At 32.6% G+C, this 125,608-nt stretch overlaps 16 protein-coding genes and 1 long non-coding RNA gene across 22 annotated transcripts; 9 read left to right on the top strand and 8 right to left on the bottom strand.

Moving 5' to 3' along the window:
• Positions 1-6,444: 6,444 nt before the first annotated feature.
• On the top strand, positions 6,445-10,951 carry LOC133688303 (uncharacterized). Its single transcript, XM_062107740.1, has 13 exons — positions 6,445-6,786; positions 7,162-7,238; positions 7,354-7,434; positions 7,585-7,710; positions 7,810-7,896; positions 8,185-8,238; positions 8,491-8,581; positions 8,661-8,731; positions 8,820-8,889; positions 9,276-9,328; positions 9,786-9,879; positions 10,206-10,303; positions 10,687-10,951. Exons 1-13 carry the CDS (start codon positions 6,492-6,494, stop codon positions 10,783-10,785), a joined length of 1,296 nt encoding a protein of 431 aa, XP_061963724.1. The 5' UTR covers positions 6,445-6,491; the 3' UTR covers positions 10,786-10,951.
• Positions 10,952-12,855: 1,904 nt separating this feature from the next.
• Positions 12,856-13,424, bottom strand: LOC133688327 (uncharacterized). Its single transcript, XM_062107775.1, has 3 exons — positions 13,290-13,424; positions 13,110-13,173; positions 12,856-13,031 (listed from the first exon to the last, which is right to left on the bottom strand). The coding sequence occupies exons 1-3, from the start codon at positions 13,422-13,424 to the stop codon at positions 12,856-12,858; spliced, it is 375 nt and encodes a 124-aa protein (XP_061963759.1).
• Positions 13,425-18,887: 5,463 nt separating this feature from the next.
• LOC133688323 (metalloendoproteinase 2-MMP-like) lies at positions 18,888-19,694 on the bottom strand. Its single transcript, XM_062107762.1, has one exon. It carries the CDS (start codon positions 19,692-19,694, stop codon positions 18,888-18,890), a length of 807 nt encoding a protein of 268 aa, XP_061963746.1.
• A 1,154-nt stretch (positions 19,695-20,848) lies between these two features.
• Positions 20,849-23,981, bottom strand: LOC133688565 (protein PEROXIN-4). Of its 2 annotated transcripts, XM_062108082.1 has the most exons (6): positions 23,751-23,981; positions 23,453-23,530; positions 23,212-23,331; positions 23,006-23,134; positions 21,731-21,860; positions 20,849-21,054 (listed from the first exon to the last, which is right to left on the bottom strand). In XM_062108082.1, exons 2-6 carry the CDS (start codon positions 23,456-23,458, stop codon positions 20,966-20,968), a joined length of 474 nt encoding a protein of 157 aa, XP_061964066.1. In that variant the 5' UTR covers positions 23,459-23,530; positions 23,751-23,981; the 3' UTR covers positions 20,849-20,965. The 2 variants fall into 2 exon arrangements, with proteins under 2 accessions (XP_061964066.1, XP_061964067.1); XM_062108083.1 differs by lacking the exons at positions 23,453-23,530; positions 23,751-23,981 and having other exon boundaries at positions 23,212-23,337.
• Positions 23,982-24,648: 667 nt separating this feature from the next.
• Positions 24,649-30,865, bottom strand: LOC133689547 (TOM1-like protein 9). 2 transcript variants are annotated; one of them, XM_062109437.1, is made up of 10 exons: positions 30,469-30,865; positions 30,040-30,118; positions 29,358-29,456; positions 29,156-29,272; positions 28,787-28,947; positions 28,478-28,559; positions 28,151-28,236; positions 27,082-27,282; positions 25,726-26,204; positions 24,649-25,563 (listed from the first exon to the last, which is right to left on the bottom strand). In XM_062109437.1, exons 1-10 carry the CDS (start codon positions 30,567-30,569, stop codon positions 24,992-24,994), a joined length of 1,977 nt encoding a protein of 658 aa, XP_061965421.1. In that variant the 5' UTR covers positions 30,570-30,865; the 3' UTR covers positions 24,649-24,991. The 2 variants fall into 2 exon arrangements, with proteins under 2 accessions (XP_061965421.1, XP_061965422.1); XM_062109438.1 differs by having other exon boundaries at positions 29,156-29,269.
• A 3,414-nt stretch (positions 30,866-34,279) lies between these two features.
• LOC133689144 (uncharacterized) lies at positions 34,280-35,835 on the top strand. Its single transcript, XR_009841262.1, has 2 exons — positions 34,280-35,078; positions 35,435-35,835. It is a non-coding gene; the product is annotated as an uncharacterized LOC133689144 (long non-coding RNA).
• Positions 35,836-36,645: 810 nt separating this feature from the next.
• LOC133688132 (translation initiation factor IF-1, chloroplastic-like) lies at positions 36,646-37,406 on the top strand. Its single transcript, XM_062107521.1, has one exon. The coding sequence runs from the start codon at positions 36,830-36,832 to the stop codon at positions 37,271-37,273; it is 444 nt and encodes a 147-aa protein (XP_061963505.1). The 5' UTR covers positions 36,646-36,829; the 3' UTR covers positions 37,274-37,406.
• A 2,810-nt stretch (positions 37,407-40,216) lies between these two features.
• Positions 40,217-43,983, top strand: LOC133688421 (uncharacterized). The gene is made up of 3 exons (XM_062107900.1): positions 40,217-40,872; positions 41,595-41,675; positions 43,263-43,983. Exons 1-3 carry the CDS (start codon positions 40,500-40,502, stop codon positions 43,679-43,681), a joined length of 873 nt encoding a protein of 290 aa, XP_061963884.1. The 5' UTR covers positions 40,217-40,499; the 3' UTR covers positions 43,682-43,983.
• Positions 43,984-47,329: 3,346 nt separating this feature from the next.
• On the top strand, positions 47,330-51,585 carry LOC133687784 (uncharacterized). The gene is made up of 8 exons (XM_062107106.1): positions 47,330-47,814; positions 47,900-48,058; positions 48,602-48,933; positions 49,339-49,678; positions 50,301-50,449; positions 50,538-50,631; positions 51,131-51,202; positions 51,297-51,585. The coding sequence occupies exons 1-8, from the start codon at positions 47,446-47,448 to the stop codon at positions 51,339-51,341; spliced, it is 1,560 nt and encodes a 519-aa protein (XP_061963090.1). The 5' UTR covers positions 47,330-47,445; the 3' UTR covers positions 51,342-51,585.
• Positions 51,586-52,997: 1,412 nt separating this feature from the next.
• LOC133688594 (tetraspanin-19-like) lies at positions 52,998-55,109 on the top strand. Of its 3 annotated transcripts, none has more exons than XR_009841178.1 (5): positions 52,998-53,496; positions 53,704-53,803; positions 54,029-54,407; positions 54,517-54,621; positions 54,711-55,109. XR_009841178.1 is itself a non-coding variant. In XM_062108128.1 (5 exons), the coding sequence occupies exons 1-5, from the start codon at positions 53,443-53,445 to the stop codon at positions 54,972-54,974; spliced, it is 561 nt and encodes a 186-aa protein (XP_061964112.1). In that variant the 5' UTR covers positions 53,002-53,442; the 3' UTR covers positions 54,975-55,109. The 3 variants fall into 3 exon arrangements, 2 of the variants coding, with proteins under 2 accessions (XP_061964112.1, XP_061964111.1); XM_062108128.1 differs by having other exon boundaries at positions 53,002-53,453; positions 54,029-54,109; XM_062108127.1 differs by having other exon boundaries at positions 53,014-53,496; positions 54,029-54,109.
• Positions 55,110-57,662: 2,553 nt separating this feature from the next.
• LOC133688640 (aspartate aminotransferase, cytoplasmic-like) lies at positions 57,663-61,763 on the top strand. The gene is made up of 12 exons (XM_062108204.1): positions 57,663-57,904; positions 58,239-58,310; positions 58,454-58,515; positions 58,592-58,675; positions 58,960-59,059; positions 59,201-59,321; positions 59,665-59,828; positions 59,920-60,057; positions 60,265-60,386; positions 60,782-60,876; positions 61,193-61,313; positions 61,529-61,763. The coding sequence occupies exons 1-12, from the start codon at positions 57,698-57,700 to the stop codon at positions 61,614-61,616; spliced, it is 1,374 nt and encodes a 457-aa protein (XP_061964188.1). The 5' UTR covers positions 57,663-57,697; the 3' UTR covers positions 61,617-61,763.
• A 1,343-nt stretch (positions 61,764-63,106) lies between these two features.
• LOC133688033 (aspartate aminotransferase, cytoplasmic-like) lies at positions 63,107-67,389 on the top strand. Its single transcript, XM_062107411.1, has 12 exons — positions 63,107-63,475; positions 63,614-63,685; positions 63,875-63,936; positions 64,032-64,115; positions 64,241-64,340; positions 64,431-64,551; positions 64,883-65,046; positions 65,175-65,312; positions 65,526-65,647; positions 65,879-65,973; positions 66,212-66,332; positions 67,055-67,389. Exons 1-12 carry the CDS (start codon positions 63,290-63,292, stop codon positions 67,137-67,139), a joined length of 1,350 nt encoding a protein of 449 aa, XP_061963395.1. The 5' UTR covers positions 63,107-63,289; the 3' UTR covers positions 67,140-67,389.
• A 2,094-nt stretch (positions 67,390-69,483) lies between these two features.
• On the bottom strand, positions 69,484-76,610 carry LOC133687892 (transcription factor MYB3R-1-like). Its single transcript, XM_062107229.1, has 12 exons — positions 76,369-76,610; positions 75,689-75,882; positions 75,556-75,610; positions 75,151-75,208; positions 73,699-73,793; positions 73,469-73,572; positions 73,195-73,323; positions 71,190-72,957; positions 70,556-70,896; positions 70,188-70,302; positions 69,899-70,108; positions 69,484-69,746 (listed from the first exon to the last, which is right to left on the bottom strand). The coding sequence occupies exons 2-12, from the start codon at positions 75,769-75,771 to the stop codon at positions 69,621-69,623; spliced, it is 3,084 nt and encodes a 1,027-aa protein (XP_061963213.1). The 5' UTR covers positions 75,772-75,882; positions 76,369-76,610; the 3' UTR covers positions 69,484-69,620.
• Positions 76,611-80,100: 3,490 nt separating this feature from the next.
• Positions 80,101-84,267, bottom strand: LOC133687851 (la protein 1-like). The gene is made up of 10 exons (XM_062107186.1): positions 84,116-84,267; positions 83,947-84,025; positions 83,689-83,838; positions 83,318-83,460; positions 83,028-83,176; positions 82,313-82,414; positions 81,717-82,110; positions 81,364-81,511; positions 80,607-80,685; positions 80,101-80,418 (listed from the first exon to the last, which is right to left on the bottom strand). The coding sequence occupies exons 1-10, from the start codon at positions 84,164-84,166 to the stop codon at positions 80,322-80,324; spliced, it is 1,392 nt and encodes a 463-aa protein (XP_061963170.1). The 5' UTR covers positions 84,167-84,267; the 3' UTR covers positions 80,101-80,321.
• A 5,639-nt stretch (positions 84,268-89,906) lies between these two features.
• LOC133690144 (uncharacterized) lies at positions 89,907-94,771 on the bottom strand. 2 transcript variants are annotated; one of them, XM_062110356.1, is made up of 7 exons: positions 94,495-94,771; positions 93,993-94,120; positions 93,642-93,745; positions 93,449-93,536; positions 93,144-93,205; positions 91,190-91,359; positions 89,907-90,640 (listed from the first exon to the last, which is right to left on the bottom strand). In XM_062110356.1, exons 1-6 carry the CDS (start codon positions 94,605-94,607, stop codon positions 91,207-91,209), a joined length of 648 nt encoding a protein of 215 aa, XP_061966340.1. In that variant the 5' UTR covers positions 94,608-94,771; the 3' UTR covers positions 89,907-90,640; positions 91,190-91,206. The 2 variants fall into 2 exon arrangements, with proteins under 2 accessions (XP_061966340.1, XP_061966339.1); XM_062110355.1 differs by lacking the exon at positions 89,907-90,640 and having other exon boundaries at positions 90,911-91,359.
• A 9,307-nt stretch (positions 94,772-104,078) lies between these two features.
• LOC133688027 (proteasome subunit beta type-4-like) lies at positions 104,079-106,854 on the top strand. Its single transcript, XM_062107397.1, has 7 exons — positions 104,079-104,235; positions 104,337-104,412; positions 104,542-104,618; positions 104,829-104,958; positions 105,072-105,231; positions 105,350-105,535; positions 106,497-106,854. The coding sequence occupies exons 2-7, from the start codon at positions 104,345-104,347 to the stop codon at positions 106,608-106,610; spliced, it is 735 nt and encodes a 244-aa protein (XP_061963381.1). The 5' UTR covers positions 104,079-104,235; positions 104,337-104,344; the 3' UTR covers positions 106,611-106,854.
• A 2,107-nt stretch (positions 106,855-108,961) lies between these two features.
• LOC133687785 (sulfite exporter TauE/SafE family protein 3) lies at positions 108,962-113,271 on the bottom strand. Its single transcript, XM_062107107.1, has 12 exons — positions 112,596-113,271; positions 112,200-112,359; positions 111,286-111,486; positions 111,142-111,206; positions 110,815-110,842; positions 110,649-110,731; positions 110,493-110,579; positions 110,340-110,390; positions 109,967-110,188; positions 109,703-109,796; positions 109,405-109,545; positions 108,962-109,311 (listed from the first exon to the last, which is right to left on the bottom strand). The coding sequence occupies exons 1-12, from the start codon at positions 112,815-112,817 to the stop codon at positions 109,226-109,228; spliced, it is 1,440 nt and encodes a 479-aa protein (XP_061963091.1). The 5' UTR covers positions 112,818-113,271; the 3' UTR covers positions 108,962-109,225.
• Between the last annotated feature and the right edge of the window lie 12,337 nt (positions 113,272-125,608).

Genomic DNA, 125,608 nt, shown 5'->3' with positions numbered 1-125,608 from the left:
CTTTATTTATGCTCAACAACAACTTATTTTGTCACAACATTTATCCAAGTTCAAAAAAAGGTGTCAATCTTTATTCTTTTACTATATTTCTCTTCCTCTATCGAATACCTCCTTCATTCAACCCTCAAGAAATCATAGTCACCGATATCCTTAAACATGAAGAATTTTAACCATCCTTTTTGTCATCATCTTGCTACAAACTACGACTAAATTATTATGTATATGAAAATAGAACTATGTAGATAATCCTTCTACTAAGCAAGTTTCCATGACTTCTTGTGTCTTATCTATCCAGTGTATAGTCTTTCTCTATATACTAACAATGTTAGTTATGTTGCGATTATCATTGGCAATTTTTTCATCTCTTAGTCATGAAATTTCCTTTTTTAACTCAATCATAAATGATATATAATTTCTTGGGTTATCTACCTATATAATTTTTTTATATCTGGCGAGACTCCTAGTGCTTCAAATTTGTTAAGATTAGTCTTGCAGTCATCACCACTCTACACCTTAGTTAGAGTTTTAATAATTTTCCATATTCTATTTGACTGGTTGTTTAAAGTATCTCAACTTTGCCTTCCCTCAAAGATAATCATCACTCTAATATAGAACATGCATTAGACTAATATCTGCAACTTTCTTATCCAACCTCCAAAATGAGCTTTCATTGCCCCCTTTACTTGAGCAATCAATCTCATTATATCACGACCATTATTTTAAGTTTGGATCTCCATAATTGGACCATACTATTGCATTCAAAATGATTAAATTAATTGGAAACAAGTCTGAAATCATCCAAATCACATGTCAGACTTAGATTTGATCAAAACAAATATGGCCTGATGGAGGACCTTTATTCAACAAGAAGTCAGGTTGCATGTAGGATCACCCTCATTGGATCTTATGTCTTGACTCATGGCTTGACTCAACTTGATGCTCAATGACGTGGTACTTGAGCAATCAATCTCATTATATCACGACCATTATTTAAGTTTGGATCTCCATAATTGGACCATACTATTGCATTCAAAATGATTAAATTAGTTGGAAACAAGTCTGAAATCATCCAAATTACATTTCATACTTAGATTTAATCAAAACAAATGTAGCCTGATGGAGGACCTTTATTCAACAAGAAGTCTGGTTGCATGTAGGATCACCCTCATTGGATCTTATGTCTTGACTCATCATAGCTCGACTCAACTTGATGCTCAATGACGTGGCTAGTAGGACCCTTTAATGACAAGTTAATTAATTGGTAAGCTAATTGGACATTGATGTGGCATGCTGATTGTGCACACTGATGTCATATTAATGTCATCCTCTATTGATTTAGGTTGGGTTAGTCATGTTGGGTTGAACTCTTTCTTCTTCACTTAGTTTAGCTTTTTCTAGGCAAACTTTGACTGGCTCATAAGGCTTTGTGTTAGCTCTAATTTGCTTAGTTTTTGCTTCTTTAAAATCCTCTCAACGAGTGCTTTTCAATGGTGTATTCAAAAACAGAGTTTTGAACACTTTGATTTTTAGGTAAAAATTGTCACACCCAACATCGTGATGACCTTTACAAATTAAAAAAAAAATATCTAGCATCTTGTTCTTGTAGAGGAAGGTCTTGTCTAAGGAGTCATCACCTAGTATTATGATCATTAGAAACTCTAACTAGTTAACAGAGATTATATGGTACATGACTAGTTAAACAAAAGAGAAGATATTATCACCCCTAAAACATCCTACTTAAGGTATATTGCAATGTCGTTTTTGTCCTAAATTTCTAAAAGTGTATTGTGATATGTTATTGATGGTATGCCAATAATATTCTTGACTCTGGTTTCAGTAAATGTTCAACTACAAATACTTCCAAACTCTAACTATAAAGGTTTATATAGCTAAAAAAGTATATCTAAAAAGCCAATTAGGACTTGTTGGTATGCCAAAAAAAGAATTAATAAGCTATAGTTGCCCTTGACAATGGCTAGGAATAAAGTTGATGAAGCCCGAACATAGTTGTCTCATCTTTGTATTAATAGGGATGTCCAAGACGAGTTTATTAACATTTTTTACGGGACTCGTACTTAAAGATCATGAAGGATAAGTTGGTTGAAATGATGAGTAATAGTCACTTATTTAATTTTTCCAACGATATGACAATGAACTTCTTTCAAGTCTTTCACCTTGTCTTCATGCTCCACTCTAAGATCGTTCCCGGGGCATGTTTTCATTACTGTTTAAAGAAAATACTTCACTAAAGAGCTCAAAAATGATGAGAAAGTCTTTGAGAGATGATGAAGACTTGGGCAAGGGGAGGTAAAAAAACCACTAAGGTTATTGACGTGGTTAATGCTCATTGCCTCCATCTTATAAGGGCATTGATGAATATATCTAATATATGTCTTACTATAGACTTTTATGAGTTTTATTTTCACTTTTAAGTATTTTATATTATGGTTGCTTTTTTTAGGGTTCAACATGTTTTTACAATAATTTATAAGGTTTTAAAAAATTGTTACATGTATAAAGTGAGATCTAACCCAAAACTTAGTATTTTTTCAGTTTAGCATAGCTCATGCCTAAATAGTAGTAGGGTTTAACATATTATTCTTATAGAAATAACGAAGATACCATTGGCTTAAATGAGTTCATTTGGGCGTATCCCATTTTGTGCTTAAGTCACTTTTATTAGGCCTGTTGCATTTGTGTGGCATTGCAATGAGTGTCCTCTTATGGTATCTGAGAAATCAAGAAATGGGAAAAACAAAGATTTCTTGTCTTTTATAAGTGGAAACAGGGAATGGGAGTCACCACTTAGTTTTTTTGTTATTAGGAACCCTAACTAGTTTCAGAGATTGAGCACAAGGACTTGTCACGTAAAGGGAAGGTATTAACACTCATAATACTTCTTTCATGAGGTGAGGTGTATTGTTTAATTTTATGATATAAACTAAGGTATTGTCATGTTTTCTAATTGTTGTTTTGTCTAAGGTTTAAGATAAGTCCTCCTTGATAAGGAGATTCAAAAAGCTAGGACTAGTATCGGCCCAAAACAGGGGTTGGGTCGATGTCAACCCAACAAGACTATTTCAAAGGGGCCTGGGCCAAACCTTTCCCAATGCATTGTGGTTTGGGTCGGACCCGGTCCGGCCCATGAATAATGGACTCTCCATTGTTCATTAGCAGAACAGTAAAGATGATGCCGAAGAAGGAGAAGTAGGTGGAGGAGGAAGGGAGGGGGAATATTACCTAGCGGTGGCTCATGGTAGTCCTGGCAGTGGCGTTAATGGTTCTTTTTCCAAACTAGGTGGTTGTGCATTTGGGAGTTGCTTCGCTGACCGACGGTTCTTCTTCTTCTCTATGTGTTTTTTCTCTGTTTTACTTTTGTTCTTCCTCTTTTTTGTTTTTGTTTTCCTTTCCTCTTTTTTTTTGTCCTCCTTCTCTTTGTTTTTTCTTTTCTTCCCTTTCCTTTCCTTTCTCTGCTTTTCCCAGCTTTTCTTTCTTTGTTTTTCTCTTTTGTTTTGTTTTTCCTTCTCTTTTTGTTTAGCTTTTTCCCCTATTTTCCTTTCTTTTTTCATCCTCTGTTTTCTCCAATTCTCCCTCTTTGCTTCTCTTGTCCCCTAGTATTTATAAGGGAAAGGAGGGGAAAAGAGCTACTCCCCCTGTCCAGTCATGGCACAGGGGTAGGGTGGCCAAACGACCACTAGACAACCGTCCGCAGGGCTTGTCCCCTCTATTTTTTTGTTTGGTGGTAAGCCATGGGTGGGGGTTTTGTCGATTTTTAGGAGAGAGATAATGCAGGGGAACAATTTTCTTCTTCCCCTACTTGTGTGCGTCCAGGGGAAAAAGAAAATGCAGTGTCGTTCAAAACAACATTGTTTTCAACATCTTTTTTTTTTATGAACAATGAATCAAATGGTGTCGTTTTGAACAAAACACGTCATTTCATTTAAAAGAAAATATCTTGAAAACCTGTCAATTCCCAAATCAGTGCTTAATTTTTTATTTATTTAATCAAGTCCTCAATTGCAATTTTAATTTTAAGAATCAATTCAATTGCATTCCTGCCAAATTCAAATGTCAGCCCTAAAGTTGGCCATTTTTTTTGCTTTAGTTCTTGGTTTTGAATTTGTGCATTTTGACCCTCAATTGATTAATAAACTTTTAATTTTTTAAATTTAGCCCTGATTCAGTTAATTTTAGCCTCTATATTTATGCACATTTTTCAATTTGGTCATTGGTTTTGGATTTCTTCAATCAAATCCATAATTGGTGATCAAACTTCAATATTTATGCAATTAAACCCCTAATTTGACTAATTTAGCTCTTAAAAATCATAATTCGACCCCCAAACTTTAATTTCTTCCGATTAAAGCCTAAATTGATTTAAAAATTAATTTTTTTTTCAATCAAACCCTCTATAAAACTCAATTAATCTTTCAACAAAATCTAATTAAGCCTTTAAATATTTAATTTTGGATTTTTCTTACTCAAATTGAATTTTCTTTGTTAATAGGGCTTTCATCAGTCGAAAATATATTGTCAAATTTCAATATTTGTATTTTTGAACTTCCTTAACGAATTATTGACCATTTTCTAGGTGTTTTTATGTCTTCTTTGGAATGAGAACATTTATTCACTTTAATTTGTAAACATATTCTTCGATCTAATGAAGTATTGCATTTTTCAGTTTTCTTATTACTAGAGTCTTGTATGGATAAAAAGACCCATGAAATGCCCTAGCCATACAAGGAGACTTAACTTTTATATTTTGTATTTTTTGTATTCTAGTTTTAAACATACTTTTTTGTTCTATGTTTTTTCGAACACACAACGAAAAAGTATAGTATTTTCCGTGGAATTCCTGTTCTTCACTTTATATTCTTCTTCTTTCCATTTGTTTTATCCTATTTTGTCAGATCGATGGTCTTTTTGCAATTTTTACCGTGATTAAAAGGCGATTGTTTTGTAAGTTCTTTGGCTTACAAGAAGGTATACTTCTTCGAAAGCAAGGCATCACCAAACCCAATTAATAATATGTTTAATAAATTCAAAGAATATATTTTAACTAGTCAAATTTTAATTTTAAATTTATTTTTTATAAATCATTAGTTCGAGTTTCACAAATCTCAGAGTCACTGGAAGCTTGCATGGTCGTTAACTTCAAAGCCTATGACATTAGTCGAGATGCGCGTAAACTGGCTCGAACACTCACGTTAATAAAAAAAAATTGTTAGATAATGTGGTGCATGATACTTATTAAAAGTGTTTTTCAAGTAAAAATGCATGATGTTTTTTAATATATTTTTTACATCAGCGCATCAAAACATACATAAAATTATTAATTTGATGTATTTTTAATAAAAATAAAACACTTTAAAAAATATTTACAAACACAAAAACAAATAAGCTCAACCACTTGTTAAAATAAATAATTTTCTATATTTATTAGTTTTCTACACCAATATTTCTGCATAGACCCCGGAATCACAAGTCTCTCTTCGGCCAAATCCTTGTGAAATGCTGCAGCATAACTGGATCCTAGAGTCTGAAGGAACAAAGTAGAGTTTTTTTTTTTTAGTAGACATCAACTCCTTCAATTAGAGTCTATTCTGACCATTTCTGTTCAATTGAGCCAACTTAATGTGTTGTTGTTACGTGTTAACGTAGCCTTTTCTGGTTATATCTGGCTCCTGTCACTGGCACACTTTACACAAATTCCTCAGAAATATTGAACTTCCTGGCAACTTCCTCACATCCCTTTTACTGTTTCTGGGAGCTTCCCTCAAGCTTCCTTTTCTCCCATTGTTGTTCCAAACAAAAATGAGTTTGATTTATGACAATGTATAACGCCAAAGATCCTGCCTTGTTCGGGATGTATAGCACGTTCATTTTTAAAATTAAAAAAAATATTATTTTATATTATTTTTAATAATTTTAATGTGTTGCTATAAAAATAAAAATATATTTTAATATATTTTTAAATAAATTAAATTCTTAAAAAACACATTGCATCACAGTATCACAATATTAGATATGAGCTTTATTGTTTTTATTGTTTGTAGATAATTTATACTTGCATGAATAGATTTAAGCCATGTTTGAAATAGTAATAATTTCTATTTTTTTAAGCGCGTTTTATTTAGAAAAAACAAAATTTATAATTTTTAGTAATTTTTAATGATTTTGATTTTAATTACTAATATCAAAACTAAAAAAATTATTTTAATATATTTTCATTTAAAATAATATTTTAAAAAAATATTAATTACCCGATATCAGATACTCACATAGTCAAAGCACAACATAATCAAAATAAAAATGACAACCATTTTCTGCACCCACCCATATTTTTTTAACATAATCATCTACCTAAACTAGTATGATTAGCCATAATTAAACACGACCCTCCTCCATTACCAACTCACAGATCATATAAAAAATAAGTTAAAGAAGGGACGTCAGTTTCTCAACAAGGACTGGTACTACCAATCCTTTCAATGCTCCTATTAATGGCGCTGTTCCCAGCATCACATCTCTTATTACACGGGACCCGCATCTCGCACGTGCAAAGCCCAAAGCTCCACTCGTGTGGACTCAACTCCCCTTGTTTAAGAACATACCCGCCAAAACAACAAGAAGAAACTGCCTATAAGTACCAGACCCAAGCCCGGATTGTGAGAAAAGCAAAGAGTGAGGTCAAGATGGAAAAGGAAGAAGTTGGTCTTGTTGTTGATGCTGAGAAGCTGAGGTTTGAATTCCTTCAAGTCTTGCGTGGCAGAAGAACTGCTGAAGGTTAGAAATCTAAACCAGATTCTTTTCTTTTCTTTTCTTCTTTGGTTTGTTTTTTATACTATTTTATCAGGTTGATTGAGTAATGTATGGACACTCGTGGGTTAATATCAAATGTACAAGACAGTCATTAGATGTTGCTGTTATTGTGGGTCTCATTTGTAGATATGCATTCGTTCCCTTTGAAACATGAGAGAATCCAGATCAATTGTTGTTTAGATACTCTTTACATCTCACTGTTATTATGAGTTTCATCCACTCCCATGTGTACGAATTATGGTTGTTTTCGAGGAGATTGTCCTTAGCAGTGCTTGTTTGTTTGGTCTCGAATTTTGATTTGTTTGATTGCTTAATTTTGAAATGATGTTTGGTTTTCAGTTCCGTTGACTGTGGAACCTGCAAACCCAGTGAAGCATCCCTTGTTTCAAGAGACTCCACGGCCAACATTCAGTGAGGTTAGATTGGGATCTATTACTCTTTTCTTTTTTTACATTTTTTTGTGAATTTCGTATCTCGATAAAGAAAGAAGTTTAGAGTTTCTTGATGGGTTGTTGGTTATTTTGATGATAGGCAATGGAGTCTTGTCCGAAAGTAGAGATCAAAAATTTCAATAGTCTACTCAAAGAGGAGAATCTTTATTTGACTACTGAGGTGAATTTGGCTTGTATTACTATGAAATGTTGTTTTTATAATGTTAAGCTTGCAGTATGTTGGGTAATTTATTTAGCTTTTGAAATGGGTTCGGTGTGGATTTTGAGCTTGGGAGAAGTTTATTATTCTTGTGTTGGTGATTATTGATAGGCAGGGGAGCAAGGGCGTTTGCCTGTCCTGATTCTGAGTATGAAGGGGAGTGAAGAAAGAAGGCCAGCTATTGTATTTCTGCATAGCACACATAAGAATAAGGAGTGGTTGCGACCATTGCTCGAGGTGGTTAATCAAATTGTTTTTATCTGTCCTTCAGTGTTTATTGGTTTCATCTTATAGAGAAGACCATGATTGTTGTATTTTTTGTTTTGCTTGTTCCAGGCATATGCTTCGCGGGGATATGTTGCAATTGCGATTGACTCTCGCTACCATGGGGAACGAGCCAGCAATTTGACTACCTATAGAGATGTGAGTACTAGATTGCGCTAATGGTTTCAGTTGGTCCCAGTATTTTATTTTTACCATATCTCTATGGAAAGAAAATTACAATTTATACAAAAAAAATTCATTATTAGCTGGCCCATGGAATGCCAGTCTCAAATTCTAAACTTTTAGACATGTGCACTGTCCTAGTTTTTTCAAGTCAAAGCATTTGCCCAAATCTTGTAGCTTATGGCTGTATGATGAGCTGTCTTCAAGTTTTGACTAACTGAAATTAAACATTTATCTTTAACCTGTTATGCTATTCAAATGCAGGCTCTTATATCATCATGGAAAAACAGTGATACAATGCCATTCATATTTGACACGGTACCTCCTCTGCTTATTCTTGTTTTATTCACATAGTTAAATCTGAACAGTTATTTGCTTTTAGGAGAGTTGATGATCAAAGTCATGGTTAACAGAATGATTGTAGTTTGGTTTTCCATTCATTGAGACTATAGAGAAATTTGGCCTGAGGTTTTTAAATCTATTGTTGTGGAAGTCAATGAGATCATTGTGGTTCGATGCTCAGATGACTTTATTTGGTGAACAGGCCACTCAAAGTTTTGACCATTGCAGGTCTGGGACTTGATAAAACTGGCTGATTATCTTACTCAGAGGGAGGATATAGATCCTACCAGGATAGGAATTACTGGAGAATCATTGGGAGGTTGGTCATGTGAAATCTCCTAATTTAAGGTCATGTTGGCTGTTTTATGAACAACTTATGTAATTACCATGCGTTGCAGGAATGCATGCTTGGTTTGGTGCTGCTGTTGACACCCGATATTCAGTGGTGGTCCCAATAATTGGTGTGCAGGTGTGTCTAGTAAAATTATGTAACTTGGTTAAGGGTTGAAAATAAATATTGAATAACTAGCTGAAATTCCTATGCGATGTGATTGTAGGGTTTTTGTTGGGCCATAGACCATGATAAGTGGCAAGCTCGAGTTGACAGTATAAAGCCTTTATTTGAAGGTATATCACATTGATAAATGGAAAGTAACTGATCCATATTCCAGCCGCATGATTTAGTTGTGATTTGCCCTTGTTATCCTATGTTTTATTATAGCTTTGGGTCTTGTTAAGTTTATTCTGAAACAGTATTGCTTGTGAAACTTGTTGAACTTTAAAGATTTTATCTTTTCCCTTTTCCAATGTTTAGTTGGTGGATGATTAGTTAATAAGAAAATTGGTTGATGACACTATGTTCTATGGAATCACAATATAAATGGAATGTTATGACTGGCACATGGAAATTGGTTGTAAGCATTGAGCAGTGAGCTTCTTCTGGCATAAATCTTGCGTAACTGGAAGCTTGTGGCTGTTGCTGCTCTGGTTCACATAGTTTTTTTGGGTTGCAGAAGCACGGAAAGATCTAGGCAAGAGTGCAATTGATAAAGAAGTGGTGGAGAAGGTTAGTTGCATTTTTTACTTTCTACATGTCTTTTTTTTTTTCACTAAAGACATGATATTTATGACAGTGCCAGTAACCTAAAATGGATTTTCAGCCTTAGAGTGTTTGGAGTGTGGTTGCGGTTGCGGTTGTTTTTGCTTTTTAAAGTGTTTTTCATTCAGAAATGTATCAAAATAATGTTTTATTTTTTAAAAATTATTTTTAATATCAGCACGTCAAAATTAATTTTTTTCAAAAGTGCTTTTGAAATGCAAAAACAAACTAGTGGATTTCATTCTTTTGTTCTGATCTTTTGGTGATTTACTCCAAATTAATCTTCACTGTGCTGTTTAGAACTAACATGCAAGAGTGCATTCTTTACATGAAGTAAATCACATCCAATCTCCTCATAGTGATTCTCCTTTTTTACTTTATTACCAAGTTGGATTGTTCCTTATGGATTCCCTTTCCTGACCAGGTCTGGAATAGGATTGCACCTGGTCTGGCTTCTTGCTTTGATTCGCCATATACAGTTCCAGCCGTCGCACCAAGACCTATGCTGATTGTTAATGGTATAATTATTTCTTTCACTTCAACAACCAAATGGCACACTCCAATTAAAAGTTTCTTTGGAGCCATGATGAACAATAGCTAATCAGATATATTTGAAAGCATTGGAAGTCAGGTTCTCCATTCATCCAGTTAGTTGAACTGAACTCTCATTGAATATGTTAGCTGTATGTATGTCATGGCTGAAATGGTTGAGTATTTAGGTGTTCTGGATTGATCTGGATTTATAACATTATATGCATCAACATAATTGTTCTGGAGATTAGTTTTACTCTGAATCTGAATGTTTATTTTAATTGAAGTATTGTTTGTATTTGGGGAACTGTAGGTGCAGAAGATCCTCGATGCCCACTCGCAGGTTTGGAAGTTCCCAAATCAAGAGCAATTAAGGCTTATGGAGAAGCACACTCTCTGGATAAATTTAAGGTACAGACTTGAATTGTCTCTTTAGTATCAAATTATCAGTATATATTACTATCTTCAATTGTTTCTAGAGCTTTCTTTTTCTGTACACGGTTCAAATTTGACTTTGTAAATGAATTACCCTATGAAAAATTACCATGAAGAATGTCATAATTTACTTTCCTTTCCACTCTATCCATCTCTCACTCTGCAGATATGCAGTATATACTCCGCATGTGGCCCTGTTTTCCCTTCTGGACCTGTTTGTCCCTTTCTGTTTATCACTCTACTTCAGTCATCATAGGGATAGTAATTAAATGAAACTGCATTCTGATCATGCATGCATTTATTTCATATGGTTCTCTGTGCTGTTGTGTCCCCTATGACATTACTTCCATAACATGCAGCTGGTTGCTGAACCTGGAATTGGACATCGAATGACGCCATTCATGGTAAAAGAAGCAAGTGATTGGTTTGACAAGTACCTTAAGCAACAAGCTGCTTAGTTCATCTTGACGGCAGCATTGTATCAGTATGTTTTCTTCTGTATTGTTATTTGCACTAAAATCAAGCAGCTCTAAAAACAATTTGAACAAGTTATATGAGGATTCACTCAGTTCTTGTATTGTAGTTCGTTACCTTCAAAAGAAAAAATCTCTCAAATTTAGATGACTGATGCTTTTTATAACAAGTCCATTTTATTAATCCCCTCATTGAAGCACGAGTCAATCTGATCGCAAGTCTCCTGAACGTCACAAGCTGCCATGCTCCCATTGACCTTTGAAAACTTGTACCATGGAAAGGATTATACCAGAGATTTTGGTTTCACAGCCAAAAAAAACTTGCATATAAACCTGATATGAATTGGGAGAAGCAAGAAGTTATTCGCTGGAAAATAAAGTGGTTATCCAAAACACTCATCAGAATTCAATTTTGAAATGCGGACAAAGCCACTTCTTACCATTGGAATGGATTTACACATGAATTTGAAACCTTTTTGCATGAATTCGTGGGGACTGAATTACTTGTTCAGTGATGGGCTTGGAACCTTTTCTCATTGCTTGCAAGATGCTTAATTTGGTTTTAACAGTCAAGATACCAATGCGCCACTGTTTCCGTGTTAAAATCAGTATTATAAGACCCGACCCAGGTCAGCCAGAAACCTGATTACTCGTTGATCTGGATCCAGAGCGTGTTCCTGGCCAGGTCAATGAAAAAACTTTGTTTTTTGTTTTACTATAACAGTGTTGTTTTGGGCTTTAAAATCTGTGTAAATCAGCTCAACTTCAACAGTCAAGATTTTAATTTGTTATTGTTTTTATATTGAGATCAGTGTTATAAAACCTGGTTCAAGAGGCTGGCAACCCTAACCAGGAGCTGGATTGGTTGAAAATTTTATTTTTTTAATTAAAATGATATAATTTCAAGATTTTTTAAAAAAAATCAAAGTTTAAATTGAATTTTCGTTAACCCAACTTAATTTGTAACCTAAGTCTTGAATTGATTAGATACCGGTTATTTTTTACAAATAAGTTATGCTAAAAATGAGATAATTTACAAATATATTTTAATAAAAATTACTTGTATCAATTTTTTATGACATTTAATTAAGAATTTGGATGTTTATATACATCATGTAAAGAATCATCATTTATTATAAAGCCCAAATCCGAGAAGGAGAGTTTTATTAATTTATATAATATTGAAATTATCATTTATTATATGAATTTATTATAGCTATTGAAAAATATCATTCTATTATTTAATTTGACAATAAATAATGTACTTTACATTATTTTATTAAATAATTCAACAATTATTTTTTTTTATTTAGAGTTATTATGAGAATTTAATTTAGAGGTGTTTTATTGGGTAAATTCATTGTGTGGTCCCTCAAGTTTAAAAACTTGGTGAAATAGCCCCTCTGCTGTAATTTTCAACATGTCAGTCCCCACAGTCTGAATCTACAATCACACAGGATCCCTTCATTTAATGAATGTGTATATTTAGCAACACGTTTTGGAAATCTAAGAAGCATGAGTGGACCACAAGGACTAGAACCGGCTACAAATTGAAAGTTTATGGGTGATTTTGCCTAAATTAGAGTAGTATATGGTTGATCTAACCTATTCTTAAGACTTGAGGGACCATGCAATAAATATTTACCCATTTTTATGTAATCAAATGGTTACCATTCAATAATTAAGTTTTAGATAATATAATAATGAAAGGCAGCCTTCTTTGTTGCATCATATATAATTGAGAAAATTATAATTATTGGACTCAAAATTAACTCACAATCACTAGATTAAAATTACGTGTACCATTCATGTTTTGTTTATATTTACAAAATGAGTAAATTTAATGGCATATGATAGAGCAAAAATTAGCTCTTTTTAATTACTTTAACTTTATTAATAAAAAAAATATAATTCATTTATATGTAAAATATTATAGAATGATAATCTTTTATTGAATTTCATTTATTTTGTTGGGTTGTAATTGTTTTTTCTCTTTTCTACTAATTCCCAGCCATGGATTGGTGGCAAAAAAGATTGGGCTCTCAGTGCTCCTCGTCACTTGACACCATACAAAGCTTCAATTCCATGAACATCATCGTCCTGCAGAACCCTGGTTTCATTCATGCCAGTATATGGCCACAGGACAGCACCTTTAATTGAGGAATGAGCAAGCCCCAAAGCATGCCCTAGTTCATGCAATCCAACCGTCAAAAAGTCATAGGCCCCTGGGGCTGCACCAAACGACCAGTTTGGATCGGCATTGAAAAACACTCTCCTATCTGTTGGTGGATATGCCAAAGCTTATATACCTTCATCTATATCTCCTTGGTCATTTTTAAGAAAGCCAATCGTGATGTCTGCAATTCTAAGATTCTGCTCAATAAATTTAAATGTAAAAGGTAAATGATCACCTCATGGTTAAAACAATATTTTGCAAGAAGATTAAGTATATCTTTTCTGGTACCAGATCGATGTCCCCAGTTAAGTACTTTTGTGGTTTCTAGCCACTTAGGTGATCCTGAAAATAATGCATAATCAATGTTGTAGCTCCCTGCAGATTTCATTCGAGTCTTGCCATCAACAATATCCGACACCCTGCATCGCGGCTTCATCATCAACGACATTGTTTCTGCATCCAACACCCCGGTGGGCTTCAAGTTGAAATTGATTTGGTAGGTTTTGAGGGCTCTTTCTATGGTTTCATCAAAATAATCACCATCTACTTTCATCATTATTTAAACCTCCATGGTTTGGTTTAGGTATCCAAAATGATGGAGGAATTTCTTGAGTTGGTCGACACCTTCTACTTTGTCACCTTTCTTGGATCCTTGCAGATGCCTGATGAACTCAAAGGGCGATTCGTTTAGCACATTTGGGTGTGTCCAAGCGGTATGAGACAGGGAAGAGAGGAAGAGGAAGCAAGTAGCAAAGGCAAGCGCAAAAAAGGTTTTGGATGCCATAACTAGCTGGTCAGAGGTGAAATTGATAATACTGCTATATAGGCTTCCTTTATATATACTAATTAATCACAGATAATCTATCATTTAAAGAAATAAATATTACGAATAAAGAGAGTTTTCTTTTTATTTTCTGTGAAAAAATCAAAAGGAAGACAAATGCAAAATAAAATGATTGTTGGTCCTCGCAACGTCTATTCTATATATTGACTTACTTTGGGTCATAGAAATAAAAACAAAGCTATATTAACTTTCATAAAGTTTTTTTTTAGTATAAGAAGGTAATTATTATTTGTGTCCTTCATATTGCATTAGTTTCCTTTCATATATATATATTTAGGATTTTTTTTTTCAAGGACGTGCTCTTTTTGTAATTTTTTGTTTTTGGTTTATAGCTTTAAGCACTACTTCCAATGAAAAAAATAAATCAAAATCCATGCGTTGGGTTGGATAATATTATAATGAGAATTTTTTTTAATAATTTTTTTATTAGAAATATTTTTCCAAAATTTTTAGTTATCAAAAAAACTAACATCATTTTATTCTTGATTTGTTTTATAATTAGTAATTAACCTACTAAGTCAAGCAATATCATTAAAATCTAACTACAACCAACTTATTAAATAATTTTATTAAATTTTAAATTAACTATGACTAATCTTTTTAATTCATAGTTTCTCTATTAGAAGTATTTTTCCAGACTTTTTAATTATTAAAACAACATATTTTATTTTATTTTTTAATTATAATTATTAATTAACCTACTAAGTAAAGGACTTCTATTAAAATTTAAATTGACTACAACCAACCTATTAAAGATTCTTTTTAATTTTAAATTGACTATAACTAATCTTTTTTATTCATAGTTTCTCTATTAGAAATATTTTTATAAACATTTTAGCTATCAAAACAACAAATTTCATATTTTTAATTATTAACTAATTACTAACCCACTACGTTAAGGAATCCTATTAAAATTTAAATTGATTACATCCAATTTTTTAAAGAATTTCTTTGAATTTTAAACTAACTAGTTTCTTTATTAGAAGTTTATTTTTTTCAAAATTTTTAGTTATCAAAACAACTAATTAACGTCATTTTATTCTTATTTTTTATAATTATTAATTAAGAGATACTATTGAAATTTAAATTATAACCGACCTATTAAAGAATTTTATTGAATTTTAAATTGACTATAACTAATATGTTTCATTCATAGTTTCTTAATTAATCTATTAAGTTAAGAAAATTTAAATTGACCATTTTCATTGATAACCATCATAATTAAAGGAATCATATTAAAATTTAAATTAACCACAACTAATTATTTTTATTAATACAATGAATTATGATAACTATCAATGAAAGTGATTAGTTGTAGTTAATTTTGTCTCTTTTAATACAATAGAGATAAAAATATAAACAATAAAGATATCCCCGAAAAGTTCTTCATCCATGTAATATTGCTATTATGTCTGGTAGCTATTTAATTAGTATATATAATTAATTTTTGATATTATTTTCCCTATTTTCATAATTCCTGAGTGCTCATCTTTTTAATTTGAATTTATTCCTCGAACGTATTTATAATTTACAGGTTTATGTTATGGTTTATGTTATGTTGAAAGTTGAATAATTTTTATATTTAACATAATAAAAAATATTTAGGTTATAAAGAATTATTTAATATTGTTATTAAACGCAACCTAGTAGGTCAATCTTAAAATCTTTTAATTCGACTCCTTATCTAACCCGAGTTGAAAATTAAATTGTATAGTAGTTGGTCCGATGTGACCGAGTTAACCTAACCAGTTCAAAAGTAACCTTGTTGATCGGTAGAATAAAATTGAGAAAAAAAATAAAATTGACAGGAAAAAAAATTATCAACCCGACTTCTTGTCTAACTTGAATTTAAAATTAAATTATGTAAAACAATTTCCGACTTAATCAATCTAAAAATAACCTAAATGATTGTTAATAAAAATTTGAGGATGAGATTGAGATTGAGAAAAGAAAGAAAATGAAATTAAAAGAAAAAAAAGAGAGATAGAAAAAAAAAATGGGGCTGAATTGGAAATAAAATAAAGAGAAGCTTCATTGTTTATATAGAAGGGTAATTGGCTATTTTTAATTAAACTTTAACTTATTTAATTAAGCTTTATCGACTAAATGGCTTAAAATATATTTCATTTATGTATTATTATTATTAGTAGTAGTGATAGTAGTTAGAAAGACAGGTCAACGCTCACAAAACAAAAAAGCACACTAATAACATGAATTTAATTTATTTCATTATTTCAATATAATTTATTTGGTGTACCGTATAGCTTATCAAATTGCCCATTTATCTTTCCATTGCCACTAAACTATTTATTTTTTTAGTTTTTTCTAATATAAATACTAATTTGTTTGTAACATGGATAATTTAAACAACCACACACTATACACGGTAAAAATACCATCGAGATCAATTAATATACCAATTTTAGCATAGCAAATACATTTAATTAATATCAATACAAATTAAAATATGTTAGACAAATTTTTTAAAAAAAAATGAAAAATTGACTCTATATATACAAATTATGTATCAAATAATCTAGGCCATCACGAACTCATTGAAAAACAAATCCCTTTTTTAAATAAAGAAAATAAATTCATCTTATTTTACGGTTCCAATTTCGAAAACCAAATTCTTTCATTGGATGAGGTTTGAACTGCTTGATTGCCCCCTGCAGAGTGATTAAGGCTCCCAGTGTATTTTTCTAGGCTTTGTAACAGGTCTGTGTCTCTTGCTTTGTTGAAATATTGGCTGAGGATGTCTCTATTTGCTCTTCCACCTGTAAGGGACTTGCAAATTCTCTGTTATGGCTGCCACAAACATGAGAACGTAGCCTTTTTAACTTCAGTTCTGTAATTTCCAATTCTGACTTATGTACCAGGTCACTTGTTTGTGATAAACAATAAACTTGAATGCCTTTATATATCCTTGATCTCATTTTCTTTTCTTCTGGCTTTTTCATCAGCAGATGATTATTCGGTTACACTGCTCAGAGAGCTAGTAATTAACATGTTGAAGCAAGCAAACCCGTATGTATTCTTTATGATTGTACATTTTCTTTCTTCAGAAACAAATTCTCTGCATATTCTTCTCCTTTTCCAGTATTTTCCAGTGAAGTTGCTTTGATTCTTACACTTTTAATGTCCTTTCCAGGTCTGGAAATGGACAGCTCCTGGTCTGGCTTCTTGCTTTGATTCACCATACACAATTCCGTCCATGGCACCACGTCCTCTCTGCTGATCATCAGTGGTATAGTTTTAAGGCCCATGAGAATGTTGCTAGAAGTACTATACATATCAGAACTAGCTAGTTTTCAGGGAATACATGCATGCATAAGTTGCTGCCCATTCTTTTTATGTAATAATAAACTCAGACAATGCCAGTTGAAGTGTTCATAGTGTTAAATTATTCTTTGGTGGCAGAAAATATTGGGATTATTCTGATATGTGTTTAATGAAGTATCCATAAATATCATAAATGTGTATTTTTCATAATATCTTCAAATATCTAAAGTAACCTTTTATTTTTCATTAGTTATGTATTATGTATCAAGGAATATTGGGTTAAGTATTATATTAGATATAAGACGTATACGTGAGGGATTTGAAATATTCGTATTTCATGGTGGAAGAATTGGTGAATTAAATTGTAATTAATGGAATCCCTTGAGTCTAGTTTTCCGTTCGGTAGCTATAAATAACAATTGAAGTGTAAAATATAGAATGATAATCTTTTTTATTATGATGATGTTCTCAAAACCTAGAGTGCTAGGAAAATTACTTTTTTCGTGTTTGGATAATAGATTATCATGTGTTCATATTAATTTTTTAATTTTCATAACTGAAAATTCCAAAGGTTAGTGGCAAAGACTGGATTTCTTGCCAAACAATTCTTTTTTTGGGATTTTTAGGACCCTTCAATGATTAAGTTAATAACTTTATTATGAGGGGTTGTAATTAATGAGCATTAGAAAATTCTAAGAACAATAAAGTTTGTTCTTGATTTATGTATGATAAATGTTGAGAAAAAATTGTAAGAAAGTGAAGACCTTGAACTTTTTATTTTCTTACTTGAGGAGTTGTAAGTCTTTTTCTTCTTCATTTTCAAGTGGGAGAAAGACCCTTACAATTAACCTTCTTATTAATTGTAAATGTCTCATTTTATGACATTAATATTGATGGGAGTATCACATGTTTATAGAAGACGATCCTACATCAATCTGTACATGATATTAATGTTGATGGGATCATTTTTATAATCAATATTAGTATTGATTGGCGAATAGACTACTTTTATAGGACTTTTTATACAGCTAGGGTGGAGATGATGACTTTAGATTCTTACATTGGATGCTTGTAAGGAATCCTAGGCCCAAAAGAGCACTAATCTTGACACTTTGTCAAACTCATAAGCATTTAGGTCTGGTGTGTAGTTAAGCTCAGAGGGGTTGAGTCTATTATCAGACTCATAAGCATTTGAACCTGGCGTGCAGCCAAACTCAAGAGGGGTTGAGTCTGGCATGTAACCGAACCCAAAGAAAGGTTGGGTTTGGTATCTTGTCAGATCCACGGGTGTTGGGTCTGGAGCTCAAAGGGGGTTAGGACTCACATCTCGCCAGACTTATAGATGTTTGGGCCTTACACGTAGCCGAATCTAAGAGAGGTTGAGTCTGGCATCTTATTAAATCTAAAAATACTTGAGCTCGGCATATAGTTGAGCCTAGAAGAATTAAATCTAGTATCTTGTAAGACCTCTTACCAGGTCTTTGACATTCGCTAAACTTCTATAACAAAATATTTTTTTATTTGGTCCCTTCTAGTCCTATTCATGGGCTTTATAAGGGGAAAAACAAGTTTTTTAGTATGAAAAACAATGATACATCAAATTACATTTCATTTATTTTGTTGGGTTATAATTGTTTTTTTCTTTTCTGCTAATTTCCAACCATGGATTGGTGGTAGAAAACTTGAGCTACGATTTATAACCTTTATATTGATACGAAGTTGAGGTGAACTAATGTTGATGCATTTATAATTATAAGACATGCCCAACTCAGTGCTCCTCATCAATCACTTGACACCATACAAAGCTTCAATTCCATGAACATCATCGTCTTGCAAAACCCTGGTTTCATTCATGCCAGTATATGGCCACATGACAGCACCCTTAACTGAGGAATGAGCAAGCCCCAAAGCATGCCCCAATTCATGCAATCCAACCGTCAAAAAGTCATAGGCCCCTGGGGCTGCACCAAACGACCAGTTTAGATCGGCATTGAAAAACACTCTCCCATCTGTTGGTGGATATGCAAAAGCTTCTTTACCTTCATCCATACCTCCTTGGCCTTTTTTAAGGAAGCCAATCGTGATGTCTGCAACACTAAGATTTCTCTCAACAAAATTAAATGTAAAAGGTAAATGATCACCCCATGGTTTAAAACAATATTTTGCAAGTGGATCGAGAACATCTCTTCTGGTACCAGGTTGATATCCCCAGTTAAGTACTTTCGTGGTTTCTGGCCACTTAGGTGATCCTGGAAACAATACATAATCAATGTTGTAGCTCCCTGCAGACTTCATTCGAGTCTTGCTATCAACAATATCTGGCACCCCGCATCGCGGCTTCATCATCAGCGACACTGTTTCTGCATCCAACACCCCGGTAGGCTTCAAGTTGAAATTGATTTGGTAGGTTTTGAGGGCTCTTTCTATGGTCTCATCAAAATAAGCATCATCTACTCCATTATTTAAACCTCCATGGTTTAGGTATCCAAAATGATGGAGGAATTTCTTGAGCTGGTCGACACCTTCTACTTTGTCACCTTTCTTGGATCCTTGTAGATGTCTGATGAACTCAAAGGGCGATTCGTTTTGCATATTTGGGTGTGTCCAAGCGGTATGAGATAGGGAAGAGAGGAAGAGGAAGCAAGTAAAGGCAAGGGAATAAAAGATTTTGGATGCCATGACTAGCTGGTCAGAGGTGAAATTGATAATACTGGTGCATAGGCTTCCTTTATATACACTAATTTAATCACAGATAATCTATCATCATAATAATATTATTATTATTATAGAAATAAATATTACGAATAAAGAGAGTTTTCTTTTGATTTTGTGTGAAAAAAATCAAAGGGAAGACAAATGAAAAATTCAATGGTTGTTGGTCCTCGTCAAGTCTGTATATAGTAATTTAAACAAATTAAGAAACTCTCGTGGTATTTTAAGCGAAGAATCGAGAGGCCAAAATAAATGCAAGGCAAGAAATTTTTTTTTACCTTTATAGGTTTAATCTGTATTTTAAAAGAAGATTTGTTTCTCATGATTCAAACCCTAATAAAAGGTGCAAAAAAATTTTAAAGAAAAATTGAATAGTCATGTACTATGCTTGTTTAAGACACTAAAAAAAACTCTATTTTGATAGGCAAAAAATAGTTCAAAGAATATATACTCTTATCATTAATATTTAAATAAATAAAAAAAAAAAAGAGTTTGACTTGCGAGCATTTGCACATGATTTTGATTGTTTAGTGTGTTAATAAATTATTCTGAAGGATGTTTAGTGTGTCAATAAATTAAAGCATTAAAAACAAATTTAAATTTCATCTAACTCCCATTAGTCTCCTAACAAGCAGTAGAGAAGTAAAATATTAATATATAAGAGTGTTTAGCAATAACTTAAATTATATAAATCAATTATAAACAAAACGAACAAATACTTTAGTTTTTTATATAAGAAAGTGACATCTCCTAATTCAAGGTCATACTGCGGGCTGTTTTATGAACAACTTATACTTGGTGATCTGGTTCTGCTTTTGACACCCGATATTCAGTGGTCGTCCTAATAAATTGGTGTGCAGGTGTCTAGTATAATTAGTGTAGTTCAAAAATGGGTTGAAACCCTTTTGTTGCTTGTAAGATCGATAAAGAGCAGGAAAAATGGCAGTTTTTTTATATATATATAAAAAAAAAATCATTGACGAATGTCCATTTGATGTCATTCGCGTCCAATTCGATTCGTGATTGAACATAAATTATATACGGTACCAGCTCAAAAGGTCCGTGGCATTCATCAAACTTGTTCCGCATTCAATGATAACAAGATGTTTTCACAATGTGTTCTTATGACTAAGAAATCAAATTGCACGAATTCATCCTTTCTTTGGCGAGGCTGCAAGTCTAGTATACATTCTTGCCATGGATTGATAACCTCTAACATCACCAGAACGTAGAAGATTGCCTGCACTAGTGTAATTACCCGTTAGGAACAATATGCACACATCAAATTTGCAAAACTTGGATATCGATTTGTCAAAGCTCCAAAAAGAAACACTATTTGATGCCCACAAGTGGACCTGTAAAAACCAATGGTGGTGATTATTTCATGGCATGAATTTTCTACGATTCTACATGAGAACCTAAATTAACAAGAAAGGAAACAAAGCCAATAACAAGTGAAGCCTGGCAATGCCAGTTCCTTTCCGATCCTTGCATTCTCAGCTGTAACAATTCCAAACCACCAACGGAGGCAACAATACTAATGGGAATGGCAAACTAGGACAAGCATGACTTGGCAAAGGAAAGAGGTAGATACTGACAGAGATATCCCCAATATTTTACAACCCTTTATTAGAAATTGTCTCAATATCTTACTTTCATTTTTACCATCCCAGAGGTAGTTACTTACAGAGATCTCACCAATCTCTGGAAGAACCTTCATCGGGAGTTACCTCAATATCATACTTTTCATTGTTACTATACTGAAGGAAGAAGTTACTCATTGAATTACATCTTTACCCTCATGTTAAACCATTGTATCACAGTATTATTAAGTCATTGCTATGAATTACTGTTGTTTAGTCACCGGTCAAAGTAAATATATAATGTTGAAACAAAAGGTATATAAACTAAATTACCTGAATCACAGTTTAGAGGGCTATCAGGTTCTGGGTGGGCCATCAAAGCAATTATAGCCCTACAAACAGACTGAAGAGTCCAAGCTGGGCTCCAGGCATTCTTCAATATATCAAGGCATATTTCTCCTGTCTGCAAGTTAATCATAAGCCATAGTCAGTACTCAACCAACCATCTTTGGTGTTACATTCCAAAAACTTTAAACAACAATTTGTAATCTCTCTAGTACAGAAAAAGGGATGCTCCAATTTAGACAGCTTTTTGACCCTCTAGTTTATATTTAAGATTCAACAGAATCTTGATAACACCATGGATCCTAGCTACCCAATCCTCTCCCTCTTGCTCTCTCCTCTAGAAGGAAAAATAAAAGAGTAGCTTTTCTTTATTATTAAAACAAACTCTTAAGTGGGATTTCTTTTGACAGACTCTTGAAACTCTAAATTAAACAGATATAGAAAGCCTGGGTTCAAAAAAATAAAGCACATATCAACAAAAGCTTGTACCAAGCCAATTCATTTCCTTAGCAGACATAGTTGCAGATAACTGCGCAGCATGGCATCAGCAACAGTAAGATCTATTCTCAGGTGCAATGTTGTACATCAAAACTGATTTTTAAAATATCCAACCAATATCACAAGCTGTTAACATTCAGCTTCAGTCACTTCAAAAATTTCTAATGAGTCCACAAAAAACCATACAACAAGACCCACTAGACAGTGGCAGCCACAGAATTCAGGTCTAAACAGAAGACTATTTGTAAGCTCTCTACAACAGCACTAATTGTCAGCAGTTGTCATGCATGTGAGGTCATTTCTAATGGATCTTATCATGTTTTAAATCAACCTATTAAACGAATTAAAAAAGAAAGAGGCCAAACAGATAAAGGTTGAGCTGGAATCAAACTGCGGATTATATCAGGGGTGCCAAATGTAACAAAATAAACTGACTGTAAACACCTTGTCATAACACCTGGATTATAATTACTTCGAAGGTAATAAAGACGTATGATGTAGTTTATATAACTCGAAGCATATTTGATCACAACTGATTTTGGGATTGAAGTTTGACTTGCTTTAAAAAAAAAATTGTTGCAGGAAATGAAAAAACAAACACCAACTTAAAATGCATAATTTTAAGATATAATTGCAACAATTAAACAAAGAAATTGCAGTAAAAATCATTGAATTGATTTAAGATATAAGACCCCTACTACCATCATCTGCCAAAACATCGATAAACAACAAGAGAGCAAAGCTACCATACCAAACAATTCATACCTTAAAATGCACATTTGGGTGAAATATTTTCGTCAAGAACCGCACTTGCGGAGGCTGCAAAGGATACTGTTCAGGAACAGAAAACGCAAGCTGAAAAACTCCACCCTCAAAAGGAGTCTCCGACGGTCCCTATACACAAAAATTACACAAACCAGTCCATAAAACCACACAATTCTACCACTTTTCATCACGTCCAAACATCTTACCTTGATCAGAGCAGTCCATTTAAAAATGTTAGAATCATCACAAACTAATTGAATATCCGGATCAGCTACTTTCTCTCGCTGAACCTCCTTGTATTCCTTTAATAACCTCGCTCTCGATGCCTGCATTTCTCCTTAATATCAATAATTCAATTCACTAAATCCCTAACACAGTTCTATCATCCAATCACACGTAGAAATAAATCAAATAAACAAAATTAGTAAATCAACAGAGGCTGCTAACCTGCATGTTTATAAGCAGCCGTTGATGACCTCAATAGATTTCTTCCAAAAGTAAATTAACCGAATCGCGCTTCAATAACTGCATAATTACGGAGATAAATTATCAGTTAATAGCTCATTAATAAATAAATAAATAAATAAAACTTTTCTCTCGAGTTTTGATTCTGGTTTTCTCGGAATCCAAACAGGTTACCAACAATCGGTACAGGTTAGATAAAGCTGAAGAAACAGGATAATGATAAGATAATTGAAAGTGATTAACGTGATTATTAAGAGCTGGATTAGAATTAGAATCTCACCTGGTTGGAGTTGTGAGAGAAGAGGAGGGGGGAGAATTTTATTCGATGATCGAACAGGTTAACAGTAGTTTTTGTTATGTGGATCGCGGGTTACAGATTTTTCTTTTTGAAGCGGTTTGGTATCTGACTATCTTCACCGTTCATGAGAATATCAACGGATGAGGATTGTCAGATGACGACAATGGTGATCGCAGAACGAGGGAAAGGGTCGTCCTTGGGATAAATTTATATCCGAAACCAAACATACTGGCTTCGGCCGCCTTTATACGCATCCCGCATATATTAATTAAAAGTGATTGTTTTAGCCATGCGAACATTTAAATAATATAAAAAATTAAAATAATTATTTAAAAGTGATTGTTGATATAAAAATAAATTTTAAAAAATAAAAATAATAATTTAACATATTTTTAAATAAAAAACATTTTAAAAAACAATAAACAATGTTAAATATTACTTAATGATCCGATGGTTTTTTAAATTTAAATCCCTAAAATTTTATTTTATTTTATTAGAACCCTTGAACCTTTAGATAACTCATGTTGGTCAATTTTTTCCTAAAAAGTTATAGAAAGTTATGGGTTGATATCTTGGTGATAAAAAAAAAAGATATTTTTATCACAACATTGATAGAGATTGGTTTTTGTAATGTTTTTATATTTATTTTTTCATGCATGTAACACTACATCACTGTTTATAATTGTTAAGAAAGTAGCAAATTTGTTCCAAATATGAGAAAAGTTGTCAGAAATGAAAGTGGTGGAAGCATCCTATAAAGGGAGATGATCATTAGAAACAACATTCCTGATTCCAGCCTCTGGATAGTCAAAAGCAGTCCCTTCGGAGACTGAAACTTCCAAATGGCAGGAAATATTCACACGAGCACTGAACTCTTGAATTCAATAAACCTAATCAGTTTACATTATCGATCAATCAAGAACTGACGGGGGGGAAAGGGGTACAAAAATAGAGGTATCTTTCAGAAAGATGTCCAAGTTGAAACTGTTGAAAAGACCCAAAATCATAAATCCAACCTAATTGAGAGCATCAGCTTCTTCTTTTTTCTCTCTACAAAGAATGTACATGATTTCCAAACAAACACAAATATGGGACCCAAAATAGACCAAAAGAAACAAAAATAAAAATATATATATATATTTTGAAATTTTAAAAAAAAATGGAAAATAAGAAGACAGATGGTGAAGAAAATTTAAAAAAAAAAATTGCAACCAATCATGTTTTCACATGCTACCAGCTCTCCCAGGAGTGGATTTTCCTGGCTTGAATTTTGAAATATCTACTAGGTCTCCAAATAGCTTGTCCTCTGGCTTGGAAGGCTTACCAGATGGCACATAGGAAGAAGTTGGAACCTGGTAAGATGAGTTTCTCAAGCCATTGTCATCTCTAACAGATAGTCCATGCATTCGCTGATCAAGGTACTGTGTCCCTTGTTGCGGTCCATACCCATATCCAGCCATTTGGTTGCCATACACTTGCTGAGGATACATCGAAGCCATCGGCCCAGCTTGCATTGGTTGTGGATACATACCCATGTACTGCCCTCCCTGCATTGCTTGAGGATTCATGCCTAAAAACTGATTGCTCGGTGCAGTCTGCATGTACATACCCACATGTTCATTACCCACTGGTTGAGGGCCATGAGGGTACATACCACTAGGCAGTGGTTGTGAATGCGTGCCAACCATCTGAGTAGCTTGCATTGATTGAGGGTATTGAGCGCCTGCCACTGGACTTGTGTCTGCTTGCTGAGCTTCCCAGGGGGGTGGAGGCAGTGCTCCACTACTTTGAGCACCTTTCAACAACCCAAGGTGAAAGCTTCATGAATTTCAATGCAATAGTAATAAAGAGAAACCTTATTCACTAAAATAAGCAAAACTAAGACAGTCCAAGAAACCCCAACAACAAAAAAATTTATTTCAAAGGAACAAAAGTTAATTTGAAAATAGAAGCACACCATAAACTGGTGAGGCCGGCTGCTGTTGCTGCTGGGGAAGCTGTCCATTCCAGGCAGGACCAGTGCCTTGCATGTATACTGACTGCTCATATCGTGGTGATCCCGTATTCGGGGCATTTCCATTCAGGTAAACACCAGCTTCTGGTGTTTGAAAATTCTGTTGCTGTTGGAATGGTCGAGTCAAGGAATTGGTTGGTCCTGCCAGATTGGTGGGCTGTGTATTGGCTGTATTTGGAGCGTTGTTACCATCAGAAAACATGTCAAACAGAACAAGTGCATTCTGCTGTGACAGAGGGGTGGACGTCTGTGGTTCTCCTACAGGAACAAGAGCCAGAGAGGTTCCAGCCTTTGGTGAGTTATAATCATCACCACTCAACAGGTCCAATTTGGGATTGGCTGCTGCTGGAGTAGTTGGACCATTAGTTGCAGGAGGTGCAGGGAGTAACAACTGGTTTAGTGTTCGAGAATTTGAAGTTGATCTGCAGAAATATTCACTCACAGTCAAATAATATAAATCTCATACTAGAATTTTACGAGTTTAAAACTTTGGCTTCAACTTTCAGCCATATAGCTCGACAAAAGTTAAACAATTTTACTTTGGCTTCAACTTTCAGCCATATACCTCGACAAAAGTTAAACAATTTTCATACACCATTTCAACTTGACCAGTTCAGAATTTCATGCCAGATCTCTTTTCTTGCGGGCATTGGTTGGAACCTTATTTGAGTTGATAACTAGATATGTTTCACAAAACTAATCTGAAGGCTATCAAATGGTTATAATAAATGGGTGACTCCATAAGTGATTCTTTGAGTCATGAATTCAATATCCTCAAAATCATTACTAATTTTGGCAGGCAATTAGCGCAGTACATATAGCCAGATTCATAACCAGTCCCAAGACAGCTTAACTTCACAACCACAAACATATTATCCTAAAAGCCTAATTTAACAGACAATGTAGTTCCAACAAAAGGAAATGAAAAAAAAAAGAAAAGAAAACTATGGCAATAAGATAACAAGACATTATCAACACACAACCACCATGATTGAATGAGAGCTTAGTGAGTGCTTCTTTTTGCATTACAACCTGCTTTTCATATTGTTTTTCGCTTGAAAAGGAATCAAATTTATGCTTTTTTAGGTGTTTTTGGATGGTTTTGATATGCTGATGTCAAAAATAAAAATAAAATCTGAAAAAACATCATTTTGATGCATTTTCAAATGAAAAGAACTTTTGAAAAGCATCCCACACTACAATACCAAACACGCACTTAGGCAATCAATTCATGTATAATTCACAACGCTTATCTGGTCATTTTCTATAGATAAGAAACAGTTGAATAAATCTGCTTACCCCCCATCAGGCTTTTTGTCCTTATTATCTCCAGCATCAACTAGAGGAGCATCAATGTCTACAAGTGCTCCACTAGATTCAGCTTTTGGTTTTTCTGCCAGACCTGGGGCAGAAGTTCCTGAAGAAATGGATTCATGCCTGACTAATACTCGCTGCAAGTCATCATTCAATGCTAATCCTTGACAGAGTAGGGATTCGTCCCTGAAAAAGAAAGTTCAGATTATGAAGCAAAATATGTCAACAGTAGTTCCACCATGCATTTAATACAGGAAGTGGGTTCAAACACACAACATTCTGAACCAACTCATCTCATTCTACCTCTTGTGAAAATGACTAATCTAGCAAACTGGTCAGTCACTCCAGTGCAGGTTCGACAATAACAGTCACAACCAGCAACAATACTATCAAGCTCCGCAACAAATCTAGACTATGACTAGCATATTGCCCCGATCATAAAGATATAATTAATACAGTACAACCTATGCAAACCTTATCTCAAAACAAAAAGGTCACATCATGCCATTAATTTTAGATGTTATTATGTCCTCCTTAGATTCGGAAAATAGACTCATTACTCTGGGACGCCAGAAGCCAGCCAAACAATAATACACTGTTGGAAATTATTATTTAGGATTTGTACTATTTAGGACTTCCACTGTTAATGGGGCTAATTAATATCTAATATTAAACAGGATTTCGTTGTTTCCTTATCTTAATTACAAATCTTTAATTTTTGGGTGTGCCTCACACACATTTATGAAATGGGTGAGCTATTTTGATGAATGAAAAGCTATATAGTGAAATTTGGCCAGCTCTTGTGGATTTCAAATGTGTGGGTTCTTGGGGATTCAAGAAGTGCTCCTTGTAGATTTCAAGTGTTTAGCCTAGTGGATTTTTGGTTTTCAATCTTCTTAGTATCTTTCCCTCTTGTTGTTCTACACCAACTTCATATATCAACAAGCACACACATAAATGACACCACTCACCATGAAAAATACAGGAGAAGTTTCTAAAATACCGGAAAACATTATAGACAAACAAAACAAGAAGAAAGGAGAATGGAACTTACGAAGTAGAATTAACAAGATGCACCACTCTTTGCTTGTATGTACGACATTGTTCCACTAGGTCAACTATAACCTCCTGCCTAAGCCCCTGCAAATTGAGGAGAAAACTCACTGGTTTAAGAATTGAAAATGAGATTAAGAATCTTGATTCACACTAAGCTAATTTACATGTGAGTGTAGGAAGTTTTAAGCACTTGATAACATGCAATTTTTACATTTAAGAACTAATGAGTTCAAAATACAAATTAAAAAATTGTTGACTTTAAGATAGCCTGACATATAAAATAAATCACAAGTTTTTTAACTACCCCAAGGATTGGAAAATGTACCTCTCTGTTCCCTGGGTCTAATGCATTTAGCATCTCTGCTAGAACATCCATGATACCCCGAGCATTTTGAATTTCTGTCATGCTAGTGAAAGGAAGTTCAAAAATTAAAACAAACACACATCTTAAATAACCCCTGAATACAACCATAGAACACAGGATGTAATAAAAATAATGCAACCACCAAAAAAAAAAATTTTGGGTTCATCATTCAGGCATATGCCAAGGAAAGGAAGTGCCAAAGAAAGGCCAAAGCTATGAACAACTTACAATGTCTTGCTAAATAAATAAAAAAAACTGTCATTGGCATACCTCAATGTTGGGAACTCTGACTCTGCAGAAGATTCAGCCGCTCCTTGTGGATACTCAATACTGCGCAGATTTTGAGGATAAGATGACAGAGGCTGTGTTTGTGGAGGTGTGAATACAGGTGCGGAGCTCTCAGACCTTGGAGGGAACACTGCCCCAGCACGCTGAAATAGAGTAATTCACTTAGAGATGCAAACCAAAACAGCCACATTATGATGATCAGAAGTGCTTGTAAAACAGAGTATTGGCAATGAAATGACAAAGTCATGCTTGTTTGGTGATTCATAATGAAATGCACAAATTATTCAGCTATGCCAACTAGGATCAATGTGGCTGAAGGAACACATCATAGGAACATCAAAGGAAACGCACCAGCAACTCTTGGTATGCAGCATAATATTGTGGATATCTTGCCCTTGGACCACCAAAAGCTTCTTGCCAAGTATCTACCAGAATCAATATCTTCTCTTTGACATGAAAGTCAGGCTGCTACAATTAAGCATAACACAAACTATGAACAATTTTTACAAAAAAGAAAAAGACACGGATACAAGATATGTACAGAAACACTCACCTTTTTCTTAGCTATTTTGACCATCTCATGAAGAAGATCTTTCTCTGCCACATGCATATGTACAATGTCCCCACAGTTCTTTATGATTGTCTCTAACAGCTAGAAGCGCCCAGACCAAAATTGAAACAAACTTAGTCCTCTGGAAACAGGGTTGTTAAAAAATGACCAGAAGAGTGGCAATGTTACACTGAGAAAACTGGTGATCCAATTAATACTAAATTAACAGCATCCCCAACAAATTTACTACCTTCTACACCTAATCATACCATCACTCTCTCAAAAAGAGAATTACAGTACAAACTAATTTGACTTCATTTTCCAATACCATACCGAGGCAAAAGAAAAAAAGGATCTCGGACCAAACCCAAATTCGCCTAACACAATCAGATCTCACCTTTCAACCTCAATCAAACACACCATAATACTCTACTTCAGAAATTGGCCAATTTGTGCCAAGTATTCCACTGCACCTGCTTGCTCATTCTCTTATACACACGACACTCTCCTAATAAAACCTAACACTGATTCAATTTACCTTTTAGAAAAAGAAAAAAAAAAGTAAATAGAACCCTAATGTAACAAGCATGCTGAAAAGTATATTGCACTCGTATCACATAAACTGAATAAAGTAAACAGATATATTCATCCAGTGAAAAAAGAAACCAAGAGATGCCAAGCTTACTGTTAGGGCAAGTAGTTGAACTTTTGAATTCCTGCTACCAAGTTTCTTCTTTATTCCTTTGATAACATCCTTCGCTTGCCTGGTAATCCAAATCAAACCAAAAACTTCAAAACGTAAGCAATCTAAAAAAGTTCCTAGTCTTTAGATCGACAAGAAGCAAGCTTTATAATTTATTCAAAATGCAAATAAAAGAAAACAAATAACTAGCCACGAGAATATAACACGGTTCAAAATATTGAAATTTTCTCCTCAGCTAATCAGAATCAACTGTTCGATCAAATTATTAAGAAAGAAGTTTATCCAAGACATTTACAAATTAAAAAACAAATCAATATAAATTACAAAGTAATGAGTTACAAGATTATATATGAAAAAAAAAAAGCTTAAACATGAAATCAAGAGAGAAGAATCAAGTGCTGCGGCGCATACGTAGGGTCGCGATTGCACATATCACAGATCTCGATATTCATAGCCCAATCAGGCCCGATCAGCATGTCGCTCGTGGCTCTTTCCACCATAGAATTCACCATCTCTGCTTTATTTTTCTTCAAGAAATTCAATCAATAAAGTAATCAAATCCTAAATTTTTACCACCGGACACCAATTTCCCGGCGAGATCGCACTCAGTTCCTGCTCCTAAACTCCGGTTAGAAACCTAACGCACTAACGTTCGCTCTCTCTGTTAGGTGTTTTTTCCCTTTCTCTCTTTAGATCCTTTCTCTCTCAGAAGTCTCTCTCTCTCTCTCTAGCAGAAGCACAAACCGAATAGTTTCTTTTTTATTTTCCATAGATTTTTTTTTTCGACTTTCCTTTTTAAGAAGCGAATTTGTTTTTTAAGTTTTGTTATTCAAGTTTTTCAGTTGGATTATTGAAAATGGTGGACCATTAAGATGATGACACGCGTGGGATAGTTGTGCCATAATTTAGTAGAGGGTAAACTACATTATGACCCTGGTAGATTTTATAACGTTCCACTTCGGATTCTGTTTCTAGATTTCGTATTTTTAGTCCTATTGGTTTAAAAAGAAATTTAATGTTACTCCTAGATGTTAAATAAATGCATTTTTCATCCTTTTCTTGTTTATCTCTTTCTATTTTATATTTCTTATTGTATATGTGATAATTATACACAAAATCTTCAAATTGAAAAACAGGAAAAAATAAAAGGTGAGCTTCATATAAAGTCAATATTCAAATCCACACATTACATCAAAGTTTTAAAATTAAAATACCATAAAAATATATTATACAATAAAATGTTTCAGCATAAAAATAAATAGCCTTTAAAATCGACCTTATGGTATATTATGATTGCGTATAAGAAGAAAGATTAATTTGATACAGTAGCCGTTATAGATTGAAAACTAAAAAAAAAGTTGTCTGAGTTTTCTTGATGTCATATATATTAAAAAAATAAAAAAAATCATTGATGAGTTAAGTGAATTTCACATCTTACTAGATAATCAAATCTGGTTAAACTGAATTGATTTTTTCCACCCGTAGTTTAGTCAATCTAAATAAAAAAAAATAATTAAACTGGATTAGATGACACTAGTTATTCAATAAATCTTATCGGTGAAATTGATATTTTTTTAGCTAAGATTAGGAATTGTGTTTGAGATTATTTTTTAAATATTTTTCTTACTTGTAAATAATTCAAAATAAAGTTTTATTATTATTTTTAAAAATTTATTTTTAATACCAACACATCCAAATGATCAAAAAACATTAAATAAATCAATTTGATATAAAAAAAATTAATTTTTTCAACAACATGGTTGGACTGGTAGAACAAAGACAACCATAGTACAATTATTCAACAGTAAAGTAAAATTTAAAATTATTACAAATTATATGGTCGATATAAGAATTATCATACAATGGAGACTAAAATGGAATATTCTTAATATATATAAGGGCTAAAATGTACCTTACCATTTAGTTCACTGCTGATCAGCCGACCATTTGCAATCCAACGGTTTGAATCGTTTATGCGGTGATTTCTACGGGCAATAGTTACTCTTTACCTGCCGTTAAATGACAACTTGATTAAAGGTGGTATTTTAAAGACAAAAAAAAAAAGTTTATTTTATGATAATGTTTAAAAGATTTGTTAACCCTATGTAGAGAAAAGATATAAGATTTAAAAGTTCCAATAAGAAATTGAATGATTTGATTTGATTTATTTTTCAAAATCTAACCCATTATCAAATATACAAATCCCATCCTTTTTTCACCTGAATAACCTAGCCTAGCACCAAATATTTTATAGGGAAACTATGTGTATTATTATTAGTTATGCGTTCTTGGTTATATTTTTTTTCCAAACAAGTATTAACTTGGTTATGTTTGTTTTTATATTTTAAAAGTATTTAAAAAAATTTCAATTTAATTTTATTATTTTCTTTACTTTAAATTAATATTTTTTTAGTGTTTTTAAATTATTTTGATGCACTAATATCAAAATTAAAAACTATTATTTTAATATATTTCAATGTAAAAAACATTTTGAAAAGCAACTGTAACCATACTCCAAAACATGCTATTAGACTTGTATAAAAAAATATTTATTTTTAACATTTATTTCCTATTAAGTAATAATATTTATTTTATGGATGTTTTTATTTATTTTTATTTCCTGGTTCTTTACAAAGAGTGCATATAAAAAAACATGCTCTTGAATGAAAATAAAATGTAATTTTTAAAGAACAAACATGTTGATAAATAAATTGAATTCATATATTTTAAAAAATAAAATTCAATTCATTTTTATTTTTATATCATTTCCCTCACCTTCATCTTATTTTTTTCAAATATTTTTTTTTTAAAAATAGATAGATGAGTATTTTAAAAAGCTAATTTTAGAATTAAATTTTTTCTATTTGAAATTGTAAAATCAAACAAGTTTATATCTAATTTATTTTTATATTATTTTAAAATATTAAATTTCATTTAGAATTCGATCCTAGAATCTCGAAATAATTCAAATCATAAAATCAAGACTTTTAAAAATGCTGAGAGTGAAATAAAGTCTTTCATCGTTTTCTGGTAAAGAAGAAAAGGAAAGGAAAAAAAGGACCAAATTAAGGTCTCTTGTCTCGGAGCAGAAAGCTCTGCAATCTCAGTGGATAAGAAAGTTTCAAGCCATGAAACCCCATTGAAGAACAGCCCACCGTGACGATGGCATCTTCTAGTCCTCGAGAGAAGGAGAAGAAGACAAAGAAGCATATCACTTTTTGCAAAGCAAAACTATACTACAAATTAATTTGAGGACCATGACTGGATATGCTCCTCCACTCATGAGGTTTCAGGCACAGGTGTCCGGCACCGTCCACCACATGTTGATGCAACCTGTCTGTTTCTCTGATTCATCAGGACTACTTTTTAAGGTTCCATGATCATCATGGCCTTGATTAGATGCCACACGGAAGTGTTCCAACATTTTAGCTGATTTGTAGACATGCACATACAACAGTGCCCCTAACAAGTTGGTGACTAGTCAGGACATTCTTTCTTTCGGCAGGAAAAGGTAGGGTTAGAAATTTAATTAGAATCGTTTCTCCTTTTTATATGCCTTCCACGAAGATTACCTTGGATTTGAAAGTGAAAATCTTTGTTATTAAATCTAGATTATGTTGGCCAGGAATAAGACCGACCCGTCTCTTAATAATAATCCAATCTATAAAGAAATTATAAAGTAAATATTAAATCAGAAATTTAAATCGATGGATTTACTTAAATAAAAAAAACATGTTTAATTGATATATAGAAAATAAACAAATCTAATATCAAACTTTGCAAAGAAAACAGTGGTTGAACAGTGCCAAAGAATCATCTTAACCCAATAATTTAAGCTATTTGATGGAGTCTCAAGATATAATTTATATTATTCTCTAATACACCCCTTCAAGTGAAAAACCCTTTAAACTTCAAACTTGTACAAACTTGAGCTATCTTATACTTAATTTTTTACTAGATAGAATAGGGACGGTCATTAAAGCTATGGTATTACATTAAATAATTATTTTAATCTAATAATTTAAGCTATTAAACTAGATTCTAATATATAATTTATATTATATTTTAATAAATATTACTGCTTGAAGTCCACTTTGCAGCACCAAAGAAAGAAAAAATAATAATGGAGTTGAGGGACCAGCACTCGGACCGCAGGGGGGCCCTGATGATAAGGTTCGAGCCAAGATATAAATCCTAGGAAAATGGCTTGCAGGATGCACAAATGCAGTGCACTTGGATATTGATGGTGGAAAAATAAGAGGGAGAAAACCCAGTACAACTGCTGTACCAGAGTTTTCCTCTGAATCTAGCTCTCGCAGTCTTCACAAGGGACCTACCACATGGAACCTACAAATCCTTAAAGCACCACGGCAGATATAAGGTACAGCAGATGTGCCAAAGTTTTGGTCGTAAGAAAATCAAACACAGCAACAAAGAAACATCCATGCGCTCACCATGGCTAAAGAGCCGCCCACGATGGATGGCATCGTGTTGATTTAGTTGAAACTTGGAAGTGTCCTAGTTTTCTGCTATGAATTGAAGAGAAACTACTAAAAATTCGATCGATTATAGAAGATGATGGCTCAATATCAACCTAGCATCACGCTTCCACGTAAATCTCAGTTTGAAGGATGCTTAGTATATTGCAGAGATGTTTTTCACCTTCACCGAAGACCTGATTGTCCCACTGCAACACAGGGAGAACAAGTTCTCCACTGCCAATAAGCTTCATGATCTCATCAGCCTTCCTTCCTTCCTTCCTTCCTCCACAGTCACTTTTTTACCTTTATTCCATGGAGTTTACCCTCCCTTAGCAGCTCCTCTGATAGCGTCAAAACTCACATAGCAGTGCACCCGCTCAAAATTCTGTCAAAGGCAGCCATCAGAAGGTCTTTTTCCTAGGCAGCAAATGCCACATTCATGTAAGGTCGTCCTTCAGCGATGAATCCATCATTATCCAGCCAAATGGATGCATATGCACCATTCTCCTCTGCTTCCATCTTTGAAGGCACGTTAGGAAGGTAATTTACACTCTTCATGGTGGCAAATTGTGGGGGTTTATTGGGATTGATGAAGTTATATCAAATTTAATTAATAATATATTGCTCCATACTTGTAACACAGATTTCATTATGATGAAGTATACAGAAATAAACCCTAGTCTTTGAAAAACTAGTAACAGGGATCTAAGGAAGCCATAATCACATGATATATATATGACTCACCAGAACATCTAGCAGTCTTCGATTTTCCAATTGTGAAATAAACCCAAGTCTTTGAAATGCAAGATTTCTTGGTATTAGACACCAATTATTCAAGTGTCCACTGTCCAGGCAGTTTATGCTAATATTTGAGTGCTGAAAATGGGTTTTGGCAGAGAAGTTGAATGAGAATCCATGGGTGAAGAAAACCAATGAGAGCAGAGCTTTCCGTCAAATAGTGGCTGATCGTATAATCGGTTTTCCTTTTCCTACCAATCTAATTCATTTTTTTTTTAATCAATGATGAAGATTTGAATTGCTCTAAACCATGCTGTTGCTGACTTCATGTGTCTGGATTCCAAGAAAAATTAAGGCAAGTCGTTTGTTTATAAATTTTGCCAGCGAGAAATTATTTTTAAAAAAAGAGAAATTACAATTATACCCTCGTATTCTTGTATAGGTTTTTATTTGATCTTTCTCCAATGTCATCCTCAACCTTTTAAAATTGTACACAATCTTCCCTCAATGTTAAGTCTCTCAATTTCAAATTTAAATATTCCCATGTTCTTTTATGATAGACCCTGTTCCAAATCTTTTAGTTGATTTTAAATTCAATTATTTAAATTATATAAAATAAAATAAATAATATATAGCTAAGTTGTTGCTCATCTTATTATATTTTAAAATCATGCCCATTCAATTTGAATTTAGTAATTTACATAAAATTAATAAAATAAAAATGAATATAAAAGAATCTCAATCAAGTATTTTTACGGTGTTCAGTAAATAACTAGTTATATTTTATTAGTTATTCTTCGGACTCACATAAAAAAATAGTGATAAAAAAAATTCTAGGTGCAGATATTTTAATCATTTTTTGTGGGTCATGAATTTAATTTTTTCTCTTCATTTTGTTTATATTTTTTTTTCAAGATAGATCGATGAAATAACTAATAAGATATTATTAGCTATTTCTTTAACATAATAAATTTTTTTATCTCAGATCTATTAATTTTATTATATGTGGATTTGGATCATTGTAAAAAAATGATAATCTTATTGTGATTTTATTTATTATTTTTTATGCTTTCAACATATAAATATTTTAATTTATGAAACATTGGTAATTCATAATTTATTGGGTGATCCATATGTAATTAATCATAAATACAATGAAAAAAATAAAAAAATTTGGCACTGAATTGTTAAATTTTTATAAATTGATAATTTATCACCAACATATATATATATATATATATATATATATATATATATATATATATATATATATATATATATATATATATATATATATATATATATATGATGTCATTCGGCATCCATTTAAAAAGGAACAAGCCCAAGCCTTACTTATGTTCCAGCTTGGGCCCAACAGGATCACGGTCGCAGCCTCGCAGGGTCCCTCCTCTTTCCTCTCGGCTTCCTTATCAACTCCAAATGATAGCAGAGTCTCTTTCTTTCTATCACAAACACTGCCTTATCTCTTCTAGGGTTAGGCCTTCTCTCACTCTCAAAATTTCCCCGGATATTCTTTCTTGTCCCCTAAAAAAATGACTTCAACAGCATCAGCAACAGCAACTCAAATTCATGTTCTAACAGCAACTGGGTTCTCAACGAAACCCACAAATCTTTCTCCAACAACAGTCTTCTTTGGCCAATCACTCACCAGAACGACACACTCCTTTGGCCTTGTTGCTACAACAACATCTACGACTTCTTCAAGGTTTCCTGTTTCTACCAGTGCAAAGGCCAATCCAACTGGAGAACAGAAATGGACCCACGAAGGCTCTGTCACCGAATCACTACCTAATGGAATGTTTCGGGTCCTCCTAGACAACAAAGATTTGATTATTGGTTATATTTCTGGTAAGATACGCAAGAACTTTGTACGGATTTTGCCAGGAGATAGAGTCAAGGTTGAAGTGAGTCGTTATGATTCGAGTAGAGGGCGCATTGTTTATAGACTCCGCAATAGAGATCCAACTGGTGAATGATTGGGCTATGTCCTTTTCTTTTATGCAACTCGTAGAAAGCATCTGAAGCCACATGTTTTGTTTTTTGTTTTCTGTCCATGCTTGCATATGAAATTATTAAATAATAAAGTGCTTTGTATTCTTAGGGTGTCAAGGTTCCACTCACGGTTCCCATCTACATTTTGCTATTAATCTTTGAGTTTTTCTGAAGACGGGTGTTGTTAACCTGTTGAATATGGCCAATTATAGTAAATCAAGTTGAGTGAAGAAAGAATTTCAAATGGGATAAGGGTAGTGCGTCGAGGAAATATGCCTAGCTAGCTCTCTCTGGTTTGCCTCAGAACCTGTTTACTGTAGTGTGGCACTGATTCCATTTAGTGCAAGTAAAGTGAAAGGTAGTGTCTGGAGTGGGATTTGATCTTCAAGGCCGTTTTGAGAGTGCTCTTCTATTTTGTGGTGATTTTTCTTCAGCTCTTCCTACTCTGAGCCGTGCATGGAATAGGAAGAATGGCAATGCTATACTGTTAATTGAGCTCAGAGCTTGGAGTAGAATTGAAAGAGTGATAATGGTTTCAAGTAAACAACTTAATCCAAATTTTAGTTTGTATGGCAGTTCTTTCGCTCCCTGCTTAGGAGCATATTGCCACTTGGAAACAAAATCATCTGAGATGCTGTGATTTTGTTGCCGCAAGATTTGGTGATGTCTAGATGGAATTAAATGGGATCGATTGCTCTCTATACAATCTGGAAACATGCCCCTCCTTTTGGCATTGGTAACTTGTTGGGAGCTTCCATCTCTTTCTATGAAATACGCTATTCATCTGGGTCTCCAATGGAGTCGATGATATTCTGAAGCTTGGATGTACCAAACACTTCCTTGGAACCCGTTTGTTATCCGGCCCAGAATTCTAGCTAAATTGTCTTTTTGATATTGTAATAACGGATAAAATTAAAAAATTATTTAAAAATAAAGAAAATAATTGTTTTTGACAAGTACTTTTGTAAAAACATAAAAAACAATAATATCTTTATACTTTCTCATCGAGTTTAATGTGCATTAAACAGGAGATAGGATATCAACTTGTGATGTCTTGTTCAATTTAATCCCACCTATCTTGTTTTGTATCAAAAGTTGTGTTCTTCGTATCAAATGTACTCTTGTTATTATTACTATTATTACTGTAGAGGGATAAGAAATGAGCTGATTATTACTACTAATATTATTACTGTAAAGGGATAAGAAATGAGCTGAAATATTATAAAAAACACTAAAAAGTATAATTTATTTTGGATTGTTGCATTGTTGCGGAGATTATTTTTTTTATTTTGATCATTAAAGATTGAGTTTTTTTTGTGGCCATAAATAACCAATTAGCTCTAATTTGTTAAAAAAAAGGTATGATGGAAAGATGGAGGACCATGATGGGAAAAGCATGGAAAATAGGTGGTAACTTCAAAGTTTGTGCAAAAGATCTACTTTGATCCCTATACTTTTCAATTTCTAATTATTAGGCGCTTTGGTTTTTGAAATTTTGATTTGGGTCCAACACTCCATTCTCTTTTATTTTTAGTCATTAGTTTGTTCGAGAGATGAGAGAAGTTACATTCCGGTTAAAAAAAAAAAAGTCTTAATTGACATCGATTATAACCACTAAAAAAATTGATATTTATATCAATGAATTTCATTTAATGAAGGGAGTCTTGTCTAAGTGTTCTTTATCATTCCTATCACTGTAAATGGTAAATTTGAGTTTGAGAAATTTATTGAATTCAAGTTCATTTTGGATTTTGGACCTACTGTAGGATTATTTAATATCATTAATGTGTTTATAAAGATTTTCAGGGTGTTTTAAGTTAAAATACTAGAATCAATTTTTTGAAAAAAAAAACTCATGGCCTAATTTTCCAAAGATCATCTCGTTATTGGATATCAGGCTAGTAGATAATGCGTGGTTTGCTCTATTTAAAAAAAAATAAAGGGTGGACAACACTTATATAAAAAAAAAGACATGACTTGTGAGTTATATTTTTTTTGGATGAGCTTGACACGAAGGCTCGTATATGAGTTTGACCTGTTGTATTTTTTTTATATATATATTTTATTTTTTAGTCCATTCAAGTAAATCAAGTAAAAAAGAATTTGAAATATTTTCTATTGGACACCATTGAAAATCTATTTTTTTCAATGAAATCATAGCTTTTTTATATATTAGCTACCGTTCTTTTGTATAGCAATTCCTGATTATTGCTTCTTTTTTTTAAAAAAATCCGTTCAATCATTGTATTTTTTTTCTTTGATTATTGTTGTGTTGTGGAAACTATATTGTGTTATGTTGTCGGACAAAGGTAATATTTCATAACTAGTGTTGTACTTATAAATTTTGAATAATTTAGAAGTAACTTCATGACACTTCTGCATATTTTTATGAAAGAATTCTTATTTTAAAAAATAAATAAAAAAGTTAAATTGATTGTGTGTGTGTGTATATATATAATATCGGTATTCCAAACCAATTCTAATATCTATGTAAAAATAATAGATAGTCATATTAATTTGATTTAAGTATGTGGTTATTCAATATTTAATATTGCTTAACGATTTTTTTTTTGCTATAACTGTTGAAGAAATTCATTATTTTTCTCGAAATGTTGTAAGAATATAAACATAAATGTTTAATAATTACAAAATCATTAAATGATATCAAAACATATTGTCCTAAAATAATAAAAAAATCAATAGCACAAAGATTTTTTTTCGAGATACACATTAATGACAAAAAAACATTTAAAGAAACCACATCTAAAAAAAACATTAAACGCATTTGTAAATGTGATATTATTTTTTTAAAAAAATATTTTTAATATATTAAAAAAATATTTTTTTTTATTTTTTAAAAATTATTTTTAACATTAATATATAAAAACAAAACAAATACTTGTATACTGTCATAAACATAAGAAATCTCGAATCCTCCAGTGTAGAATCATACGCGCCACCGCACACGAAACCCCGCAACACCTGTAAAGAAATAAAAACCAAAGCAACCGCAGACCACAACCATAACGCCACCGTGTTCTCCACGAATCAGGCACTATTCTCACCGTCGAATACCTTAAAATTAACGTCATTTTTACGCAACTGTCCTCAATTAGTTCCTAATTAAAATAAGGAACCCACAAAATCCAAATCACATACTTGCTTTTTGTTTCTATTCACTCCACAAACCCAAAACGTCACCGATCCGAAATGGCTTTAATCAGCGACGCATTACGGCAAGCTTTCATGCCGAAACACGAATACGAATCTCTTCGCGAAGAAGACAGAGCATGGGTGAAATTACAGCGACCATTATGGATTTCTACAGTGGGAACTATTTGCTTAGTGATTTTTGTTTCGACGACTGTGAGTTTAAAAATCGTGTTTCCTGGCGATAATGGGAAGAGACCGTTTTGCAACGGTAACAGATTACAGCCATTGCCGATAAAAAATGGCGGGGATTCGGATTTGTTTCCTGGTGCCTTTTATTTAACGGATCAGGAGACTGTTGATTATTATTGGATGGTTGTTTTTGTTCCGTCAATGATTGTTTTCCTGGCTTCGCTTGCCTATCTTGTTGCAGGTAAGAATTTTTTTTTGGGGGGGTTTAGTAGATTTTGTTTCCATTTTTGGGTAATGGAGGGTGTTATTAATTGTGTGTTTTAATGGGACTTGGTTGTTCATGAGGATTGGTTTCCATTTATGGAATAAAATGCAACTGTAATTTAATTATTGAATGAAATTTCAATTTAGTATTTGGTTTAGCTTGTAGGGTTTTTTTTTTTTTTGGAAAAATGGGAAAGAGCATGTTTGAATTTTTATATTAGATAATGATAATGGCTTATTGTATATTGCCTTTTCTTGCATTTTGATAGTTAAAAGTTTGTGTTTAAGAAAATGTATTGAGCATTGAAAGGAAATGATGAGAGTCTCATTTCAGAGTATGGCCATTTGCGTAAAGTGATATGGTAAATTGCTTTTTGGACTTAAAAGTTTCTGGCATTTTGTTTTGTGTTTTTTGAGTTAAGAGGTACAGTGGATTTAAATGTAAACTTGACATGGTCAGTCTTGGAGATAGATTGCTCGATGTAATTATCTAATAGAAAGAAGCATGGAATATGGAACTTTTATTCAGGACCGATATATTGAAATAGAGATGGGCATGTGGATAACATCTTGATTGTATAAATACTCCTATTGTGTGTGACTAGGGGAATGAGTGTGGGGGTCTTTTGTTTTGGCATTAAGGGTTCGTTTCTTGTTTTCTCCGTTATCCAGAATCTCATGGTTTTATGCATGATGCAGGGATGAATGTTGCTTATTCTACTCCAGCAAGACATGGATGCTTAAAGGTGGTTGAAAATAGTTACTGTGCTTCAAAAAGGGGTATGTTCTAATTTTGTTGCCCCAGTGATGTAGTCTAAATATTTGCAAGGTCTGTGGTATTCCCATTAAGAGTCTTTTCAGTGTCTAAACATGCCATTGTAGTTATTTATAGGGCTTAGTTTGGTGATTTAGGTTTTAGGATTGTACTTAAAAGAAGGAAACAAATAATTCTTTACACGTGATTTAGTAGTTTTTTTTCATTGGTGCTTCAAGTGTTGGTTGCTGCTATTGTTCTGAATAGTGTAACTCACGTTTGGTTGATGATTATTCTCTCAAACTTACCAATAATGCTGACGACCAAAGGCAAAACATGCTCTATGAGAGGCACAGTAAGAAGGGAGGGATTAGTAAGTTTTGTCAGAATAACACCTGAATTGCTAATATCACATGATATACTGGTTTTGCTTTCCTAAGTGGCTCCACTATGCCTTTAAAGTTCTGATTCATGCAGCATTGGGTTGCTAAGGAGATGAGCAATAAAATGGGTGATTAGTTTTTAAAAGTATCTACAATAAGGCTTTGGTGATGGATGATTCATGCATGAGTACATTTTTGGATCAGTGAACCCTTATGGTTTTTTTTTTATAAAAATTTGTACTAGGTGTCCTTTGCAATGGGTGCCTTGAGGTTTAATGGGTTCCCGGGCATTTGTTTTTATGACAAGTGTAGTGACAATGCTTTATTAAGTCAGATCTAGACACCAGCAGACCTGCTAACTCCTTTCCCCATTGTATATTTGGGTGACAGCGGCAGATCTGGTAATTGGACAAATTAGGACAATGCATTAATTAGTCGGGTCTAGACACTTACAGGTTAATGGGTTCCCGGCCATTTGTTTTTTTTCACTGAGTGTAGGGACTTAATTAGGTCTGGAAACCTGCATGAGCAGATACTGAGTTTGATGCAATCAAGATGTTTTGTTTTAAAAATTGTAATGCACCATAAATCACCTCATTTTCTTTTTAGCCAGTACTTAGAGATTTATGAGATGCAAATGATTTCACTCCCCCAAACCTTTTTCCCTACAAGAGATCAAGAAATAAAGTGGAGGCAGCTGAATGACATTAACACTGATTTGTGCAATCCAAAATATTGATGAAGTTAGAAACTGAAGAATCAATGGGTTGACAGACTGCTGTTGAAATTGATAAAATAAGGACTTCTTAGCAAATCATTTGTCGCTTAATGCTTGCTACATATCTATGAAATTAACAAGAAACTTACTGCAGTTTCCTAGCAAAATGATAAACAAATGGAACAATGGACTCGTTAAGTACTTTAATCCTCTAGATTAATCAGAATGGGATGGCCTTCTTTTGACTTCTAGTATTCTTGATAAGACTTGATCATGGATGATTGGCTCTGCAAATTGCTTGCTGGAAGCCAATTATGGCTGTAAACCCTCTTTTTTTTTCTCTTCAATTTGCTGAACTAATTCCCATGATATTGCTGGAAAGTGAAACAAAGATTAAATATTTAAGCCCTGCCCTTTCAGCATATTCATGATATTGCTTTTCTGTATGTTACATAGAGGTGTTGCCCAATTATTTTATCGATGAGTATCTTTTAACTGTTTTTGACATATAGGTGGGGTGCGATGTCTGTCCATTTTGAATAGTGTCTTTGCCATTATCTTCGGTCTCCTTGCACTGTTTCTTGGTTCAAGCCTCCTGACACTGGGGAGCAGTTGCTCATTGCCTTTGTTTTGGTGCTATGAGATTGCAACATGGGGGCTAGTCATTTTATATGCAGTAACTGCCATCTTTTTAAGAAGGAAAGCTGCTCTGATTCTTGATGAGAGTGATTTTGGTGGTCGAAACCTGGGTCTGGAAATGTTGGAAGCTCACAACATGGTGGTCACTCCAGATCTAGAAAGACGAGTTAATGAAGGTTTCAAGACTTGGATGGGGTCGTCCCTCCTATCTTCTGATGAAGAAGACGAACCTGACAATTATTCAGAATCACCTCAAATTACTCGCACTTCTTCTAACAGACAAAGAATATGATCCTTAAGTCAAGTGGCATGTGTAGCTTTTTTGCAGAGTTTTCTCAAGTCCAGCATCGAGGCCGGATGGAGCTTGTCATGTTAACTGATGGTTATCAGAAGCCAGTTTAGCAGCTGACACTGTAATGAGACGAACAGTGAGTGCATGGCTTTGATGATGATGTCCATGTGACTATACCCTCTGTTGCACTTTTGGCCTCTGAGGTAGTCATCGTAGATATGTAGGTTGTAAATAATTCAATGTTGATTTCACTTTTTATGTTGGGCTCCAGAGTTAATGAAAAAGCAAGCATTTACATTCCACTACTGATTTGATCAACTCGAGAATTCCAGGTCTAGCAAGCAGATTGTTCATACGATTTCTTTTTACACCGCCACATCCCAAAATGTCAGCTGAATTTTCAGGTGACTTCGCTGGCTAAATTTGCTACCGGGGATGGCAATGGGTGGGTATCAATGTATATGTTATTGCTCCATGATATAAAAAATTTAGATATTTATAAAAAAATAGGTTTTGAATATTTATTTTGGAATTAATTACACCGGCTATTATTTATTATTTAACATAAAATAAATAATATATATATTATTTTACTTTTAATATGTTATTTCATAAAGATAAATTTTTCTGTGAACACATCTTTTATTTATCTCAACAAACATCTTGTTTCTCAATTGAAATAATTGTTTGTGCTAAAAAAATATATTTTATGATTGTTAAAATAAACTAAAAAAATTACAATAATATATTTATATTTTATTTAGTACAATTGAAGGCATAGTTTTTAAACTCAACCCGGTAGTTGACTCAACCCAAGACCTTGATCACAGGTTTTGATTAGATCATTGGGTTATCCCGGGTTGAACTTTATTTTTTTTTCATAGAACAAAACGACGTTGTTTTTATAAAAAAAATAAATAATTAACGAGTTATGATCGGATCACCTGAGTTTTTGTCTTTTTCTACTTTTATATAAACCTGATCTGGTTCTAGTTTTGGGTGGACCAAGTTAAATTTTAAAATTATAATTAAAAAAATAAATAAATATAATAAAATCATGTTCAAAATAAATTTAAAATTTTTAATAACAAACCATCGATTTTAATTAAAATTTCATGAATAATTTGTCAATAATATTATTATTTTTAAATAAATACACAATAGCAAATATTTTTTTATTAAAACTCAAATATAAACTTAAAATAATATTTAAAAAACATATCAAAACTTAAAAGTAAATGAATATCATGATTTTTTTTCTAGAGTGTTCATAAAAAAGACCAGAGGAAAAAAGAAAAAAGAAACAGCAGAGTGCCAACCAAGCTTGCCTTGCCTACCATCATAATTGAGAAAATATTTGCACCTCACAGAGTTACTCGCCTGTGTTCAACCAAGCTGCAATGCTAATTTGTTATAAATCAACCAAAAAAATATATTAAATTAAAAAAAAAACTAAAAAAGCTCAGGAAAACACGGTATATTTACTCTATTTTTACTGTAGATTCTAATAGTGTTTTTTTGTTCTAGAATTCTTTTTCTTGCAGGTTTTCTCACACGTTGTTTTAACCCTCATCTCTTTTGTTTTTCTTAACTTCTGTTGCTTGAAAACAGTTGGTGGATGTCCACCACGTTTATTTTTTCAACTTTATCCCCTCTCTCTTCTGCCTCCTGTTTTTGGTTCTTGAAGAGCAAAAACTCATGGTGAATGAACAAATACATCAAGCCTTAGTTCTTTTACATCAGAGAATGTAAGTTAGGGAAACACTTGGTGGACGAATAATTATATTATTATTATTATAATTATTATATTATTATAATATATACTAAAATTGCTTAATGTTTCACAATGCAGTTCACAGTAAAACCTTAAGCTATCCTTTTAAAAAAAAAATTGTATTTTTTATGCTTTTATGGGTTTTTTTTTGTTTTTTTTTTGTGTTTTTTTTCTTTTTATGAATTTTTTTGTTTAATTTAGTTTGTTAATGTTAATTTTTTTATTTAGTTATCAGACTTTCATGACAAGGATCCCGGGTTTGACAGGTTAACCTAATTTGACGAGTTAACCCGATTTTTTTTTCTTTTTAATTAATTTTTTTCGTTTAGTTTAGTTTGTTAATGTTAAATTTTTTTCTATTTAATTATCAAACTTTCATGACACGTATCTCGAGCTTGACGGGTTAACCCAGTTAATTCTGGGTTAACCCGTCAATTTGTTTTTCTATTTAGTTATTAAACTTTCATGACGCGAATCCCAGATTTGACTGGTTAACCTGGTTTGAAGGGTTAACACAGTTAATTCAGATTTTTTTATTTTTCTTCATTAATTTTTTTCTTCCTGTTGTTTTTTTTCTTTTTAATTAATCTTTTTTTAATTTATTTCATTGATATTAAATCTTTTTTGTATTTAGTTATCACACTTTCATGACACGAATTTCAGGTTTGACGGATTAACTCAGTTGATTCAATTTTTTTTTCTTTTTCCTTATTAGTTTTGTTCTTCCGATCTCATCTTTTAATATTGTATACCTTTAGTTTTTTCTTTTTTTTATGTCTTTCACAGCGGACTGCACAGTGCAGTCCATGATAATAAGGCTGATGCATTCTTTTTTCTTTTTAATTAATTTTTTATTATTTAGTTTGTTGATATTAAATGTTTTTCTATTTAGTTATCAGACTTTTATGACACGGATCTCAGGTTTGACGGGTTAACTCGGTTAATTTAGATTTTTTTTTCTTCATTAGTTTTTTTCTTCTTATAAGTTTTTCTTCTTTTATTTTTTTTATTTTTATTTAATTTTATTTAATTTAGTTCATCAATATTAAATTTTTTTCTATTTAGTTATCGACTGATGTATTTAGTTTTTTTTTCTTTTTGTTTTTTTGCTTTTTTTACGCCTTTGATTATAGGTTGTACAGTGCAGTCCACGGTGAAAAGACTAATGCCTTTTTGTTTGTTTTTTTTCCTTTTTAATTAATTTTTTTTTAATTTAGTTTATTAATGTTCAATTTTTTTCTATCTAGTTATCAAACTTTCATGACATGGATCTCAGGTTTGACGGGTTAACCTGGTTTGACGGATTAGCCCAGTTAATTCCATGTTAACCCGTCAAATATTTTTTTCTATTTAGTTATCAAACTTTCACAACACAAATCCAAGGTTGATAGGTTAATCTGATTTGAAAGGTTAACCTAGTTAATTCAGATTTTTTTTCGTTTTCTTCTTTAGTTTTTTTTTGTTGGTTTTTTTTTTATTTTTTTTAATTAATCTATTTAATTATCATATTTTATGACATAATCTTGCAGCTAGGCCCACATCCAAAACTATTGGGTCTGATATTGCAGCAAATCCACTTAAAATTAGGTCATGTAAATTTAATGTTATTATTAATATTATAAATATTACTGTTGGGTCATATGTTGCAGCTAAACTCAAGAATCTTGGAGATAACTTTGCAAAAAAAACTCTAATATTTTTAAATTTTAATTTTTTAAATATTTTTTATGTAAATAAATTGACCTGTGAAATCACGGAAATGATGTACCTAGTTTTTCTTTAAACTGTGAGCGACATAGAAAATCAATTCTTCTCAAGACAGGAAAATCTTAATGGGCCTTTTCACAACTTTTAAAAAGCCCAACTGTAATAACTAAACCCTAGTGTGCGTCCCCGCTTCTCTCCCTCGCTGCCTCTCCCACTCCCCCATCTTCTTCTTCCCTCTCTATCTTTCCCTAATCTGCTTCCTCCGAACGCTAATTCTTCAGCCATGGCAGCATCGTACGACTACGAAGACGCTCCTAGTAGACACGATGAAGAAACTGGTCCACAAGGTTACGATCCAAACTTCGTCCCGGACTCCGTCAAGTCCTTCGTAACACACTTATACAGACACATACGAGAGAAAAATGTGTACGAGATTCACCAGATGTATGAAACCTCTTTCCAAACACTCTCCGACCATCTCTTCAAAGACACTCCTTGGCCTTCAGTCGACGCGGTCGCAAATTATGTCGACAATGATCATGTTTTTTGCTTGCTTTATCGTGAGATGTGGTTTAGGCATCTGTATGCAAGACTTTCGCCTACTCTTAAACAGCGGATTGATAGTTGGGATAATTATTGTGGTCTTTTTCAGGTTTATTTACTTATTTTCTTTTTCTCTTTTCATTTTTTTCTGTTTTGTAATAATTGTTACAATTTTTGTTTGTTTGATTTGATAGGTGGTGTTGCATGGAGTGGTGAACATGCAATTGCCGAATCAGTGGTTATGGGATATGGTGGATGAGTTTGTTTATCAGTTTCAGAGTTTTTGTCAGTATAGAGCTAAGATGAAGAACAAGACTGAGCAAGAGATTGCCCTTTTGAGGCAATTTGATCCGGTAAAGATTTTGTTGCTTGTAATTTGGGGATGGCTTTTTTATATAATGTTAATTTGATTTTTTTATTGTTTCAATGTTGGGTGTTGTTGTAGAAGGAAAGGGAAATAAATCAGTGAATTGCAGGACGCATTCTTCCCAGAAGTTGTGATGCGAGAAACAATGCTTAAGTCTAGTGTTATTTGTGGCTTTTATTTGTTGGGAATTGGTGTTTAGTTTTTCAACAGAGATGAGATATTGGAATTTACCCCATAAAAATTGATGAGACAATAACAGAAACGAGGAAAAATTAGAACTAGGAAGGTTGTTTTTCAGGGTTTTTTTTATTGCTTGAATGGAATACTGCACCTTTTATCTTGAATTTGGGAAACATAGGGTGAGCAATGAAATTTGAGCCAAGAAGGAATTCCGAACGAGCCCTTCTGTTGCTTATTTTGATGGATGCTATAATGTGATAATTACTAGACTCATGCTATTTTACAGATGTTTTTTCTTGGATTTAATTTTGGATTATTGGATTAGAATTAAAGGGTTGTGTGCGTACAGGCTTGGAATGTGTATGGAGTGCTGAACTTCTTGCAAGCACTGGTGGAGAAGTCGAGTATCATTCAGATACTGGAGCAGGAGAAGGAAGGTATTGAACAATTCACTGCTACTGATGGGTATGATTATAGTGGTGGCAGTAATGTCTTGAAGGTTTTGGGGTATTTCAGTATGGTTGGTTTGCTGCGAGTTCATTGCCTCCTGGGTGACTATCATACTGGCCTGAAGTGCTTGCTTCCCATTGACATAAGTCAACAGGGTGTCTATACCAGTGTCATAGGAAGCCACATTGCTACAATATACCATTATGGTTTTGCCAATCTTATGTTGAGGAGGTATGCATTAACTATGGTTTTTCATAGTATATATCTGTTTTCTTTCTTCATTTTCTTTTTTTAAGACTCCATCCTTATATTTCCCTTGAGTTGGTCTATTTTGCTCAAGTCTATCATGCCAGTAACTCCCAGGTTTGTATGAATTACATTTGAAAAAAAACCCATGTGAAGTAGAGAGACTAGAGTATTCCCAGACAATAAGTGAACCTGTTTAGTCCATATCTAAACTCTCAATCATACTCCCCAATTCTCATTCCAACCCAAGGATAAAAATATCTAATCTCTTATGTTAGTCCCATTGTTTTTATTAGTTTGCATATATAATATTGTTCTGGGCTTTACCTGAATGAAACCTTTTTTTTTTGTCCTTTTAATGTCAAACATCTTTTTTGTTTCTTTTTATAGGTATGTGGATGCTATTCGTGAATTCAATAAAATTCTCCTGTACATATACAAGACTAAGCAGTATCATCAGAAATCTCCACAGTATGAGCAGATATTAAAGAAGAATGAGCAGATGTATGCTTTGCTGGCAATTTGTCTGTCACTTTGCCCACAAGTGAAGCTTGTGGATGAGACAGTCAATGCACAATTAAGGGAGAAGTATGGTGAAAAGATGGCTAGAATGCAAAGATATGATGATGAGGCATTTTCTATCTACGATGAACTCTTCTCTTATGCATGCCCTAAGTTCATTACACCCTCAGCTCCAAGTTTTGAAGAACCACTTGTAAACTACAACCAGGTATGCTTTCACATATTACATGAACAGAGCTACCAGGAATGTTTGAACAGCACACATATTTCTTGGTACTCTTGTCATTGACCATCTAACCTATTTGGAAATCACTTGCAAATTAAATTATATATGCATGCTTTCACTGAAGTTGAGGTATGCTGTATGTTATTAAAATAAATTTGTTATAGTGATGCATATGCTAACATAATATCAAAGTGTATGCTTAGAATTTTCTTAATGCCAGAAACAGGAGTAGAAGGGAAGAAAATAGCAGTGACAGTGGTCACACCATTCCAAAGCAGCATATTTTTCTCCTACAAGTATTTTTAATAATATCATCTGATTCATGTTGCCATATGTTTTATATGGACAAAGATACCACTTATAAATTCCATATGGTTTAGACACAGCTGTACCCTTTGTGAGTTATCTAGATTGGGAAATTAGGATTCCCTCTTAATTTATTCTCTTAAAAGGTAATGTCTGCATATCGAGGAAGTGGCATTCTATCTGTTTTGATGTAGGCTGAACCAAGCATTTTGGCAACTGACCTGCTTGGCCCTCAACCTTGAACCCTCTCTGCCTCTGCATGCACATGATATTTACAAATTGCTGTTTATGTCTGCAGGATGCTTACAGACTGCAACTGAAACTGTTTCTTTATGAAGTAAAACAGCAACAATTGTTGTCAGGTGTTCGAACCTTCCTAAAAGTGTATTCTACTATATCCCTTGGGAAGCTTGCTAATTACATGGAAGTGGATGAACCTACTTTAAGGTGAGGTTTTTGTTCCATAGGCTTATTTCATTTAAACTTTTAATGATTGGAAATGATGTCTTGAACATGCTGCTGTTACATCTTACAGGACTATCCTGATGACATACAAGCACAAGACTCACGCTGTTGATTCCGAGGGAAAGATTATATCTAATGCTGATGTGGATTTCTACATCGATGAGGTATGTGTTTTTGCATGTGACTATGTTGTTGATCTTTTTTTAAGTTGCACGTGGAATTTAATATGATGTTAAATTGACATATTAGCATGTTGGAGTTTTGATAGTCTCTTTGGACCATTGCAACTAGCTGGACTTGTTGATTTTATTCACAACATTGAATAAACAAATCACCAAGCCTTTTGGCAATTCATGAGAAAATTTACCATTGCAACAACCAATTCTTCGTCATCATAGCACAGAATCATGGTTCCCATGATATAATTGACTATGGCGAGAACCAATTCTTCGCCATCATAGCTGTTGTTGAGTTGTGGTGTCCACGCCATAAGCCATACATTCATGTACTCATGTTTGACGTGTGCGTGTGCTGATTACATCCAACTAAGCAATGCAAGTTAAAATACTTCCAAGATTTACTATGGAAAGGCAAGAAGTAGTTGGCAGTATTTATTGGAAAATTTCTGCTCTTTTGTTCTCAAACAATGCTTTACTACTGCAGGACATGATTCATGTTGTTGACACCAAACCAGTGAAGCGATATGGTGATTACTTTTTGCGGCAAATTGTCAAGGTATGCCCATTTTCTTATTTGCTGGTGTTCCTATTTTCACAACAGTGTTTAACTTCGCCTGTCATGAATTTTTTTCTTTTCCTTTATGATACAGTTTGAAGGGGTGATAAATGACATGGATCGGATAAAGCTGGAATGAGGCCTATAACGTAGAATTTGTATTGCCGTAACTTGCATCTAGATTCTCTTTGTTTGGCTGAGATTTTGTTATCTATTGGCATTTTTTCAGTTTTATTTATTTTAAAATTTTGAATCAGTGCAACTGTGTTAGTTCTGCCCCCCAGAAAAAGAAGAAAGAGAAATTGGCTTTCGGGATCCTTAAAAATGTTGTCGCCATGTCATTCTTTCAATTCATGAAATATACAAGGGGCTTTATTAGTGTACTTGGAATGGTTTATGCTTCTACCATGAATGGTATAGGGTTCATCATGCATTAAACCAGTGCGTAGCACCCACATTCTTTAACCCTAACAAACAGCATCATGCTGTAGCAATAAATCCGATTTGTCTAGCAAGTTTAACAAGCTGCTTTTGTCTTTTCAAAGGTAGTCCTCTTCTTCTTTTCTTCTTTCCCAGGACCGATGACTCTCTTGTCCAGTGCTGCTAACTATTATAGGAGGATGGCTAGCTTGTTCATTACTCTTTTAACTATTTAAATGGGATGCTGTCCTCTCAGGACTACCAGCAGTTTAGGCTGTTAATTAATTGCTGGAAAAATGAACAAGTACCAGGTGCTGTAATGGAAACAAATATTGTGGGCTTGAGAGAGGCTCTTATTAAATTGCAGTTGAAAGTGGCAGAGATTGCTAGCTCCCACTCCAGCCATTATCTAGACTGGTATTTGCTTCATGAAATGGTTAGGACGTCTGTCTGCTGCACCACTGTACTGTTCCTTCTCCTTGTGCCATTGCGAGGATGTGATTGCTTGATCATGTGTACAGCCAATCTGTTAGAATCAAGAACGAGGTAATGCCGCCCTTGCAAGTAAGCCTGTCTTGCCGTCAAGAGCTTGAGGGCAATCTAATTTTAGCTAGCACAGCTGCAAATTTATTTATAAAATTAACACAGTGAGATGCACATGCGTGACCAATCAAATTTTTTTTTGCAGAGTTTAAAGGCTATAAAAATATTTATGCCATTAAGATCTTGCACGTGATACCTGTGTGTCTCAATAAATTATATTATTTTCACAAATAAATTTTCACGGCTGAAATTTTTAGTCATACTAGGTTTTTTTGTCAAAAAAAATCCAATCAAGTTTTTTCCAAAAAAACTCCAATCAACATTGTGTCACGAACGTTCTATAATGTCTCGGGACCACCTGCGAGGCATCCCGTTTTCAACATGTGGGCTGTCTTCTCTGCCTCTAGATTTTGTGCTGGACAGGAAGCCTTCCCTTTCTAACTTTTACTGGCCCTTGCGTGTTCCGTAGAGGTGTTGGGACATCAAAACGTTGCATTTTATTTACTTATTTATTTTTAGTTTTTTCTTTTTTATTAAAGTGAATGTGGGAATTAACTTTCATGTATCTTGATTAATTTTATGAATTTTAAAATTAACGATTATGAAAGTTTTTAGTGGCTTTGAAATTTCTAAACTCGAATTAGTGATTTTTAAAAAACAAATTTAAGACTTGACTGGTTAAGATTCGCCTCTCAAAATTTTTTATTTTATTTTTGCATTTCATTGTTTTGACTGATTGTGGTACTGATTTGTCCTCACCTAGTATTTGTGGAAAGAAAAGCATATTGGACTCTGGGTGTTACTTATTGTCGCTCCATGCACACTTGACTGTTAGGTTTGCCTTCAGCTTGGTGGTTTCTTTATATCTTGATGTGCATCTCTCATCTACCTTTCAAAGGAAGTGCAATTCCCACCCTCTTGCATGCAAAAAATCACACCAGGAACACCCTCTGTGTGTCTATTAACCACCAAAACAATATCAGTAGAACCCACTCTTCGCACATGCTTACGGACCACCAACCCCCGCTCCCTTTCTACACCAATTCAGCAGAGCATGGCGGCACTTGAGTTTCAAATGGGAAATAAGCTTGAGAGGAGCTTATTATTCTTCTGCCTACCAATATTGGTCATGATAGCTGCTCAACACAGGTAGATTCAATACCAGAAATGACAAAGTGTGCAAGGTGTTGCTTGCGCAACTCAATCAGGATAGTCAACCTGATGATGCTCTTGTGTGGGACTGGAATCATCATATATTCACTTTGGCTGGAAAAGAAATGGGATCAAGGTATTGCTAAGTTCCCTCATAGGCAATCTCCTCTAACACCATGGTATGTTTCCCATCCCCTCTTATTCTTCTCAACTACACACACGTTCCTTCAAACATCAATTTATGGAATCCTTTTCCTTTTCGATGAATTGAGATTATATCATTCATAGAGGAAGGAACATATCAATTCATGGTTGATTCAAGAGATCCAAGGAATGGCTCCTCGGAATTCTAACAAGTTTTGTTTTTTTTTTCCTGGTAATTTCAGGTTTATATTCACATTTTTAGGAGTGGGAATTGTTGTCTGCTTAAGCACTGTCGGTGGTCATATTATAGCTAATTGCATCAGCAATTCTACTCTCCTTTTCGTATCCTTTCTGCTTATCATTAACATAACTAGAAAGAACAAAAGAGACTCTGAAGCATTTCAAGCCTTATCATTTTCGAGGACTGCTTAACCAGTGATTATGACATCCTTAATATAAGCTCATTATCTGTGCTTCTAGAGGAAGCTCACAATCCATTATGGTTACATGTTGCTTGTAACATTTAAGTCTGCTACATATAATTTCCGTCCTTGACTTTTACTTCAGTACATTGTTGCCATCTGCTGCCTTCTTTCCCTTGAGGCGACCATGGTCGTCGCGATTTTCTTCAAGACGAACTGGGGAAAGGTATGCTTGCGCTAAGTTATCTGATTAATATATAAATGAGATGCTCTTAGTAATGTGACCATAATATGGTCAAAGCTTATCTCAACCATTTTGAGACACAGATTAGCATCTACGGTTTAGTTATTGGTAAATTCGCATTATCTTGAAGCTAGGAAGGACAGGTGTGGTTTCCACATCCCCTTTACCCAGCATTTGGCTTGTTCTGCAGAATAGTCTGAAATCAAGTCTGATTTAATACGCTATCTATATGATCCCTGAGCCTACTTTCGAGTCTCCGTATGATGCCCAGATGCTGTTCGTAAGCTGCTTGTTCATGAATTTAATTTCCATGGTGTACTTAATTCGTAAACATTTTGCGAACAAGACTGTACTTCTCATGTCATATTTATCCTAGTCTTCTTTTACAGAAAATTTCTGCATACACGGGCGAAAAAAACACATGCTTTGAGATGTTTATATTGATCCATGTAAAGATAAGCTGTGCAATCACGATCTTGATTTTGGTGGCTCAGGTAACTCTAACACAAAAGGCTTAGAGTATTTAGTTTGTTCTCTCCTGAGAAGGACACGGGAATTTATATTGGTAGTTATCATTTTGCAGAGCAGTGTCGTTATACTTGCTGCCATTCTTTGGGCAGTAGGTAGGGAGCCAAGAACTGACTTTCTTGAGGTGGATACCTCGGTTTTTATTCAATCCTTTCTGGTGCCAGCAGAATCACCTGGATTTGCAGAGAGACCAGGACAAGCTTGCAGAGGATGTGGGACCAGTTTACCTCTAGGAGGAGGAAATGCACCAAGAAGCTTTTTGTCACGTTTTAAGAGCTTACTCAGAAGGAGATCTCAGAGAACATACACAGTTTATTAATCTCCCCTCCACTCTCTTTCAGTTGAGCACAACAAAAGGTTTTGCAAGTTCTGTACATTGTACCAATGCTTAAGATACAATGTATGGAGAAATTTTGTAGGTTCAATGAAATCCTGGCTAGAAAAATTGCGTAAAGATGCTCCTAAATTGCTTCCATGTCTCACCATAGAAATTTGGACACCAACTTTAAATAATCTAGTACAATTAATGGTTCCCATCACCATATTTTTCTAGCATCATGTTTCCTCTCCTTCACCTTCCAAAAATAATTATTCAATCCTACGACCATATCATCTAGCAACTATTATAGATAATAAATTCTTTATATTCAATTGTTGATCAAGAATGTATATATACTCTAAAATTTGGCTTTCATGATGATAATTGTTAAGTCGGTTTGGGGTATGAACTGATATAGGGTATGGATTAATGGGTTTTTAAGTGTGTTATCATGTTAATTTAGATCAAATATTTTTGTTTAAAATGACATTGTTTTATTTAAATTTTTTAAAAATGGTTTTAATTCAATTGGGTTTGAATGAGGTTTAATTAGGTTAAATAAATTACAAATTAATTTGTCAAATCATCCAGATTTAATTGGATTAATTTAAAAAATAATTTTAAATAAAACTCAATATAACCATCATGAGTTCAATAACTATAATTAATATTCAAATCTCGACCTAATTATAAAGCTAAATATTTTATAAGTTTTCTAATGTTAATATAAACAAAAAAAAAATATCTAATCCAAACAATAAATAATCCATATCGTTTCTAAGAGATCTAATGTACAAATGTACTTATCAATTAAATAATAGACAACAATAGCCATGTTACCAGGCGTTGTCATGAGTTAAATATTTTTTTTTCTAATAAAAAAAATGAATAAATAGGCTTTTTCATTGTATTTTTTTGACATAAAAAGATTCTCAAATATAAATTGAAATGTTTATATCTAATTAAATAAATTGATATTTGATTAAAAGCTAACTAAAAGTAAAACACTTGATTTTATATTAAAAAAAAAACAAACGTGAAGGAAAGCAAAAAACAAAAAACACAAAAATAAATTTTCAAAAATCTAAATGTTAAAAGATTAAATTAAAAATAAATTAATTTAAAAAAATAACATAAAAAAACAAACTAAACCCGTGTGAACTATCAAAACTAGTGATTGTGATCATGAGACCTTGATCGACCACAAGGAAGGAAAACCTAAAAAAACAATGAAGCAAAATTATCAATAAAAAATATTGAATGATGAAAATAAAAAGAAAAATTATATAAAAAAATATTTGTATCAAATTAGGCTAACTTGCTACTTTGAAAAAGGAAACCCTACAGAAAAGATAAATGAGATAACCCAATATAAAGGAAAGTGAAAAAAATAAAGCACGAGGACCAATTTTTTTAAAAAAATTTCATGAAATTGAAAATAAATCAATTCTATTGAAGGAACTAGAAAAAAAGACTAAAGTCAAACTATGTTAACCTGTGAAATCCATAACTTGTTCATGAAGTCAGGACTAACCTCATATAAGGCCTTTTAAAAATATATATAAAAATAAATAATTTTGAATGAAGAAATCGGGAAAGAAAATAAGTAGAAAAAAATATTGATTTATATTAACTCTTCAAATCTGTGACCCGAAAAAACGGTGAAGTTCAATCATAGCAAATCAAATACCAAAGGATGAGATAGAAAATAAAATCAATGAGACAAAATGATATAAAATGTAATATCTCACATCGACGGGTGATGATTTGATAACTAACTTTATTAGTAGTGCTGATTGCTGACTTGTCAGACGCGTTTTGGGGTCGTGTATGGTCATCAAGAACAAATCCAGGAGGACGGTAAAACCCAAAGCGGACAATATCTGACAGGTTAGGCCAGGTTGTGATATAAAAAAATCACAATTAAATGAATGAGTGTGAATATCAAAATTAAATTAAATTAGAGAGCAATAAAAAAGTTTAGATTGAAGGGCTAAATTGAAAAAAAAACTTTAACATAAGATAAAAAAAATAAGGATCAAATTAAGAAAAATTAAACCATTATAAACTTGAATTGAAGGATGAAATTGAAAATTAATAAAATTTTTATAGAAGAGCCCAAAAATAAAAATTAAATGAATAAAGATTAAATTGTAAAAATAAATATATGGTAAATTGTAAACGAAGAACTAAATTGAAAATAAATAAAATTTTTATAAAAAAACCAAAAAAACAAATTAAAATTTTAAAAAATAAAAACCTAAATTAAAAAAATCAAAAGCCAAAGAGATGAAGGTGCACTTTTTACAGGAGAAAAGAGAGAAAAAAAAAATCATTGATAATAAATCGTTCATCGTCACTTACACGAGCCCCACAAGGAGATAAAGAACACAATAACACTTAAAACGACATAATACAAGGGGTGATTTAGACACCTATATCAACGCGTGAGCTTCCTTTTCAAATAAAAAATTAATTAATTTAGTTAGAAAGACCAATCTACCCACTATGGCAATGAAATTAACGAAAAAACAATATTTAAAAGACCAAAATGCCCTGAGTAATAAAAACAAAATATGTCCGCGGTGAGTTTTTGTTAATGATAACGAAATCCGGTTGTCAAATAATATAATAGTAATTGATTGACTCCATAGACCATAGACGACAAAAAGTGGGTAACAAGGTGATTATACTTTAAAGACAGACGACACGTCATCCAATAAATGACGTCCAGGGTGGTTCGTCTATATGTGACACTAGACAAGCTATTCAGACACAGCCAAGACAACCAGCAACAGAAGCAGGAGCAGAAACTCTCAGTCTCTCACCCCATGGAATCTCTGAGTACCAAGGAGACAACAAGCAAGGACTGCAATGGAGACTCTGCGTTTGAAAATGTTGTTAGAGCTCCTGATGTTCCAGTTTATGCGGTAATATTTTCTTCTATTCTCACATGGTTTTTACTCTATCATCGTTTTTGTCAGTAGTCTTTATAGTCACAGTCTTTGTTTCGTGCTTTACTCTCATTTCTTTCTTTCGACTACTTGTATATAGTATGATTGCTTGATGAATGCAGCCATTTTATTAACCAGAAACTTTGCACTTTCTGAGAATGATAAATGATTAGGAATTACTTGTGCTGTACAGTTAAATTGTACAGAGAAATTTAAGTATCGTGTGGAATTTTCAAAGAATGTTAATTATAGCTTGGTGGGTTTTGGTATATTTGATCATTTATGCCTTTTATATGTTATAAATGAACAGGTCATGGTTGCTTATAGCAAGGACCCTAGCCCAGTTAAGCTGAATTTGGGTATTGGTGTTTACCGGACGGAGGTTAATCTCGTTTATTGCAAATTAGTTAGCGCTGATAAATTTGTGAAAGTGCTGAACTGTGTAGGAGTGCCTTTTGCTTCCATTGTAGTTTAATATTGTCGAAATTTGTTTATTTTGGGTTGGCTTTATTGATGTGATAACAGGATGGAAAACCTCATGTTTTGAATGTGGTTAGACGAGTAGAGAAGCTACTAATTGATGATGTGTAAGGTACTTTATTGTTAATTGTTGCAAACTCAACTTTATATTGTGGTTGAAATTCAAGTTTTTATGATATTCAGGTCTGCTACTAAGGAGTATCTCCCTATTACTGGAATGGCAGAATTTAATAAATTGAGTGCTCAGCTTGTTTTCGGTGCTGACAGGTACAATAATCGCAACTTGCATGCAGTTGTGTTAGAGTTATTGCAAGGAACCAAATGTCTTAACTTTTGTGAATTGGAGACAAAAGCTTAAAAAGGTGTCTCATGGCTTCCAAGTTGTGTGTGTATTTGAATGCATTTTGCTACAAACTTCTATTATGATGTAATCATGGTAGCTGGTTTACTTAGTTGTGTTATTTTACAAGTTGGTTGCGACTAAAACGCTGCTTTATAGGAATAGAGCTGCCTTTTATTGATACTTCCATCTTATTGTAATTTGTAAATAGCCCAGCTATGAAAGAGAACAGAGTGACTACAGTCCAATGCTTGGCTGGTTGTGGTTCACTGAGGACTGGAGCTGATTTTTTAGCAAAGCATTACCACCAAGTAAAGTGCTCATCTTAATTGCCTGTTTCTTTTTCTCATACTTAGATTAATGTCCTGTTTCTTTTGCTAATTTTTCCCGTTATCGACTATTATGATCATCGCATGTCTGTGATGTTTTTTTTTTTTTTCTAATATCTGCAGCACACAGTCTATCTTTCCCAGCCAACATATGGAAACCATCCAAATTTTTTCTTAGCAGCTGGTCTAACTCTGAAAACTTACCGTTACTATGACCCAATAACACGAGGGCTGGACTTCCAAGGTTTGTTTAGTTTAGGAATTTTATTGCTTCTTTTGCAGAACTTCTTGCCTTCTGCTACTTTTGCCCATCAATCTATATCACCTTGAATGATACTTCTTGTGAACAATGTTAAGCTTTATTTCTCAACTGTTCTATTCTCTAAATGACTAAAGCTACCATAATCTAGATTGATTTTAAATCTTATGCTTTTCCTAACTTTAAATCTTTTATTGCAATAGTTTGTTCATATCTAATGATCTGTTGCCTTTTAAAAAAGAATGATATACAATAAAGCCGCAATAATGCCCCTCACAGAAGAGACTGGTGTCAGATATGGTTATTCGTTTGTTTTTTTACTGGGTAGGAATGCTGGATGACCTTGGTTCTGCACCTTCTGGAGCCATTGTGCTTTTCCAAGTATGCAGTCATAACCCTACTGGTGTTGATCCAACTCTTCATCAGTGGGAGCAGATTAGACAGTTGGTGAGATCAAAAGGACTGCTACCTTTCTTTGATAATGCCTACCAGGTAGACAAACATCGGAAGCTTAAATCTCCAACTATTCTTCATAAACTTCCTGTTCCTTTGTTTTTTTAACTACATGATTTCACTCTTCTAGGGCATTGTAAGCGGAAGTTTGGATATGGATGCGCAGTCTGTTCGAATGTTTGTTACAGATGGTGGTGAATGCCTTGTAGCTCACTCCTATTCAAAGATTATGGGACTCTATGGAGAACGTGTTGGAGCACTTAGCATTGTAAGGCTCTAGCAATAAACTTCCATCAGTTTGACCTGGTCTGTGTATTCAAAAACTCTGTTAACTAATTGAACTTTTCTGTTATTCTCGTAATCAGCATTTTTATAGATTTGCATGCAAAACTTTCTTGATTTCCCTGGGTCTGTGTAACGACTTCCTCTCATTGCTGTTGTTTTATCAGATGCTCAATATGTTGACATTTTATAGGTGTGCAAGACAGCAGATGTGGCGAGGCGGGTTGAGAGCCAGCTGAAACTTGTGATCAGACCTATGTATTCAAACCCACCAATTCATGGGGCAGCCATTGTGACTGCTATATTGAAGGACAGGTATGGTAGCAGTAGTATGTTTCTCTGATGGCAAGTTAGCCAGCAACATTTTGAGTCTGGGAGTTCTTCAATGAAAATCGTCTGCTAGAGAGTGTGTCTTCTGTTCATGCAAATAAAAGTGTGCACATCACACATCCTTTTTGGGATCAACTACATATGTTTGATGTTCCATGGTGAAACATGGTTTTAGAATTTGTACGTTTTATGTTTTGGAATGAAGAACTGATGATGCAACTTAACTAGATGAATAAGGAAGATTAAACGTAATGATTAACACGGCAATCTGAAATAGGGAAGATCATAACTGGTGTGAAATGAGTCACGATGCACCTTGATGAGAAAACCAGATAGTTAAATATTTCTCCTCTTAAAGTCTGTTATTGCTATGTCTGTAGGGAAATGTTTGATGAATGGACTGTTGAGTTGAAGGCAATGATTGATCGTATTATTCACCTGCGCCAGAAACTTTTCGATGCTTTGCGTGATAGAGGTAAGGCTACTTAATTCATTTTGTATGTGTTATACGAATTTATTGACTTTGACCTTTTTATGCAACCAAATTTAGTTATAACCAAAGTTTAATAAGCTTGCATCTTTGAAACAGTAAACATGTAAAAAGAGAACCAGAAATACTTGCAATGTTGTCTTCCATCTGTGTGTCTCGGTGTTTGTCTTTGCAAAACCATTCTGAAGATTGATATGTCGTTCTTATTCATAATTATGCTTTAGAAAGGTGATTTAGGGTTAGCTTCTATTGGTCTGCTTGTAGTTCTCAAGGAAGTGAACATGTTTTGCTTATTCATCAGGTACACCTGGGGACTGGAGCCACATTATGAAGCAGGTTGGGATGTATACTTTCTCAGGATTGAATGCTGAGCAAGTTGCCTTCATGACCAAAGAGTACCATATCTACATGTCATCTGATGGGTAACTACATTTATCCCTGTCCTTCAAAGATTCTTAGCAATTAGTAGCTTTGAGCAAAACAATTTCTGAGGATGAAATGGACTAAGTCATGATCCTATCAGTGAGATTTTTGAATGCCATAATAATTGTTTTTGGTGCATGCAAATCCATGCAAGAGGTCAGGGTTAGAAGAAGGCTTAGGATATTCTATAACCTCGCCTCTTTCCATGGTGCAGGAGGATCAACATGGCAGGCCTGAGTGCTAAGACTGTCCCCTATCTAGCTGATGCAATTCATTCAGCTGTTACAGGGATCAATTTATAAAGCTGTAATGCAGCAATGCTGTGAGATTATCAGGAATTCGCCTTCTTTTTTTTTTGACAATCCAGAATTAATTAAGTCATTAATCATATAAAAAGGGGCAAAGGCCAATGATGGTCTGGACAATGAGCCCACGAATTGAATCCTGAATTTCTGGAGTGGTTGGCCAGGGATCTAAAAGTGGAGGAGGAGAATAGAGGATTTTGAACAAAAGGTAATGCAAATAACAGAGTTTCTTTGTTACAATTTAAAACTTTTTAGAGACCAAAAATATCATTTAAAATACTTAATTTTTAAATTTTCAAGTATCTCTTGTTAAAAGGTTATTATAACTTTTTATGTTAAAAGAACGAAAGTCCTAATAAGAAAATAATAAAAATAGAAAAACTATTCTCTTCAAATGTAAAAACTAAGAATGTTTAATGATATTAAATAGAAAAATAAAAATAGAAAAGAATAAAATTTTTAAACTAAAAAAGAATTGATAAAAAGAATTAAGAAAATATTTATTTTTTTCAAAAGGTTTATGCATCAATTTCGTTAGAATGAAAGGAGTTTGCTCAAAGTTATTTTTCATAATATAACCAAACACTGAAAAATATTTTTCAATTTATTTTTTATTACACCATCAAATATTAAAAAATAATTCACTTTCTCGGAATTTACTTTTCTAAAATTCAACAAATAAACTGAGCTTAAATTAATTCAAGTCAATGTTCAGGATAATTTGTAAAAAAAAAAAAAGAAAACCTCTCCTCGAGAGAGGCTCTAGATGGATGGGTTACGGTGTCGATTCATCGGACGGTCTGAATTTAATACCTAGATCATTCGTGTCCAAAAATTCAATTTGGAGGAGATGATGAAATATTATCCAATGTGGCGGGTGCCCATATCTATCCATATCAGTTTCATTGGGGCCCACTTCACCTTCTTTTAGAACGGAACCGTGACAAGATTTTGAGCTGTCTGTAAATCAGTCCTTGAATAGTAACTTCTAGTTCATAGCAGTTCCTAAACAACTTGTCATTTCCAATCTTATGTCCAATCATCACCCATCTAACATTACGATTACCATAATTCATATCGAGATTAAAATATAAAATCAATTATTTTGTCACACACCCATCATGTAATTATTTTTAATCTAAGAAATAGAATTATATTTTGATAAGAGGACTTGATTTATACTAAGGCATATTATTATTATTATCCATTATTATATTGTTTTGTTAATCTAATAGTTAAGATATTCTTAGATTATTTTTTATAAGAAAAATAAATCCTTATTTTAATTATATTTTAGGTAATCCATTTATATTTTAACTGTGTATTTATATATATAAAAAATCATTTTAGCATCTATCCTTTGATTTGATTAGATAACCAAAAACAGAAGCTGTAATTGAAGTAATTTAAACTTCGAGGACTTTGATGAGCTTTTAATGACAACTAGTTTCTTTTCTTTTCTTTTGTTTTTATTAGAAAATTTGTCCGTTCAAAGAAGAAAGATGAGAAACAACTACCTTCATCTTTCGCCGCGTAAGCTATAAGAAGCCTTCTCATGTCTCCCTCGTACTAGAAGACAGGATCCCAGAACAGAACACTTCGAAATCAAGAATTTCAAGAAGCCAAATCGAGAAAGCTAAAGAATTTTTCGACAAAAACTACAAAGCAAAATGAACCCAGAATTGACATCACCATCTTCTTCTAGTGATCGCAGAATTAGTGTATTAGCAAGACACCTTGTTGGCGTTGAAATGGACCCTCAGAACGACAGCATTTCGGCTTTTCCTACTTCAGGTTCTGACAGCAACTCTGTTTTCTCCCACGTTGTTCGCGGTCCTGAAGACCCCATCCTCGGTGTAAGTGATCAAATGGAACCCTCTCTTTGTTTTTGCCCAGCTGTCATATTTTGATTGGTTATGTCTTGGGGAGATCGAAAGATTGCCGCTTTGTTTATTTATTTATGATTTTTTTTTTCTGGTGATGAATAATTATAGGTGACTGTTGCTTATAACAAAGATCCCAGTCCTGTTAAGCTCAATTTGGGTGTTGGCGCTTATAGAACTGAAGTAAGTTTCTTTTTTATTTTTGGATTAAGTTGTGTTATTTTAGTGGTAATTTTTGTTGGATCGTGATAAATATTGAAACTTTTCTAGCAAAGATGTTGTTATGCGTATGTATAAGAGAAAACCCTTGTTGTAATTAAGTGGGTTTAGGCTCATGTTGCCAGATTTTACGATTTTTGTGATTGTTAACAGGAAGGAAAGCCTCTTGTTTTGAATGTAGTGAGAAAAGCTGAGCAGCTGCTTGTTAATGACAGGTGAGGTTTTTCTCTAATTGTTGTTTCTTGGACATCGCAAGTCTAACATGGATGTAATGTTGTGGTTGATCTTCTATTTACTGACTTCTGTATAGGTCGCGAGTTAAGGAGTATCTTCCTATTACTGGATTGGCAGAATTCAATAAATTGAGTGCTAAGCTTATGTTTGGTGCCAACTGGTAGATTGCCCTTTTCTGGTTTTGGATTTTGCTATTTGAGTCCATCATGTGCTTTATTATTATAAGCTGAGGTTGTTCCTAATTGCTTGTTTTCTGTTCTCTCTTTTTTCCCCCATTGGAAATAGCCCTGCAATTCAAGAGAACAGGGTTACAACAGTTCAATGCTTGTCTGGCACCGGTTCATTGCGTGTTGGAGCTGAATTTCTGGCAAAACACTATCATCATGTAAAGCTCTTTCTCATTTAACCATTTTTGGATCATTATTAGCGGTAGGAAGATGAATTCATTTTGTTTTTATTGTCATTTTGTCTGCAGCGGACAATATACATTCCCCAGCCAACATGGGGAAACCACCCTAAAATTTTCACTTTGGCAGGGTTATCTGTCAAAACTTACCGCTATTATGATCCAGCAACACGTGGGCTGAATTTCCAAGGTTTGGAATCTTCCTCCATATAAGCTAGCTACCGTATATTCGTTTGATTTTGTTGTTCCTTCTGTGTACAATTCTAGATTTCCAACAATGAATGGGTGCTTACTTTCTCTGGATAAATATCCGCGATGGAATACTTTGTGTTGCACTCAATTTCTCCCATTCAGCTGCATGATGCTTAATGGATTTAATTAAGTGTTCCTTAAATAATTTTTGTGACTAGTTTTTCTCATTCTTCTTACCTGCGTATCTTGTAGAGGAATTGTTAGTCTTAATTTATTTTACTGTTGTTTTTATGTGTGATAATGTTCTGTTCATTTTTTACTGTGGCTAGGCCTCCTGGAAGACCTAAATTCTGCTCCATCTGGAGCTATTGTTCTTCTTCATGCCTGTGCTCATAACCCCACGGGCGTTGATCCAACTTCTCAGCAGTGGGAGCAGATCAGGAAGTTGATGAGGTCAAAAGGGTTGATGCCTTTCTTTGATAGTGCTTATCAGGTCGGCTACTTCTTTTGCAACAACAGAAGTTTTGGATTCCTGCCCCGCCAGGATTTTATCAAAAACAATAGAAAATGATGCTTGGCATCATCTCACATCAATCTAACTTGTTTTATTTGGCACCCCAGGGTTTTGCAAGCGGAAGTCTGGATGCTGATGCACAGCCTGTTCGCATGTTTGTTGCTGACAGCGGTGAACTTCTTCTAGCTCAGAGTTATGCGAAGAACATGGGGCTATATGGGGAGCGCATTGGTGCTTTGAGCATTGTATGACTGAAACCCAATGACATATTCTGAGCATGTGTTAGTTAATTGAAAAAAGTACACTAAATTCTTCTGTCTGATACATTTTTCTTAAATCAAACAAATTTATAGTTCCGCTAATATCAGCGAGGATTCTTCATGTTAGTGGAGTGCTGGAAAGCCCATGATTTTATCAAGTTCAGACTTGTCTTTCTCACGGCATTCATTTCTTTACAGGTTTGCAAGACAGCTGATGTTGCAGGTAGGGTTGAAAGCCAGTTGAAACTTGTGATTAGACCCATGTATTCAAACCCACCCATTCATGGTGCATCTATTGTGGCTGCTATTCTAAAGGATAGGTAATTACATAAAACTGACTACCCTTCCTGTACCATCTGGAAAGGAAAGAAAACACGGATTTCTAATTTTGTTTCTATTGAAAAAATGTATGAACTCAAATGACACTAGTTGCACTGGAGTTCTTAATCTTGCCTTCCATCTTAGAAGGGAAATAACATTTTTCCACAGCCAGGTGGGGTGGATTTCATGTTCATATATTCTGTTTCAAATTCTTTCTGCTTTGCATGCAGGGATTTGTACAATGAGTGGACCATTGAGTTGAAGGCTATGGCTGACCGTATAATCAGCATGCGCCAGAAACTCTTTGAAGCCTTGCGTGCTAGAGGTGAGCCACTCTTGAGTTTCTCTTCTCTGTTTGGTAGTCACTTAATGTGCTTCTTCTACCTCCCTTGTTCTTCTAGTGGTTATATTATTTCTGTCATAATTTTCTGTGGTGGATCTTAGTGGGTTATCAGTGCTTTGGTGGTTATGTTAATTTGCAGAGGAAATTATGAAGCCTTTTTATGTCTTACCCTTGGCTGGAATTTTAATTTCTATATTTTTATCTTCATCCTGTTTTGCAGGGACACCCGGTGACTGGAGTCACATTGTTAAACAAATTGGAATGTTTACATTCACTGGACTGAACTCTAAGCAAGTTGCTTTCATGACTAAAGAGTACCACATCTACATGACTTCAGATGGGTAATACGCTCTATTCCTTACAGTCACCTGTGTTATTCTTGTATATTAAAGAACAAACCAAGCCCACATTTGATATTTTATGTCACACTACTACTTTATAGCTCTCATTTTGGGAGAAATCTGTTAAAAATATTTTGCTGGTTTAACTATGTACGGTGACATTGAAAGCTTGGTTGGTGTTTGGAAAAGATGCTGATTTGCATTTGAAACAAAACCCGTAGTTTACCCCGTAAAGAAATTGTTGTGTACTTCTATCAATTTTTTTGGCAGGAGTGGTCAAGAACTTGGAGGATTAGGAAAAAAGTATGCTTAGTAGGAAGGATTAAGATGGAAATAAGGCATGCATTAGTTGGTCATCTCTACCCCTTGTAGTTATAGGTGGAGTATTTATGCTGTAATAATAGAAATTAAATTAAAATTGAACATTGATGATTATCTTTACATATGTTACCTACCCTGTTAACATCTAGGATGAAAAGGGATGATTCCCTCGTACCATCCATCTTTCTGTTTTCCATCTCACCAAACAAAAGATATGCCCTTTACTCTTTCTTCTCCCTCAAACTTTTCCCCCTCTGAAATTTGGTGTTAATGCGGTCCAGAGCTGCATTCAGACCTGGTTTTCAGGTCCCCTGCTACAGAAGCATGCACTTATGGTTCTAGGTTGAATTTTCGCAACGGTATTGAATATTTCTAATCAGGAATGTATGGATCTTGTGCAGGCGGATTAGCATGGCTGGTTTGAGCTCAAAGACAGTCCCTCATCTTGCAGATGCTATGCATGCAGCTGTTAAGCGAGTTGCGTAGAAGCAACAATCAGGCACTCTATTTACATAAACCTCTCCCTGCCATATCAAATTGGTTGATTGTCTGTTTTTTTTTTTTTTTTTGCTGTTTTGCCACAATAATTGTAGTGCCTACATAAAATGGGAAAAATGAAAACCTTTCCATAAGAAAAAGTTCTTGGAATAAACATAATTACAGGTGCATTCTTTAATCAATGCACCTTTATCTAGCCTCCCTCCCTTGAAATACAATTTAAGATTTATTTTTTCTATTTTGGCCTCCTGGCGTGTGTTTTGTGTCTATGTTCTCCTCAATGAACTGTGAAAGATTAATAAGAAATACAAGTTCGAACTTAACAGAGGCGCTTTTAGACTGAAGTCTTCAAATGTGTATTTGTTACCAAGAACTTCTTCAGGTGACAACCGGTAAGGGCTTGGAAGTATAGTTTTTGAGGGCTTGTGCTAAACATAGCAATTACTAGTTTTTGAGCCAGTTATCAATGAGACCTAGCCAAGCCGTTTTCACTAATTAATTTATCCTTTTGTCAAAGTAATTATTGTTTATATTATTAAGATGTAAATGTAAATAAAGTTAATGTATTAAAATAATATTTTTTTTTAATATTAGCATGTTAAAACGATATAAGAACAAAAACAAATATCAAGGCATGGCTGTAATAACAAAATGGCTATTAGCCCTCAACAAAAACCATCTATGAACGGTGGTGAAATTTTATAGAACTGAGGAATTAACAGATTTCTTTATCATCCTTGAACAGATAGAAGCTTCTGATTATCTTGTTATTTGCGAATGGCATCCTAGTTTTCCGAAGTCACCACAATTGCAACAGCAGATAAAAATTTTGGTCTTTCCAAATTGAACAAAACGTTAAGTCACGAATCAAAAGGTGCTCCCACTGTTTCCTTCTCTGAATGCATTTAAAACAGACCGACCCGCCAAACCCTTCTGAAGTATATTATGCAGAGCCACCCATGCTATCACCTCTTCGCACCACCACCCTAGATTTTGGCCAGCAATTTGCCCCATGAATTTGCTCTATAATTTTCGTCATTGCGTGGAGTAAATTATCCAGAAAAATTACCTCCACTCTTAATGAACATCCTATGACTGAGTAAATTTCATGATGTTGGATCAACTTATTCTTTTTGGCAGTGGTATTTACCTCTTCTTCATGAAAACATCGCCATTGCTTCTAAGTTTTCTTGATAACAATTTCAATTAACTTCAGAGAAAAACAAGTGATGGTGATAAAACTATTGGGAAACAGGTCTATTTGAAAACGATATGGTGGGAAACACATCATTAGTCGTCGGTTTCCTTGCAAGTTAATGCAACCATGAACCTTTTCTTCATGGCTGCACCCAGATAACTCGAACAATCTCATCGGAATTCAAGAAAGTCTTTTAAAAAAAATTGCCTAACATTTCCTCTTCTCCCCTAGTCGATCAAAGAACTTAAACAAAATAAATCCAGCATTCAGAAAAAATTAGATGGATAATTTTTCCATATTTACTTTTCAAAAGTAGAGATATCATGCATGTGTTCCCCAAGTTTCATCCCGTTGGATTCCATGGCGTCCATGTATTTGCTGGCTGTTACAATTTCAGAGAAACAAAGATAATTGGAATATGCCTCTAATTTCACAATTCCATGCATTCTTTCTCCATGTGCTTCTATTTTCAGGAGTGAGCACTCATGTTTTTTAAGTTATTTTCAACCTGAAACCACTCACCTTGTCTTCCAACCACACAAACATCATTCTTCTGCAATTCCATGTTCAAGTTCTTCGAAATCACTCCTGAAAAGGAATCTATCCATTCTCTCCCAATTGGTTAGACCACAGGTGCAATGATTTACTTTACGAGCTAAGTCTCTTGTACAAATCTAGGATGGGCCAGCTGCCCCAAAGTAAAGGGAGAAGTTATTTTCCATCAACCGAATCTGATAAAAGAAACAAGCCTGAAAAGTCGGAGAAAACAAAGATGGGGGAAGTTGGGTGTATAGATTATGTATTAGGCACATGAAGAAAAATTACAGAAAAGCTTTTCTTTAAAAGGATTATATGCAAGGAAAGGAGGAAATTATTGTAGTTTACCATCTATCCTGCCTATGATTCTATAGTTTCTCAACTTTTTACTGGGGTTACCTCTGATACACTATGCTTTTGTCCACTTAATTGCTCAGATCTTATGTTGCCCTAAGCCCTTACCAGGGGTTAACCAGACCTGAATTCTTACAAAGTAATCAAACTGCAAGTCTTGCCCTCTGTCCATCCATAGCTTGCAGACAAAGTCTACTGAAATATGAACAGTATCAATCATCTTAATCAAAGAAGCGATAAACGTGTGCAAGGGAATATCTCTTTATCATTTATAATTGAAAAGCACCGAGCAACAGGAGGAACAAAAAAAAATGACAGCAAGTATACATATATATGTATGTATAATATAAACTACAAACAATGACAGACCAAGGCAACCACTATCTGCAACTCTTCAGCAGATACGAAGAGGGACTTGAAAAGCTTATGGCCGTTGAAGATTTCCCATTTTCTGTTTTCTTCCCAGGAGTTCCACATTCACTAAAGTCGAGGGTCCGGCATTCGGTCTGCACAAGTTCCAAACAATCTTTTTAGCTGACATATTAATATTATTCACAGGACAAAAAAAAGGTGAAAATATTCTTGGATGGATTTTGGCAACTAAACACTTTGGTGATATAAAAAATGTTTTGTGAAAGTTCTGCACAATCAGTCATACCGAAACATTTGAAACTAAATGGGAGCAATTCTCTAAGTCACCATCGGGATCATTGGAGCGCCTCCTTTCTTTTAATATGGACTCCGGAGTGTCTTTACCCATAACCTCCAAGGCATCAGCATAAGCAGGGGCAGTGTGCTCACTTAACTGCTTCATTAATGCAATGGCATCATAACTTCTGTCCCCGGGGCTCATAAAATAACCAATATCCTGGAAAGAAATTCCAGATATTTAAAAGAAAAATCTCTAAACATACTTGGTAATTAACTTATCAATGAAAGTTATCTACCTCAATGGATATTTCTGTATCAATCCTTGGGCCTGGCACAAAGGAATTAATGAACCAAGGTGACTTCCATGCCGAAGGGGATTCAAAACTCCTTTTGAAAGGAGTATCACCAAATCTACAAAAAAAGCCCATCAACCAAGCCTGTAATAAGAACCATGGTAATGCAAAAACAAGAAGTAGCATATATCTGTCTAATCACGGATAAAGCCAGAAATTAGCAAGAAATGTCAAGTTCCAACCCAAACATGAATTACCATCTTCTCCCATAAAATAAAAATGAGACCAGAATATTTGACATGACAGCAGCTTTTTACTCGGTCTAAACAGTATGGCGACAAGGATCATAAAAGAAATGCAGGTAAACTTACATGCCAAAATTTTCAGTGCCAGCACTGTTCCCAGAATTATCAGGCATATTCTCTGAGGGTGCTGATGAAGGAATAGGTTGTGATGATGTGCTTTCAACTATGTGACTTCCATGATTCTTCTCCATGCAAACAGTAGGACTAATGATTATGCATGGATTTCCAGACGATGATTCTGAAGCACTGGCTTGCTCTGATAAAGTGCTCAAAATTTTACGGTAAAAATTCCTGGGAGTTCTAGCGCTAGGACCAAATGTTCTGTCTGCCTTAAAACCAAGTTGATTAGGAGAAAATAACAGATCATCGGAGTTTTCTTCAACAGGGACCTCAGAAGACTGTTTCACCTATGAAAAGGAGGAAGGGAAAGACAGACATTTAAGAAATGCCAATAAGATAGAAAGCTAGGGGAATTATTATTGGTAAGGAAAACAAATAAGAAAAGCACATGTAAACAGACTGCAGATTTTATTTTTCGTTCTTTCTTTTTCTTTACAAATCAAATAGTATAAAATTTTAGATAATGTGCAAGCAGCATCAAACTAACCATGAACAAGGACCGTGGTACTACGGAATATGCAAGTAGAGAGAACCAACGACTCCCAATTACAGTAACACAAAATAAAATAAAAAAACTCACAGTTTGAGCACCAGCATCAGGATGAGCCTTGGACCTTGCATCACTATCACCTACCCCTTGCTTTACATTGTCCTCGGAATTACCAGTATTTTCTTCTGCACCTTCACGAGCAGGGTCCAAATTTTCTTTATCTTCACCTGAGGATTCATGGTTCTTTTCTTGATCGGACGATGGAGACAGCAGAGATGATCTGTTGCGAGTCTCAATCTCGTCAAACATAACATCCAAACGTGAAAAATCTTTGCTCAAATTGGATGCCATGTCAATCTCAAGCTTTTTGTCACCTCTTCTCTCTGACAAGGGTGACAATAAATCACGGTTTCGTTTCTTCAGGATGGATGGTGTACCTGTGAAAGTCTTGGCAGCACTTTTCAGAACAGCATCAGGGCTACCATCCCGAGATGGTGAATCCCATAACCTAAATGGAGCAATGCAATTCATGGAAGACATCATTAGTTGGCGGATACCAAGAGGACTATACTCTTGTTGCATATCACTTCCAGATTGTATGAGATCACAACTGAGAAAAGGTATATCCAAGCATGGGAAACGAGGAGGTTCATAGCAAAGACCCCCTGCATGCACATTTGGTTGCTCATCTGCAGGACAAGATGATATGGTATCTGAACCAGAAGGGAAAGCATTCACAGGCACTAGCTTTGACAGTTCCTTCAAATATGGTTGCTCTTGCAGCTCTGTGTTGCCTGTACCATCATCACAAGAGGAATTGATGGCATCATTGGTATAGATAAAGCTGTCATGTACGCTTGTAATAAACTGTTCTTCATGAGTTCCGAATGATTGGACCATTAACTGATCGGGTTCCCTATCATATACAAGTGGTGTACTGTTGTCAGCAGAATATAGTGAAGGACCAGATAGAAATGATTGACTGCATGAAGCTCCCAAAACAGCAGACCTCGGAGGACAATATGACTGTGAAGCACTTCTCTCTGTTTCAGATATCTGGGTGCTTGATGATTGAGGAAGTGAAGAATCCATGCCACCACCTAAGTCAACCACACTCGAGTCTTCTGTAATATTTTCAGAGGAAAAAATTCCACCATTTGCTGCCTCTGAAAATAGAATCCTGCAACATTCATCATCAGATATGAATATCTGGTCTGATTGCACAGAACTTGCAGTGATATTTCCCATGGAAGCAGGAGCACTCAGGCCAATAGAAGTTTGAAATGGAACATTCACCAGTTCATGGCTTTCATTAGCAGTTATGCAATGAGTTGGCAACCCTGATGATTCCTGCCTTAGTTCTAGGGAAGAAACGTTAGGTAGCTCCTGTAATTCAAATTGATAATCACTGCTCACGGAAGTCAGAGTGTTGTGAGAGAAATTTTGCTGGAGAAAATTGGAAGAGCCACCCAATTCACAAGGCATTTCAGGGATGTAATATTGTTCTGAACAAGATGCTGGACTGGAGCTTTGCTCCTTTCTGAGAACAGATTCTTCAGCTAACTGAAATTCTTCTCTAGTATGAAAAACTGCATTACCCAGGTCACTCGCAGACTGTGAGCAACCAACAATAGTTGACTCTTGACTGCATTCTGATATATCTTCAGCTTCTGCACCACCTCTCTGAGCATTATCATCTCCAGAACAGTGCAGCCTTGAGGAAGACGAGGACATGGGTAGAGTTTGATGTCCAACAAGAGGAAAGGCTTGGAACTGTTCTAACAGACCTGATGCCAAATAAGAATCCAGTTTCTTCTTTACAGAACTGTTCCAGTGATTTTTTATGGCATTGTCTGTCCTGTTCACCATGCAACATAAATCAAATTCACATTTAGTAAAGATCACTTCTAACACCACTGTTGAACTTCTAATTAACAGAAGTAGAGATGTAAATTAAACAACAGGCAGGCAGATGGAAAGGAGATAACTCAAAAGCTTGTTCATCCAAGCATGCAAGTAACCAAAGAGCTAAAAACACCTCCAGATAAAGTTAAATGCAACAATGGGAGTCTCTTCAAATAAGGAATGAACAAACCTTCCAGGCAAGAACTTTGTCAGCTCTGCCCATCTGTTCCCATAAATCTGATGTGCACGAATCAAGGCCAGCTCCTCTTGCTGAGTCCATGCCTCTTTGTTTATTGAAGGATTAAGATGATTATGCCACCTAAATTATGTGAACATTAGTGCAAATGAAGCAATATACAGGACAAATTTAAACCATAAAACAAGATTATAAATGAGACAGCAAATAATTGCCACTTTTAAAAAGGGCAGAAGAATACAGCTTCTAAGTAGCTCTATACTCTTACCTTTCCCGGCACTGCTTTCCAATACGTCCAGGCAAATGCTGTGCGATTGTGGACCACTTCTTTGGTCCATATTTGTTCACCAGTTCAATTATTATTTCATCCTCCTGTTTACATTTCGCAACAGAACAGGTCAGTTTATCATCATGAAAAATCATCTTCAAGATAGAAGGTAGCAAGAAAAAAAAAAGCAGAGTTTGACATAAACAGAAACAACCATATGGTATACCTACCTCCTTTGACCATGGACCTTTAACAAGTTCAGGATTCAAGACCTTCTGCCACCTATGCAGACATTGTACATCAGTCCTGTCCTTGAAACACTCAGCTACATAAAGTTCAATATTACAAATTAGACAATATTTGCTGTGTATTACAAATACAAATGAGGATGAGCATGTAGTACCAACTAAAAAGTGAAACTAAATTGGCTGAGATGGTTTTATCACATTCAACAAAGACCTAAAAAAGATTGTAAAATGAGAATGGCTCCAGTGAAATAAGGCCAGGCAGTGCCTGACAGATATAGCCCAGGAGATTCCCATTGCTCACATGACACTATTGATCCATTTACAGCCTTGTTAAGCACAAATCAATTCAATACCATTAACTTCATCACACAAGCATTTTCTCCATGGCATTCCAAAACTTCCAAAAAATGACATGGAAATTTTTTTTTAGAAAACAGCAGTAAGAACACTCATGCGGCATGACAATTTCAGGCAATAACGAGGAAATATGTCTATAAAAGAACATTGTTGAAATGAAAAGCTTAAGATGGATGTGGTGATGCAAAAAATAACAAATAAATGGTCTGAAAAAGTTAACCATATTACCAACTATAGTACAATTGATGGAATATTGTGAAAGTTGGTTCAGGCATCTGCAATCTAGACCTTCAGAAGCACTGATGAGGAAGAGTCACTGTATTTGAATTCAAAGGTCGACAATGGTAAAAGGAAAACCGAAAATACTTGGCATAGCGTAATAATTATATGAAAGGATTTAATTTTTAAGCGTTTCGCTTTAAAAGCTGGCTCAAGAAAGAACAAAATGTAGGTAGTTTTCATGTAACAAATGCAGACAAGTTCAATAATGAAGCTTAGTAATTCCAAAACTCCCAAAGAGAAAGACTGCATTTAAAAGAACATAAAATTAAATGTAAGTTTAAATTAAGATTTTCTACAATAGTTCCAAAGTGCAAAAATAAATTCTCTCTAACTATCCTAAGGTAGCGAAATTCCTTGTACTCTGGGACAGAAGGATTCGAACCTCTGAATGGCGGGACCAAAACCCTAGATAAACTATAGTTAGCTGAGAAGGTACTTTTTAAGTAGCTAAATCGTCTTTTCTATTGATCCATTATCAAAACTAAAACTTGGCAGGTTGATGTGCATCCTCTGCTTCTTATCCTTTAAATGTCATAATGATTCCCAACCTATTAAAGTTAGGTAGAATACTTTTAAGCCCATCCCTGGGAAAATAATCGTAGATCATCAACAAAAATAAAAGCAAACAATGTGAACGTGCATTGCCAACTATCAACCTTCCAAAGCAAAAACTAGAAAGAATTGAAGCCCAAAACAAAGCACAAAGTTTATAAACTTCTAAAGGAAAGATAATGAAATGAGAAACTTAAAAGAAAAAAAAAGAGCAGAATTAAACTTATAAGTTCACAACCATACCAATTTTTTTCCAGTTCTTTCCTTTGAAACGCTGAACAGCCTTGCGCAGAATCTCATCCTGAACACATATAAGACTTGCTCATTACTGTATATATAAGCAGAAATAAACTGAGAATTGGGGAATTGGAGATTATAATTATGAAAGGGAAAACAGAAATTAATGAAAAAGAAACTTATGCATGATGGGAACAAGTAAACAATAAACCCAAAGCATCACCATGAGATGTCATTTTGGACTTGAGAAAGTAGTGAAAATCTTAACGGGTAAGGTTTCTCTGTGAACTAATCCAATCATAAAAATGCAAACAAGTTCCCTTAATAAAATCTCCACGGTATAAAATTATTCTTCTACCTAAATACTAAGAGTAAACACGAACCACTAAACATGAAAGAATACTCAATTACCTCTTCAGCTGTCCATTGCCCCTTTGTGGAACGCCTTGCAGGGCCACTAGTCCTCCTGCAAGATGACATCATTCAGAATCCAACATATTTAACAAGTTTAAACTCTCAATCAAAGAAATCATTGAAAAATTACCCATGAAGAAGCTTGGGTCTCGGAACCCCCTCACTAACAAGCCCATCCACAGGAGCAGAAATTAAACTGTCACTACTTTCCATTGTTGCTTGATATACAAATAAAAAAGCTACTACATACCCCAATTCCCACTCGACCACAACTCATTATAAACCTCCCTACCAGCCCGTTCCAATTTCCCTCAAAATCACAAGCTAGCACAAGACACAAGAAGAAAAGAAACCCGGATCAGAATAACCTCTAAATAACAATCTTCACTTAGTTAAATCACAAATTAAGGCTTTCTATTTGAGTGCATATGGATTGAACTGAACTCCACTACGGTTTCAAATTTAAAATTCTTCAAGAAAAAGAAAAGATTGAAACTTTAATTCTACAGTTTGTGAAATTAACTGAAAAAATTTCAAATTTTTAAATCATTCAAGTTCCTCCAAGAATAAAACTGAAAATGAATTCTACAATCAGTAGACTTAATTTCTTCAAATTAAAAAACAAAAACCCTAAAACATGATCATAGTGACGAAGTTTCAATCTTTTTTTCCGTTCAAACTCAATAGAATCGAATTAAAATGGGAAAATTTTTAAGAAAAAAAATTAGTTCATCCTATTTAAATATCAAAATAAAAAATCCCTTCAAATTCAAACTAAAAAGGAAAGGGTGGGGGGGTTCAAGGACTTACCAAACACAGCTTCAAAGACAGAAAAGAAGAGAGATCAAAACACGAGAGGGAAGATAAAGTGAATAAAACGGTGCGCATTTGCAGATCCAAGTGAGGTTTAGAGAGATTTTAGAGAAGAGAAAGGGATCTGCAAATACGTTTCAGAGAGAGAGATTGAAACGGTCGAGAGAAGGGGGGAGAGGGAGAGAGGGAGAGAGGGCTTTGTTTCTTCTATTCATTTCAAAATTAAAGGGGCGGACTATTGGAGTTTATTCAAACCTTGCGGGTGTTAAATGTCGAGCAACTTTTTTGAATTTTATGGACGGTTCTGATTTTTCCATTTTGGAATCTTAGCCGTCCTTTTCATGGACTTTTTTCCCTTGGGTTTTTAAAATCCCAACGGACAAATTTTATTTTCCTCTTTCACCTTTTTTTTTTTTTTTTGTATTGAATATTGAGGCCTGAGGGTTTAGTGGACTCAATTTATTTTCCTTTTTCTTTTTTATTTTTACAAGTGATTTTTTTTTAATAATGTAGTGGTAGCTTATTTATTGCATTTTTTGAAATCCACCACCATTAATCTAGTTTAATAAAAGAAAGATATAGTAAGAATGAGCCATTCTCCAAGGGTTTTAAAAAATTTCATACTTTCAATTGGTAAAAAGAAAAATTCAAATCTATGATTATTGTGCTTTAGCATTGTTATTATTTTTTTTCTTTTATATTTTTTTTTAAAAAAAGGATTCTGATTAAATGAGTATCTATACCATGATGCAATTTACTTTTTAAAAGTATTTTCACTTTAAAATATATTAAAATAATTTTATTTATTTATTTTTAACATCAAAAAATAATTAAAAAAATTAATTTAATATTTTTTCAAGCAACAATTACAAACATGAAAACAAACGATGAATAAATCATGAGACCTTTTTTTATATGCATTTAGAGCTTGTTTGGTATTATAGTAGTGGTTATTTTTTAAAATATTTTTTTATTTGAAAATAAATTAAAATAATTTTTTTATTTTTTAAAATTTATTTTTGATATTAATATATCAAAACGATCTAAAAATATTAAAGTAAAAAAAATTAAAAATACTTTTAAAACACAAAAATAATGTATTGTTTGGCTAATTGCATGATTAACATTTGTTAAGTGTTCTTTGATTAAAATATCTCATTTAAATTTGTATGTGTTAATTATGAGATTTTGTTATTATAAACCGCCGAGCAAAACATTGGATTGTTATCCAATGTGCAATTATATATCAGAAGGTTAAAAATCTCTATAAAGTTTTGGATGAAAAACTGAAATTTAGATAGCAAAAGGTTCCAATATTTAAATTCAAAAATTGTTTTAGTATTCATCAATGCATCACAAAGATAGAAGTCTTTTAGCGTTTTATTAATTTATAGATATGTTACGATGCTAAACGAGTAAAAAACAATATTCAGGTTATAAAAAATTATTTAATATTATTATTAAATTAAATTAAATTAAGTGAGTTAATCTTGAAATAGTTTAATTTAATTCTTTGTTAAGCTCGAGTTTAAAATTAAATTATATGAAAGTTGTCTCGATATGATACAGTTAACTTAATGGGTTTAAGCACAACTCAAATAACCAGAAAAAGCATGATTTAGCTTTTTAAAAGAATTCAAGATGATTTTTTTTTAAATAAAAATATTAAGATAGCAACATCTTAGATCAACTTAAGCTTTACAACTTAACCTGTTAAATCCGCGATCCAGGTCTGGTTTTAAAAATGTTTTTAAAATTATTTTTTATTTAATTATAAGATAACAAAAATAAACATTTATAAAATTAAGCACAAACCAAATATTATAATATTTGTTTGAGACTACGATAATCTCATAGAAAGCAGACCGAAATAATTTATGAAGATAAATTCAAAATCAATCAAATATCAAAGATGAAAATTAAAATAGAAAAGATAAAAAAAACAAAAACCAACTCTTTCGATGTTCACATGAACAATAAAAGAGTTGTGTTGCGCCCTTAATTTTTCAATATTTATTATTATAATAAAATAGATATTTGTAAAATCAAGTACAAATAAAATATCAAAATATTTGTTTAAAATTATAATAACTATAAGAAAACAAACCAAAATAATTTATGAAGATAAATTTAAAATTAAGTTCATAATTTTCACTCTCAAAATTTATTCTTAACATTTATGTAACGTGAACAAAAAAATATTTTTATTCTCTAAAATTTAATGCTTGTTTATTATAAATTTTTATGATAAAATTATTAACTTAATCATTAAAAATTCAATAAAATTTCTTTAAAAAAAAATTTTTTTGTAGGAAATCTAGTCTCTCTCACCAACCCTAGGAATTCTCGGTCATGGAGAATAGAAAATTGATATAAACTTGTGATTATTCATCATCCAAACACAGTGAAAAAGATTGTAGAGAATAGAAAATTGACATATATGATCATTTACAATTTAAACATGGTGAAAAATAACTTTCCAAGCATTCTAGATTTTTAAAGCATCATGAATTTTTAGAGCATCATAAGAAACAAACATTCTGTAATAGGCACGCGACTTAGGTTTGCTATCAACGGGGAAACCTAGGGGAATGAACTACATTGAAAAAAAAAAAGAGTTCATGGACTATTATTGAAATTTTTGTTTTGAGCCAATTTTGCCCTGACCAGAAGTTCAAGCGATGATCACCTCTTAGCCTATACATAATGATCAAGTCATCTCCACTACATCTACATGTCCTTATGCATAAAAACAAAAAGAAAAGGAGTAAACCATTTGCATTTTATGTTCATATATTATATGATTCACCTTAGCTTTGGACTTTGCATGGTGCGTGGTGGTCTGGTTCTTACCAAGGCTGTCTGCAAATATGTTGAGGGGGCAGGCAAGGGCAGCTGTTTTCAATTTGTTATATTTTTTTTTTCCGGAAGGCCTGGAGATACCCTTCTCCCTTGTAATTTATATAATATAATAGTGGGAACTACTACAAAAACTCAAACCTTGATTCACTGAAATAAACTGCCAACAATAAGCTGCCAAAAAGGCAATTCCCACCTGCAATCTGCAATTATCCGTTGTCAATCGTCCTAATCTGCTTCAAATTTCAAATATGCTGCCAAAACTACAATCATCCCTCATCTTCCTCTACCTACCAAGCCTTGTTCTGTAGCATCCTTTCATTTGCCTTCAAAGTACTAGCAATGAACTTAGGGTGGTTCCCCTTGATTCCAGCTCCCTTCCTCACCTTGTGTTAAGATACAGACTATATATAGTTTGGGCAGCCAGCCAGCATTTTGCTATCTTACAAACCATCAGAATATTTAATAAGACTCCAAGCTACCAAAAGAGTCGATGAAGAAAAACAATTGGAACTGGCAAGTAAAAACAGAGCCAGTAGAGAATTTACTCAAAAGGTTCTCCTCCGAACCCCCCCACCTTGGACGAGGCAGAAGAACACTAACAGCAAGCTGAACACCAGACCACTAAATACTGCAGATGAGAACATCTAGATACCCCTAGTTTTGCAAGATAATCAGCGAACATGTTGGCTTTTCACTAAGTGCGGACGAAAACTATTCGGATCTTAATTTCTCTCTGCATTCATAACTTACGGGTGCACACTGACTGCAAAAACTCGAAAATATCAGAATATGGAACACTACGCAACACCCAGAATACAGAGACTACTTATGATTCAACCCTCAACTCATTTAAAATGGCCACAGCAGTTTGAGATCACCCATCAAACTCTTAATTCATTTCGAGAGTCATTTCCAACTATAGAATAAATTAAGAGTCAACAAAAAATACAAATAGAAACACATTTTTGTAGCTTATCAAGACAAAAAAGATGCCAGGGAGATCAAGATCCATTGTGATTGTATCACATTCGTACTATTAAGGTGTCATACAAAATTGTCACAAAACCAATTATAGGCATGGTTAGCTCTCATGATGCTCCAACTTTGTGAGCTTTATTTGGTCTCCCATAATTGTTTTCTCTAGAGCGGGGATGTTTGCCACCACCCCTGTAGTGTTTCCCACCCCTGAAAAACATAAATAAAATTTATAATGGCAGGAATATTTAGCATAAATGAACCAACATTATACCCATTGAAGTGAATAACCATATCCCCCCACTCATCAACCCCCCCTGGTTTTGGAGGGAAGAACCATTTTTATCAAGTGCTTTATCATCCAAATGATGTGGAAGTGAGATTACAATAATACTGACCTTCCTCGGTTGCCCTTATTTTCAAATCGCCTTTCTTTTTGTCCACGGAGTTGGTTCCAGTATTCCTTTTCTGCCTCACCTGAGATTAAAAATAACAGTACCGGCTCTCTCAGTGCCCACTTAAAATAATGCATGATTAAAACAAAATAATCCATCAATTAACAAGGAAAATACAATTTTATGACAGGATTCTAGTCGAAAAAACACATCAAGACCACTGAAAATAAAGAACCCAAATCAAATTGTAACCAGGGACCCATGAAAATTATCTTTCCACATTTAATGACAGTAAATAAAATTGGTCAACAAATAAAAATGTATATGCAACAAGTTCTGCTTATGTAATCTTGTTATCAATACTAGAATTCCAAATCCAACAGAAACATCAGCTACTGGACTAATCAGCCTTGGAAGAAAAGACTAGAACATAGCTAAAAAATAAGCATTCTTCATCTCAAGAATCACATACAAAGAAAAACATTAGTGTTTGATTGATCCATATTTCCGAGATCCTAGATCCTTCTATTTTTCGGCAACAATTAATACATTTTAACATTCTTGGATGTCAAGCACCAAAAGCAACTGCGAACCTAGCTTGGGAAACAGTTTCATGCTAGGTAGCTAGCATCTATCACAGACAAACAGATTTCTTAAAAGGAATCCATACTGAAACCTTTGTAACAGAAGTATCAAAAGCGCTCATCTTAAAATAACAATTCCAGACAACACTCTCCTAAAAGTCAGTTTTGGTGCTCACCAGTCACAGGTTCTAAAGTGGCAATGAAATTCTTCACAACCAGACCCTCTTCTTTAGCCAGTACTGCAGCTGCTCGAGCTTTCTGAGCTGCTTCTGCTTCTTCAAATCGAAGGTATCCTGATTCATCTCCCATCTTGAAATCAACATACTACCAAAGTGATATGCATATGAAAAGGAGTCAGTATAACAGATAAAGAACAAAAGACTAGACAGCACCGCATGATTGAAAATGGAAAGAGAAGGCATGCGAGATATCCATGAGAGATCAATGAAAACAGTGTCAAACTTCTAAATAATCTTAGCATAACACACACACACACACACACACACACAGGGGGGGGGGATCATAGAACCTTCACAGTGCCAAATCTTTCAAAGACAGCCTTCAGATCTTCACGCAGAACAACATTCTTGTCATCCTTGGAAGCAGCTGGGTTAGGTTTTTCCTTCCCTTCCTCCTTTTCATTTGAATCTTCAGATGATTTCTCCTCTCCAGTTTTTATTACTGTGCTTTCAGAGCCATTGTCCCCATCAACATGATCCACATTGTTTTCATCATCAGTCTTGACATTTTCTGGCACCGTCTGTTCATTTTCTTTGGTTGTATTCTCTGATGAATTTGACCCTCCATCTGCTCCACAGGCATTTGCATCACCATTGGCAGGCTCCTGTGCACCATTTTGTTCTGCAGAACCTCCAGCTAGCTTACTCTTTAAAGCAAACGCAATAATTAAGCCCTTCGGGTAGCTGTCATCAACAAAAGTGAGAAAATCAGGTTAATATGTCTGGGTTGGTGGTTGAAACTCAGTTTCATAGCATGAAAAAAATCAAATTGATGCTTTTCATGCTTTTCATGCTATGAAACACGGTTTTGACCGCTTAACCAAACCAAGCCTTAGAGAAGACTCCACAGTCCTATAGGCATACATGGGAACTGTTGATTACTTACTTGCCCTCTCCATTGGAACTGTTCTTGTTATGGGGGCCTGTTGAGGAACGGGAATTTTCAAATTCCTCTTCTTCTTGTGCTCTTTCTGTATCAAATTCCTTCCTGAATTGGAAAGAGAGCATATTAGGAGCATAAAATATGGAGCAGCAGCTTCTTTCTATTAAGTACTACACTGTGCACAAACAGTATAACTGATTAAAATATAGCAGCTAAAGATAGATCAAAGGCCCAAGGACGTCATATATTTCAAAAGTTATTGTGCCTTTTCAAATATTGCCAAAAAAACTTGTTATACCATAATTTCCAACCTGTTTGTTCCCAAAATTTTAATTATCACATGGAACTCTAACTGTTCTACAGATCAAATCACAAACATAGCCACTTCCATCTAAATCAAATACAAATTTGATAATGATTTCTGTATCATTTAGGTTAAAGCTTTAGCTCGTCTTTCACCGCCAAAATGAGAGCAGATAAACTTGCAAAAGTATCGAATATCACCATTGTATATCTCATGTCACCCCAACTACTTAGTTTAAAATGCTTTGACTATATAAGAATGATATATAACCACAATTTTCTTATAAAGGTCACCAAGTATCTTATATCACAAGAAAGTTTTAGTCCGTTTTATATTTCTACAATGAGAGTAAAGGATAAATAGGAAACCTAAATGTTATAGCTACTAGGTATTTGTCTATGCGCATTAGCTTACTTTGGTTTTAATTCTAGCTCGGCACCTTCAAAAACCAAGCTTTGATTTAATATCTTTTCAGCATCTTCCTCTGATGAGAACTCGATCAAAGCAGTGCCACAAAAAACCCTTTTGTCACCAACATGACGAGGCATCCTCACACTTGTAACCTGAAATGCGTGTAACATAATCACTCATACTCCAAGCAAAATACGCCAAATATTTCCCATATTTCCCTCCTCACATGTCAAAAATTGAAATTGAAAACGCAGAGCATTAACAACCAAAACAAACAGGGACCCTTTCATTACCTTCGCATGTTGACCAAAAAACGACTCCAGCTCTTCCCGCTTCGCATTATATTTTAACGGTGAGACAGCAACTGTTCTTACATCTAATTGCTCTATAGCCTCGTCCGGCTTCAATAGAGCTGCCATCCTGCCTACTTTCTTACCTGCAAACCACCCACCATGAAGATAAAAATAGACGAAACACTGATTACGCACATGTTCTTAAATCATATCCATTAAACTTAGACCCCATTCAAGCAAGATATTTTGCACTCTAATTTCTCCCAACATAGCACAAGCATTCCAGAAATTCAAAACTTTCTTTGATCATCCACTTTCTAAGTAACCATACATTAAAATAAAATCACTTGGGAAAGGAAAAAACAACTAACCATCTTCAGAAACTTTAAGAGAGGTAGATTTTCTCAACGTTTCTGCCACAGCCTGGACAGTAGGTTCAGGTATTTCTTCAGGCTTTACGTCCATTAATTTCAAGTAACCTTTCATCTTCTTAAACGAACAAATCAAAGCCAAACTCACCACTATTATCTAAAGTCAAGACCAACAGCAGCAGCAGCAGCAGTAAAAAACCAAAACTAACCTCAAAACTAACAAAAACCCACAATTTGTATTGAAGAGAATAAGGATACAGCCATCTTCACTGGATTCGATTGTGTTTCTCAAGAAATTATCACGAGGTATGTTGCTGTCACTGAAGTAAAATTCAACCTGAAAATAAAGAGGAAAAAAAAACAATAAAATAAGGATCCTTTTAATGGTTCCAAGAAATTAAGAGAATTATAGTGGAGAGAAAGTGACCTGTCTAAGGACTTCCTTAGCGGTTTCTTCGTCCAGAGAAGGAGTTGCCATTGTGGTGAGGATGAAAGTAGAGAGAGAAAGTTTGTAGAGAGAGTTGTTTTTGTTGTTAGGGTTTTGGTGATATTTTTGGAACTTGAGAGTGCGCTTTTGTAGAGCCGGGCGTATGTTATATACTATTTCAGTATTTTGCTCTTAAAATAAAAAGGGCAAATTAGAGGAGAGTTCAGGAAAAAGGAATGATGTTAATTTTTATTAAAAAATATATATATATTCCTAAAATTACTTTTCTAAAAAATTCTGTAATTTTATAATAAAAAAATGAATTTGAGAAGAATGTTTGTAAAGATTTAGCATTGCTATAAAGAAAAACCTAAAATTTGAATGGGATTCTATGAAAGGAGGAAAATTTATATGAAATTCACTTCGAAATGGAAATTGCATTTTTTTCTCATTGGAAATTGCATTTTTTCTCATAGGTATCAAACCTGGTTTAGGGGTTTACCTGGTTAAGGGGTCGAGTCCCGGATTACACGAATTGAATTTGATCAACCTGAAAAACTTTTAAAAAAAATATTTGAGTTTTTAATATTTCATATCAAAAAAAATTAAAAAATAGTCCATGTAGATCTAGGCTAAAAGATTATTTCAAAATATTTTTTATTTCCCATTAGAAATATACTATCTTATCATTTTGAGTTGAAGTATTTAAACCAAAAAAGTTTTTTTATTCTGCATTTAAAAAACACAACTTTTTTATTGTGAACATAAAATATATATATTAATGGGTTTCAAATCCCATATTAAAAAAAATAAAATATTCTTCCAATATTTATATAATAAAATTTGATATAGGCTAGTAACCAACTGAAAAAAATGAAGAAAAAAAAGGTCTTTGGCTGGGTAGAAAAACACATTTGAAAAAAAAATGGATCTCTATCAGGTTTTATTGGGTCATCTGAGTTTCGAGTTGACCCGACGAGTCGAACAGTTTTCTCCAGGTCAATTGCAGACCCGAGTTTTGAATGAAATAGTCTCGATCAAGGCCCCTGGTCTCGGGTTGACTAGTCGAGTCGGCCGGGTATGAAAACTATGTTTTTGCCCCTAGAAAGCTTGCTTATAAATATTTGAAAATATCATTTTTTTAAAATAATTTTGCAAGAAATTTAATATTTCCTTGCAACAAACGTAAAAATAATACCTGGTATATTAAAATGAACTAAAACCCTTTAGGAAAGTAACGTAATTCCATACATATAATTTACTATTCATTGGAATAGTTTAAAGATGTTTTCACCTCTACACTAAAACAAACTTAAAACATGCTTTAAAGAGCATTATGGTTTTTTTCATGATTTATTTATCATTATCAAATAAAATGAAAATAAATAAGTATTTTTTTTTATCTTAATTGTAAAATACAAAAACTCAAATAGAAGAAAAAAAATTAAATCTTGCGCCAAAAAATATTTTTGTATTTTCACCATGGTTTTTTGGCTGTTATAATTGAAGCATGAGAGCACTTTGGTATTTACACAAGTATAAAAAGTAATAAACAATTTAAATGTACAATGAAACTACAAAAATAATATTAAATTTTTAAAAAATAAGTATGAGGTCAAGGGGTATTTTTGGTATTTTAGAATGATTTTTTTATAATTATATATTCAGTTTAGGAGCAATTTCATGTTTAGCTAAATAAAAAACAAAACAAAAAAATAGGCGCATGCATGGGAGGTCATCGCTCCCTTCAAGTGGCGTGTGTAGCTCCTCGAGGTGTAAAAAAAATGCTTTTTCACCGTGTTATTAAAAGCATTGTCGTGTCCTCTTCTTATGGTGTGATGCGTATTTCCGTTGGTGGTCTAATTTGGCGCCGATGGGGCTTTTTTTTTTCTTCTCTCTCCTCCCAAAAAATTACAGTTTAGTCCTTTTAGTTGTTGGCATTTCAACTTCAATCCTTATTATTTTGATTTTTGGTTTTTTGTCTTAGCTTTTTTGTAGAAGTTTTATTTATTTTCAATTTTATCATTCATTCTCAGTTTACCAAATATTATACTCTCAAATGTGGTCCTTATTCTTTGGATTTATAATTTTTATCCTTTATCTTTTTTATAAAAGTTTTAGTAGTTTTCAATATCATCATTTGATTCAAATAAATGGTATTGTATTTTTCATTTCGGTTCTCTTTTTTTTATTTATAATTTTTTTTCTTAGTCCTCTTATAAAAGTTATTATTCTTTTCAATTTCACTCTTTAATCACAACATTGTTTTTATTTTTTATGTCAGTTTAATCCTCATTATTTTTTTTAAATATCTTTTTACTATTTTTTTTAATTTCACCCTTAAATTAAAATATAAGATTTATTTTTTATTTTGATTTTGATCCTTATTTTTTAATTATTATTTTTTAAAATCCTTTTTTATAATTAAAATTCTTTTATACAAAAAATGAAAAAAGAGCTTTATAATTCTCTTTATTTTTTAATCAAGTTATTCGAAACTGAAAATCTAGGTTGTTGGTTTGGTGAAATATCTAGGGTCGGCTCACCATTAATTACCAGGGTTACAAGTTTGTCATGAATGGTTTTTTATATCATTTTCTTATATTATTTCAACACCAGAACATCATTTTTAATAATAAAAAAATTAGTCTTGTGGCAAAGCGGGAACAAAGCTAGTAAAAGTTTTAAAAATCATTGTTGCCATTTTTTTAAGAAAAATAAGTGAAAATTAGAGTTATGTTCTTCTCTGATTGACTATCTATGAATCTGGAATTTGAGATATTATATGGATCTGAGTTTTTTTATTTATTATCTTTTAACATTTTTTTTCAAGTGGATTTAAAGAGTTTAAAGTATGTTTTAACATTTTTTAAAAATATATATTAAGAAAATTGAGAATTAGGTATCTCGTGGAAAAATATTAAAGAAGGTTCTTTAATTAAACTATCCTTCTTCTAAGGCTTCATTTGTTTGGCAGAAATTGGTTTTCTGGAAATCATTTTCCAAACTTTCTTGTGTTTATTTGCCATTAAAAATAATTGGTTAACGAAAAACACTTTTCAGTCAAAGAAAAATTTGATTTGGTTTTCAAGAGAGTGTTTTTTTATATAGAAAACATTTTCTAAAAATTATGAAAAAATTAGAAATATCATATTATTTGTTGATTATAATAAATTTGGTCCTCAAACTTTTGATAGCTATATATTTTGTTTTGAATTTTTTTTTAAATTTCACCCCTTAGAATTTAATTTAATTTGATTTTTATATTAACTTTAGTCCTCATTTTTATTATTGTTATTTGCTTTTCTCCTATTATTTTTTCAATTGAAATTTTTTATCTATCAAATTTGATCCTCATTCTTTTGATTGTTACTTATTTTATTTGAAATAATTTATGAAATTGTAATTATTATTATTTTAATTTCATCATCTTTCAATTTTTTTATATGTTAGATTTGATCTCCATTATTTTGATTATTATTTATTTTATTTTGAATAATTTATGAAATTATATATTTTTTCAATTTCATTCTCATTCAACTTTTTTATTTGCAAGATTTGTTTATTATTATTTTAATAAACTTGAAAAAAATTAATAATAAGTTATTTTTCAGCTCATTTTTCATGATATGACTAAATACTGGAAAATGTTTTCCAACTTATTTTTCATGACACTACCAAACATCAGAAAATAATTCACTTTCCAGGAATCCACTTTTCAAATAAATCATTTCCAAAAAAAATTACTTTCTAGTAAACAAACAGGGCCCAAAATATTATATTGCAATCTACCGATACATGATATCGACGTTTCCAATACTCTTAATTTATATCTAAGAGGATCCATTTTGGGAATGTGTTATGTCATGTGCATTGACAAGAGCTAAAGCATATAGCGAAAAATATTGTAGTGTTTTAATTGTTCTTCTTCTCATGATTTACTGTGGATTATAATAATATATTATTTTCAAAATTTTTATTTTGATTCTCAATTTTATTTTATTTTTTGCATGATTAGCCTATTTTTAGCCTAGTTTTGAACCCAATTGCATGTTTTTTTTAAAGAAACGATTAAATTGAAAGAAAGAGGACCGAAGTGAAAAACACAACATAAGTGACAACTTTGAAATTTTTTTGGAAAATTTATTTTTATTCCCTATCTTTTTTAGTTATTAGGTGACTGGTTCCTATTATTTCATCTTGGAAAGAGAAAGTTATTGTCAACAATGAATTTAAACACCAAAATAGTTGATTTTTATGTCAAATGGTTTCATATGATAAAGGAAAAGTTAAAATTATGTGTTTTTTTAACCTTAAAAACGACTAGAAAAACACATATGAACTTAGAAAGATTTTTAGTTTCGGTTTAATTATGAGTTTTAGGCTTTGTTTGCACTTTTGGAGGCTATGAATTGGTTTAATAAGGCTCCTAGGATGTATCTTATGTGTTTTGGGTTAGAAATAAGTTTAAAATGGGTTTTGCGGTGAAAAAACTATAAACCCTGTTTTTCCAGCCAAATTAGTGGTTAGATTTTGAGAGTTCCAGACAATGTGATGTTTTTTTTTTTTTTTTTTACAATTGAAATAGATGACATGTCGTCCACCTCATTGAATTAAGAAAAAAATAAAAGCCACTACACATGCCTTTTCTTGAAGGGTTAGGCATTTGTCCTGGCTTATTAAACCCAATAACGCCTGACCTCATTTTTTTTGTTTTTTAATTTTTGACTTTTTTAATTAGTACTTTTTTATTTTAGAAAAATAATTTTTGATTTATGTTTTAGTTAATATCCCTTCTTTGTGGTTTTTTTTTGGCTTTTTTAGCATTTTTTAAATAGTGGCTATTTTTTAATTATATCAGACATGTTTAATTTCTTAGGAAGTTAGTATAATTCATCAATATTTTTTTTAATAATATATTCTATATAGATTAAATATTTGTTTTTTATAATATTTTTAGTATGTGCAATATTGCATAGTATTGTTTATTATTTTATTTTATTCAATAAATTTCATGTGTGTCAACTTCTATTACGAATTGATTTTAATAAAAAAATTCATTGAATACAACCAAGTATATGATCACTATTTAAATATTTTAATCTACATTTATCTCTTAATTTTTTCAATTATCTCTTAATTTATCATTAATTACTGTTTTTTCATTTACTTGCACAATAGTTTGTAATTTATTTATGTAAAAAAAACACATTGAAAAAAATTATAAATGTTCAATTTTTTTTTTATCATATATTAACGTTTTCAATTTGATTTTTATTCTTGTGATTTTTTATTTTCAAATTCACTCTTCAATCAAAGTTGATGTTGTATTGTTTTTATTTTAATTTTAATTTTGGTTCTTTTCTTTTTAGTTTTCATTTTTTATTAATGCCTTTTTGTTATATGTATTTTTTAAAATAATTTTTAAATTTATACTTTAATTAATATCCCTTCTTTATGATTTGTTTTAGCTTTTTTAGCCTTTTTTAAATAGCAATTATTTTTTTTTTATTATAGGTTAGTATAATTTATCTATAATTTTTTATATATATTTTATATAAATTAAATATTTATTTTATTTTTCAATAAATTTTATGCACGTATTTTAATAAATAAATTTATTAAACACAATTAGATAAAAAACTGTTTTCTTGCTTTTGGAAGAAAGAAATCTTCTCATGTTATCATAATTGTTTTATTTATATATATTTTTCTGTTTGTTATTATTATTATTATTATTATTTTTTAATATATCTCAAATAAAACTAATTTATTTAGTTTATCGACACTATAACCTCAATTATTAAGTTTTTTTCCTTGAAAAAAAAGCAATTGCAACACATAAATATTTTACCAGTCTAGTACTTTCCCTTACAAAAATTCCATCTCCTGTCACAAGGGAAATCCAGATCAGGTTGCAGAGTGTACGGTTTCTTTCTTGTGTCTGAATTTGAAGTCGAAACAGCAGCAACTGGAAGTGTCCTTTTCTACCTGCGCTCTCCTTCTGAAGATACTGAAGGTACAGATAGAAGGAATCTCATTGCTTAAGCCTGTATTGAAAATTTATGAACTAAGCTTTGCATTTCACTAATTGCATGGATCTCGAGATAGACGCAGTTCTCACGGGGACGGATGGGGTTAGCCATGACGCACCTGGTAACTCTGCAGACATAGTCAGCTCTCATGACAATAAAACAACCCTCCAGATCACAGGAAACTATGCATACAGATTTTCCAAAAGAATTGATTACTCATGTCTAGCAATTGAAAAATATGGCGTGATAACCCTCGTTTTCTTGCTCGTCAAACTTTCCATAACTTCATAGTTATTAGTTTTCTAAGATGCACTGGTAAGCAAGTCACAAAGAATCCATCTAATTCAATATCCACTTTCCAATATGTGAAACGGAAAAGGATATGCCCATGACCTGAATACACCACATCAGACCGTGGAGCATTCTGTGTGAATCAGTCAGCAAATGGCTGACCTGAAAAAAACCAAAAATCTGAAGGCTTGATGATGACCTGAAAACCAACAAATCAACCATGAGAAGGGAACTACCAGTAGAAAGAAATTGCCAACAAATCAGGTGATTAAGATTGTGACAACCAATCGCAGTTCATTTCTTGAAATCCTTTGAAGAGTTTATTGACATGAAATTTGATAAGCAATGCTAAAAATCAGAATACTGAAACTTCAAAGGATCAAGACTTATTCCACATATTCAGATCAGCGTGCATGCATGTGTGCGTGACCTAAAAGAAACAAAATTCAATAAACCTTGTTGCACAGACTAAACGGCAAGATTAAAAACTATTAACTGTGAAAAATGATGTCTATCACACATTAACCACAATTAAGTCTCAACCATGTTTGTCTTCGTCATCATCATTGAAGTACAACTTACATCAGACAGGTAATTCCCCATCCATCAACCTCAACCCACCACACTCCTCCCTCTGCTCAGCATTAAACATTCCCTTCCCAAAATTTATAAGTTTATTCATAAAATGCTTCAAGTTACAAACTGAATGACAAGCCCGCTTCTTTAAGGGGCAGCAGTATGGCAGAACCTTTAGATACTGTTGTTTCACATGAAGTCATCTTCCAGCTCCTGCAAGGACTTGTTTTCAGATGCTATTTGTTTATTAGATGTCATCTTTTCTGCCACCATCAAACCCTTGTAGCTCCTCATCTCTGCCTGTCTCTCCTTTTCAAGCCTTTCCATTTCCTCACGTCGTTTCTGCAAAGCCAAAATTGAGATTTTTATGCACCTTATAATTGACAATAAAAGGGGACAGATAGGCTCCAACCGGAATTGAAGCACTCCATCATATCCCCTCATATGGCAGAAGAGCAGGGGCTATACTTTCATTGTTGCCACTTCATTGATTAAAGCAATTATTAAGTTTTTAATCTCATGGAAGAACTTATATTTTAACTATTAAACAAAAGAAGCAATAAACAGAGAATTGGCCATCCTCCCACAAGATAAAGAAGACGACTTAAATATGAAAGCCCAGAAAGAGGCACCGATAAAATAACAGTTAGACAGAGAAACTCCTGCATAATCCAGGGAAGCATCGCATTGAAAGAAGAGTACAAAAAATTCTATCCCACAACAGTGGGTTTGGATAGAAAGCAGTTTTCAAAGTTTTAAGCATTCCTTTCCTTCCATGAGCACAAAATAATCAAAAGAGGAGCACACTTCCAGAACATCCAGCAATTGTTAAACATAATAAACTCAAACCACACCCTGAGAAATGAGATGAAACATTCTAGGTGGGAGACCAGCCAACATGTGGAATGTCAATAAAATTTGAAGCAAGGAGTTGCTTCACTTACATGCACAACTTACTTGAAACTACAGACTAGGAAATGAACAGTTATCACACAACTAACCAAAGAACATGAATTTGCAAGACAAAGTAACTTAATGGCCAAAATTGCTTAAAATGACAATTGGCACCTCAAAGTAGATCTCAACGCTGAGAGGTTAACTCGATGACAAGTTTTCTAGATACCAACTGCACAGAAACATAGTCCAGATATAAAAGGCCATACTGTTGCCATCTAGTATTCATCAAATTCACCATGTGAGAGCACCTCCTTCTTTCAACAATACCCAGATCAATCAAATAGCTAAAAGAGCAACCAGTGAACATTTGCCGACATTTAAATGCTAGGAGAAGATATAAATCCTAGGGACATTTAAAATGGTAATACAGCCAAAAATTCTGCAATTTTAAACTTAGTGTTCATGACATTAATCCCTAAAAATAAAACAGGTTGCAACTAGTGTTAGAGGCATTGCAACCGATGATATAACCTAAAATTTTTGCAATTTAAAGCTTACAGTGTTCATAACATTAATGCTATAAATATGCAACAGGTTGCAAGTGATGATGCTAGGAGAAGGTTTTAAGAGTTTCCACAATGTTTGAGATCATTGGAAGCATGTGCAATATTTCTTGCAATGTGTTTAGATAAACTGTATTGGAGTTTTTTTATTTCAATCACATCATCACTAAAAAATTGAGTATCAAAATATCTGAGAACTGTCCTGGTGCTGCAAAAAGAAAGCAAAAGGAATCTGTTCTTTCCAAAGGAAATTAAATGGAAGAGTACTCAGTATGTTTTAACCACTAACTAAGCATGCCCAAACTGACATTTCACATCTCGAAATTCAAATGCAGTCTTAATAATCTCAACCATGATAAACTACTGCCACTAAAAGACAGCCGCTTGAGGACCTAGGAATAGTCCAAATCTTATGGAGACTAGAGGAGCAACAAGGTCAGTTGAACTTCCCAGTTAAATCATATCCAATAAGAACAAAAGGATGATATGAAAAGGGAGGAGGAGGCCAAGGAGAAAGAAAACTATCCTATCTTCCAAGTTAGAGTGAAAAAACCCAGATGAGATTCCAAATAGATGTATTTTCATCATGTATTGTTCAATGTTACAACTCCAAACCACTTGACTTAATGATTTAAAATTGGCCACATGGGATTCGATAGAACTCACTTTATCTCTCAGATGAAGCTTTCTCTCTGCTCTTTCTGCTGCATTGACTGCTTCTCTCTCGGCTGCAATGATACATGGTAATACGTAACTATAAGCATCATCAAGGCAGACAAGAAGAATTTATAGAACTCAACAACTACGCAATAGAACAGAAATCATTGCAACTGGAAATACTAAACCACTCAGTACTTTGGGTTCTGTGCTTCAAATAAGACCTAAGAAGAGAATTTTAAACTTCCCTGCCTTCCATTTTCCACTCAATAGTTTTGTACTAAACTAAATGATAGGTGAGATCAAAGGCTTACCTTTCAAATCAGGCTTTCTTTCCACCTTTGTTTTGTTCAATCTATTAACTATCTCATTTATCCGCTTTTCCACTCTCACAGTTCGAACCTAGATTGAGTATATCCAAAACCAGAGAAACATATATCATTCACGAGCATGATAATTATTGTTCTAGCAAGTTGTGAACATAAACTACAAAACAAAATAAATCACCATCTTTGAATTGTGGAAGCCGACTTGGCCAACATCCATGGAAGCAGTTTTCTTCAAATTGGCCCATGGAGTGTAAACAACATCGATGTTGTTCACCTTGTTGCCTGCAATGTGAAAGAGAAACAGCTTAAAACAACTAACTCGTTGTAACTTGCCTCCATGTTCAAAACAAAAGGGAATAAGGGAATGGCTGTAACTTTCTATCATGAGACAAACATTGAGCTTCTTATTAAAAATCATAAAGTAGCAAATCCACATTGACAAGGGAGAAGCTACTTTAAAGACCATCCAGGCATAAAAAACACAAACACCTGAATCATGTAAAATTAAAGGGAGGTTCAGGGACTTTGCCTTGAATCGAATTTGCTTTGACAAGCTGCACACAATCCTCAAGTACACCTTCACTTATACCATCGATGGTCTGACCTTTATGCAGCCTTAAATAAACATGGGCAGAAGACATTTTGTCCACGTGAAACCTACAGCAAAGGAATCAAGAAAACTCCTTCTCAATTCAAACAAAACCCGAATAATGGAATTAAAAACTCCCTTCCCTTCATTACCCTATTCAAATACATTGACTTTGACTTTGACTTAATAGAGAAACTATTCGAATTCTAAGCATTGACTTTGACTTAATAGAGAAACCATCACACTAACTCGTATAAATAAAGCAAAAGAATCAAAACCCAGATGGAATCTTGATCTTCTAAAAAAGAAACTAATTAAATTACATTCGACCAAAATAAATCAAAAGAATCAATAAATCAAAGACCCAGATGGAAAAAGATTGCAAATTTGAATTGAAATAGCAAGAAACTGTAAATAAAAATAGAAGAAGAAGAAAGAGTACCAGATGTCTTCAGGGAAACCATATTTGATAAGCTCCTCGTTCTCGTGCTTGTCAAGACCCATAAAAATAGTGTAATCTCCTGCATCTGGTCTGGCTTTGAAGTAGAACACCATCTTTTTTGCTCTTTTTTTTTTCAAACAACCAAACAAAATAGGAATAGTTTCTGTGGTTTTGTGTTTTTTTTCCCTCAAGGCTGCTTTGTGTTTGTGCTTTCTTTTTTGGTTTGACGGAGGTTCGCTGCTTTTGCTTGGTTCGGCGATAACGTGGAAATAACCTGGGCGTATTTTATACGCTCTTTGAATTTCTTTTTCTCCACGAGAGCGGTGGGCCTATCAAGGAAGCTGCTTAGGCCCAGAATAGAATAGAAAAAAAAAGAAGAAATACACCTGTTTAAACTTCAAAGTTACGTATATATTAAGTATTTGACTCGAGCTATGATGTGTTATTTATTTTAAAAAAATAAATTAGATATATATATATATATTATTTTGATGTTTTTTATTTAATAAAATTAAAATTATAAATAAAAAAATTAATATGAATATCTAATTAAATAAATTAACAATCATATACGTAAATAAACAAAAAAAATTAACAATAACTAAAAGCGAAACTTAAAAATTAAGATATAGATGTAAATTAAGATATTTGATCCTGTAAAATAAAATATTTACTCAGTTATGTTTACTAAAATTATTTATTAAAATCAATAAAAGATAATAGAAATAGACACAAATAAAATTAAATGAATGAAATAAAAGAAAAAAATATTATGCAAGACTGGACATATAAGAAATATTATCTAAAAATAAATATTTTATTATTTCAAAAATAAATTTTATCTATATAAAGCAAAAAAAATATAGATGAATCAAAATAATATCTTTAAAAATTAAATACATACAAAATATTTTTTTAAAAAAATTATTCAAAAAAGAAATTCAAAACTCATGGTCTAGGTCATGATACCAATGCAAATCAAAAGAAAAAAATTTTAAGATAACCATGAGACCAGTTTTTTAAAAATAATGTAGAATAATAAAATCAGAAAAGAAAATGAGCCACAAACAATAATGTTGAACCACATTAATTTTTTAAACTCGCAACTCAAGTCATTAGAGCAGAAACACTACAAATAAGAAAAATCACAAAGCTCGATCCTCAATAAACAAATATCGAAGGATGAAACTATAAAAAAATTAATTACACAAAAGAATAAAAAAAAATTATAATTAAAAGACTGCGGGTGACAATCAAAATAAAAAATAAATTAGAAGGCAACAAAAAAAATTTAATTGGAGGGTTAAATTATAAAGAAGTATAACTTTAATAAAAGAAAAAACAAATGAAAAGAATAAAGGCAGAGTTAGAAAAAAACAAAATACATCATAAATTTTGATTGAATGATAAAATTAAAAATTAATAAAATTTTATTAAAAGGGCTATGATAAGAAAATTAGAAATCAAAAGAATAAGAATTGAAATTGAAATGCAAAAAACAAAAAGGACAAGCGTGTTGTTCTAGGATTAAGGCAACAATAACACCTAGAGAGGGGTGAATTAGGTGTTCTACTAAAATATAAAATTAATGCAATTTAATTCAATTAAACATAATGATTAACAATATAATTAAAGTGTTTAAAATAAATAGGTAAGGGAGAGAAATTGCAAACTCGATTTTTAATGTGGTTCAACAAACTTACATCCATACCTTAAACTTTCACTAGTCCAAGTTAAAGAGTACAATTTCCACTTGATGAATCCACATCGAGATTTTTACACCACTTGATAAATCCATATCAAGATTTTTCTCACTTTAAGATATGTCATTTTCAAGATTTTTTCTCGGTGAAATTACCTCACCAACACCAAGAGTTTACACCTAATCTCAAAGGTTTATAAATGAGATTTTTGTTATCACAAAAAACTCTCTCAATAGAGTGGTTAATAAAAACCAAAGTTCTAGTATTTATATATCTCACAAGATAACACTTAAAGAATATGAAAGTGTTTAAGTGTGGTGACAATAAAATTAAATACTTTTTATGCTGGAATATGAAGGTTTAAAAAGCATCAATTAAAGTATAATCAAGGATTGATGATCTTAATGTGCTTTTGCACTTGGAATAACTTGTATATCATATAAGTTTGGACTCCTCTTTTTAATTTTACAATTTGGCAAGCTATATATATGTTTAAGCAAAAACTAGTATTTTATAGCCATTATAACTTCACTGACAACTGAAATGGTTGACCAGTTCAGATTGGTCAAGTCAGTTGGTCGATCAGTTCCTGCAGAATTATCAGATGTTCATCATGGATGAACAAGTGGTCAACTGGTTCGTGCAAAATTCTTGTTTTGACAGTTTTAATCCTAGTGAATTCTTAAAACTGTTTTATCAATCCTTTTAAATGCATGCAAAGTGAAGTGTGTGCATTTATTTTAATTTGTGCTTTCACGTAGGATATAAAGATCATTTTGAGCACTAAAATGAATACTTAAATTAAGTTTTCATTTTACTTCTTTCTTGGACTTCCGTTGTGCTTGTTTATATATTCTTTGTATAAAACATGCTTAAAGCTTATTATCAACCAATCATATTATTAGTCCAATTTTCATATTATTGTTGTCACCAAAATATATATAAAAACGTAAATGTATGAACTCAAGGCCAACAAAATATGTGTTTTTTTTTGTAAGAGAGATTAAAAAAAAAGGGGAAAAAGAAACGAATATGGGTGACAAATCGCCCATCAATCGTCGTCACACACGCGCGCTAGGAGGAAGAGGACATAATGACACTTCCAACATGGCAGAGTGGCAGGTTTGACCTCCGATAGGCATCACACACGTTGTTCATATGGCATAGACACCTCCCACGCAATAGCTTTTTTGAATAAAAAAATAATTATCCGATGTAAAAAGCTCAAAATGCCCTCCATAAGTATGAAATTAAAAAAAAAAGTAGAATGACTAAAATGTCTCTAAATGTATCCCTTGTTTTTTTATTGTTTTTAAGGGAAAAAATATTTTTTACTATATTTTAAGAAATGGAAAGAAAAAAACCCTTGATCAACAATTCTATTTTTTTTTCATGGGGATAAATAAATCATTTCACTGTTTAAAAAATTTGAAAAAGAAACATATACCCTTTAACAATCTTTTAATGACCAATAAGTCATTAACAAAGATTAAATCACCCCTAATATAAAGGCTCCTATCTTTTCCATTAAATGAAAAAATGATAATTTTATTGCAATAATTCACAATAATTTATGTCCAGTGCTACAATAAAAGATCCATGCCCTGTATATTTTTTTTTTAAATTTCTCACAAATTAAAAAATGTTTATGATATGTATAAAAAAATAGTGTTTGAGATTTTTGTTTTTTAAAAAATGATTATCTACACAACTAATATGGAATAACAGGCTTTTTTATATCCATACTCTTAATATTTGTTATTTTTATATTATAATAAAAAATTTAAATGAGATTAATCGAATATAAATATATATTCTTTCAAAATCTTATTGACAGAAATTGAATTTAAAAACTTTATTTTGAATGAGTCTTTTTTCATAAAGTTTCTAATAAGAAGTATGTTGAAAAAAGATGGAGGTGTTTAATTAAAATTGAATTATAGATGTTTTTTTAATTTTAAAATAAAATATATACTTATGTTGAGGATTATAAAAAATATGATATAGTTAAAAAGTTTTTTATTATTATTATTGTAAATATTTGGTTATATTACACATACACGCACATGATTTTAGGGTATATATCAAAAGACAAGACATTAAAATAAAACTTGAGCAAGCTTCAAAATTACATTTCTTTAATTACAGTTTGGATTAAAAAAACTAAAAAAAAAATTCTAAAAAAATAATAAAAAAAACTTCATGCACTTTAAAACCTAAACGATAATTGCAAACACACTATAATAAGTTTGTAAATTAAGATTTTTTATTTATTTTCATGATTTTATGTTTTTTAGATAACTTAGAATAATAAATTCAGAGAAAAATCAATTTGATTTATTTAATAATTTTATGGTCTTAATATATCACCCCTCGCTTATTATAGTTAAAAGCTATTCTTTTAGAAATTATATTATATAAAAAACTAATTTTAAAATACTTTATATTCAAACCAAATATATGAGAACTTTTAATATATCTTTAGAAATGTTTTCTGGTGATTTTTAGATTTAATCTTGGTCTTACTCTAGTGGCAAGGGTGTGTTAGTTATTTCATATTGTTATATAATGGAAGCATGTTTTGAGAATCTATTGCTTTTGAAGGATGAAGATAAGGAACTTGTTTTGGAGGTTAAAGATTCGATCTCAGAGCTGTAATTACTTAATTTGTGTTTAGTGAGTTGTTTTCTCATGGTTAGAGAGATTAACTTCAATGCCATGAAAAATAAGGTGGCAAGCCTATGACGTCCTGGGAAAGGGATGTCCATCAGGGAACTCAATATAGGCAGGTATTTTTTCCAATTTTTCCACCAAGTGGATATGAATAAAGTCCTTGATGGGGCTCCATGGATGTTTGATAACTAATTATTTCTCTTGCATCAATTGAAGGAAGGTGAAGTCTTAAGCCAACTGACGATTAATAATGTTGAACTATGGATCTAAATTCATGATCTACCAGTAGGCTGCATGTCTATGGCTATTGGACAACAATTGGGGAATTTAATTGGTGTGTTTTTGGATTATGACATGAATAATAATAATAATGGAATTAGAAGGAACTTTATACGAGTTTGAGTCCGTATTGATACCAAACAACCTCTTAAGGGATGGAAAAGAATCCATAAAGGTGAAGGGTCTTGGTTCGTGATACAATTCAAATATAAATGTTTGCCTCATTTCTGTTTCATTTATGACATGCTAGGGCATACTGATAGGTTATGTGGAAAATTATTTCAACTATAGGAGGGGAAGGTGAAAATGAATGGGGACTGTAGTTGAGGGCAACTCCGAGGAGATATTCCGATGAAGATAATGGCTGGTGGTTGAGGGATTCAAACAATCAATAGGTTAGAGGTGGTTCTGATTCCTATACATTACAATCACAAGGCCATGAAATGCCTGAACATTATGAGACTATTACAAAGGGTTTATTCACGACAATAGAAGACAAAGTCTAACGTGAGAGTTATGGGGGATACAACTATTACTCTACAAATTAATGTTTATGGACCTTAATGTGAGTCAAGGTACAACTCTTGGGCTAGATGATTTGGGCTTACAACTAGTGGAGGATAGAAAAAAAAAACTTATCTCTAAGATACATGTTTCTAGCTCTAAGGTCTTTGAGGAAGACTACACAAATGATGGACCAACTTCTCCACGGAGATTGAAAGCCCATCTTCTGAAAATTTACAAAAGACAGGTCCTCACAGTCAGGCCTGCTAGAAGCTATAAATTTCATAGGATGGAATTGTTATGAGCTTGGTAACACACAAACAATCCAAGCTCTTAAAAAGCTTGTTAATTCAAAATGGCTAAATATTGTGTTCTTATCTGAAACACTTATTGAGTGTAGTAAAATTAAAGCAGTTAGAAAGGAACTTAACTTTGACAATTGTTATGCAATGGATATATATGGTAGGGTATATGGCTTAGCTGTTTTTGACATCATGCTTAATTTCTATACTAGGTTACTTCTAAAACCATATTGATTTGGAAATAACAGAGGCAGATGGTTTTAAATGGAGACTAACTAGATTCTATAGGTATGAGCGTAATAGACACAGAGAATTATGAGATTTTATATGGGTGTTGTGTCATAGATCAAACCTACCTTAGGTTTGTCTTTGAGACTTTAATGACATGCTTACAATTGATGACAAAAAAAGAGCTTGTGAGCATCCACTAGCGTTAATACAACGATATCCATTCACATAAAAAAGGTAGAGGCATAGATTCATGAATTCAAGAATGAATTGATAGGGAACTTTGCAATTTCAATTGGTTAGCCCACTTTTAAGATGCTAAATTGCACAATTTGTTGGCCATAACTTTCGATCACAGTCTTATCATGTTGGTTGTCCATAAATGCTTGCTATATCACATACATGTCCGCTTTATATTTGAAAATGTTTGGACAAAGTATCCAGGGCTTTATCCTTTAGTATGTATGGTTTGGAAGGATTCAAGGGACACTAATATACTAGAATGGTTTGAATCATGTACAAGAAAGCTCACACAATGGGGTAAGAATTTATCATAACAATTTAAAGATGAGATTCAAGATTGTTATACTCATCTCAACACCTTAAGACCATCGCGAGATAATGCATCATTATAGTCATACTCTAATTACCGTGAGAAATTGGCCTAATTACAAACATAAGAAGAAGCCTATTGGAAACAACATGCTAAACATTTTTTATTACAAAAAAGGGACTTTAACATTTGTTATTTTTACGCTAGAGCTATATTGAGAAAATAAAGGAATAAAGTTATGAGATTGATTGATGAGAGAGGGTGACAATAGAGGATGGAAAGGGTATGCAAGATGTTATGATTGATTACTTCACTCAACTGTTCTATGCAAGTCCCAACTTAGATAGTGAAGTTATTAACTATGTCCACCTATGTGTATCAGACATTTTGCTAGCACAATTTTAGGATGAAGAATTTAAAAAAGCTATATTTCAAATGGGTCCAGAAAAATCTCTTGGTCCAGATAGGTTGAACCCGAAATTTTATTAATAATTTTAGGATTTAATTAGAGTAGACATATCTGATACTTATCGGGGTTGGCTGGCTAGTAAGATATTTTCACCATCATTAGTGTAGACTCTAGTGGTTCCTATCCCGAAGGCTGAAAAACCACAATGAATGAAGGACCTTCATTCGATTGCTTTATGCAATATGTTGTATAAAATCATTGCAAAAATGCTAGGAAATTTGGTGAGGAATATTTTAACGAATATTATCTCACCTACATAAGCAGCATTTATCCCTGACAGATCTATTACCAATAATATAGGATTGCTTATGAATTAATACATTTCATGAAAAGGTATACAAGGGGCATGAAAGGTTGGGAAAAATTGGAGATCGATATTAGTAAGGCCTATGACATTATCATCTAGGAGTATTTAAAGGAAATTATATTAAAATTAACTTTTGCTTCTGAATAGGTAGAGTTGATGATATTCTATATGAAGTCTATTTCGTGTTTCATATGTTTTAAAGGCACATATATGAGACCAATAAAACCTTCAAAGGGATTACATCAAGGGGATTCTTTGTCTCCATATTTATTTATCTTGTGCAGTGAAGGTTTTGCAACCCTTTTCTGGAATGCAAAAGCATGTAGAAAGGTACATGAGTGTAAAGTTAATTGAATGGCTCCACCAGTTTCCTAGTTGTTTGCAAATAATAGTTTCTTATTCTTCAGAGCAAATGCATATAAAGGCACAATTATCAAACATCTTCTACATCAGTAAGAGGTAGCCTCAGGTTAGACCATTAATTTTCAGAAGTCGGATATATTTTTTTAGTAGAAATGTAAGAAATGAATGCAAAGAACACATGTTATATATCTTGGGTGTCCATTCTTTGTTAAACCAAGAGAGTTTAGAAGGCTATATTTTCTTTTATTAAGAATACAATGTGGAAATGGATTCACGGGTGGAAGAATCACATGTTATCTAAAACAAGTAGGATAATTATGATAACTTCATTTGCCTAAGCACTTCCAACTTATAGTATATGAGTCTTTCTTATCCCATTAACATTATAAGAGGAATTGCAACAAATGATGAACAATTTTTATAGAGAAATAATTGGGAGAATGGACAGGGCATGATATGGAAAAGGTGGAAAAGATTTTGTTGAAGAAAAGATGATGGGGGCATGGGCTTTCAACATCTATATAACTTCATCTTGACTTTGCTTAGTAAACTGGGATAGAAGTTAGTAGCCGGACCATACTCGTTTGTGAGTCGAATCATCAAAGCTAAATATTATCCAATATGGGATTTTTTAAATGTCAATCTAAGGTATAGACCAAGCTTTGTTTGGCATAACATTCTTAGTTCTTAAGAGTAATGAAAGGTTGTAAATGGCGTATTGGCAAGGCATGAAGGTGAATGTGTGGAAGGATCCATAGTTGTCTACGGGTCCTAACAGATTATTGGAAACATCAATGAATGAAGGGTTGGAATCGTTGCGGGTATGTGATTTGATGACCAAGAGGGTAACTTCTTGAGATGAAAATTTGATAGAGACATTGTTTTCTCCAGCATATATCTTTGTCATCATGAGCATCCCATTACCAATAAAACAAATAGTTGATAACGTCATCCAGTACCATACCCAAACAAGTGTTTGCTCATGTAAATTTGGCTATCACATTGCCATTGACATCAACAAGCCTAATATAAGAGATTGCATAGATGAAGATTAACGTAAATTATAGAATTTGAAGATCCCTCCAAGGATTAAACATTTTCTTTAGTGAGTGTGTCAACATTACATTCTAACTCGCAACATATTAATTAAAAAGGGAATAAAAGTTCCTGATATTTGTGTTGTTTATAAAGGGGTAAGGGAATCTAAAGAACATGTCTTTTTTCAATGCCTATTCAAAATTGCATATTGGCAAGAGGTGGATATGGTCTTTTATATGTCATACACAGTCAACTTTCAACAGTGGTTCTGTAGTTTGCTTGCTATATTGTATGAGGAGAAGATTGCAATAATTTGATCCTTATTGAATCAGCGCAATGAGAAGTTATGTCATAACAAAATGATGATGGAATCAGGTGTAGTAAAGAGGAGAATTTATTTTTTAAATTAGTATAAAGCAGCTCATATGTGTAAAAATGGATCCTTTTGTCAATCATTTTCTTGTCACAATAAAGAAATCAGCATTTGAAAAGTTAAAATGCAACATTGATTTATCATTTTTTAAGAACATCTCTACAATGGGAGCATGATATATTGTTTTGGATCATGATAGTGCAATTATATGTTGTGAAAGCTAGACATTTAGAGGAGTATTCATTTTAGCAATAAGAGAGACATTGGTATTGAAGGATGTTCTGCAAAAGCTTATTTCATTAGATATAAGGTGTGCTTTTGTGGAAACTAATTCAAAATTTATTATAGATCACCTAACATCTAATAATACTGATCTTAATAAGTTTGGTTTGGTGATTAAAGATTATCAAGTTATATTGAGTGTTATTAAAAATTATAAAATGTTGCATACTAAAAGAACTACAAATGTTGTTACCCATCACTTAACTATAAATTCTAAAAATTATGATTATGATATGAGTTGGAGTTTTATTCTAGTATTTCTTTTCAAAGTAATGTTGATTAATAGTTAATGAATCATATTTTTTAAATAAAAAAAGCTATTCTTTTAGAAAAATAAATATTAAAAAAAATTATTTGATTTTATAAGAATAGTAAAAATATTAAAATAAACATGTTTTTCAAGAAATTATTTTTCATGAAAAATAATTTAAACCTTGTTCAAATTTTCAAAAAAGGCATTGAGCCCAAATTAGCACAAAATTTTAAGCCCGTGAAACAAGCTACTTGGCCCTAGAAGAGTTTCGAAATCCGATTTCTTTCGGATTTTTTATTTTTTATTAATTTCTTTTCTTGTGCAAAAATTAAAGTCTTATAAAAGAAAAGCTTTTAATTTCCTTCACCATACAGATCACAGACACCTTACTTCTTTCTCGATCGAAACTAAAGTGTAAGTCTTTCTTCCTGAAAACTAGTTATTCTCACAAATTTGAAATGGGTTTTTGTTAATAATCATTTTTTGCTTCTTTTTTGTTGATTTTTTCAACACAGCTTAATCAATGGAGTCTAATTCTGAAACCAAACAGCACACCCTTTTGAGCTCTGACTATGGCATTCAAAGAACCCAGTATGCCACCCTTACCATCTCTTTCTCTATCTGTCAATGTTTATGTGGATTTTTTGTTGCAAAATAGACACATTTTAGGGATTTAGCAGTTTAGTTTTTGAGTGGATTCGTTGCTCTATGTCTATGTAGGTACCCATACGTGACTGGAACATCTGTTGTTGCTTTGAAATATAAAGATGGGATTTTGATGGCTGCTGATATGGGTGGTTAGTTTTGTCTAATAACCCATTATCTTGTTATAATCTTTGTGGGTTTGTTTGTTATGCTTGCCTGTGGATATGCTTATGGTTAATAGGGGGAAAATGTGATCCTTGGCCGTATTTATACCTTAGAAGCGAACCCTTTAGAAATAATTGCGTAAAAGTACTATAATAAGTCCTGTTGTTGATGCATTTTGTGACATTGATAATTGCTAGGTTCTTATGGGTCCACACTTCGATACAAGAGTGTGGAGAGAATTAAGCCTGTCGGGAAGCATTCTATTATCGGTGCCAGTGGAGAAATAAGTGATTTCCAGGAGATTATGCGATATCTCGATGAGCAAGTGTAAGTTTTAGGTTGTGTTGTTGAGGGAAGAATTCATTTTTTTTCCTGTATTGTTGTTGTTTTTTCTCTTATGTTGTTTTAATTTTTTGTTTTTTATTGTTTAATATCTGCAGCCTGAATGACAATATGTGGGATGACAGAAACTCTTTGGGGCCCAAAGAGATTCACAGCTATTTGACCCGAGTTATGTATAATAGGCGTAACAAGTTTGACCCACTTTGGAATACACTTATTCTCGGTGGTGTGAAAAAAGGACAGAAATTTCTTGGCATGGTAAGGCATCGGTTGATAGGTTGTTTTCTTTTCTGTTTTTAAACCTCGAAACAGGAGGGGTGAAAAGGTGTGTGCATTTTGGGGACATGGGTCAATTGTGTTTTTTATTGTGTTGCAGGTCACTATGATAGGAGTAAACTTTGAGGAGAATCATATAGCAACTGGATTTGGAAATCACATGGCACAGCCATTACTTCGTGCTGAGTGGCATGAGAACTTGACATTCGAAGAAGGTGTTACGTTACTGGAGAAATGCATGCGAGTGCTTCTGTATCGTGATAGATCTGCTGTCAACAAGTTTCAGGTTCCACTCCTTTTTCCTTACAACTGTATGAGATTAACGTGTTGTGGAATGCGATTTCTAGGAAAGTAATTAAATCTCATCTTAACTTGCTGGAATTGCTGCAATGTTTGTGGGTGCATATGTTATTGCTGTATTCTCTTTTAGTTCAGTTTTTTTTTCCTTTTCCACTACTCTTCGAGAGAACCTCTTGATCATGCTTTCTCTTTGCTTTTGCTGAATTGTCACTGTTTTCAAAATTTAGATAACAACGTGGTTGTTAGAATCATATCACCTCCTATGATGTTATTTTTTTATGTTTAAAATTCTCTATACCTCGGTGCTGAGCAAAATCAGAATAACAAGCTTTTAATTAGTTAAACACCTTGAAATAATGTTATTTTAGTGTTCTCCCCTGATCCTAGTTAAAAAAGCAACCCTAACAATTTTTGGCAACGCTAACTTAATAATGGGGTGAGAAAGAAGAAATGAATTGTTTTATGTTGTTGAAACTTGAAATAATCTCAATTCTTTTCATCTCTTGTATGATGGGAATAGACAGCATTTCATAATGATTTGTAATGAATAGAGACTTTATGAAGGGAATCCTATGCGTGTTAAAATCTTGTCCACTTGGATGTGCTGAGCATCCGTGCAGTCACACATCTTAGGAAGACTTTTTTCTAGTAAAAGATCTTCAATCTGGTAACTGCGGCAAGCTGCTTTGGGACTCCCTAAAGTATTTCTTACAGTGGCTTAAACTGGATGGCTGAGGAACATCTTGATGTTGTCCTCTTTCTATAGTTGTTTGCGCTCAGGGTCTTGTGCATGTCTAATATGACTAAGGATAGAATGCAACTAAAGGGAACCATTCTTCCAGTTATTGTTGTTGGGTATGTTTTGTGAGTTCTAATACCAGATAATTACGTGAAGCAATGTATTGTCTGATTTGACATCTGACAAGTTCACAATTTCCCAACTGCAGATAGCTAAGATTACTGAAGAAGGTGTAACAATTTCTCAGCCTTACGCATTGAAGACATTCTGGGGATACAAGGCATTTGAGAACCCAACTGTTGGTGCCGAAGGATCATGGTAGTCAGCTAGGAAGCAGCCACTTCGGAAATCTTCACTCAGTCTACAAATGGGACCTAAAGACATGATGAGTTGGAAGTTATTGAGAGTCCTTTTAATGTTCAATTAATGTTTAAAACCTTGAATTGTTAGCTTGGCTTGATCTATGCTACACCAAAATTTCTGGTTTAGGGTTGGTGGCTGGCTTGTGAGGAAAAGGAATATTTTGAAATCACCTGAACTATAAATGCTCATCTTCCTTTACTCTAGCTGCTGCTTTTACTGCTATGAATTGTGAAGTTTGCTTTTGTAATTTTTTGTTTTTTAATTTTTTAATTTTGCATCATCAAGTCAGGGTTTAATTTATTTGATGCGTTCATGTCATTCCAATTAAAAATGGTGGGTTGGGAGGAAAAGCTAAGGGTGATTTGTGAATAATAAACGTTTCTGAAGTTAAAGTTTTGTAAATGTAGCAGGTTTGATTGGCAGCTCTCAGCCTCACTGGCTTGGTTTTTTCGGCCCTTCTCTTCCTCTTCTGTTCTCTTCTCCTCTCTCTTTACTTTCCTGGGTTCAATTGGCTTTTCTTTCCTTCCCTCTTTCTCTTCCCTTCTCTCCTCCCCTTTTCTTTCATCTTGGAGCCCAAACAGGCTTGTTTATCTTGCCCCGTTACATACGAAGAAGACTCTTGACCTGAAATGGGTTATGGGTTATGGTCCTATTTGATCTCTGCTATGCTGTGGGACTTTTATTTTTTATATATAAAAAAATTATATATGCTAAGGTTTTTCAACAAATATTTATATATAAAAAAATTTATGAGTATAAATTAAAAAATTCATGTATATATATAATCTAATAAATCAAGAACTATGCGTATTAAAAAAAATCATGAACAATAAATATTAATGAAAATAGAAAAATTGATAGGCATATCTATCAAGATATTTGACATTGCAACATAGACAATATATATGCAGGCTTTGAACCGGTTGTGTTAAATAAAAAAGATGACATGAATTAAATATGTTGTGAATTAAATAACGATGTGAATTAAACATGTTTAACCTATGAGTTATGATATGTATTAAAGGTGGTTGAGAGATGAAAAGATCACATGATTTATGTGTCGAGAAAATAAATTGTGAGGAAAATTACATGAGTTGTGAAATAATAATATTAATATAAATTGAATATATTCGTGAAGTGAAAATAGTTATGAAATAGATTTGATATTAAAAGGGATATTATATGAAAGTGTTTCAACGAAACCAATCAATTTTAAAATTGTAAGGAATAAATTATATAGTAATGAGTTAAACTACACTACAAATGAAACAATTATCATGATACAAGAATGATAATATAATGAATAAAATGATGGGAAGAAAATTTACTAGGAAATAATAAAAAATATAAGATGTTGAAAATTAATATGAGGTCAACATTTTTAAAGAAAAACTTATAAAGTTAGTTTTGATCATAAAATTATTAATAGTAAGCAACTAGGATGATATAAATATTTAATATGATTTATTTTGTAATTTTATGTATACCACATATAAATTCTTTTAAGGATATTTATTTTGTAGGGTCACCAAGTTACCCAGTATTATATATAAAAAATATTTATATTTTTAGAAAAAGAAAAACTTATAATGAAAGTAATTTTCAATAAGAATTATATACATTTATAAATTGTTGAAAGATTGTTGGGATTGTGTGTGTGTGTGTGTGTATATATATATAGCCAAATTGATAAAAAAAAAAAAAGTTGAAATGTAAATCCACCGTAAAATATAAAAAGATAAATAGTGGTATGTGCACGTTATATTAGACGTATATTTTAGATTTTTATATAATTATTATGAAGGAAAAATTCAACCAGGGCCCACTCTCGATACCTTTCAGAAATCAGAAATTCCGAGTCAGGAGACATTACGGGCACGACTTATCCACAGGCAATGATTTTAGACCAATCTGTGGAGCCTCCGAATCTTTCTTTTTTATTTTTGTCCTAAATGATTGACAACGAATAAAGAGGCTCTAATCCATTCGGGAACATGCTGAGGTGTAATTATATCTATATTTTACTGATTAATCACGAGTTCATTATTTTTTTAAAAAAAAAAACATCGATTAAGAAAAAATTATAATTTAAATTTTTTTAAAAAATTTCTTTTCTCAATCCGGAATAGCTATCTATCTATCTTCAGGAAACATTGAATCTCCCCCCCCTCCCCCCCGAATTATCAACAAAAAGCGAAAAGGTAAGAAGTTCAAGCATGGATCCAATGGCAGGCTGCAAGCCGTTGCTACATGCAAACTTGAGGTTACGTGAAATTTCTTCATTCTCTGGATGCTTGTTGCTACAAAATGTAACTAGAAAACAAAGTTCAATGGCATTTTCAATCTATCTTCTTCTCAGAACTATTGTTTCCCGCAAATAACATTGTCAAGTACGACATGGAAAGCATATACAAGTTCTTGAGAAGTGAAATTTTTTTTTATTACTCCTACATCCTACCAATCCAAGCCCCCAGAACAGAGAGGAAGCATGGGGCATGATTTGCGGCCTCAACATAAACTACAGCACAGGGGCATAATTTAAATATGCGATACAAAATTTAAAGACAGATATTGCTAGCCATCATACTTGCAGAGGTTCTCAAATCCCATGTATTCATGACGATGAATCTTTCCTATCATGTTTGCTACACCAACACCACCTGCAAAAGGAAGCGAAGAACTCTTTGAGAATTCATGGAGTTCAAAGAATTTATAATTTCAGGCCTCAAATAGCAGGAAATAGAAGAGCTCACCTAGTGAGATTGCACTGATAAATATGGTGGATGCTAGAATGAAGATGATAAGAGATGCCCTTCCAAACACAATGATCAACCTTCTCACAATATGCTGCCCTATGAAGGCAGCAAATGTAGCAACAGCTACGAAGTAAACAGCTGCCAGAAAATTTGAAATATTTGAGTCCATTGGAGCTAGCATAAACTATATTCCAACATACCTTAAGAAAATAACCATATCTATCACCTTACAGGGTGTCTTTAGACTGATAAGAACAAATAAAAGAAAGGTTGTATGGATGTTGTGGGCACTTACCATAAGGAACAGGAAAACGTTTCAGAAGGTAGTATTCCACGACAGACATGGATGACGAGAAAGTCATTGCAAAGGTGGCAGTTGCACTTGAGACCTGGATGGAAATCCTAAAGAAATTACCAAACTATTTGGCCTTTCATATGGCTTTGTGATCCATAAAAATCCCGCCTCTTCCAAATATACAAGCTTCAGTTTTTCCAGTTTTTAGCTTTACACATCATACACTATTACACACTAGAATTTAATAAAACAAAACAAGCTAACCTGAGGAGGGATTCCGAGCTCCAAAAATAGTGGACCCATGATAAATCCTCCTCCCAGTCCAAGCAGCCCACCAACTACTCCAGCTAGTATACCAAAGAGACAGTAGATCACAAGCTGAAGGACTGTGAAACTTGTGCCTTCAGTTCCCTTGGATGCAATTATTCTGTGTCCCTTGTACAGACTGACTGCTTCATACATTGACACCCCAACAGAAACTGGGATCTGGAAAACAAAGAAAGGATGATTCAAAGAACTGTTTTATTAAAGAGTAGGACAGATTTCGATGCTACAAGATCATTCCCCATTTCACATACAGACACAAACAAGAAAGCACAAAAAGAAAGGATAGAGACCACTGTTGTGATAAAAGTACCTGTAACAAGTTTAACACCCAATATGTTGTCGAACAGGTAGATGTACCCTCCTGTTACCAAAAGAAAAGGATTTCTCATCATGTATACATTGATTTAATATAAGCTAGGAAAACAAATGTAGGATGTAATCATTATGATAAAGCACAACAAACCTTTGTAATCTGCAGCACGAGGAATGCAACCCAGACAAAAACAAGAAGTCCAAGTTCTTTCCAGTAAACATTCTCAAGAATAGAGACCTACGGTAATGAATTGTATTAGTTTTGAGAACTCTTTGATGCTGATTTCAGCTGACAAAGTGTACTCACCTCTTCTTCCTTGTCAGCCTTTTGAGGGCTGTTGCTCGGGCCACCAGGAAGAGGCTTGTATTCCACTTCCCCAGCGCTGGCACCTGATACGAAGGAAAATATATACTGAGAAGCAGGAATCACTCGCTGGGCTTCCATAAAATAAGGAAACAGTAAGTCAACTCACCATCTGACTCCAAACGCTTTGCAGCCTCCTATAATGGGAGAAAAAAGGTGCCATTCAAATGGTTAGACTTAAATTTACATGTTTCTAACACATAACTACGTGAAACTCTAGTCATAAAGCCTTCCTTTTGTTTTGAAGTTCATGAAAGCACAAATATATCCTCATGGGGCAGTTACCTTGGCAGTTTGAGGACAGTGCCACATATAATTTGTTCTAAAATTAATAATTGAAAACATTGTTAATAATAAGCAGGCAATGAAACAATTTCAGTTTGAAATGCCAGGCCCAAAACCTATGCATAAATCATGAACAGGCTGATGAGATTACCCGTTTCATTATTGTTTCCTTTTTCCATGTTTCAACACCCTTCAAGAATGCCTTTGTTGATGTGCCTGCAAGCCATTACAATTAGCAAAAAGAATTAGAAGAGAGAAACATGAGTAAATTCCAATGAAATTCAACTAACATTACCTAAGAAAAGAATGATGAGCAGTACTGTGACCATCCAGTCTGCAAAAACGACATTGAAAGCAACACCTATACTAATTCCAAGCATAAGCATTGGTTGGATGAGCAGAGCCAGATCATAGTCAATAATGGGCATGTCAAGTGTCGGATGCCTTAGCTTAAGATTATAGTAAACTGTTGAGATTGCTGCACCCATAATCATACCTGCCAAATTTATATATACCAAAAATCCATTACTTTGTAAGTAACATATGAAAGAGCAATTTATTTTCCAACAAACCAGCCCTTTCACATTTTCTGTAAGCTACCTCACTGTTCACACAACACATTACATATTGTTAAGTCAGACTGATAAATCACAGCAGATGGATTAATTACCCATACTTCACTGTGCAATCTGAATCGAAAAAAAAGGCATTTGTAAATGCTGAAAGTCTCCTCCACTGTTCAGTAAAGCCCATCCCTCCTTAACATACAGAGGCCACGGGAACAAATAAAATTTCAACTGTTACAAATCTTTTGAAGAAATAGGCACTCCACCTTCCCCTGACCGTGCTTCCGAGTTTCAAGCTCTAATTCAACATTTTCAAGTTTAACAAAAAATGCCATGACAAGAAGAGCTAGTGAAAGGTGCCAGTCGTGGTAGTAAATTAGTTCTCCGACTCGAGAAAATCTTTGTACTTGAAAGTTTCAATGATTAAAAAATCAGTTCAAATAGTCATTACTTTTATGTAAACTGAATTTTGAACCAATTAAGTAGTAGATCCGATAATTTAGTTACCATCCCCCCCTATCCTCAACCTTTCCCCATACTCTTATCAAAAGAATCAAAAAGGTTTTCCTTTCTCTATGGTGGGGAAGAGCGGCGTAAAAACAAAGGTCACCCTTTTCACACAGAAGATTCAATAGTTTCTTACATTTAGAAATAGCTGTTGCAGATTTTGGATCAAACCCAATTACCAGGCTAAGCATGGGAACAAAAATGCCGCCGCCACCAACACCGCCTACACTCCCAAAAGCAGCTCCAAAAAACCCAATAATCGAACCCAAAACAATTTGCCAACCAAATTTCATTTCCTGCCCACACAAAAACATTCATGTATCAATAATTAAAACAAAAACCATACAAGAAAATCACTTTCGGATTCCATCCACAAAATGATCACATGTCAATCACCAACTAAATAAATAACCAGCACATAGAAAGCCACCCATCTTCTCATTTCATGTTATTTTAACGAACACTAAAGATTCGTACAGAAAAAAAAATACTTAATTCAATAAGTTAAGAAAGGGGTATCAGAGTTTTTTACCGGCCAAACATGTTGATAACCTTTGTGATCAGGCTGCCACAAGAAATTCACAGCTTTGAGAACATAACTTGACACAGAATCTCCTGCTTCATTCATTCTAGTAGATGTTGCTTCACGTTTCAAGCCCCTCTCAGCTGAAACGAACACAAAAGCTAACAAAAAGTTGAGCAAGACCATTAACACCGATCTTAAACCCCTCCATTTCCCTCCAAATTCAGCCATTGATCAGATCCTGGATTCTCTCTCTCTCTCTCTCTCTCTCTGCAAAAAAATTCTCTCTTTTTTCCCCTCCTCTCCCTCTCAAAGAGTTGACCTTTAGCTAATCCTCAATAACTCAACACTAAAAAAACAAAAACCTCTGTATAACAAAGAAACAACGCTTGCATGCAAATGGTTAGCTTGTCGGAAAACCAAGAGGAGAGATAGAAGGAAAGGAGAAAGGAGATGCGTGTGACTCGGAGTTATGTTCCTACGAGAGATAAGCGAATAGATCCTTGAAAACAGGAAACAGGATGTTTGTGACCAGGAAAGTTTTGAGTTGAAACAAATAGCCTGCGTTTGGTCTCTCTTCTGTGCTTTGAATATGGGAGGTGAAGAGAGAGATTATGATCAGTGAATATTCACAGAGGTGGCAGATATGATACAATCTTGTTCTTGACAAGAGGAGGAATGGTATTAATTTATTTCTATTTGTGCCTTTTTAAATGACAGCTCCCTTTTTTTCCACCAAAATTAAGCATTTTTGTGTTAGTGTAAAAAAAAAAAAAAAATTAACTTTTGGTGGGTTGGACTTTTAAAAAATGTTTGGTTACAAGAAAATCATTGTTTTAACTGATATAATGGGTTTACACGTGAACCACGTTGTTCGGGATTTTGATGATGTCAGATTTTAGTAAAAAAATAATAATAATAAATAATATGGTGTAATCTAGTAAAAAATCTAAATTAACTTGTTATTTGGTCGGTTTGGTAAAAACCTGATCAAAACTCATAAAATTTTTTAATTTTTTTTAAAATAATGTGATTTTTATTTTTTATAAAATAAAAAATAAATTAAAATATGTTAACGGTATGAATTGTTTAAGAAAATAATGAAATCACTTACCATGATTATTATTTTGCCATCAACATTATAATAATATAATTTATATAAGTTGAATTAATCCAATACTTGTATATTTCATTGTTTTATTATTTGCGTTTTAGCGGCCGTAGTTTTTTATTTATGATTATTTAATAATAAAGTGTTGAACCTTTTTCTAGTTTAAAAAATAATTTTTTCATCCATACTTGCTTTTTCAAGGCCATTTTTTTCCCTACATCACAAGCATATAGGAAAACAGTTAATTTAAAAAAAAACAATTAAATAAGGATAGAATACTAAAATTATTACAAGAAATAATGATTTATAAACAAACTTTTCATGTCAAATTTTTATTTAAAATGACATGTCATATGTAAAGTTCATGAATTTTAAATGATTTAGATTCTATAAAAATAATTATTTCATATATTTGTATGTTTTTCTAATATAATATTAGTCGATAAGGTCTTGGAAAAGGTGATTTAAAATTCGTTTATTACTTTATATAGTTAAAATTACATTTTGCCTTGTTCATAGTTTTGAATATATTTAATTAATTGCAATGCATCATAGTCTCTTGTTAAAAATATTAAAAATAATCTATAATTTATAATTTTTTAAAAAATTTATTTTTAAACCACAACTATAAAAACTACTAAATAAATACTGTTACTAAATACCATTAAGAAGATATCAAATGGAAATAAAATTTATAGTTATAGCATAGTAGTGAAAGAATGGGAACAGAAGACTAAGACCTAGTAATCTACAGTTTTAAAAATATTATCAATTTCATTAAAAACTTAATTTTGAAATTTTAATTAAATAAATTTATAATTCATAGTTTTATTTCTTAAAAAAAATCTATCTCTTTACAGTCACAAAAACTACTCACTTAAGATAGTGTCGAATGCAGAGGATTTGTAGTCCGGAGAGGATGGGGACGGAAGACGGAGAACCCTATGAGTCTTTGACCTAAATGAAACGACGCGGTTAAATGCTCTTGTCTGCTTCTTATTCAATGGAGGCCACTGGTGTCAAAGTAAATACTATAGCTGAGCTGACAAGAAAAAATCAAATACAGCCCTAAACTATTATAAATATTTAAATTCATCTCACAACCTTTTTTTTTTTTATTATTATTAATATAAATATTCGGGTCAACTTGCATATATTTCAATTAATTTCATAAACTCTAAAGTTAACAACTATGTAAATTTTCAGTGACCATCATATTAGTAACCACAAAGTTCGAACCTAAAACTACAGGGAGAACAAATCTCTTATTTCCAAATTTTTACTATTGGATCACCTATTAGATAAATTTAGAATTATATATATATATATATATATATATATATATATATATATGTGGAAAGAGATATTGGTGCAAATTTAAAACTTAGTTTTTTTATATATATTACATAAAAACTTCTGTATACTATCCACAAATAAATAATTATTTTTAAAAACCAAATCATAAAAAAAAACTTGTAAATTCAAAATTCTCAAGCTGAAAAACTTAATCATGTTTAGTTGGAAATTTAAATTTTACAAAGTTTTTCCCTTTTTTTTTTTGCATGCAGTCTTTGATTTTTCCAAGTGAACACGACACGTCACGCCACAAAAAAATGAATAATGTATAAAAAAAATTAATAAAGCAAATAACATTTAATATAATAATTTTATAAATCACTTGTAAAGCAACTAAAGCACCGTTTGGGAACGCGGCTGCGGCCACGTTCCCAAAAAATTTGAAATTTTTTTTTTTTGCTAAAATTTAATATGGTTTGTATGTTTTGGATCGTTTTGATGTGCTGATGTTAAAAATAATTTTTTAAAAATAAAAAAAATCGTTGACATGCATTTTGACACGAAAAATTATTTAAAAAGCACTCGCAACCACACTACCAAACACGCTCTAAACCAATTGCCTATAATTTTTATATGACTTTAATGTTTGTACGGAGCTTTCCTGGAGTACAGGGAAGTCTGTGTACAGGGAAGTCTGTTTTCATTATCCTAATTATTTTTTAAAGTGTTTTTTAATATTAAAATATATTAAAATGATATTTTTTATATTTTAAAAATTAATTTTGAAATTAATATATCAAAATAATTTAAAATATCCTAAAAGAATTAATTTTTAATAAAAAAAATTTAAATTTTAAGGAAACGTTTATAGCTGACGCACAACGCCCCATGGAGGTTGGTCTGCGAATACTAAAAGCAGTAAATGCTGGGTCGTTTTTCTTCGCACCGTCCATTAATCTAGAGCAATGGATTCTTTTGCGATGATGTAACGTGCAATTTGTTTTTCTCTGCAATCTACATTTATTTATTTTTTTATCGTAATTCGTAGCTGTGATGAAACACTTTAACAAAAAATATTTTTTAGCATTATTTTTAAATTAATTTTCAATACTGGTTTTATAGAAAGCATAATCATGTGTGTTTACCTTAAAAGATATTAAATTGATGTTTTTTCTTAATATTTAAAACATTAAGAAAAAAAACAAATTGAGAATAAATTTTTTTCTCACTCTCCCTTTTCAAAACCATTTGTTTTTAATTATTATGATGCCTTAATGTCAAAGAAATCTAATTTTTTAATATATTTTTAAATAAAAATAGTCATTTAAAAAAAATATTTTATACTATAATATCAAAACACTCGAAAAGACATAGAAAAACAAAGGCATAAAATTAATTGATCTTTCAAAAAATTTGGAATATTTTTTTATATTTTTTTAATAAAAAGTACAAAAATATATGTTTTATCACGACCAGAAAGTCGATAAATACAAACAGAAATACTGAGGGAATATTTCTGCTGGTAAATTTCCGAGAGATTTTACCAACGAAAATATTCCGTCGGTATATACCGAGGGAATTATAGTCGGAAAAAAAATAAATGATTTATCAACGGAATTACCAACGGAAACAATTCCATCGGTAATATAATTACCGATAGAATATGTGTTTTACACCGACGGAAAAGGCATAAAATTAATTGATCTTTCAAAAAATTTGGAATATTTTTTTATATTTTTTTAATAAAAAGTACAAAAATATATGTTTTATCACGACCAGAAAGTCGATAAATACAAACAGAAATACTGAGGGAATATTTCTGCTGGTAAATTTCCGAGAGATTTTACCAACGAAAATATTCCGTCGGTATATACCGAGGGAATTACAGTCGGGAAAAAAAATAAATGATTTATCAACGGAATTACCAACGGAAACAATTCCATCGGTAATATAATTACCGATAGAATATGTGTTTTACACCGACGGAAAAGGCATAAAATTAATTGATCTTTCAAAAAATTTGGAATATTTTTTTATATATTTTTAATAAAAAGTACAAAAATATATGTTTTATCACGACCAGAAAGTCGATAAATACAAACAGAAATACTGAGGGAATATTTCTGCTGGTAAATTTCCGAGAGATTTTACCAATGAAAATATTTCGTCGGTATATACCGAGGGAATTACAGTCGGGAAAAAAAATAAATGATTTATCAACGGAATTATCAACGGAAACAATTCCATCGGTAATATAATTACCGATAGAATATGTGTTTTACACCGACGGAAAAATTCTGTCGATAAAACTGTTAAATCTTGTAATGTATATATCCTATTATCTTTATGTTTTTTTTTATTTTAATATATTTTATATATATACTTTCACATTTTGACAATGGCACTAGCATTAAATACACATTGATTAACATAATTGCCAATGTTCTGTATGGCTAGCAAGCTAGTTTCTATCTTCTTCTCTTTTTGGTGTACCAAAAGAGCAAGCAATCGTGGCTACCTTCATCACGACAAGTTGCCTGGTCCATGGCGTGCACATATGGACCCTTATTTATTTTTTATTTTTTAAAAGTTTTCTTCGTTCTTCTCTTTTGTTGCACCAACCACAATTTATATACATACTTATTTCTCAACAAAAGAAAAACCCTAGTTGTACTTTTTTATTTATAACTATAACGTTACTATAATATTAATAAATATAAACAAAAATATCAAAAAAATATTTAATAGAAATGAGACACCATATCACAAAATCACGATGAACAATGCTCGTGATTTTGTATTCTTTTTTTATTTTTACATACATGAACAATGCATGTGTTAACGTTTTTTTTTTTTTTTGATAAATGTATTAACAACTTTTAAATAACTAATCGATGCATATATTTACACATATAATTATACACACACACACACACGTATACACACACACACACCCACATACTTATATATATATATATATATATATATATATATATATATATATATATATATATATATATATATATATATAAACACATCCCATCGACACAAGGACGAGGGCAGGAGAGAGTGGCAAGAGCTAGGATTCCTGGAAAAAAAAATTATTGAACAGTTTAAAATTTTAGAGCCAAAACTAAGTAAAAGATTAATTAAGTTTTTATCCCAAAACTTTTTTTCATAATCTTAAACCCTTGGCTCCACCGATGCAACGATACATTATACATAGCCAATGCTCATGAGCCTTAAAACGCCTAGATCCGACAATCGACAGAGACTATTAGAATGCTGTCTGATAATTGTTCTTCAATATCGTCTCAAGTAAGGTTTTAATTAAATTTACAAGTAACTTGAATTAATTGTTCTTCAAAATTCTCACTATTGAAGATTAGCCATCGTACTTCATTTCTTAAATGCGATCAAACCAAATGATGTTGAAAACTTATAGCCAATGCATCTCACATGCTTCGTCATTCTGCTCCTACAAGTTATGTTCATGATTTTCAAGAGGAGGTTAGGACTTAACAATCCATATATATATATATATATATAATAGTTTTCAAAACCATTTATTCTTACAGGGATGTTCGATTAGACATTTACGCACAGAAGAACATCTATCTTAACATTTGTGGTTCTTGTTTCTTTCGTACCAAAGCAAGCTTGTCAAGATTGCGAAATATCACCGTAGTTTTGGGTTGTAAATTGATTTCTGTGACAACCTATTCGTACATTTTTTCGTAAATAATAAAAAATTGTCCAAGTCTTTTGCCCAACTTGCTGCCTTGAATTTTTAAAATATAAAATGTCTAGAACTTTCGCACAATTTAATATAATATAGTTATAAAACCTGACAAGAAAGGTCATTCAAGAACTAATCAACCTCGTATAACCTGGTTAAAATCCCATAACAGATTTCTTGAATTCAATTTTTTTTGTTTTTACTTTCTTTACCCATTACCTGGATTTTGTTTTAAATCAAGTTTTAAAATTTTAGAACTTATGGGTTTTTACTGTTGGAAAACTTGTTTGTAAAAAAATAATTTTTTTCAGTTTCAAATTAATATTTTTATGTGTTTTTTGATCATTTTAATATATTAATATTAAAAATAAATTTTAAAAAATAAAAATATTATTTTAATATATTTTTAAATAAATAACACTTTAAAAAATATAATATACAAGCTGTGAGTAAAGACAACATAAAAAAACTATGGTGTTATAATTTTCGGGACTTGTTAGTTTACCTGGGATATCTTATAATTTTATTCACAACAAAACATCATGATGTACATAGATTAACTTGCAGCAATTATTTCATAGAAGTAATAGCCTGGACCTAGAGGAATGTTGTTATTTTATGATTTAATTAAATGAAATAAAACAAGAAATAAATATATACAATTCTTAAATGTGAAGTCGTTTTGTTTTTTTTTTCCCTGTTTTATAAAGAGAATACACTGAGTACTCATTTAAGAGAGCAATCTTTGTATAAATTAAGTTTAAATTAACACAACAATCTTTTTTATAAGAGAATACATTGAGCATTCATTTATCAAATTCCTAATCACATGTTGATAGAACGAGTAGCGTAAATCGAAATGGAACCGACTTAATAAATCTCTAGAATATTGAAAGGAATTCTTAAAAAACACTCAATAATTGTTATTTAATATTTTGAGTTTATTTCTTTTAATTTTTATAATTATTTTTTATATTTATCACTGTTAGGGTAAAACTGAATAACAATTATTCAGTTTAATTTAAAATATAATTATCTTATTAATGGTCATATACAAATATTTTTAAGTCTATATAATTTTATATTCTAAAAATATTATCTTTGTATAAAATAAATAAATATTTTAAAAACGGTATTTTCACTCTTTGAAATTAATTAATTTTATAATTTTTTATTTGTTTTCATACCCAAACAAGCATTATGAGTAAAAGTTTTGTGGGTGATTTTCAACCTGGTTATGTTAAAGAATAGAATAAATATTGATATTATTAAAATACCCAACAAAGATATTAGAAGGCGTTTGTTTTTTTTATTAAAAAAAATATTAGAGTTTTTACAGCTCACTTTCTGCGTGTTGAAAAATTGGTTCCCTTTCAATTTACTGTGTAATATTTGGGGCGAATCCATTTTTTTTTCCCTCCCTGAGATTTTAATCTTAAATTATAATCATGAATCAACCAGCATAATTGTTTAAAATATTAAACTTTTGAGATTTGACATGATGAGCTTCATTGAAGACTTTGATAAGATTAAATATTATATTTTTAAAAAATATATATTTAATCAAATTTCAAAAGACTAGGAATTGAAAAACTTGTTTTTATTAGCCTGGATAAAACGAAAGGGAGCATTGATTTTTAATGGAAATGTCATGAAAAACATGGATGAAATCGAACCCTCATAAAGAAAAATTAGATTCCTTTCAAATTTCAAGGAGTAAATTGAAATTAACCCTAAAATGATTATTCTCTCTAAAGTATTGAACACGTTTTCATGCTTGGGTTACCTACTGTGTCCAAAATTCTCCTTCCACAGCCTTCATCATATCTAAAAACACACTTGCATTTAGATATTCATATCCATAATATTTTTTTTATTTAAAAATATATTAAAATAATTATTTTAATATTTTTCAAATAAAATACATTCTTAAAATAAAAAAAATACATCACTCTCAAACACCACACAAATTCAAAGAAATAAATTTAAGTGGTTTATTCAGATAATAATAATAATAAAAAGGGGTCATCTATGTTGAAGGTCCCACTATTAATATGCGTGTGCTTAATTTTCTTTGAAAGGACTCCTGAAGGAGGTGTGTCCTACGTGGTAGAAAAGAAGCCAGAGAAGGGGGATGGCCACAATAATAATGCACGTGCTATTTACCGTGGCTTAAGCTCTGCATCTCTGACAGGTGTCTGACCCGCAGGGGTTTCACAATAGTAGCCTATGTGAACGCTATGTGAAGTTAGTTAGTCTCATGGATGGATGTGAACCTGACATGGATCACATCACTCAGCCACCACGTTTTTGATCCACAGGGCGCTCTTGTACATGTTTTAATTACAAGCATCACAATTCACACCAATGCCGGTGACTTCAACTTCTACTTCAAAAGTTCAAATGGGCATGATTATGCTTTTTTTGAGATTTTTAAATTTTTTCAGTTTTAATTTGATTTTTTTAGTGTATTTAAATTGTTATAATATGTTAATGTTAAAAATAATTTTTTAAAAAATAAAAAATATTATTTTGATATATTTTCAAGTAAAAAATATTTTGAAAAACAAGATCTAAAAGTGTTTTATATTTAAAAATATATTAAAATTACTTTTTTGAATTTTTTAAATATTTATATCAAAATACCATATTGAAATCATCAAAAAAATATTTAAAAAACCATGCTAGGTATGAAAATGATCTTTGTTTGTTTTTGTTAATCATGCAATTAGCTTTCGTAATCAATCAAAGTTAGAACTATAGGCATCGAACCCGTTTGATATTATGTTAACAGTTGTTTTTTAAAATATATTTTATTTAAAAATATATTAAAATAATATTTTTATTTTAATATCAGTATATTCAAACAATATAAAAATAATAAATTAAATTAATTTAAAATAAAAAAATATTTTTTTTCAAAAATTTTTATCCCACAGAAACAAAAGGGGCATTGTACACCAATAATTAAAAATGCATTGGATGAGCAACTCCTAAACTGAGGATCTTGATAAACTAATAGACAACATAATTATTACAAGATCCGACTCATGTGTACGTAGGCACTCTGTTTACATCACATGTTCTTTGTCCCCACACGGACCGCCAAACCTATAACGTGAAAGAATATTTAATTTCTCCTTGTTTTCTTCGAAACCACGAAAGCTTTTTATTTTTGTTTTTTTTCAACGGGGAGAATTATTCAACATACTGTTCTTTAAAACATTTAATATCTTGTTACTTCATAAAATTATAGAACGTGGCACATCAATCCCACATGCCTAGAATTTGAACATGGCATTGATCCCCAGTTCAAAGTTACTAGCTAGCTAGCTACTCAAGGCTAATAATAATAATAATAATAATAATATTTTAGAGATTAAACTCCTAATTAATTTGGCCAAGAGCTTTTTTTCTAATTTGATTAATTTTTAAACTTGAAACTTGCACAGATTCACACTATCTTATGCTTAATTTTTATCAAATAAATGGGATGGTGAAATTTGAACTCGTGACTATTTAATTATCAAGGTTTTGATATCATGTCAAAGAACCATTTCAACCCAATAGTTTTAAACTGTTTGGAGAGGTCTCATAATATAATTTATATTATTTTTTAATAAAAAATCAATTAACTATAATTTTTTTGTTTTTTCTCAATCCCTAATATGTTTTTTTGTCAACTATTTTCTTTTATAAAAATTAAAAAAATTGTGGAGATATGTTTTCAGATGAAATAATAATAATAATAATAATGTTATTGTTGTTAATATTATGAAAATATTAACATCCTCCGACCATGTAGATTTACCTGCTTGCCTGGGTTTTCGTTCAATAATAATAGACGAGTCAAATCAAAGATGAATTAAATAGATTTGTCGAAGAAAATAAATACTTAGAATTTATAATCAATTATTACAATCACGATCTTTAACATGTATGCACAATGCAAGCAACAGAGATTTTCCCTGTCGTCGTCTTGTTCATGATTAATTCCACTGTAACTTTGTTTTACTACGATGAATAGTATTTTGAATGTTTTTTAAAGTATTTTTTATTAAAAATATATTAAAATAATCTAAAAATATATAAAAAATAATTTAAAAAAATCAATTAATTTTAGAAAACACTATTACACCGAAAAAACAAAGAGGCTGAAGCCTGACAACTAAATAAATTATGTCCACGTACCCGTGAAGTCAAAGAAAAAGATATATATGTACACGTCATGAAATGTTGGAGCTCTTATCGCTTCTACCGAACCAGACAGCCAAGAAAAAACAAGAGGAACAGTCGTACGTACCCCACTCATTTCATCGATTTATTTCTGTACTTGGTTTTATTTCGAAAAGAATATTCTCGTATTTTAATTAAATTTATTTCCTAATTCAGTTAAAAAAATGAACCGGTCGTTCCTCACTCAAAAACTTTTGTTTTTTTAGGTGTTTTTTAAAAGAATATTTACTTAAAAAAATAATTAATAATTTTTAATGTTTTTAAATATTTTTCATGTATTTATGTTAATAGTAAAAAATACTTTTGAAAAGTATATGAATCATAAAATTAAATAAAACTAAATATTTTATTTAAAAAAAATTATTCATAGTCTAGTTTTAGATTTGAATGATCATTGACAAGGAAAGTCTCCTCGAGAAAACACTCAAATCTCAATAATTGGTGCCCATGTGACCATGCATGAGCTCGAGGATTGGATCCATAATTAAGTATAAGTTTAATTAATTCAGTTTGCCTACCTTCAACTAATAAAACTAAATGATCCTTAATCTCACATCATTTATTGTTTTTATTTTCTATTTAATTTTTGCTTTCATATTTTTTAAAACAAAAACCCAAAACTAGCTTGTCTTGAAATTTTTTGCTGAAAAAAAAGCCAACAACAATCGACAACTATTTTATTTGTTTTTGAAAAATTTTAATGGACTGGTTATTGATTTCTTATTTTTTAATAAAATAAAAAACAAAGACAAACAAATCTTTTTATTTATATTTTCAAATTTGATTTTAAAAAATAAAAAAGAAAACAATACAAACCACCTCTAAATTTGAAGGATTAATTTTTTTTTCCTTTTTCCTTGTTCGTTCTCTGGAACGAAGCAGCCTCCAATTTCTTATAATTATTTTTGCTACGAGACTCCCTCTCTCTAGGGTTGACCTGCAACCCTGGATTCTATGCCTACTCAAATCTCAGATCCTAATTCTCACTGTACTGTATATATTCTCTCAATAATCTGCCCTCACGTTGAACCTTTCTTTCGGCCGGATCCCATATCCCAGCATGTGATCCACTTTTTTCTCAAGTTCTTCTCGACTATTAATGAGAAAAATTAAAAAATAAATAAAAGAAAAACCCGCGACAGCATCTTTATAATTATTTATTTCGAATAATTATTTGATAAATTAAGGCGTGCATGCGTAGAGGATCCACATAAAATCATACATCTAGCAAAAAAATATTGCCTCCCAGGTTCAGATCCATTTTGCGAGATCCTAGTACTTTTTTTTTTTTGATTCGAGGAAACCCCACTTTCTAGAAAGCGTACTTTGTGGGTCCAGGTGAGTAAGTAAAACCCCGGCTGTCCCAGACTCTTACAAGAGATGCACGTCCTGACCCGAACTCGAGACCTGCTGTGCAGATTTCAAGCTCTTTGCCACCACGCTATGCCCTAATACCTTCACCTTCGATCGATATAGATGATTTGTGCTTGAACTTATTTTTTCAAACCGCTTTTTAAATTATATTTTACTCTATAAAATATTAAAATTATGTTTTTTAAGGGATTTTAATATGTGTAAGAATTTCTTTTTAAAATTTTTAAAATATTTTTAATTAAAAAAAAATTCAATCATTACTCTATAATACCTCAATCTTAAGGGATGATAAATCGGTGCAAATGAATTACTTTTTTTTTTTATTTGAGGAAACCTACCATCTGAAAAGCGCACTTTGTGGGCCCAGATGAGTAAGTAAAACCCCGGTTGTCCCAGGCTCTTACAAGAGGTGCACGTCCTGACTCGAACTCAAGACCTGCTGTGCAGATCTCAAGCTCTTTGTCACCATGCTACGTTCTCTGGAGACAATGCAAATGAATTACATTAACTCAGAACAAACACAGTACAAAACAAAAATTCATAAATAAAATATTTAAAACTATAGCAAAAGAAAGAAGAAGAAAAAAAATAGTATCATGGATCTGAAACCACCGATCAAAGAGGAGGAGGTAACGCAAATTAAGCTCAAAATATGCTAATAATGGAGACAGAAAACGCCAAGGCTATGGTCCTTCTAGGAGCAGCTTAAACACTAAAGCATTGTTTGCTTGCTTAAAAATAGTTTTTTTCCCCCCTAAGAAAATAGATTCATGAAAGGTTGATTAATTTATGATGTTCAATAATATCATAAAAAACAGTTAGAAAATATTTTTTTGGTGTATACTTATATCATGAAAAAAAAAATTAGAAAATCACTTATTAATATTTTAATTTTTTTTCAAGTTTATCTATCATACATAACATTAAATATAATTATTTGACCACATGAAAGGAAAAAAAAAAATATAAAAGGTGTAATGGTATAATTTTTTTTATTATGTCGTATATTTATTATAGACATATAACCAATTTTTGGTGTTTGGAGAATATTGAAAATATGATTTACATGTATGATTATTGTATGATCAATGTTTTACAATATAGTAAAACATGAGAAAGTCGAGAAATTTCTTTTGTAGAACATGTAAGAACTCTACCATCTGCCTACAATCTGGTGGTTTGGATAGAGCACAATATCTTAACCAGCACCTGGACTCGAAGATATATGATCATGCCTGAGAAAGATTAATTACCTAAACTCCGAGG

Source organism: Populus nigra, chromosome 3 (genome assembly GCF_951802175.1).
Source record: "Populus nigra chromosome 3, ddPopNigr1.1, whole genome shotgun sequence".
Lineage (NCBI taxonomy): Eukaryota > Viridiplantae > Streptophyta > Magnoliopsida > Malpighiales > Salicaceae > Populus > Populus nigra.
The sequence above is the reverse complement of the archived record's forward strand: the minus strand, read 5'-3'. Positions and strand labels throughout refer to the sequence as shown.

Coding starts and splice junctions, on each gene's coding strand:
- LOC133688027 (XM_062107397.1), top strand. CDS start 104,345: ATGGAGTCTAATTCTGAAACCAAACAGCACACCCTTTTGAGCTCTGAC. Junction 104,619..104,828: donor GATGGCTGCTGATATGGGTG/GTTAGTTTTGTC, acceptor GATAATTGCTAG/GTTCTTATGGGTCCACACTT. Junction 104,959..105,071: donor CGATATCTCGATGAGCAAGT/GTAAGTTTTAGG, acceptor TAATATCTGCAG/CCTGAATGACAATATGTGGG.
- LOC133687785 (XM_062107107.1), bottom strand. CDS start 112,817: ATGGCTGAATTTGGAGGGAAATGGAGGGGTTTAAGATCGGTGTTAATG. Junction 112,360..112,595: donor GTTATCAACATGTTTGGCCG/GTAAAAAACTCT, acceptor TTGTGTGGGCAG/GAAATGAAATTTGGTTGGCA. Junction 110,189..110,339: donor GGGTGTTAAACTTGTTACAG/GTACTTTTATCA, acceptor TTTGTTTTCCAG/ATCCCAGTTTCTGTTGGGGT.
- LOC133688303 (XM_062107740.1), top strand. CDS start 6,492: ATGCTCCTATTAATGGCGCTGTTCCCAGCATCACATCTCTTATTACAC. Junction 7,711..7,809: donor GGTTGCGACCATTGCTCGAG/GTGGTTAATCAA, acceptor TGCTTGTTCCAG/GCATATGCTTCGCGGGGATA. Junction 7,897..8,184: donor ATTTGACTACCTATAGAGAT/GTGAGTACTAGA, acceptor ATTCAAATGCAG/GCTCTTATATCATCATGGAA.
- LOC133688594 (XM_062108127.1), top strand. CDS start 53,333: ATGACAAAGTGTGCAAGGTGTTGCTTGCGCAACTCAATCAGGATAGTC. Junction 53,804..54,028: donor GCAATTCTACTCTCCTTTTC/GTATCCTTTCTG, acceptor CTTTTACTTCAG/TACATTGTTGCCATCTGCTG. Junction 54,110..54,516: donor TCAAGACGAACTGGGGAAAG/GTATGCTTGCGC, acceptor CTTCTTTTACAG/AAAATTTCTGCATACACGGG.
- LOC133688033 (XM_062107411.1), top strand. CDS start 63,290: ATGAACCCAGAATTGACATCACCATCTTCTTCTAGTGATCGCAGAATT. Junction 65,313..65,525: donor GCATTGGTGCTTTGAGCATT/GTATGACTGAAA, acceptor ATTTCTTTACAG/GTTTGCAAGACAGCTGATGT. Junction 65,974..66,211: donor TGAAGCCTTGCGTGCTAGAG/GTGAGCCACTCT, acceptor CCTGTTTTGCAG/GGACACCCGGTGACTGGAGT.
- LOC133688565 (XM_062108082.1), bottom strand. Junction 21,861..23,005: donor ACCCAAATGTGCATTTTAAG/GTATGAATTGTT, acceptor ATTAACTTGCAG/ACAGGAGAAATATGCCTTGA. Junction 21,055..21,730: donor CCCTCTAAACTGTGATTCAG/GTAATTTAGTTT, acceptor ACACTAGTGCAG/GCAATCTTCTACGTTCTGGT.
- LOC133690144 (XM_062110356.1), bottom strand. CDS start 94,607: ATGGTGTTCTACTTCAAAGCCAGACCAGATGCAGGAGATTACACTATT. Junction 94,121..94,494: donor GGTTTCCCTGAAGACATCTG/GTACTCTTTCTT, acceptor CCTTTGCTGTAG/GTTTCACGTGGACAAAATGT. Junction 93,537..93,641: donor GCTTCCACAATTCAAAGATG/GTGATTTATTTT, acceptor TACTCAATCTAG/GTTCGAACTGTGAGAGTGGA.
- LOC133688421 (XM_062107900.1), top strand. CDS start 40,500: ATGGCTTTAATCAGCGACGCATTACGGCAAGCTTTCATGCCGAAACAC. Junction 40,873..41,594: donor GCTTGCCTATCTTGTTGCAG/GTAAGAATTTTT, acceptor TGCATGATGCAG/GGATGAATGTTGCTTATTCT. Junction 41,676..43,262: donor TTACTGTGCTTCAAAAAGGG/GTATGTTCTAAT, acceptor TTTGACATATAG/GTGGGGTGCGATGTCTGTCC.
- LOC133688323 (XM_062107762.1), bottom strand. CDS start 19,694: ATGCAAAACGAATCGCCCTTTGAGTTCATCAGACATCTACAAGGATCC.
- LOC133689547 (XM_062109437.1), bottom strand. CDS start 30,569: ATGGTGAATTCTATGGTGGAAAGAGCCACGAGCGACATGCTGATCGGG. Junction 28,948..29,155: donor CTGCATACCAAGAGTTGCTG/GTGCGTTTCCTT, acceptor ACTCTATTTCAG/CGTGCTGGGGCAGTGTTCCC. Junction 25,564..25,725: donor GCCGGCCTCACCAGTTTATG/GTGTGCTTCTAT, acceptor GGTTGTTGAAAG/GTGCTCAAAGTAGTGGAGCA.
- LOC133687851 (XM_062107186.1), bottom strand. CDS start 84,166: ATGGCAACTCCTTCTCTGGACGAAGAAACCGCTAAGGAAGTCCTTAGA. Junction 83,839..83,946: donor CGAATCCAGTGAAGATGGCT/GTATCCTTATTC, acceptor TTTAGATAATAG/TGGTGAGTTTGGCTTTGATT. Junction 81,512..81,716: donor AAAGATTTGGCACTGTGAAG/GTTCTATGATCC, acceptor TCACTTTGGTAG/TATGTTGATTTCAAGATGGG.
- LOC133688640 (XM_062108204.1), top strand. CDS start 57,698: ATGACGTCCAGGGTGGTTCGTCTATATGTGACACTAGACAAGCTATTC. Junction 60,058..60,264: donor GTGTTGGAGCACTTAGCATT/GTAAGGCTCTAG, acceptor GACATTTTATAG/GTGTGCAAGACAGCAGATGT. Junction 60,387..60,781: donor ACTGCTATATTGAAGGACAG/GTATGGTAGCAG, acceptor CTATGTCTGTAG/GGAAATGTTTGATGAATGGA.
- LOC133687784 (XM_062107106.1), top strand. CDS start 47,446: ATGGCAGCATCGTACGACTACGAAGACGCTCCTAGTAGACACGATGAA. Junction 47,815..47,899: donor ATTATTGTGGTCTTTTTCAG/GTTTATTTACTT, acceptor TTGATTTGATAG/GTGGTGTTGCATGGAGTGGT. Junction 50,450..50,537: donor GTGGATGAACCTACTTTAAG/GTGAGGTTTTTG, acceptor TACATCTTACAG/GACTATCCTGATGACATACA.
- LOC133687892 (XM_062107229.1), bottom strand. CDS start 75,771: ATGGAAAGTAGTGACAGTTTAATTTCTGCTCCTGTGGATGGGCTTGTT. Junction 70,109..70,187: donor ATACAGAAATATCCATTGAG/GTAGATAACTTT, acceptor ATTTCTTTCCAG/GATATTGGTTATTTTATGAG. Junction 69,747..69,898: donor ATTTAGTTTCAAATGTTTCG/GTATGACTGATT, acceptor GAACTTGTGCAG/ACCGAATGCCGGACCCTCGA.
- LOC133688132 (XM_062107521.1), top strand. CDS start 36,830: ATGACTTCAACAGCATCAGCAACAGCAACTCAAATTCATGTTCTAACA.
- LOC133688327 (XM_062107775.1), bottom strand. CDS start 13,424: ATGTCGTTGATGATGAAGCCGCGATGCAGGGTGTCGGATATTGTTGAT. Junction 13,174..13,289: donor AGTGGCTAGAAACCACAAAA/GTACTTAACTGG, acceptor TTTATTGAGCAG/AATCTTAGAATTGCAGACAT. Junction 13,032..13,109: donor CCAAGGAGATATAGATGAAG/GTATATAAGCTT, acceptor CGTTTGGTGCAG/CCCCAGGGGCCTATGACTTT.